Consider the following 131,319-nt stretch of genomic DNA (forward strand, 5'->3'; position numbering starts at 1 on the left):
TGAGGGCGGAGGAGAGAGAGAGGAACAATATTGTCAAGAGATTGGAGAAGAGTTTGGGGATCTGGCATGTGAGAGCCTCTGGGACAGCTGCGAGGTGGCAAAAACTGGAGTGTGCAGGAGGGAATGTGAAAAGTGTTTCTGAGCTTATAAATTAGTCTCTTTAAAGTTCATCCAGAAATGCAAGTAAAGAACAGCTTTCTTTCCTTTTTTTTAAAATTTCTTTTTAAAATCTATTTTTTAAAATTACTTTTTATTGCCAGATTGTGCTTCTTTATAAGCAATTCCAGACATAGAACCAGGATTCACCTATATAATAAAAATACAGAATTTGGTGCTCGGGTACGATGGTTTTCTGCAACTTGCAAAAAAATCGAGGGATTATTGGTTTTTATCCCATGACCAGGTTCTTGTATCAGACCTTTCCCTTTTCTCTCCCTCCCCGGGCACCCATAGGAATACAAAGGCAGGTTTGGAATTTCTGCCAACGATGCCTTTTTATTATACAAACATCTGTTCGCTAGCTGCTCTGGGACACACAAAGATGAATGGAACATGGCCCTAAATTTAAGGGGCTCAAGTAGTCACAGGTGAGGTGGACATATAAGAGCTGATTAAAGCCAGGCAGTTTGCGCTGACACAGAGGGAGAGGCAAGGCACCGTGCATTCTTGGAGGGGGAAATGCCCAATGCTACATGTGTGTTCAGAGTGGTCTTCTGAGTAAAGCCTCGCCTGAAGGGGTGAGTAGGGGTTGCCAACAGACCAAATGGAGGAAGGGAAAAGGGTGTTTCTGGCAAAAGGAAGAGCATATGCCAAGATGCAGATGAGAAAAGAGCACAGTCCCATGTGAAGCGTGCTGTGGTGGTGGCCTTGCAGCAGGCTGGGTAATAAGGTGAGACTGTAGCTGGATGACGTTCTGCAAGGTCTTGTGTGCCAGGTGGAGGAATGAAGATGTGTCCTGTAGGCAACAGGGAGGGGAGCTATGACAAAGTACAGTAGGACAGTGACAGTATCAACTGCTCATGTTAGCACTGTACTTCAAGTGGACATAGCTTAGAGACTGGAGGTAGAAGGATAGAGTCCAGAGTCTTGCAGTCATATAGGGGAAAGCGAAGCATTTATGTAATAAGGCCATGACAAGGAAAGAGAGAGGAGGGATTTGGTCAAAAGGATAGTTTGGCGGTGGGAACGAAAGGATGAGGAACCTTGAATTGGACACAGGGTAACCAAGACAAATGGTTCTGATGGTGTTCCTATATTCCTTCTGTGGGCAACTGGTCTGTATCCCTCATTACATGAAATGGAGACTATGGAAGGGGGAATACGCTTTGGTTGGGGCAATATATAAAATTTGGGGAAGGCTAACTTCAAAGGACATTCAGCTAGAGCACGCTGTAATACAGGAGAGATATCAGGCCAAAACGATGGCCTCTTTATGATCATCAACCTCTTCTACGTGGTGGACGTAAGAAATACAAGGTATCAATGTCTACCAGTAGGGCCATTGATGAAAGGTGGACTGTTCTACAGGTTTTGTGTTCTGCATTGATAAAATGCATTGAGGATAGGCTCATTTTTAGTTACTAATGGCATGAATGGTTAATGGTGAGATGTAATTATATCTCCTAAGAAATGAACACTTTGTAGACTTAGTGTGTACTTACCATGCTTGTGTTAAGACATCTGAACAGGATTAATCTTCTCTCTTGGCCAAGCTACACCCGCATATTTTTCTTCTTCAGAAAAAGAGGCAGTTAGGACCAGTTGAAAGCAATGGGTTTAATGACAGAAAGAGAACAATCTTAAAATCTTGGTTTCAGCTATGAACGGAGGTTGTTTGGAAGTTCACAGCAATGGCCAGGTGAACCTGCTAAGAGTTTTCTAAGGGCCAGAGGTGGAAGAGCTAGTCAGAAGGCAACAGGCCAAATTCCTGGTAGATTTCATTGTCTGACAGTGATTTTCCTATATAGAATACCACTATATAGGAACCACTCTCTACCGGTTGAGAGAGTGTGTGAGAAGGAGAGAGAGAGAAAGAGAGAGAGAGAGAGAGGATTAAAAAAAGAGAACTGTTTGAATCCAGAGTTACCGCCAAAATCCCCTAGTCTAAAATTAACCAGGGATTTGTTTCCATAACCTTTCCAGTCATTAATAATTGCGATTCTCACTTTTTTTGTTTAAAGATTTTATTTATTTGACAGAGAGAGAGAGATTACAAGTAGGCAGAGAGAGAGAGGGGGAAGCAGGCTCCCTGCTGGGCAGAGGGCCCACCGCGGGGCTCCATCCCAGGACCCCGAGATCATGACATGATCTGAAGGCAGGGGCTTAACCGCTGAGCGAATTCAGGTGCCCAGATTCTCATTTTTTAAGCCTTGCATCATATATACTGTATTTAAATTTTTCTTTGAAAGCTCCTGGTAACCTTTGACATGAAGATTTGTGATTTGAAGGAAATTCATGTCTGATTTCCATTGGGTTGCGGGACACAGTGGGAATCTGTATGTCCATTCTTTCCCCCTCCTACAATTCTGTTTGCTGGTTGTTCAAAAGTAGTTCTTCATTTTTAATCTTAAAACAATCCATTTTGTAATTTTCTGATGTTAGTGAGTTGACATAAGGATCCTTTTTGATCAAAGATTTCCAGAAAGAAAAGCAAAGTCTGTTCCCGGACCATTCAATCAAAACACAGGGTATACTAGGACTGTCTCGGACCATTTCATAGAAATTAAATTCTGTACCTTCCATGTTAATGTGCTGTGGTCTCAAGGTGGGTTAGGAAGACCTGCTGGAGGATTAAGGCAAGACTGGATTTAAAAAGGTGGAGCTGGGGATTAACTCCCATTGGTTAGGGAGGATTAGCTTTCTGTGCACTGAAAACTAGAGAGTGGTTTCTTAATAGCACTGCCGGGATACTGGAAGGATTTTCCCATGCCCCCAGGCCATGTTTAATCAGTAGTTTCCCCAAAGCAGCTTGTATTAATACTGAGGCTGAATAAATTGTCACCAAGATCATGGGGATGTAGTGGTGAATTGGACTAACTTTGGGGAATCCAGAAACCAAGGAAAGGTCCTGATGTGCCCGCGGATGGTCAAAGTCCCATGCTGTCTCTGAGCTCCCACATCCTCTAAGAATAATAGGGGCTAATACATATTGAATGCTTTCTAAATCCCAGGAACTATTAGCATTTTGTGTACATCTCTTTAATCCTCACAGTCTCCTGTGGGCTGGGACTATAATCCTCTCTGTTTTGCAGATGAGGAAGTGAGAGACCACAGAAGTTAGTTTCCCCAAGTTCATAAGATCAGCAATGACCGCGTGGATTCCAATCCTGGTGGACAGACTCCCTTACCCTGAACATTACACCATGTCCTAAAATGAGGGAAAAGGATCAGAGGATGGTGAGGGTCCGTAGAGCCCTACCAGTGTGAGTCTGTGAGTGTGTAGGTGGGGGGCAGAGGCAGAGATCTCTCTCTAGGCTGGGAATACACACCATTCGGATCCAGCCCATTCCCTCACAGCCCTGAGAATCTTTTGGGAATATGTCTTCACTGCTAGGCTACAGGTAGCAGTGTGGGACTTGGTGTGGCTCCAGTGCCCCACAAGGATACTTAATCGGGGCCATTCCTTTCTGAGCATGTGGGTTAAGTAAGATCTCAGTGGTAGTGGGACCTCGGAGAAATGAAGCTGCCGGAATGTTGGCCACAGAGCAAAATGCTGCAGCGGGACGCTGCAGGCTGCAGGCTCCCAGCCGCCTGCCTTGAGAGGGACCACGTAAATCAGGAGCAGCCATTGAGGCTGGTGCTGGATTTCAGGGCCAGAACCTCGCCAGCGGCTGTGGCCCCCCAAAACCCGCAGCAGCAGCACCATCAACAACAACTGGCCAGTGCAGGCTAAGCAGCCGGCTGCAGGACGGGAAGCCCGGGGGCGGACAGGCAGTGGCTGGAAGCTGTCGTGGAGGTGAGGGGGATGAGCAGGGCGAAGGAAGGAACAGAGGCACCAGAGGGACTTGGAACAAAGGGGGAGCGGGGTTCTGGTCACACTAGTGGGAGCAGCGCAGGAGGAGGCGAAAGCGCGAGCTTGAGCGAGAGGGAAAGAAGCAAGCGGCGAGGAGCTACCCAGAAGAGGAGGAAGTGGGAGATGCGCCGCTTCCTGTAGAAAGCACGATGATTGAAGACAAAGCTGGGTGGGGACTAGTCCCTGGGCTGCAGGCGCCGCTGCTACACACGCACAGCGCACAGCGGCGGCCGCTCCGTGGCAGCTCCTACTACTGCTGGGCTGGGCGGCGCGGGGCGGGCTGCGCGGGGCGGGCTGGGCGGGCTGCTCCGGGGCTCGCCTGCACACTTCGGCTCCCACACAGGAGACCGGCCGCTCTCCGACCAGCCGTGGGCACCAAGGTAAAGGGGACGCTTTTCCTCTTGCTCCTTTTTCCGTGAGAAAATGACCACCGCCTACGGTTTTTCAGGGCAGATTTCTAAGGGAAGATAGGGACTTGGCTTCAGGATTGGGGGAAAGGATCAGGATGGGTTCTTTTCGAAGGGCTTTTGAGAATGATCAAATTTGTAGCACATTCGCCTTAAAAAAAAAAAATCATTGGCGTCTAGCTTTAGTGATTCGTCAGGAAAGCACGCTACATGCAAGGAGCCCTTTGCATAGTTCTCTTGGAAGAAAAGCAGGGATCAGTTGAAATGAATTGCTGTGGGCTCATCATCTGAGCGTGGCAGTCCCCTCATTTTGAGGGTGTAAATGGTGGAAAATGTTGGTTGCATTATCTTTCTTACCTATTTCACTGAGGTGTCTTCTGTTTTGCAGTATAGTGACTATGATTTTAGTCTTTTTCTTTCTGTTCTTTTCTTTCTTTCTTTTCTCCCCCCCACCTTTTTTTTTTTTTTTCTTTTTGTTAAATCCTTTTGTACTCAGGATTTGCCAACAAAGACTGGAATAGCGTATGTGAGGGGCAATATTTACCATTTTAAAAAAAGGTGTCTTCCTCCCTGGGCTCTGTGCAGCTGCTTTCAGGGTAGCCTCAGAAACAGCTCCCATTTGCCAGTAGGTCTCCTCCTAAAGTTGCATCTTTTCTCAAAGGAGCCTGGCGGGTTTAACTTGTCCAGAATCAGATATGTATGGATTTGATGTTTCTGTGGATTTTATTCATCTGTAGGTCAAGATGCATATTAACTTCAGTGAGGGACAAAATGTGGAAGTGGAGCTGGGTTATTTCTGTACCTGTATACGCCGTAAACAGAGCCAAATAATAAAATCAGAATGCAATTTTGTTTTTTGATTATCTTGAGCAATGGGTCCTGTTAATGAGAGCCCATAACCATGACTTGTTCAGATTTATGAATGATACGTAAAAGTCCAATAAATAGGTCTAACAGACTGGAAAATGACATTGTGAGATTTCTTTGGCAGGATATGGAGGAGGAAGAGTTTAAGACCCTAGTGAAGCATGATTTAAGAAATTAAGCTTTGCCTCCAACGGAAAGTGGGGGTGAGCAATAAATGGTCATTGATAAAAGGTTTTTTTTTCTTGAATTTTTAGAATGAAAGATAAATTTTCAAAGGAAAGAAGGAATTGCTTATAGTGGAGTAAAAAATAGTAAAAGGGTCATATTTAGACACTCAGATTCTTAAAATACAGTTTTTTAAATCCTACATATGCCATTGAGAGTGAATATGCTTCGTCCTTTATCACCATTCTCAATTATGAAGAGCTGTAAGCTCTCTTTTTTAATGCCATCTTTCTGGAATCGATTTGGTGTCTCAACGTTTTCAGAGCTAAGAATCCTTAGCACCTAAAAAAAATGTCACTTTTTTGAGCTTACTTATTAAATTAAACTTGTACCGTGCCTAAGGGGCAAAATATCGCTGGTGTGGAAACCATGGAGTTTCCTTGTGGATTCATTGAATTTAATCAAACCTGTAGGCAAGATAAGTCATTCCCTTTCTTTCACAGTTGCACCTCCCATTTCCCTCCTAAAGAATAAAATATATAATCTTCCACGGAGGAGATGGAGGGTAGATGTTGGATCCAGAATGCCCCTAATCGGAGTTCCATGATCAAGCCTCCTGTTATTAAATGAAGTAGAAAGTTGGGAATCTGGGCTGTATGAGGATGGGGCTCCCCACTTGGTACTTACTCATCTACGGGCTGGATATTGACTAGATCGTGCTAACACCCTGCTTTGTTTGGGGATGTGTACACAGTCTGTGTTATTCTCCTCTGTGTGTTTCACAAGAGTGAGAAAATGAAACCTTGGCCCTTAGGCACAGGGGAGTCAAAAGGACCCCCCCATTCTCTTTCACAAAACAGCTGAGAGTTGCCTATTTTCTGCACCACACAAAACATTTCCTTAATTGTTCAATTCCATCTTGAAGCACAACATTAGTGAGTAACAGCTGATCAGTAACTGTGATGGTAGAAGGTTTAGGAAAAAGATAAAAATGCTTCAGTGCTATAAAATGAGACTCTTTCCACTTGTTCTGGCCATATGGGATATTGAAAGACATAATGCTTTTGCCCAGAGTATTCCAGGGCCTTTGAGGGAGTCGACCTACACTGAAATTTTAATCATATGGTTTTTTTTTCTGCCATATGGCCAATGGCTGAGTGGAAACATGACTCCATTATTTCGTGGCCAGCCCTGGGCCTCATATGGTGGGCACGGAGTGAATGTATTTGGTGGATGGACTTTTTTAGCTCACTTCAGAAGGCAGGTCTAACTTTTAAGTATAAAAGCTCCATCGTCAAAGCAGAAAACCAGTTCAAAAAGACAGCTGTGGGTAAAATAAAAGAACATCGAGGAGTGAAAAGAACACGGGCTTCAAGAGTCAGGCAGATCTGCCTTTGAATCCTACCGCTGGTTTTTACTATTTGACCCAGTACGTTAACGTATAAACTTTAGTTTCTTCGTTGTAAAGACAAGTTAATAGTGCATAATCAACGTTTGATTTTTGTTTGTGTTGTGGTGTTTTGGTTTTGCTTTTGTGTGTGACTATGTGAGTGCCTGGTACCTAGTAGGTACTCGGATGTCAGTTTTCCTTCCCTGGTGGCATAAGGAAAAGTTAGCATGTTGTCTGCCTTTGCCACCACCGCCAAGGTTCCAGGAGACATTTTTTTTTTCTTTATTGGGGTAAAATATGTATAACATAAAATTTCCCATTTTAACTATTTTTCAATAAACCTTCTGTGGCATGAAGTATATTGACATTGTTGTATAACCATTACCACTTATCCATCTGCAGATCTTTTTCATTTTCTCAAACTGAAACTATTCCACTAAACAATAACTCCCCATTTCCTTCTCCCCACAACCCCTAGCAACCGCCATTCTACTCTCTGTCTCTAGGTACCTCATACACGTAGAATCCTGTAGTATCTATCTTCTTCGGCCTGGCTTCATTCACTTAACCGTAATGTCCAGAGTTCATCCGTGTTATAGCAGGTGTCAGAATTTCCTTCTTTTTTGGGGCTGGATAATATTCCATTGTGTGTATATGCAATGCGTTGTTTATTCATTCATCTGTTGGACACCGGGGTTGCTTGCATGTTTTAGCCGTTATAAATAATGCTGCTGTGATCATGGGTGTACAATTATCTGTCTGAGTCCCTGCCTTCACTCTCTTTGGGTACCCAGAATTGAATTGCTGGATCAAATTGTAATTCTACTTAATTTTTGAGGAATGACCATACTGTTTTCCACAGTAGCCGTACCGTTTTACAATCCCACAGCAGTGCACTGGAGTTCGGTTTCTCCTCATCCTCACCAACACTTACTTCTTAGGGACTTTTGTTTTTCTTGATAGTAGCCATACTAAGGGGTATGAATTGGTATTTCTTTGTGTTTGACATTTGCATTTCCTTAAGGATTAGATGTTGAACATCTTTTCATAGGCCTAGTGGCCATTTGTAAATTTTCTTTAGAGAAATGTTTACTCAAATCCTTGGCTCATTTTTTAAATTGGATTGTTTTCAAGGAGACATTTTAAAATGGACGCATCTTAACACAGTGTGTCCTAAAGATCCTGATTATAATATTTGAATTTCATCTCCTGCATATACCAGTATTATCCCTGCCCAAGTAAAGTACTTCTCTCAGAAGTAACTTTTAAAATCAAAAGGAGAAAGTAAGAAAATCTGCATAGCTCCTGATAATTGGTGAGATCAAGAACCTGATAGTGAAATCCAATCCCTTATTGTAGACAGTCACACTAGTGACCCTTCTGGGCACATGTGGACCAGGCTACTACAAAGGAGGCACTGGGGCACTGTCCTTCCAGCGTCTTTCTAGTTTCTTATCAGCTGGATGAGAAAGAAATGCTCAATAGTTGGCAGTGTCAGGAAAAGGGAAGAGCATCTGAAGTGCTAAACTGTTTTTCAGCTCTTTATAATGGAGAGGATTAACCTATGGAGAAGGGGTTATAATCGTTAAATAACAATAGATTTCTGAGAGAGGTTTCTACTAACGAAATGGGATTCTAATCTGAATTTCACTTTTGAAAATGGAGAATCCTTCTGGGTTTCATTTCTCACTACACATTTCACCCCTGATTCTGAAACTGGTGAGTCAGTGTATGGCCAGGGCTGAGGGGAGTTGGACAGGAAGATGAAGGGGGACTCTGTTAAGAGAAACAATATCTGGGATTTATGGTGTTGGTTAGAGGTTGACCTGGAATGGTTTGGAGAGCTCCTGAATGATCATATGTGAAATTCTTGTAATGCACTCTTTGTGTGTGTTGGTTGGTTGAATAATGAACCCCATTTTGTTTACTTTGCAAATCTGTTTTTTCTACAATTACTGGGTTTACTAGATCCAGGTGGAGAAGGGAATTACAGAGTTGTGTTAGGACTTAACCCCTGACCTGTGACCTCATGGAATGGCACAACTGAAAAAGACCTGGGGATGAGCTTGGCATGTATCAAACTCTCCATGGTGGATAATAGAAGTGGCCCAGAATTTAAGTTACCTTTTTAGAGTTGCACAGATGATTAATACCTTACGCTCCAATTCAGTCTCCATTTCACCTCCCTCCGTGTTAGGTCAAATGGACAGAGAAAGTCTTTACACTTTGTCACTTTTAAAATTTTAAGACAAAATTATTTTCTTTAAAAAGAAGACCATAATGTTTAAATTTAACATTCTATGTAGGTATGCAGTTTCTGCATTCAAATTTATTTCAGTGTAAAGATGGCACAGTGGAATTTGAGATTCAGATTTTCAGGTAAGAGCATTAGAGATGTATAATGTTCCCCCAACCTCTTATGTTAAATAAAATGAGTTGTATTTAATGGGAGTCATTTTTCAGACAATCCCTAGGGGACTTCATTAAACATTAAAAAGAGGGAGCTCAATCTTAAATTCTAGTGATAACATGTTTCTTAGAAATGGTACCACTGTATGCCAAGGTTTGAGATATGACAGGATCAGCTCTTTTATCTCTTGGCAAATATATGTAAACAGTCAAGCTCTTACTGGAGAGGCTTGGAAAAACCAGTCCCTTGACCCCTTCCTCCCTGTTCCTTTGGCCTTTCTTTGTCTCCCTGCAAGCCTGGTTTTCAGGGTCAGACCTTCCCACAATCCTCTCCTCAAGTACCTGGCATTCAGAGCTAATAAAGAAGCTCTAGAGCTGGGTTCTACTGCAACATCAGCAGGCCATTGCTATTCTTCAAAACCCCTTTTCGTCTTTTTTTGAATTTCATATTTTACTATCCCCTATGCATTTTCAGTAAATCCATTAAGCCCAAGTCCTACTTTTATTTATTACAGGTGACCTTGCTTTTGTTTGTCTGAGAAGGCATATATTACAGGCTTCCTCAGCCTCATTACTTACACCTTAAAATTTCTCTGTCTCCATTCATTCTCTTTCCCTGTCTTCCTAGGTCAAATTAACACAGCCTTTTGCTCAAGCCATGGGTAAACTCTACTTGCACTCTCTTTTCCATTTTCTTTTCCATTTAGGGGACTATGTTCTGACAGTAATTCTATTCCTTTCCTACGTATTTGGTTCCTTCCCTTTATTGGCCCTTTCCTCTTTGCCTGCAGGTGTGATTAGTTCACACATATAAATTTAAAATTAAACCTGCCACCAACAAAGCTTCCCCTTGACTTTTATAACCTCTACTAACCTAGTCTCTCTCTAACCTTAGGGGAAGAAAAATAGTTTTCCCACTACCCTTCTAAGTTCTCATCTGGGAACCCTGTAACAAAAGGAAGATTAAAAAGAGAAAATCACACAGGTTTATTAACATGTTATACCTCATGTATACCCAGGGAAAAGTGAGTAACTCTCAGCGGTGGCTTAGAATTCAGGCTGAAATACCCTCTTCAGCTAAAGACAGAAGAGGAGGAGTGGAGGAGGCCAGTTATGGGGAGGTGACCAGGTAAAGTATGGTAAATAAGAGTAAGATTTTTTATGCAGACTTAAATTCATGCCTGTCTACTGACTAGAGTCTAGTGATTTAGTCATCCTTTCCTTTCAGGTAGGAGAGAGAGGCACCCTTATAATGGAGATTTCCTTTATAAATGTAAATTTCCCTTACACAAGCGGTAACTTCTAGTCTGTTTTCAGAATTTCTCCTGTGTCTGCTGTTTCCCAAAATAACCTGCTCAAAATAATCCTTATGTCAAGGAGGCATATTTTGGGGTGGCACATTCTGTCACCCTTCATAGTTCTCTGGAGGCTCCCAACTTCCCCACTGACTCCCAGGTTCTATTCCCTAAATATGTTTGTTCTCAAGATTTGAATTTTCTGCCCCTTAATTTCTCCCTCTCCCTTTATCAAATCTTTTCTATGATTTCTGTCATTATCACCATGCAGGTCAGTTCCAATTCTGATCCTTCATCCTGATCACTCATCTGCTTTCTAAACTTGTACATCAAGCACCCTACAAACATTCAAGCCACTGAAAATGAAACTTAAATGTCCAAATCTGTGCTACCATTGCCTTTCCCCACTCAAAACCAGCTCTTACCTGATTCCCTGACTATTAGTGACACCCCATTCTCTCAGTCCCTCATTTATAAAATCTCAATTTCGGTGTTTCTCAAAAAAACAGTCCAAGTTATAGCCAATCCCATAGTTTTTTGCACTGTCATTGGGAACATATCTTGACACTATCTACTCTTTTCCATGTTGATAACTGGTGTCTTAGTTCAGGCCCTCCTAATCTCCGGCTAGGCTGATTGGTTTGTGTTCTTGCCTCTCCCTAGAAAAACTTTTCTACTTCCTCTTCCACACTTCACCCCACAGTCTTACTTCTCTGAATAGCCAAATTCCATTTGTTCTGTAAATGCTACTTCTTCCAGGAAGCCTTCCTGTGTTTCTTCTCTGCCCTTCCCAGTAAGAAACAATCTGTACCTCCCCTGAAATCTTTTGTTCTTTCCTTACAGCAGTTAGCACATTCTAGTGTGTATAATGGCAGTCTGCATTTTTTTCCCCTTTGGCCAGCTCTTTGAGGACAGTGGCCACACCCAGTTCTATCTTTGTCTTCCTTATAGTACACAAATACAGTTTTATGGGGTTTTTTTTTTGCTTGTTTGTTTGTTTGTTTTAAAGATTTTATTTATTTGACAGACAGAGATCACAAGTAGGCAGAGAGGCAGGCAGAGAGAGAGAGGGGGAAGCAGACTCCCCACTGAGCAGGGAGCCCAATGCAGGGCTCAATCCCAGGACCCTGAGATCATGATCTGAGCCAAAGGCAAAGGCTTTAACCCACTGAGCCACCCAGGCGCCCCTGTTTATTTGTTTTTAATTTCAGCTTTATTGTGGTATAACTGACAAATAAAATGGTAAGATAATTAAAATGTACAATGTGACGATTTGGTACATGTATACATTGTGAAAAGATCCCCACTATTTAGTTAATTAACACACCCCTCACTTCACATATCTGTTATTTTGTGCATGTGTCTGTGTGTGTGAACACTTAAGTTCACAAATGCAGTTTGTTTATAATCCGTTTATTTAGTGAACTTTCTTTTGTCACTAGGATAGATACTCTAGAAGCTCTCTAGGAGCTCAGAAACTACAGGGGAAGCAGGCAAATGCTGACATAATTACACTCCAGTTGGTCAGCGTGTCCACAAGTCTTAACTGCATGTCTGCAATGTGCCACGTGTCCTGCAAGGGGCCGGGGAGACTTGGATGAACAAAACAGGCCAGTTCTTTGTTTTCTTGGAACTCACATTCTAGTGTTGGGAGAGATCCAGTAAACACATAAACAAATGGCTTTTAGATCTGGCTGCACATTCAATATTACTGAGGGGTACTTTGGAAAAAAAAAAAGTACCCAGGTCCCAGCCTCAGCCCAGGCTGATTAGATCATAGCCAAGTGTGGACCCCATCAACAGAAACATATTCTAATACAAAAAAATATCCGGTAGTGAGAAGTGTGGAGATAGATGAAGATAGAAACAGGTTGAATGATGGAGATTGTGCGTATGATGGTGGTAGTGGTGATTGGAATGTGTAATCCCTGGAGACCTCTCTGAGGAAGCAACATTTGAATTGAGACACGTGGTGAGGAGAACACTATGTGAGGATCTGGGGAGAGAGGGTTCCCAGGCAGGTGCAGGTGCTTTCCTGATGTAAGGATGTGGTGAAGTCCCAAAGGAAATGTTCTTTTCATCTACATGTATAATAATCTATGAAATAGGTCTTTCCTCTCCAGAAAGCAGCTTTTGCATTAAACTAGGCAGACTCCAAATGCAGCACTCTTGGTGGCTCTGTTGAGTACTTGGTCTGGGTTAAATTTTATTCAGATCAAATTGATTTACACAGTCAGGAAGACTGCTTTGTTTAATTATATTTTTCTACACTACAGTCGGCACTACAGGGCTTGTTATCTGAATTAAATGCCAACGTTATTGTTTAAAATAACCTTAGGAATTTGGTATTATCTCTTAGATGAACAAAGTAGAGAAAGCAATGATTTCTGCCCTTAATTCTGTTTGGGGGAACCAAGGAAAGCCTTGCAGAGGAGTCATTCAAACCACACAGAGTCAAGCGCTTGCTCATGGTTGAACGAGCAAAGCTCAACACCTTTCAGCAATCAAGTTGAGAACTGGCATTTGCCGGGCATGCTGTTTGTGCTGCTGTGTGCTGAGTACCTTATGTACATTACTGTTTGCCATGAGTTTTAAAAATCACCCTATGAGATGGGAAGAGTGTTTTTCTATTAGGGCACTTTTGGCTGCTGGTAAAGGAACACCATACCAAAATGGCGTATACAATGGAATTTGCCTCAAGAGGTCCTGAAGGAAAGGTAACCCCAGAGTTATTCACAACTGGGCACTGTTCTTAGCAGCCTGCATTCTTTCCTTCCCCCTGTTCTGACATCTTCAGCAAGTGGGTGCACTCTCTTAGGCTTCTCCCCTCCCCATGCTGAGGTGGGTGCTTTCAGACTAGCGGCTGGATTTCAGTATCTAGAGGCACAGTGAAGGGACTCATTTCTTTTCACGTACCTCTTATTAGTGTGACAGAAAAGCTGTCTCCAGCCGAATTCCCCTCACAGTTCACATGCCTTATCTCAAGAGACTAGGCAGATGGAACTGCTATGACTAGCTCACGGGAGAGCTTCCTCCTGAGGCAGTGGGGGTGGAGAGGGAGGTGGGGGGTGGGGAGATGGGGAGGGCAGCCCTTCCTCTCTGGAGAGCACAGCCACCAGATCCCAGAGAAAAGGTCTGGTTCTGTTAGCAAAAAAGAAGGAGTTAATGATTATCAGGTAGGCCATGGTGTCATGGAGTCCAACACCATGATTACTCCCTGTTTATAAGTGAAGATATCAAGGCTCAGAAAGGTTAAATAACATCAGGATCCCACAACTTGGAGTTGGACAGTGTTTCCATGCATTTCCCATTGAAAAACGCAAAGAGCTTGTTTTTGTTCATGGTGGTGATCTAGGTAGATTGGAGAACGAATCCTGAAAGAAAATACAAAATGGCTAATGCGAGACTTAGTAAAGAATGGCCTTCTAAATATATCATTCCAGAAGAAAATACATCAGGTCCTATGAAGCAATAAGAATATCATTTAATGTAGACAACATTTAATTTAGTCTTGCATTATCTCCATTGTGAACACACGCACACACACGCACACACACACACACACACACAAATTTAGTTTTCCTGACTGGTCAGTGAAATCAATTTGATGTGAATAAAATCCACTCTGGGCCAGGACAGGAGCTAGAGAGGTTAAGGGCTCTGTGTATGGCGCCTGTTAAACTTAAATGGAAGCTTGTTTTCTCTCGAGAGGTGTGTATTTTGTTGATTACAGCACCTGTACAAGAAAAATGACTCATCTTTGGAATTCCTGATTATGAGTTATTTCGAAAATTGGTTTTCACTTTCCAACTCTGGAGGCAGCAGTCACTTCCATTACTGTTGTCTCTTCTTCATGGTTCCTACTTTCCACAGAGGTGGTGGGTGTGTTTGAGAGGCCCCATATGTGAGGCAGCCATAGTGGAAAGGGAGAATTTTGAAGTGGAATTGCTGATATTACAGTGTTTTGACTGCTTGTCTTGAGGTGTGCTTTTTTTGCCTCCTCATCAGGGCAGACTAAGGATTAATTGTAGGAGTATCTTTTCTGTAATAAATGATGGAGTGCTTCCTACTCATATTTGCATTTTTAAACAAGAGAGTAAAGTTAATTTCTAAGCTTTGCCAAGAACTCTGTTTAAGAAGGGTGTTTTTCTGATCTGTACAGAAATGAGAAAAATTGTGAAAAAATTTTAATAGGAGAAAAAATCTATAATTTTAGAGTCTCTTTGGAGAATTGAGCTGGTCCTTTGCTTTTATAAAAAAAATCTCGTAGGGGCACCTGGGTGGCTCAGTGGGTTAAGCCTCTGCCTTCGGCTCGGGATATGATCCCAGGGTCCTGGGATCGAGCCCCGTATCGGGCTCTCTCACTAAGAAAAAAAAAAAAAAACTTGCTATTGAACAGCCCCTAGATTTTAATTAAAATAATATACAAGGTAAAGTGAAAATTTCTAGGTAAAAAAAAAAATTACTTGTTTTTTACTGTGTCTTTATCCTCAAATATGGGCTTAATACACAGGCAAGCATAGTAGTTAAAGAACACCAGTTTGGAATCAGAACCTCTTGAGCAAGTTACTTTCTATGCCCCTGGTTTCATCATCTATAAAATGGGAAATAATAATGACAATACCTACCTCACAAAATTGTCAGGAGAAAATAATATTAAAATGTTTATATAGCAGAGTGCATGACATGTAGTAACTATTTAGAAGTGTAGCTGTTCAATTAATATTGTTACCACAGAGCTGGAGTAGAGCATCTTTTAATCTATCAATGGGATTCCTATCAAATTCTAGCAGAAGTGATTGTTGGCCCAACATGAGTCACAGGTACAAAGAACTTGGAGTAAGGAATCACCCAAGGAGGCCTTTTTCTCTGGGGTAGCCAGATGTCGATGTTTTAACTTTGGTGTCTACTCAACCTGGCACTGTTTGTCCAGTAATTTATGCCCTCAGTCATAAATATTTCCCGTTTTCCTTCTGGATTCATGATAGGCTTACTTTACACTTCTCTGTCCACTTTAGTTAAGTGTAGCCACATGTCTTGTATTAGCCAGTAAAATGAGGGTAGAAGTGCTCTTTACCACTTCCAGGAAGAAGCTTCTGAGAACCAGGATGCGATTGCTGTCCTGGGCAATTGGCAGTGGTAGAAGCACAGAAATGGGGACTACACTCCTAAGTTTGGGTCTTGGGGTAAAGACAATATGAGGGGGGGTCCTGTCCACTGACCTGCGATGTGCATATAGCGAGAGTGAGAAATAAACTTTGGTTCTACACCAAGATTTTGGGGTTGTTTGTTACCATACAGTATAACCTAGCCTATCCTGACAGATTCATTTCGGTTATCCCTTCAGACTCTAGAGGAAAAGTATATTATTGGTAACAGAACATAAAATATGTAGCCATTGGGAAACCGTAATTTCTAACAACTTTTGTGTGTGTGTGTGTGTGTGTGTGTGTGTGTGTGTGTGTGTGTGTTATGTGTTGTGATCTATGTAAGCATCAGGAGATAGAGTTTTAAGTTAAACAGATTTAAAAGTTTCCATTTACATTTCTTTTAAAGTAAGGTTTATATCCAATTCATGCGGAGGAAAACTGACATACCAAAATTACCAACATTTTTTTTCTTTCTTTCTTTCTTTTTTTTTTTTTTTTAAGAGCGTATCAACCATCTTGCCCAAGTCAGGACTCTGTGTTCTAGGCTCAGTGCTGTCATTGGAAAATGGTCCCTTTCATTGAGAGCTTACCTAGAATGATGCCTGATGAAGCAAAGAATCTTTCCAAGATTACAGACTAAGCCACACCCATGGCCTTTGTCTCTGATAAGAAAATGGTTTTCCCTAAGCCCTGTGGCCCTGTTCCACTTATAAACAATGACACTTGCTACATAGAGGGTCTTAAATAATGCATATTGAATAAATGAATGGAAGCAGTCCACAGTTTTTCCAAATGTCTGGACTCTTTCATGTTTGCACTTTTAAAGATTTATTTATTTATTAGAGAGCATGTGTGCATGCGTGCATGCAGGGTGGAGGGGCAGAGGGAGAGAGAGAATCCCAAACAGACTCCCCACTGAGGGGCTCCAGTTCATGACCCATGAGATCATGACCTGAGCCAAAACCAAGAGTGGGACCCTCAACTGACTGTACCACCCAGGCACCCCCATGTTTAATGTTTTTATTTTGGACATTGGTTTAAAAACATCTTGGTACTAAAACTTACCTCTTCCTTTGTAACACTTCACATGTGGCTGACTGTGTGCCCACAGATTTAGGCTATTTTATTTGATATTTTTCACTGCTGCTTTTATTTCACTTGATTATTTCATTTGGGTCTCTAAAACTACATTATGAAATACCTTAATTATTTAAATTAGGGACAGATTAATTATCTCCAGTGTACAAACTCAAATTAATTTCATTATTAACCCAAGTTTTAAATTGATTAATCTTGGAGCGGTTAAGGAACCAAGTGGGGTTTTTTTTGTCATCCTCAAGGAGAAGGGCATATTTGATTTGATGAATCTCTCTCCATCACAGCAGTTATGCTAATAGGGGCAAGAAATTTGCAAGAAAACTTTGAATAGCTTTTATAAACCACCCAGAAACCGGTGTGTCTGGGGCTTCTGGGAGAACAATCTGTGAGTCATTTTAAAAAACAAACACACTCATAATCACAGTGCATGTTGTTACCATGGTAATTAGGCCTGTTGAGTTGGCTTGCTTATGTTCCTGTCAAGAGAAGAGGGGGAGAGGAACTGAGAATTCAGAGCTTGGACTATGAGCTTCTATTTGCCTGTTGCAAGAGAGAGTTTAGGGGGTTCTTGAAAACGTACTGGCATAGTCATCCTAAGAGGGAAGTGAGGAAACTCTGGCATCCTGCCTTTGTTATTGAATATAAGTTAGCCATATTAGTGTCGGGTGTTGTGATTCACAGGAGAGAAAAGGACCATTTGGTGTTCTCTCGGGGAGAAGGCAGGGGGAAGTAGGTCCTTTATCTGATGTATAATTATATATAAGTCTCTAAGGTCTACCTAGGGAAGTGTCTTGTGTGCAGGTCCACAGGGCTCTAATGATCTTCTAAAAGGCACCAGATACCACTGGCAAAATGTCATAGTGGATTAAGGGATCTGTGTTATAAAGTGTGTTATTCTAGGGGCACCTGGGTGGCTCAGTGGGTTAAGCCTCTGCCTTTGGCTCAGGTCATGATTGGGATCGAGCCCCGTAGCGGGCTCTCTGCTCGGCAGGGAGCCTGCTTCCTCCTCTCTCTCTGCCTGCCTCTCTGCCTACTTGTGATCTCTCTCTGTCAAATAAATAAATAAATTCTTAAAAAAAATAAATAAAGTGTGTTATTCTGTTATGGGTAGACACTGGTTTCAGAGCTGATCCCCAAGAAGACGAGGTTTCTTTTCTGTAGTTTATGGAGTAGATGTGACTTTTTTATCTTGGACAGTCATCTTATAATACAGGTCCAGATGAGGGAAGTTCTGTGAGCTCTGACAGATCGGTCACCATTCCAGAAGAAAGTAAAATCAAAATACAACGTTTGTTTGAGGGGGTTACCTGGGTGGCTCAGTTGTTAAGTGTCATCATTCGGCTCAAGTCATGATCCCAGGGTCCTGGGATTGAGCCTCGGATCGGGCTCCCTGCTCAGTGGAGAGTCTGCTTCCCCCTCTTCCACTCCCCCTGCTTGTGTTCCCTCCCTCTCTCTGTGTCAAATAAGTAAAATCTTAAAAAAAAAAAAAAAAAAAAAAAGTTTGTTTGAGGATAATCAACAGAGTTATTGGGCCAGTGGACTTAACATAGGAGTGAGTCATTATGATTCTATCTGAGGGACAAACAATAGCCTTAAATTAAAGATACGAGTTAGTGCACATGAAGCTGTTTTTAAATGTTTCTAAGTTTACTTTAAGAGGTCTAGGTATCCTCTTCAATGGAGAATTTTAATATGTTGACTAGAGTTTTATTTTTTTAGAGTAGTCCTCAAGCAGATATTAAAGCAGATTTTATTTAAAGCTAAAGAACTTTTCTGTATTAAAACTATTTTTCAGAAGCCTTGAAATAAAGTGCCATGAAGTGTGATGAAAAGGTCATACAAACTCAGAGAGTTGGTGTGTGATTTATGCCCTTGAGAAGATATAAAAACTACTTCTTGAAATTGTAGATTTCATTTTTTCTCTCATATATGGACAGAAGGCACGTGTTGCTCGAACTCTCTGCTATCTTAATTTTCTTAAAATTACTAAACCATGCTTAACTTAAATTTTTCTGGTAAAGTATTTCATGGTGATTATTGAAAATTTGTAAAATACTTCAATTATAAAGAAATGATCCCCTCTGTTGATTAGGTTGGTTGAACTGCGTGTAACAGAGGCTTGATTTCACAGTGGGGCGACAGAAGTTCTTTCTCTTTCACATAATAACCCACAGGTGGATGGGTCCAGGGCTGGAAACATAGCTCTGTTCCCCAGGATCATCCAGGGCTTTTTCTATCATGTTAGTCCATCATTTGAGCCTGTTTCTCTTGCTTTTTGATCTGAAGTGGCTTGCCCTAAGGATCCACTTATGACCACCAGGAAGGGAGAACATTGGAAAGGAGAGGGCATGGCCCAAAAGTTGCACAAATTATTTTTGCAGCCGTCCCACTGAACTTTGTCTCATAGCCACACACTGAAGAAATGGAGGCTGGGAAAAGTAGATATCCTTGACATGTAGGATTCCTACCTTAAAAATCTATTATAAACCTAAAAGAGCAGAGCAGGTACTGGCCATATCTAGCAATTCCTGCTACTTCCATTATCCCTATAGGATAGAAGGGGCAATATGCTGTTTACATTTTGATGTACCTTCTTCCAATCATTTTCCAGAATAATCTAGATCAGAAAGATTATAACATTTACTAGAAGATATTATTTGTGATATATTAAAAGAATATTATATGTGAAAAATATAAAGTGTATTTGAAAAATGTATCTCAGAAAATATACTGAGGTCACACTATATATAATTTTGTATTTTTTCACGTTACCTTACATCATGTGTATTTTTCCTCATCGTTTAAGGTTTTGTGTGTATTGTTTCAAAGGTCCATCATGTAGAGTTTTTGTTTTACTTAATAAATTATATTACTTGTATTTAGGCTATTTCTAACACCTTGGCAAAAATTCTTTGTCTACCTTTTGGATTTTTTTTTTTTTAATAAAGTCAAGGAGTGCTATCACTAAGACAATAATTGAGAATGTATTTGAGGATCTTGATGAATAAACACTATTTCCCTGGGAGGCTGCTAGCACCAATAATGCTGGGCCCCGAGCCCCCTTGGACAGACTTCTTTTGCAAGTCCCACTAATCATTGTTATCCCTAGGGTTCATTCTCTGGAAACAGATTGGTTTTGGCCCTTGGCTTTTTTATTTTTCTTTGCTGTCATTAATCATGAGATAATGCTTTCCTAATAACTTTGGCTCATTTTAAAACATATGATCCCTTCCGGTCATCTGGGAATATAATTGGTTGGGCTGAGACTCCAGCACACCTGGCAGTCTGAAATCACAGGAGATCTTTATAGACATGGATATTCATTTGGTCCTAGGACCCAAAGTGAATTTCACTCAACTTCTCCGAAGTCACGTGACCAGGGGTGTCCATGTCTCTACTTCTAAACAACCTACACAATGTTAGACACTAAAGATGCTTTTATAATTCCTAAGTTGTCCAAATCTACCCTCTAAAAGGGCTGGATACACACAAGTGGAAATCCAGCTCTGTTCATAGCTCCTGGAACAAGAACGTGTTCTGCTTCTGCCCCTTTTGGTCCTGTTGGGAGCAAATCAGGTTAGTTCAGGGAAGAAAACTTCTTAGTCATCTCACTCAGGCATCTCTGTCACCAAGAACTCTGGTTCCCTTAGGTTTCCAAGCCTACTTTATGTTTCATGTTTTCTGGCAGGCCAGGGAAGTTCACAAAGAAAGAGACTTTTTTTTTCACATCTGCTTCTTATTTATTTATTTATTTATTTGGCAGAGAGAGATCACAAGCAGACAGAGAGGCAGGCAGAGAGAGAGGAGGAAGCAGGCTCCCTGCTGAGCAGAGAGCCCGATGCAGGGCTCGATGCAGGGCTCCATCCCAGGACCCTGTGATCATGACCTGAGCCGAAGGCAGAGGTCTTAACCCACTGAGCCACCCAGGCTTCCCACATCTGCTTCTTAAAAGAAAAAGAGTTAACACAGTGTTTGTGTTCTGGCTCAGAAATGCAAGCCTCTGAGACCCTCTGCCCTTAGACCTATTCAGCCGTTACCACCAAACTCTATTTACAGAAACACTCATTTGCTTATTCAGCTCTTATGTATCATGTTATTGTTCCTTTTTATTAAAAAAAAAACAAACAAACAAGAAGCATTCATTTTCCTCTCTGCTTTCTCAACAGCCCAGATCTGCCAGTGAGCCTCAGGCTTTGGGAACTGAAGAGGTAAGAATTAAGGAATATTTTCTCCCAGGAGCTTCTTGAATCTAACCAGAACTTGAAGCAGAAAAAAATATCCTAACTGATCCTGTAGACGAATGCATTTAACATGTGATGTTTATCAATAAGAAATATGCATAGAGGCTTTCGCAAAATTAGCAGGACTTCAGGATTTAAGAAAAAAGCAGCTACCCTTGATAATAGTTAAAATCAGATGTCTCGCCCAGATTTTCCCATTTTCTTCTAAAAACCTGAGTTGGAGAGCCTTGAGGTCACAGCCTGAAAATGTATTCCTATGGCACCAAACCTGATTGATCGGTTGCGGCTACTGAAGACATACCCTGTGCAAGACAGACATCATAGTAGATTAGATCAGAGAAGGGTAAGCCCTGTTCTTAACAGATTGGTTGTAGACATTGTAACGGCTTTTTCAGCAGCAACAAACAATAATAACAAAAGGTCAATCTGATGCTGTAGGGCTTTCTTCTTAAAGAAGCTGACTTGGCTTTTGAAAAGAGCTGAAGCCGGGGCGCCTGGGTGGCTCCGTGGTTTAGGCCTCTGCCTTCCGCTCGGGTCATGATCTCAGGGTCCTGGGATCGAGCCCCGCATCGGGCTGTCTGCTCAGCGGGAGCCTGCTTCCCCCTCTCTCTGTCTGCTTCTCTGCCTAGCTCTGATTTCTCTCTGTCAAATAAATAAAAAAATCTTTAAAAAAAAAAAAAAAGAAAAGAAAAGAGTTGAAGCCATCTGAATCTGGTTGTAGACTTGAAAGGTCCTCACCTTGCCGAGACAGGTGATAATGTGTTTGCTCTCCCTGACCTATAGTCAGCGACGTGGATTTTCCTCCTATTTTAAAATTTAACCTCATTAGGAAAAATTTCAAGCTTTTTCCAAAATAGAATAATATCATGGACTTCCACATCCCCATCACTCAATTTCCACAACTGTTAACTCATGGCCAGCATTTTTCATTTATCCCACACCTATTTCTCTTCTTTCCCCCCTTGGACAATACATCAGTTGTTTGAATTTGGTTGTTGGATTTTTAATTGTTTATTGTTTACAATAAATTGTTTACAGAACTATTTAGTGATTACAGAAGAGTGCTAATAAAAAATCCTACCTCCCTATAACCTGATTTAATTACTGGAGTGAGTCTTTCATCATGTATTTATTCAGCAAGTTTTGAGTATTTGCTAGTATTAAAAATTTAGAATCTCTGGTGTAGAAGGGCGCCTGGGTGGCCCAGGCAGTTGAGCATCCAACTCTTGGTTTCTGCTCAGGTTATGATCTCATGGGTTGTGAGATCGAGACCTGTGTCGGGCTCCACACTTAGCGGGGGCTCTGCTTGAAGCTTCTCTCTCTTTGCCCCTCACCCCCATTCTCTCTCTCTCTCTCTCAAGTAAATAAGTAAATCTTTAGGGGTGAAAAAAAAGAACCTCTGGTCTACAGCTTATTAGAAGAAAGGCCTGTGCGAGTGTGCTTTAAAGACCATCTATAGCTACCCCATAGTGAGGTTCTTTTGAATTTAAGTACTTAGTATCTTACAAATGAGTACGGAGCCATCCTTATATTCTACCAAATATAGTAATCCCCCTTTGTTTGTGGGGGATACATTCCGAGACCCCCCAGTGGATGCCTGAAATTGCACGAGTACTGAACTGTATGTATTCTGTGCTTCCTCATACACACACACACACACACACACACACACACACACGATAAAGTTTAATTATAAATTAGGCACAGTAAGAGATGAACAACAATAATAAAATAGAACATTTATAGCAATATACTACAGTAAAAGTTATGTGACTGTGGTCTTTCAAAATATCTTACTGTATTGTGCTCACCCTTCTTGTGATGACACGTGATGATAAAATGCCTACATGGGAGAGGAAATGAAGGGAATGGCATAGGCATTGTGGCGAAGCATTTGGCTGGGGATCACCTGCTTCCTTGCAGGTGACCAAGGGCCACTGAAACTGCGGAAAGCTAAACCTCGGATGAGTGGGGACTACTATATCACTAATAATGAAGATGGTCTTATATAAGTATTTGATGTTCTCTGTCTGGTGTTTGTGTTGATTTCTTTCATGCTAATGAGTGGACTTAAATTGCCTGGACAATCCAGGCAGACTTGCTCCCTGGGAGTTGCTGGCAGGTTGAATGGGACAATTCTTCCTTGTACTCTTCGGTATTCCTGTTCTTGGCTCACAAAAGGCCTGTGGCATCTTCCAGTCATTGTGATATCCAGAGCACCCTATGGAGACATTGAGGACTACTGTGTCTTTGCACACAACTTTAGAGGGGTTGTCCTTCCCCATTCTCGAGCATTTTTGCTCCATGCAAAATTACTGATTTCAGTTGTTCTCAGTGGTTCCTTATACAAGTGGTCACGTGCTAACAAACTAAAGAAAGAAACAAAACGAAGTAGACATGTAAAGAAAAATGGTGTTTTGCGCGACTGGAGGGATTTTGAGCAAATTTGCTCTAGTACCAAATCGGTTTTTTTAAGTCTATATAGAGAAGTAAATTAAACACTGGGTAAGAAATGGTCAAATATTGGGGTTTAGAGCAAAATACTACTAAAGCATCATGCAAATTGAAAAGCAGCAGTGATGAAGGATATATTCCTATCTGCTGTCATAACAAATTATCACAAACTTGGTGGCTCAAGAGCAATAATAATTACCGTTCTGTGGGTTTGGTTCTGGAGGGATCTCACTGGGCTTAAAGCAAAGTATCAATAGAGCTCCCTTTCCTTCTGGAGGCTCTAGGAGAGAATTCTAGAGTTTACCTTCCTCTCTCTTCTAAGCCAATAGCATTGCCTCTCTGTCTGTCTTCTACTCTATCTGCATCTCTTAAGATTTGGCCCACCTGAATAATCCAGGATACTCTTCCCTTCTGAAAGTCCTTAATTCAAAGTCCCTTTTCCCTTGTGAATTTTACACATTCACAGGTTCCAGAGATTAGGACTTATTTGGGGGCTATTCTGTCTGCTACAAAGTGAAAGAGATTAGTTGTTCAGAAAAGCAGAAAGACCTCAGGTAGCAGAGGTAGGAGTGTCTTAACATTTCATTGTGAGGGGTGGAGCAGGGTTAGGGTTCCCAGATTGCTGAAGCAAGTTCCTGTCTTGACTCTGCAAATCCTGTTTGTCGATACAGGCCCTGAAGGCTTTTGCTTTTCTTGGAGTATCTGGCATTGGATCTGGTGGACAGGTTGAAGTCCCACAGCTTCTTTCTTGGCCAGACCTTTTGGTACTATGGGTGTGGCCTCTGGAGAGCGTGCTGATTTTGGAGTTCCTCTAACTCTGGGGTGTTTGCCCACAATGTGTAGGTTCCAAGGTCTTTGAATAGTACCAAAGAAATGGGAGATTTTTATTTCATGCTGTTATGTCTGCCTGTCATATTATGCTATATTTATTAGGCTCTAAAATGTAGCAATTGGAGGAAAAAATAACATAGTATCTTAGAACCTCACTGTAGTGGTATTTATTACAGCTAATTTCAAAGTATGGTTTAATTTCCATCTTATATCAGGTAGGTCATCCCCACAAAGTAAGAAACCATTTCTTGCCTCATGAGTGAAATAGACCACTGGGTTATTTTTTTGAAAATCATCTCTGGAGTAGAATGTTGCTGGAAATTTTTGTTGGAGATTTTCAGCTATTTTTGTAGCAAGTCCCCTCTCTATCCACGTCTAGACATTCCAACAATGCAGATCTGAAGACCAAACCTAGGACTAGCAATAAGCAACAAACCATCCTGATTTGTCCAAGACTGGAGGTTTCCAGGGACACAGAACTTTTGGTGCTAAAACTGGGCCAGTCCTGGGCAAATTGGGACCGCTGGTCACCGCACCAGCTGTCTAACAAATGGCTCTAGTGGAAAGTAGCTGTCATGTCCATGAATTGTTAAAATAGAAAAATTTTTTTAAAGATTTTGTTTTGGAGGCGTCTGACTGGCTCAGTCGGAAGAGCAAGAGACTCTTGATCTCAGGGTTGTGAGGTTGAGATCCTGTGAGTTGAGACCCTGTGAGTTTGAGACCCAGGTGTAGAGACTACTTTTTTAAAAATTAGATTAAATAAATAACTAAATAAAGATTTTATTTTAAAAGTAATCTCTACACACATTGTGGGGCTCAAACTTAAAATCCTGAGACCAGGAAAGTAACTCACTCCACCAACTAAGCCAAGCGGGTGCCCCAAAATAGAAATTTTGATTGAACTAGGTAATGACAACAACCCCCAAGGTTTGGGTTGAACCCAAGGAGGACTGACTCCAACTCTTAGAAAGTCTGTATTCATATATACATGTTTGCTCAAACCAGCTTAAAAAAAAAAAAAAAAGACAAACCCAAAAAACACTGACTGTCAGATTCAGCACTAAGAAGAACCTGTGACATTTAGGAAGTGTTACATTTCATGCCCTACCCTTTCAGTTCTCCAGTGTTATCAGCACCTTCCTACAAGATGCCTTCCATGAACACATCTTTAATAACTTTGTCACTGAAGTGACCACAGTATCTCACCACATCTTTTACTCAGCATGTCAGCACGTTTGGAAATGATAGAAACCGAAGTTTGCCAAAGCAGCCCAGGGCTCCCTCTCTCTTAGTTTGAATCCTGTCTTTTGTATGGTGAAATGGAACTTTCCCACCTAAGAGGCAGCATAGACTGTCCAGAAAGAGGTAAGTATTAGGAAGATGATCTTGAAAGCCTGAGGGGAAGGCACTGGAATGGATCCTGTCTTGGCATGTTACGCAGCTCAAGAACTTGGTGATTCCTGACCTTCCACATGGAGAGTGTGAGCTGCTTGCCCAGATCTAAGTAGCTGCATCTGGGTAAAGACTTGCTCAGTCCTTCCTCCCTGTTTCCATCATACACTGCCCTGTGTTAGCCACAGCAAGCCAGGCAGAGAAAACAGGAATACTGGAGGTCCTAGGGTCTCACTTTTTACATTTCTGTGACCTTTATTTGGATATTTTTGTTCTTTAAACCACTGGGACAAAGAGGACTGCAAGAACAATGAATTAGCTTCCCCAGAACAGACTTGTGACTTTCAGAAGCTGACACTCTTTTTTTCTTTCTTTCTTTCTTCTTCTTTTTAAATGTATTTAATTGTTCCCTATCTTCCAAACTGCCCTTGTTGGTAGGTATAAGGGATTCTTCAATAACCAGCACCCCACCTCCGCTGCCCCCCAATCCCCGCCCGCCACCACTTTTCTTTTTCCAAGATAGATTGAGCTCTCTCAAGTCATGGAGGTTGGTCTGGGTTTCTGACAAGGATAGGTCTTGGATAGAACTGTAGGTTATTTGGGTATGTTCTGCAACCCCTTTTTTGGGTTTCTTCCTTCTAGGACAACCAATCCTGATTTCATTTTGTTAGGACTAGCATCATTTGAGCTTTAGACCTCTGCTGTTTTTTGGTGAATCAAACAAGTTCCAGAAGAAATGAAAGCGTACCAAATCAGTATGCTGTCATTTAAACCCAGATTCTTTTATTCTTTGCCAGCGAGAAATTAGAGAGTAAATAAATAAGAGGTCCAAATGACTACTCTGGGTGCATGGTTCCTTTGGGGGTAATAGAAATGTCTTGGAACTAGAGAGAGGTGATGACTGCACAGCATTTTGGATGTACTAAGTGCTGTTGAATTGTACACTTTAAAATGGTTAATGGTTAATTTTCTGTTATGTGAATTTTACCTAAAAACAAAACAAAACAAAACTGATTGGATTTCAAGCAGGGGGGAAAAAAAGACTGCTTCTCCCTCTCTTTAAATTCTGGAAGAAGTCTGAGCCATTTTAATGCACTCGTGTTAAATTTCTAGACCAAAATTATTGTTCTGTCCTGTCCCATTACTCAGAGAAGACATTTAGACATAAAAGTGTCTGCAAGGCAGCACTGATGAAAAAATGCTCCAGGGGGTGAAGGAGGGACATCTCTGAGGGTTAAGACACTAATTGTTCATTAAGATGTATAGTTTTTGTTAATAGATTATAGACTGGCCTATACTTGGCAAAGCTGCTCACAATAAAAATTTGTTTTCTAAGTTGAACCATTTAAAACACTAGACAGTCTTCTGACGTTCATGGGATAGATGTTGTGTCAACTAGGTTGGACAATTTTTTAATATCCTGTAGTTGCAGACTGCAGTTGGATATGATCAAATGGAAAGAGCCCAGATGTGATAACTTTAATGAAATGTGAGCAAGGTAACAAATTTCAGATACAGAAATTCCTTTTATTAAAACATCTCCTTTGACGTCCCCGGGGGCTGTCACGTGATCCAAGTCTCATGGGGACTTGTTTTAAGGGATGCTTACATAAGGGCTCACACAATCCTTGGTTTAATTATGAAGCTTTAACATTTTTTAATTCCTTCTAGATTTAGAGGCAACCATTTTGACCTTTCTGCAGAGATGTAACTAGGCAACCACTAACAGGACGTAGCCAATACACAGCATCTGAACTTCATAGCCATTGCATCATTTAAAAAAATACCATTTAAATCCATCTTTTAGCTCTGGCCTATGCTGCCATGTAACCTTTCATTTCTTAGAAAATATCATGCAAACCCCCAAATGTAAAAGAGAATGGTTCCTAGAAGCTCAGCAGCCTCCGAAGTTCATAGGGAAGTGTGCCTATAAGAACAGCAGTAACAGAATTGTGAGGTAGCTGCATGCGCTGTGCTTTATAGTTGGGAATTAAGAAGGTAGCTTTCGTGTTTGGTGTGTGAAGGTGTAAGAGTTTAAAGTCATATCCTCAGCAGGTGGCAATGAATATTCCTCACTGTATGACTAATGGAAAACATGTACAGTCACAGAGATGAAAGCTGGCTTTTATTCTAATGAGTTGATTTTACTTTGCTGGAAGGGTGGTAACTAGAAATACCTCATTTGATCAATAAATAAGAACTCACTGAAAGCTTCTTCTGTGTCAGACCCTATACTAGGTGTATACTGTCGTCCTTTTCTGTGGTAACCATGGTTTTAATTTAGTTTGGTGTTATGAAAGGAATAGAATAGAAGGGAATAGATAATATTCAAGCAGTCGAGACAAACACAAATGAAAACTAGAAGTTTCTTTCCAAACACTAATTTCTAGCCCACCCCCTGGAGGCTACCACTATTAAGAGTCTCTTGTGTGTCTTCCAGAAATGTTCATTTTTTGGTTAATCTGTATGGAAAAGGTGAGTTTGATAAGTGCCACTAAAACCATCTGTTCGTAAGTTGCTCTTCTGGACTCAATCTTTTAATTTGGAGATGCTCCTTGAACTTCTTTCTGAGTCGTGCATTTTGAAAACTGAAAAAATATCAGCACCAAAGCGATGCCAGTAGAGCATAGTGGGAGGGAGGACTACACTGAAGGATGTTACTGTGTAATTTTAGCCTCCCTTAAATTTACATTTACAACTTGAGTAATAAGCTTTCAGGTAGTTCCTTGTAATTTTCAGAGTCCTCTGGAGTACATTATCTCCCCTGCGTCGTGTTGATGACCCCATGACGGTTCTCAGAGGATAAGTAAGTTGCCCATGAGCCCAGCTGACAAGGGAAAGGATCAGGACTTGAACCTGAGTCTATTCTAAGTTATATCCTTGAGCCAGACTACACTGGTAACTGTGAGGAATGGAGAGACCCACAACCCCTTGGTGGCTCCTGCATGACGGGGCTGTGCTGTAAAGTGGATGGCTGCGGGACTTGTGCTTGGAAGAGCTGGTTAGGGCATCATTCTGACTCTGCCCTGGGACAGTGTATTTAATGCAGTACATACAAATTAGGGTGGCTGGCTCACTGCTCCCAGTTTCTTCACTGACTCTGGCTATTCCTGTTTTGTTTGTTTGTTTGGGTAATACTGGCCACAAGGGTGGGGACTTGACCCAAGTTGGGGAAGCCACAGTATTTCACACCCAGACCACAGAAGGCGGTTCAAAGGGTGGACGTGACCCAGCGGGGGCCAGTAGGTTCTTCCTCTGGAATATTCCAACGCAAGTGGAGGATGACTTCTCATCCTTCCTCATCTCAGGGCAGTAAGAGTCACGTAAGGCCGTGTTTGAGTCTGCTGAAAAAAAGAAGGATGATGCCCAGAAAGGAAGCAAATGAGAGAGACAGATAAAGGGAAAGGAGAGCACTCACTAAAAAGGGGAGACCGTGAATTCAGTTGATGTGAGTCGATACATTTCCATTTCCATTTTTTACTTAAGTTAATTCAAGTCACTACAAAGAGTTCTGAATGATATCTCCAGGTCTGTTTTCTCACCCGTAAAATGGGAGTTATAATATTTCCCCTGACTATGTTGGAACTGCTGTAAAGATTAGTTGAGATAATGAGTTGGAAAACACTGTAAAGTGTAAAATGCTGTACAAATGCAAAGCAGTATTATTCATTGATACATTGCATTGGCTTAGGGAAAATCAAAAGCATGAATTTACCACTCATTTGGAAAATAAGTAGTGAGAACATTATAAGAGCCATCTGGTGTTATGCAAAATTAAATGGAAACTGCCAGAGTCCTCCCCAATTTTTTTTTTTTTTATCTTCTCTCAAATACTCTGAGTTCTTATAGGCACTTATAATGAGTACAAAGATAGAGCTTTACCTTGCTGGCTCAAGTTAGTTCAGTGAGTTTCTCCCCTTGATCTGTGGCTGTAATCTTTAGCAAACATGAACACACACACACACACACACACACACACACACACACACTCAAACCAAACAAAAATAAAGTCCCATATTAAATAACAACAACAACAGTTAGCTTTTTTTTACTTAAAAGATTTGTGCTATGTGACATTTTGCCTTCATTACCGAAAAATCATCAAAGAAAATCAGCCTTAAAGTAGTTATGCAGTTATTCTAGTTACAGAATTTTCTTCATTTGGGAATAATACTGTCGGGTTAATTCTGGAGACTGGGGATTAGTGGTTTTGGGCTTAGATGGGATCAGATCCATCTTTTTCCTTAATGGACTTATATCTTTGATAGAGGCTTTCAGTAATCAAAATCTGTTTGAGATTATAATTTATGTCTGACACAGAAGCATCACTTCACTTTTATAGCATTTTTTACTATATATGATAATACCTCTCAATGAAGGAAAACAGATGGTACCTCTGAAATCTGCTCTCTTTCTTAGATTTGCCATTTAGGCAGTTTTTATTGTAGCAAACATCTCTTTTTCGTATTGATCGTTAGACTTCCCCGGAAGTGGTTTAAAGTCTCAATCTAAGTAATGTATGCAGAGATGTTGAAGGCGCCATGGAATTATGATTTGTAAGCATGAAGAAGGATGATGGAGCAACCTGAAAATGTTTTACATCTCTCACATTTTAAAATCCAAGAAATGCCTCCGCCACCTTTCCTGTGCTCGTAAATCTTGTGAACATGTCTTTGTGTTACATGACTGCTCGTGCAATAAGTTTGAATCAGTGCTGCTTGAGCTCTCCATTCCACTTCTCACCTAGCCATTGTTTATTTTTGCCTGGGCTTGGTATCAACCCCACGAATGTCAGTGTTTTCATATAAATCGAAGACTTGGAGTTAAGTTCATTTTCTGAATAAGGGATACTCTTAGCCCTCAGAAAATGTCTGTTGTACTGGAAACATTTGGCATCCTCAAATTGGTTAATTTTAGGAGAACTTAATAAAGAGAATATTTACGAGGACATGGGCAGAGTTTAGGGAAAGTGCACTTCTCTTGGGCTCCTTTACTATTATGGGACTGAAGGGATGAAGGTGGAGAGGAGTGGCCTCCTGAGAGAAGCTGCAGACTCCAGGAAAGGGGTGGAGCCAGATTATAATGACTCTGGAGGCAGGGATCCCAGAAAACCTATAAGCTGAAATGATCCTTTCTCCCTCTGAACTGCTTATGCTCCCCATTGGCCAAACCCAACTGGAAGACAAAGAACAAAGAAATCTGCTGCTGAGTTCATCCAGTTTAGTTTCCTGAAGCATAGAGCTTGGTGGAATGGGATGGAGAATGGGTCTGAAGGGGCAAATGGAAGATATCTAGCATAGGGAACCTTCATTATGAAAGTCTTGCATGAAAGAAATGGCATTCCTTCCTCTCCCCAATTTAGCTATCTTACCAAAACAATTGTTTTAACCAACTTGCATTTTTTTCATTAATTTTACTTACTCCAGGGTATAGCCCATGATCAGAGGGACCCAAGCACAATGGTAGCATTTGGACAAACTTCAGCTGTGAATGTACGTGGTAGGGTGATCTGGAGGTTGTACAGAGGTGAGGAAGTGACTCTGGTGCTTGTCCCATACAGAGAGGGGATGGCACCCTCAACCTAGAGCCCAGGTTTAGTGCTAGGGGTGGCCAAAAGCAGATAGACACCTCAGAGCAACTTTGACTCATCCAAGTTCTTGGACCTCCCATATTCAAAAGTGGAACCTATAGTCCCAATGAAGTACAATGCTCAGCTAGTGAGTTGAGTGGCTGGTTTTGTTTTGTCCAGCTTGCTTTTAATCTCAGATGAATCGTTTTCACTTCTTTGACCCAGGGACCAGGATTACTTCCTTGATCTAATCCAGATTAACTACTCTGATCCACTGAAAATGAATAAATCAACTGACTCAAACAAATCCCCATAATTGGGGAGGTATTTGTGGGAGCATACCATGATAGGCAAGAGAAAACAAATTTGGAACACCGCAATAAAGCATGAACTTCTTCTGTGGACCAGAAAATTCCCTGACTGGGGAAGTGCTGGGACCCAGGGATTCCAGAAAAAAGAGTTGGGTCTGTAATAGGAACAGTGACTGGCAGTGTGGTATAGAGAAAAGAAGGTGGGTTTGGGGGTTAAGAATAAGAGATCTCAGTTTAATACTGACGGCAGCCACCATGGCAAATTATTGAACTCTCAATCTCAAGTTCCTTTGTGCATAAAATGAGAATAATTTGACTTGTTGCAAAATTAATTAAAACCACATATGCAAAACAAAGGCAGTTTTTTTTTTTTTTTTTTTAACACAGTAGTCATTTAGATATGTTTTGGGGGAGTATACTCACTTTTTAAAAAAAGTTTCTTTACAGCTTTATTGAGATATTACTGACATACAGTAAATGGTACATATTTAAAGTTAATGAGTTTTGAATGAAGACACCCGTGAAACCATCACCACAATCAAGATAATGAGCATTACCATTCCAGAGTTTCCTCATACCCAATAACTGTCTTTCCTTCCCATGCCCATCTCCAGGCAGTCACTGATCTGCCTTCTGTCACCCTAGAAGAGTTTACATTTTCTAGTATTTTACATAAATGCAATCATATTATGTATTTTTTCTGGCTTTTGCTCAGCATGATGGCAGGAGACACATCCTGGTTGTAAGGATCAGGAATTTGTTTCTCTTATTATGGAGTAGTATTCTGTTGGATTGGTGTGCCACCGTTTGCTAACCCACTGGGGGTCATGTTTTGTTTCCTTTTCCCTTCTTCTTTCTTCATTAATACTATAAGAAAAAACTTTCACATATTCCATGTTACCACAGTTGACCTTTTCATTGATATCCTCTGGGAGTAGGGTGGCTACTACAGTTGGGTATAAATGCAGATAGAACAGTAATTGTGTTTATTAATTCCCGGTTTAGGTTGATTCTGAACTGAAGTTCAGTTCCTTCTGCTTCCTCGGCTTTCTTTTGCTCTTTCTTTTTGCTTTCTTTTTGCTCTTTCACAGAAATAAGCAACCTGGAGCATACAGCCCAAATGTCCATCAACCGATCCCTGGATGAAATTGTGGTGTATCCATGCAATGGAATATTATGTGCATAAAAAAAGACTGAAGTACAGATTCATGCTTACAGTGTGGATAAACCTTGCAAACATTATGCTAAGTAAAAGAAACCAGACACAACAGGCAACGTGTTATGTGGTTCCATTTATTGAAATGTCCAGAAGAGTCAAATCCATAGAGACAGAAAGTAGATTAGTGGTTAAAGGGCCTGGGGTGGTGGGAGGGGAAATGGGGAGTGATTGCTAATGGGTATGGAGGATGACAAAAATGTTCTGGAATAATAGTGGTGATAGATGCATAACTGTGAATATTCTAAAAGTTACTGTGCTGTATACTTTAAAAGAGTGAATTATACAGTGTGTATTATATTTCAATGAAGCTGTTATTTTAAAAAAGCAGTCTGTAAAACTGCTTGGAGAAAAAAATTCAACAGCAGCCATTAATTTAATTTCCCCCTTTTTAAATAAATTTGCTAATGGAAAACTTAAGGCTATTTTCCTTATTGATCATGCTGCACCTGCATTTCCAGGTCTTGAGCACCACAGGGAACTTTCTAGCATTAGGAAGTAAAAATGTCATGTCTGTACATAAGTCATATTTTGGAGGTGGCTCAGTATCCTACTGTTTTGGTTTACTTGAAATGATAAGGGGCCTAGGGCTACATTGACTTTTTTGTCTTTTCCTTTCCTTTAAAAAATAACATGTATTCAGTTTGTCTAATCACTTTTTCCTTTGGTCTCTATTAACTAGATGCAGGATATCCTGTCAATAAAGCGTCTCAGCTAAATCAGAGTATTCACCAAGCTCCCAACAGCAGTAGACAGAATAGAGTACGTAAAGTCGAAGTCCAAATATTCAAAATAATCCTCGGAAGGGCAAAGAAGCCGGTAGCTCAGAGTTCGTAGTGATTCAGTCAGAGATGTAACTTTGATTTCAAGCAGCTATAGAGGATGGGAATCAAGACAGATTTCCTCCCTTTCTAATTGCTTTCCTTTACCTGGTGAAACACCGCCTTATTTAGAATACCCTTAGCTGCCCCACTGTTGTGAATCAGGACTAACACTGTAATGTCTGGAAATAGAGCTCCACGTGGTCTGCTCTCAATAAATCAGTGTTTCCTGGGTACTCGCAATTTGTAGTGGATAAAAGTCATTTTTATCCTACTCTTGGCAATCTTTTTTTTTTTTTTTAAGATTTTATTTATTTATTTGACAAAGAGAGAGAGAAAGCACAAGCAGGGGGAACAGCAGAGGGAGAGGGAGAAGCGGCTCTTTGTGGAGCGGGGATCCCCATACAGGACTCAACCCCAGGCCCCAGGGATCATGACCTGAGCTGAAGGCAGACACTTAACCAACTGAGCCACCCAAGGGCCCCTACTCTTAGCAATCTTTATAGCCATGGTTTGAGTGTTGGTGTCTTATGGTTTAAATCATAACATGAATAAAATATGAACCCAGGGTGAAAGTAAAACCCATGGAACTCGACTCAGCAATGTTGCCTTTGTTTTTTGCTGTAACTTAGCAAAGGAAGTTTTCCCAAGGTGACATGCTGTTTATCTGGGATTTTCTGTGATATTCTGTCCAACCTCTGGTGCACTACAAAAAAATTGCATAAGAGAAATTTCTGTTTTACCTTGATCCTGGAAGAAGTGGCTCCCAGGGATGTCCATCCATTTATGGAGTATATCCATCCATTCTAGAAATATATATTGGGTTATATTCTATATATCCTTTCTAGAAGTGTATATATATAGGGATAGATTATATCCCTTCATTCTAGAAATATGTCCATTCATGTATGTATTAAGCATCTATAATGCAAAATATGCCAGGAAGATGTTTAAGTGACTTCTCCAGTAGTAGCACAGGTTTTGTAGGCGTAAGCAGACATTGACCTAGATTCTTTCTCTGTGGGTGTTCACGTGTGCATGAGTGAAAGATACCATACGTCAGAAGAATACATTCACATACACACACACTGAAGACTATTAATAAAACACGCACACATACGTTTCCCCATCTTCCCCCCTCCCTACTAGCTTTATTGCTAAGTATCACTTTTAAAGACTCTCATTTTCCCATCGTTGTTCCTTTCCTTTCTCCCCATTCCTAGTAAGCCTTTTTATCATTCCCCTGCCTTTTTTTTTTTTTAATTGTTTAGTGTTGCCTGTTCCTGAAATGGATTCATGCTTTTTCTCTCATTTGGAATTTATTCAAGATTATGTTTTAAGATTCATGCAGGTAGATATACATAGCTATAGTTATTTTTACCACTCTCAAGTATTAATTAGTGTATCGATAGCATTCTTGCACTGTGTGACATATACCATACTTGATCCATTCTACCCATTTTGGTTGCTTCCAGCTTCTTGCTTTCATGAAAATGCTGTTCTGTACCCTCGGTCCCTCTGTACATCTGTTCTAGTCGTCATCCAGGAGTTTTCTAGGACATGTGCATTGGAGGTCAGTTGCTCGGTCATAGAATATGCAGTGTTCAACTGTATTAGGTAATGCCATACTGTTTTAAAATGGTTATACCAATTTATTCTTCAGTAGTAGTATAAAAGTGTTTTTGTTGCTCCCTTTGTTGGTACTTAGTGTTCTCTGAATTTTCATTTTTACTAGTCTTGTTGCAAATGTATTCTGAAATTCTTTGTTTTAAATAACAAAGAATTGGTTTGCAAAAAATTGGGTGGGGGGTCTGCTTTGAACTATCTTGGTGAAAGAGACAAGGGAATGAATTGCTTTTTGTTTGCTACATTTGATAAAGTTAAACAGACCATTGCTCTAGGGGCACCTGGGTGGCTCAGTTGGAGTGTGGCCCTCAGTTCAGGTCATGATCCCCGGCCCTGGGATCGAGCCCCACATGTGGGGTGCCCTGCTCAATGGGGAGTTTGCTTCTTCCTCTCCTTTTACCCCCCACATCCCTGCTTGTGCTCTCTCTTGCTCTCTCTCTCTCTCTCAAATGAATACGTTTAAAAAAAAAAGAAAAAGAAAGACCATTGCTATAGATTTGCCCCTAGATATAGGTGTTCAAGTAATATCCAGCCTGAGTATCTTATTTCTTTGCTATTTTTTCTTTAACTTTTTCTTTATTTGATATTTTTAATTTGCAAGTTTAACAGGTAAAATAGTACAAAGATGTTATCAAGAGTTGTTTATTCACCCTTTGTTTCCTTATCTCCTCCCTTCTCCAGATAACCAGTGTCAGTGCCCCGGGCTGTATCATTTCACAGTTTTTTCATGCTCATACATATGTAATAAACATATGTTAGATTGTGACCTATGAAATTGCCATTTTATTAGATCAAAAGCAGTTGAATATCAGCGATATTTGTATAGCTCCATCACACACACATATCAGTACAGTGAAATAACGCACACATGCATACTGTGTTTTAAGATATCTCCAAAGTAATTATTACCATCAACTATGTTTTACATGATAAATGTCACATTCACGCAACTCATTGATATGGATCTGATGCACTCATGTTAGTGAGTGTGTAGTGTTCACTGCGCCGTCCCCCATGGAGAGAAATTAACCTTGTCTCCCTTGGTTGTGGTTGTATTTCCCTGGACGAATATGTCTTTATACATCAGTGCTTCACTCTGGTTGAATCCCGCGGCAGAGGTATGGGGAGGAGTGTTGTTGAGTCAAAGGGGATATAGATCTTAAATTTTAAAATGCGTTACCAGATTTCTTTCCAAAAGAGTTTACAGTTCAGGCTCTGCTAGCAAGTATGAGACTGCTTGTTTCCTACATTCTGGTGGCCACTGGGTATTATTACTCTACTGAGTGAAGAATGCTATTCTATTTTAATTGATATCCCTTGAATTTTGGTGAGGTTGAGCATATTTTCATATGCTTTTATTGCTCTTTTGCATTTCTTCTGTGAATTTTTATTTCTTATCTTTTGCCCATGTTTCTATAAAGGTATCTGATTCCTCAGTTTGTAGGGGGCTTTTTGTTTCTTAGTGATGGTGAGACTTTGCTCTTTATGTTGTAGTTACTTATTTCTTGGTCTCCCATTTGCCTTTGATTTTTTTTTAAAAGATTTTATTCATTTATTTGACAGAGAGATGCTGCGAGAGAGGGAATACAAGCAGGGGGAGTGGGAGAGAGAAAAGCAGGCTTCCTGCTGAGCAGGGAGCCTGATGTGGGGCTCGACCCCAGGATCCCAGGATCCCAGGATCCCAGGATCGTGACCTGAGGTAAAGGCAGACGCTTAACGACTGAGCCACCCAGGCGCCCCATCATTTGCCTTTGATTTTGTTTATATCTCTTTTGCCATTCAAAAAGAATTTTTTATATTTAGTCACGTGTATGCATATTTTTCTTTACAGTTTCTTATTTTGCTTAGGGAGGTTTCCTTTATCTAACATAATATAAATATTCTCCTAACTCTTCTTCTAATACTTTTTACTGATTTATCTTTATATGCATGTATTAAATCCATCTGGAATATATTTTGTATATGGTGTCAGGTAGGAATATAACCTTTATGTTCTTTCAAATGCGTATCCAGTCTGATGACACCATTTATTTTAAAGATTTTATTTATTTATTTGACAGAAATCACAAGTAAGCAGAGAGGCAGGCAGAGAAAGAGAGAGAGAGGGAAGCGGGCTGCCTGCTGAGCAGAAAGCCCAATGCGGGACTCGATCCCAGGACCCTGAGATCATGACCTGAGCTGAAGGCAAAAAAGGCTTAACCCACTGAGCTACCCAGGCGCCGGCCAACACCATTTATTTTAAAAATGCTGTTTTCTCTCCTGAATTTCAATGGCACTGTAGTCCTATTTTGTTTCATATATGCTTATATCAATTTCTGTATCTTGCCTTATAGTTCTCGGGTCAGTCCTATTTCTGTGTCAGTATGATACTATCTTGATTTCAGTAGTTTTGTTTTAGGTTGTAATATATAGAAAAGCAACCAAGTCCCATTTCACTCTTCTTTTTCAATATTTCTTGGTGTTATTTGGCTTTTTTTTTTTTCCATTTAAACTTTAAGTTCATTTTGTTACAGTCTAAAAAGGGGGTAAAAACCATTGGAGATTCTGATTAAAACTGTATCGTATATTAATCTGGAAAGGATCAACTTTTTTTATATTCTTTTTTTCCCCATGTCTCTCCATTCCAAGTCTTGTTTTATATCTTTCAAAAATATTTTATAATGTTTTTCAAATAGATACTGAACTTCAAAAAAAAATGTGTTCCTCAATATATGAGGTTTTGTTTCTTGTAGAATTGATAATTTGGTTAAATGGCTAGATGTAAGATAAATATAAAAATACATAGCTTTTTTATTCTTAGTGCTAAAACTTGTTCTTAGACTAAAATACAGAGGAGTTCCTAGTTCCAGTCCCCAGGGATAGATGTGATAAGCTGACTTAAAGAATATTAAAGAAGAGCTTTGTGCTACTTGATCTCACTCCGGCGTTGCTACTATGGCGCAGCATTATTGTAGATGAAAGCAGTTCTCTAAGCTTTGTGTGGTTAAGCATGTTGTTTCTTCATTTGGCCTGGATTAGCCAAGACTTTCTTAAAAGTAGGATCTTAACAAAGGAGACTAATTATTTACATTTCAGTTTTCTTTGAAACACAACTTTATCTGTTGGACAGAGGCTCCTAAAGATAAAATCTTAAGTATAAGGCAGATGAGGAATATTACTTATTGTAAGAATTTTATCCTCAGTTTAAAAAATACCTACAGTACTCCCGTATTTACTTTTAAAGAATAGAATTTACAAGTAGAGATTTTTTGCCCCTTAGAAACCAATGGCTTAAGTAGCAGTATAGACAGCCTTCTTCATAGTAAACTTACTAAAATGCCAATGAAAATGTCTCAAAAATCTTCAATAAAATAACCTCAGTATCCAAAAAATTTTTTAAAAAGTGAAAAAGAATTTTCAAAATAACCCAACTAATTTTTTTTTAAGATTATTTATTTATTTATTTGACAGAGATCACAAGTAGGCAGAGAGGCAGGCAGAGAGAGAGGAAGGGAAACAGGCTCCCCAGTGAGCAGGGAGCCTGATGCAGGGCTCAATCCCAGGACCCCGGGATCATGACCTGAGCTGAAGGCAGAGGCTTTAACCCACTGAGCCACCCAGGTGCCCCATAACCCAACTAGTTTTTAAATGTTGGAATGCCAAAGAACAAAATTATGAAAGAATAGAAAAAAAATTAACTTTGAAATTTTCTGGTACAGAACAACCAAAATAGTCTCAGTTGGAATGCAAGAAATGACTTAAATAGACTCTACATGATAATAAAGAAGATAGAAAACCATGAGACAAAGGCCATGTAGTAAAAATTGGAATAACAGTAAGGACATTTCTAGAAGTAGTAAAGCATTTACATAGAGAACTTCCAAATAGTTAATTAGGCAAGTATGCTTATTAACTAGAGATTCAAATCCAACATTAGACAGCTTACGTAAATATGTATAAATAATGGCAGACCACAATGAATGACTCATGGCTAGAATTGAGCACGGTGTTTTAACTTAAAAATAATAGAGTCAGTACTTAAGCTAATAGAAGTACATTTTAAAGAATCAACAATTGAAGGTAAGACGTGTTTCCAGAATTGATCCAAGGCTTAGCCTAGACTAGATGTTAACATCTAGAGAAAAATATCAAGACATTACCTACAACATTTTCAAACTTCAGTGAGGAAGAAATCTTACAACATCTGGAAGAAAGGCCAGATAATATTCAAAATACTGATTTCAGAAGCAGCTGCAATTGAGACCATAAACTCCCCAGGGAAATGAAACATCTGCAGTTCCCTTTATGGAAAAAATTATCCAGGCAAGATCTCATTCATTTGGGAAAGCTAAAGAAAGATTTTCACATATCCCACCAACCCTAAATAATCACCGACCTTATGCTTTGGGTCCTAAATAGGGATTTCTTCATATTGTGGCTGTCTTATCAACTCTGAGTACGAGAGATGAGAAACCCTAAGTAGAAAGGATCAATACTTCTGACCACAGGCCCACTGCAGAGTAAGACTGTGATAGAAAACTTAAAGGGAACTAGTATTTAGAGAGTATCTACTATGTATCAGTTTTTTATGGCACATCATTTTATTTAATCTTCACACCTCTAGTGGGATGATTCCCTTGTTCCAGATGAGAAAAGTGTCTCGGATTAAATAACTTGCTTTGTTAAGTAGTAGTCAGAATTTGAATACATGTCTTTCTGACACACAAGAAAAATAGAAGTTTCAGAATAACAGTCCAAAGACAGAACAAAATAAGATGGAGAAGGGCTTTAGCCCATAGCTCAAATGTCCTTTTTTCTCAGAAAAAGAAGCCTAGGAATTTTGGGCTTTCCATGGCTATAATTAGACGTTAACAGAAAAATCAATTTGATGATTGTCATGATTGTGTGCAAGTGTGTGTGTTAGTGTACAGATCTGGCTTAAGTAGAAATAGTTTTATTCAATGCTTTCTTCCCAACATATTCCAAAAGAGGTGGGAGTGTATATACAGTGTTTGGTTAATACCAGTGGCATGTATTAAGCAAAAATAAGGGGAAATAATGATAGGTGATGGTCCAGATATAACAATCCTAACAGATATAACTTATCTCATGTGAAAAAGATACAATCAGAAGTTCATATATTAAAATATAAGGTAGGACTATGATACATTAATTAAACAATAAGGAGACTGAGAATAGTGATATCTGAGTACTAGTATCACAACAAAATGGCTAAAGGGGAAAAGTGTTAGAAACAAAAGGAACAAGCAAATAATGTTGACATGCACAAGTAATGGTATTAGGTTGGGGTCTACTTTGGGTGGCATCGTTCCAAGAGTGAAGGTTAGCTTACCATGGAGCGTATTCCAAAAGCTCTGAGAGCCAGGGAAGAGCTTTGGCCTCTTGAAATTTAGGAATAAATGTTGTATACCTCCCAGTTTACTAACACGGAGTTGAGTTAGACAGTCAGGCTTTATCTCGACTCAGATATAGTGGAGTCAAACCATTCATTTACTTATAGTTAGGAAATACAGGAGTTTCCTTGGTTTGATCATCTTGGAGACAAAGATGCTTCCTAGGTCAGCCAGCTGTAAAAGAGATTGCTTCCAAAGCTAACGAGAATGGAACTAGATTTGGAGGCAGCATTGCCGCATTGCACAATTCCAGGGAGAATAAGTCTGTGATGCAAAAGGGGTGATGTTAGAATTAAGAGGTTATACAGCTGGAACCAAGTTTCCAGTTGAATCCATACTCTATGGTAACTTCAAGGAGAGATGTATTGAGAAGGTTGATGAAAAAGTTAGTTCCTCGATGGGGGAATTAGTGATCAACTTTGCTTTCTAGGGACATAAGCCTATCTGTACGGTTGCCTGTCTTTCCCTGAGTAGATTCCCAAATAGTTTGGGATCCCTTCTTACCCGATTCTGAGACAACAGAGAACTCCTTTGGTGAAAAGCTAGTTGGAAGTGAACTTGGCCACGTAGACAGAGCATGTGATTGACTTCACTCTGAGGCCAGAGTCCCATAAGGTTATAACAGCTGCATGTCCCACAATGTGTTGAAGGAATAGGGTTTTAAAGGAAGGTCATGGGAAATATCTGCATAATAGCAACATTCTTTTCAAGTTCCACTTTGAAATGAAGCTATTGGGAGACAAGCCAATATGAAAGGGGCTCTGTCAGCAGAGAGACCCTCTGACTGTGGATTTAAGACTCTTTATCTCTTCTCTACAAGGTTCTTGCTCTCTGAGTATTGTTTTTCATCTATTGTATTTTCCATCTATGGCTTGGACTTCTCAAGCAAATCATCTCTGTCCTGTGGTTACATATGTTTAGAGACCACAGATTCTAGTTTACAGATCTCATGTTCTGAAAACGTTGGAATGGTATTATTCTAACCATTTCCCTCATGCTGCCTTTGAAGCTAATATTATTGCTTACAAATGATTGTGAAGTATTTAAATTATACAGGAAAGGACAGAGCATTTAACTTTTTTTTTTCTTAGTGGTTCTTTCGAATGGCTTGCATAGTGAATTTTAAGGGACTATTGCCCCTGCGTTTAGGTTTTGCTGGGTCTCCCAAAGCTGTGCATTAAAGTAGATATATAGAAAGAACACCACAGACTTGGCCAAGAGAAAAGATTGCCCTCATAGTTCTTTCCTTGCTCCCTTATCCCCACTTAATAAAGTGAAAAAATGCAATAAAGTAACAAGAAACAAAGCTAAAAAGATCACTCATTAAAACAAGAAAGAGAAAATTGTCAAAATAATAGTGAGCAAAAGCCCCATGGAACAAATAAAATAGCCACAGAGGACAAAGGAAAGTTCTTTGTCTGAATTAAAAATAACTACAGATGGTAGGATATGCATTGAATACAAATGTGGGTTTCACTGCAGAGCCCGCCAGCTCTGTAACTGCACAGCCCCTGAGATGGGGTGCCTTTGCCACCTTAGGGAACAGCTTCCCAGACAAGTGCTACCAAGTCACTGTCCCCTGCCTTCCTGGGTAGTCCACTAGAGTAGTTAGACATCGTTCAATTTTCCTTCAATTTTCCTTCCTCCGAACCACCCTACCTGTATTATTCAGTAGAAATAATACAGGTAGGGTGGTCCAGACCAGTATTTAATAAAGAAGTAAATTTCAGTTATATTTCTCCTTCAGCAGGAGTGAGAGATGGGGAAGAAATGGAAGGAAGGCTATTTGTAATAAAAAATCTCCATCTCTGATAGTACCTCCTTAACGTTCTGGAAACCCATGTCTATCTGGAATTGACCTTCTAGGACTTGTGTCCCAGCTTGTTTGAGACTCTTGCCTGTCTCTGCAGCATACCTCTGGTTCTGATGCCTTGCTGATAAGTAAGAGTTTGCCCCTGGGCTCTTTGGGGGAACTCAGTGGTTTTCCCTGTCCCAGCCCATTTCTGCCCATCTGCTCTTGCAGGGGCCTTGCCTCCTCCAAGATTGAACCATTCTGGGGCGGAGCCCACAGACTCTGAATGAGTCCCTTCCCTGGGACTCAGGCCATCCCCAGCCCAGGTCTTCGTTGGAACTGACGCAAGAATGGTGCCAACAGTAAGGCAGAATTGTGATTTACATCAAAATTAAGGGTAGAAAAAGGAAAATAAACATCGTGGGTTTTTTTGAGGTTTCATCTTTTTTAAATTGTGGTAGAATACACATAACATACAGTTGACCATCTCAACAATTTTCAAGTGTACAGTTGAGTGGTATTAAGCACATTCTCATTGTGTTACCATCACCACTAACGATCTCCAAAACTCTTTTTTTTTTTTTTTTAAGATTTTTTATTTATTTATTTGTCAGAGAGAGAGAGAGAGTGAGCACTGGCAGACAGAGGCAGAGGCTCGGCAAGGAGCCTGCTGTGGGACTTGATCCCAGGGCTCCGGGATCATGACCTGAGCCGAAGACAGCTGCTTAACCAACTGAGCCACCCAGGCATCCCCTCCAAAACTCTTTTAATCTTGTAACACTGAAACTCTGTCCCTATTAAACAATAATGTCCCATTCCTCCTTCTCCCCAGCCCCTGGCAATCACCATTCTCCTTTCTGTCTCTATGAATTTGACTTCTCTAGGTACTTCATGTAAGTATAGACAGAATTTTGTTTTTTTGTGACTGGCTTATTTCACTTAGCCGAATGTCTTTGAGTTTCATTCATGTGTCAGAATTTCCTTTCTTTTGAAGGCTGAAAAATAATTTTCCACATTTTGTTTATCCGTTCATCTACAGACAGACCCTTAGTTTGCTTCCACCTCTTGGCTATTGGGAATAATGCTGCTATGAACATGGAAGTACCAATAGCTCTTCAAGACCCAGCTTTCGATTCCTTTGGGTATATACCCAGAAGTGGACTTGCTGGATCAGGTGGTAGTTAACTTTTTTATTACTGAGGAACCACCATACTCTTTTCCACAGGAGCTGAACCATTTTATATTCCCACCAACAGGACAGGAGGGTTCCCTTTTCCCCACCTTCTCGCCAATACTTGTTATCTCTTGTCTTTTTGGTAATGGCCATTCTAACAGATCTGAGATGATATCTCCTGGTTTTGATTTGCATTTTTCTGATTATTGAGCATTGTCTCATATGCTTGTTGACCATTTGTCTTCTTTGGAGAAAAGTCTGTTCAAGTTCTTTGCCCATTTTTTTAGTCAGGTTTTTAATAATTAAGTTTTAGGCATTTTTTAATATATTCTGGATATTAACCCATTATATGATTTGCAGATATTTTCTCCCATTCAGTGGGTTGCCTTTTCATTCTGTTGATTGTGTTCTTATTTGCACATTTTTATCTTTGACGTAGTCTAACCTGTTTGTTTTTTTTCTTCTGATGCCTGTGGAAAACATTTTTTTTTTTTCCTCAGACACATAGGAAGTTATCAAATGTATTCTCCACTTGAACACATGGGAAGTTTCAGTAAGAACGAGGAAATCAGAAATCATGTCAGAGGTCACATTTTATGAATATAGTACACCTAACTCCGAAACAGTTCTAAGGAAAGTGCTATATATGAGATAATTAAGTTGTAGATGAGCAGCACCAAGGAAGAAATGTATCACTTTCAGGTTTGCTTTATTCTTCATTTCTTTCGTCCCTCAAGTAAAGAAAAGTGCTAACTGGGTAGAGGAGAGAAGGGGTCTGCAGTGTTTTAGGATAGGTAGAAGCAAAAGGGCAGAGATATTTTGGAGAAACTGCAAATGGGCAGGTAATTAGCATATGCTGATTTATTAATTTCGTATATTGGTATTGCCAGTTGAGAGGATAAAGCCCCAAACCACAGTTAATGAGCAGCAGAGCTGGGTTGGGAACCAAAAGCCATTTTTTCCTACTCTATCACCAAGTGAACTAATTGTTAAGTAATTATTAACTAATAGTTAAGAATTTCAGTTGAAATGTTAACAGGACACTTGGTTAGAGTATAACAAAATTATTCCAAAACTAATTGGTAAAAATTAACTTTCAAACCATCAAAGAAAAAGAAATAAGGATGATTCAATATGTATTATAGTGCCCGATAATTCAAAATACTGTGATATAGAATTAGAAATGGAAATAGATTATTGTGACAGGATAGAGACCTCAAGAATAAGCCTTCATACACTCAGGTTTTAATATATAATATGCTGAGCTTAAACAGTTGTCAGGAAAAAGCAAGTCATCATTTTATTAAGGCTGAGATGAGTATAAATCCACATTTAGAGGAAGTAATAGACCAGGGTCTCCTACTAGCTAGTAGAAGTTTTGTTTGTCCAGAGGTGTGTATGTGAGTGTGTGTGTGTGTGTGTGTGTGTGTCTGGATTTGGTGCTCCCATGTTGGGACATCTAGGCTACGGTTTGCCAAGGACTCTACCATTCCTTGTAATTCTCATCTTGTCACAGTTACGTTTCTGTGCCTACCTGGCCCCTCAGCCATTTAAGCTATGAATTCTGATGTGTTCTCACTCTAGCTGAGTGTTTCTCACCTAGAATCATGTAATTGATCAAACATCAGAATCACAGGGAGGTCTTGTTAAAACACAGATTGCTGGGCCACACCCCCAGAGTTTCTGATTCAGGAACCCTGAGGTAAGGCCCAAGAATGTGCATTTCTAACAAGTCCCCACGTACAGTGTAGTCCCTGGACTTGGGATAAGTGCATAAATTGGAAGTGAGCATTTAGACACTTTTCTACTTTTAAAAGGAACTTCTGTATTACAGAGTCATTTTGATTCTATTGAATCTAGTAATAAAAATGGGTCTATATTTTCTATGACCTTTAAAATTTCACTTTTGCGGAAATATATTTTCACTGAATTTTACAAAAGCCTTGGTCCACAGGGCTTGGAAATGTAAAAACCAACAAATGAACAGACAACATGTCCACAGCCGCAGGTTATCTGAGAAGCACAGTCACCAGAGTTCTGACCAGTTGGCATTTCCCTTGGTGCTGTCACGTGGTCTGGGGCAGGCCACAGCCTGGAGACCAGAAACTTGATCTACTAGAAGAACCCGAGTTGACTAAAGTCACAACGCAGACACACGCTGTCCGTTCCACAAAGTACTGGAATGTAAAGCCACATGCCAATGACAGTTTATTAATCTGCAGAAACTGCAGCTGGTTGGGTTACTCATATTGGCCTGACCAGTGAATCATTTCCCTGCCTGAGAGACCAACTTAGAGTCCAGAGGTTACTCAGTGAGCATGAACATGGCAGAAAAAAAGGGCTAGATAACTGGTCTGTGTGTTAGTGACATCAGGCTCTTTGCCTACTGAAGACACAGAGATACACCTGCCAAGTGGGCCTCATATCCCCCCGGTCAGTGCTTCGATAGATGGACGTTTACTTAGGAAGCTTCCGTTGCTGAACCACCAACTTTCCCTTCCTAACTGACAGGTGATGAAATTAATTTAGTCAAGTTACTGTCGTCAACCTAGCCAGCCGTGTCTGGAAGTAATTCTGTCTCTTTGATGATGTCTTTGCCTATCTTCACCGCAACCTATTAGGTTATGAGTGTCAAAGTCAATTTTGAAAAAGTTGAGAACATGAATCTCATACACATACATAATGAGTATGTGTCAAGGATTTAATTAATTCACGAAAGGAAACAACGAACAAAAAACCTGATTTGAAGACTACAAGTGTGTATGGTCAATGGAGAAAGGAATGCCATCACCGAGTTCCATACCAAACTGGCTAATCCTCTGTTGAGCAATATAGGCCTAAGTCTGGGGGTCAGTTTTCCAATTAAATAATTTGTATTGCTACCAGAAAGAAAAATCATCTGTAATTTATCAGTCTCCTCTCAGTGACTCTCTAGCTTTTGTAGAGTCTGGGCCCTAATCAGCAGTAAATCAAAAAACCATCCTTCTCCTAAGGGTCAGATGAAGCGGGGGAAGCTTGTTAGACCATGCTCTTGTGTCACTTTGAAAGGGCACACGAATCTTTCTGCCTTATTTCTGAGTTTTGGAAAAAAATTTTGTAACAGATTTAATAGTTTTACTCTTGGAGAACAATCTGTTTCCTTATTTGCAAGTCCTATGGAAGAGGGTGAGCTGGTCTGAGGGCTGAGCAGAGGGAAGCTTTTCAGTCCCTTAACTATCACCTTTCTGAGCTCTTCCCAGCCAGAGAGACTTGGCCTCAAAGGAATTTGGATCTACTGTTTGTCTAATTGCCAGAAAGAGTAGCTCAGTATTCATAATTGGATAAAAGTGATGGTGTAAATTTGCCCAGAGGCATTTAAATTCTCTCATCAAGTTTGACTGTGGGTTTTGTTTATTTAGATTAGATATTTGCAATGCATGCAAATTTTAAATGTGGAGCATTGAAGGATGATTCTAGTGTGTTCCTCTGTTCCCGGCAGGTTGACTACCTCAAGTGTTTAGGAATGCTTAGGATGTGTTATCTAAGCAGATGTCAGATCTATAGGAATTACATTTCTCAATAGTCATTTCATATGAAAGTCTTATCTTGAGTTAGCCAGGCCTAATAATCAGCTGGCACATAGAAGTAGAGCCGCACTGGGTGTTAAAACACTGAAATGTTTTCTTATCGGTTGGTGAAGAGAAATGATCTCTCCATTGAGATTATGAAGTATCTAATGATGTCTTCCATCAGTGGCCCTGGAGGTAGCAATGGACCTGGGAGGAGCACGGTGCAGGTACTCAGGGTCCTGGCAGCCACTGAGTGGTTTGGGAGGCAAGGGTGGGGGGGTGTGCAGCACCCTCCTCCAAGGGTGGCAGAGTGGGCACAGGTCCTCTGGGGAGCACTGGCATCCAGGTATACACCAGTTGTGAAAAGCCTTCAGCATATCCAGCTGGAACAAAGATACTGGAGCTCTAATGGCAGTTAATACAATGGTGAAGTCATTGACATGGTCCTTATGTGATTTGAACAGGTGCATTATAAAAATCAACAAGTGGTTTGGAAATTTCTAGAATGTTTTGGTGAATTATTTTCCCCATAATATATTATTTGTGAATATTTAAGTATATAGTTAATTTAACAAATAGAGGAATGTTAAATATATTTTGGTTAAATATTTTGGCTTATTACATCTTAATATTTTATTTTGTTAAATGTTTATTGAATAGGACTTTTATTTCTGCCTATATAGAGATTAAATTTATTCAATCAAACCATCAAAACTAAGGAGGGGTGTCTTGGTGGCTCAGTCGGTTGGGTGTCTGCCTTCGGCTCAGGTCATGATCCCAGGGTTCTGGGATTGAATCCCACATCGGGCTCTCTGCTCAGTGGGAGTCTGCCTCTCCCTCTCCCTACCATTCCCCACTGCTACTCTCTCTCTTTATCACTCACTCACTGTCAACTAAATAAATAAAATCTTTTTTTAAAAAAAACCTTAAAAAAGGAAATGGGAAGATTTTGTTAATAGGTAAAAATTTATTGTCTAAATTTAAATAAATACGGTGCTTATTCAAAGCTAAAATGATGACACAAGCCTCCAATAGGCAGACAGTTGAATGTTAGCAGGCAGTTTGTATAAAAGTAAAAACAGGCAGAAGGGAGGTTCCCTAAGGGTAGGGACAGTGTCTGACACAGGCCTGGTTTCCTGGTAGGGATTTGATAAATGTTAATTGACTAAGTGAGTGACTGAATCAATATATGAAAAAGCTTTTCATCCTCACCAGTAATTAAGTAAATGCAACTAAAACATTCATGAGATATAATTTCACACGTATTAATTTAGGAAATTAAAAAAATAAAATCAGTGGCACAGAACCACTGGGGAAATGGGAAAACTTGTCACCACTTTTCTGAAAGGACCTAATTAATTTATTACTAGCAATCAGGGCTGCTTACTTTCTTTATCCATTTTGGGGATTTATCCTTAGGAAACAATGTTAAAGGAAATGAAAACTTTCTTTAAAAACATTTATAATAGAGCTGTTTATAATAGCAGAAATTGGAACCAATTAAAATATCCAACAGCTCGGTGAAGTAGTGTGCAGTCCTTTGAAATGATACACATGAACGTTACATAGAGAAGTTTAGAAAAGATGTTAACTAATGTGCATGGTCTGCTTGCAGCCATGTTTGAAAACCACACATCTATCTGCTGAAAGAAAATCTCAGGGCCAATGGAGAGAATCTAGATGAAAAGCTGTCAGGGTGTAGTTCTTGTTAAGCTGCATTTGCTTATGAATGAACAAGAAATCTTAAAAATTTACCTCCCTTACAGATTGCCAATTGAGGATGTCACTAAAGATCATCGTTAGCACATTAATATTTAAGCCCAAATGTATTTTCTGAAGGTTATTTTCTTCCTGCAATTTACATTGCAGATCTTCAGAGATTTATGATACCTCAATTCAAATGAGGGTGTGTAGTAACAATGGTCAAAAGCAGTTCCTGGTATCCAGGAAGATTTTTGTGAACAAAGTATAGTCCATCCTCATTATTCCAGATTCCATATTTGTGAATTTGCCCAATCACTGAAATTTATTTGTAACCCCCTAGTCAGTCCTCCTGACACTTCGTGATAATTTGCTGGCATAAACAGAATGAAAATACTGAGTTGCTCAACACACATTTGCCCAGCTGAAGTCAAACCAAAGCAACATTCTGCCTTTCTGTTTTAGCTCTCATACTGGAAATAAGTGTTTTCTCCGTGGTCTGTTTGGTGCAATGTTTTTCACATGGTTACGCCTTTTTTATTGTTGGTGGTGATTTTACTGTTTAAAATAGCCCCCAAGCATTGTGTTCAAGTGCTCTCATTCCCAACTGCAGAAACGCTACGTGTGAGGGGACTTTTGGAGAAAATATGTGTGCTAGATAAGCCTTGTTTAGGCATGAGTTATAGTGCTGTTGCCCAGTGTTCAGTGTTAATGAATCAGTAATAGAGTGTCTCTCTATTATTATATCTCAAGCCCTCAAGTGCAGGGCTTGAACTCATGACCCTGAGATTAAGACCTGAGCTGAGATCAAGAGTTGGACACTTAACCAACTGAGCTACCCATGCACCCCTGAAGTGTCTTTAAAAAATTATAATAAAGTATTTTAAATAAGGTGTCTTTGGACAGAAATACACATAAAACAAGGTTATATATTGATCATTTGACCAAATATTGTGACCAGAGGCTCCAAGGAACATAGCCCTGCATTTCCCTTGGATGCAATGCTAGTTAACATTTGCTAATTCAGTGTTTGTGGTAACTTCATAGAACATAACTACCATGAATAATGAGAATTGACTGTGGTTTTAGTGGGAACTTAAACTTACGTGTTCACAGCTGGTCCAATATCATCAAACAAATCTTGGGCAAGGCAGAAAATGACATCTGTTTTTAGTTTATGGTAAATTGTTTTACTCTGGTAGTGAACACACATGGTTCTAGACCTAAGTGACTTCCAATCCCTTTTTCCCTCTAAGATCAACAAGAATATTGTTATTTGAGTAGTGTAGACCTGCATAATAAATCCCAAGAAGATGGCAGGAACCTTAGTAGATAGATGTTTCCAGTATTTTTCCTTATGTCTCCACAAGATCGGAAACTGGCTACTACAAATTCTTTGGTTTGGGAAGAACTCAGATGTGTGCCAGGGTACCTGTGACCTAAATCTTAGCCAGATAACCCATGCTGGACATCAAAAGACTCAAGCCTCAGAGAGCTGTGCTCTGTTCCCCAGCTCTATTCACTGTGGGTACTCTTAATTACAAACAGTGGTAAATAACTTGGGTGAATTTTACCGTAGAAGGAATTTATCAGCAGGGTATGCGATGCTCGTCGAATCTCTGGGAGACACGGAGGATCTTTAGTTGTGGAGTATAGAGAGTCAGAAATAATAGCCAAATCATGCCACAGAGCTGGTCCAGAGAAGACGTCACTATTGACTTTCTGGGAGCAAACACTGTAGCTCACAGCAGCTGCCATCACACCCACATCCACCATCCCCAATTCTCCACATTTCAAGTTTCCATTTTGAAGTCAGTAGCAAGTTGGATGATGTACCTGTACTTTTGCCACAAGAAAGCCAGGGAAGCGAATTTTAGCCTCTGCCTCAAAATTTAGGAAGAAAAGTAGAAAAAGAAGGGAAAAAGAATGATGAAAGTACCTTACTGTCCTGCACAGCTTATGTGAGGATAGTTCACGCTGTTGCTTCTTTCCTCCTCCATAGTTTATTATTTCATATTGAAGTTTTTGGCCTACTGGAAATTATGATATAGTGTATTTTATATGCCATACTTACTATATAAAGAGACTGCTTTTCTTTTTAAAATGTATATTCTGTAGATGTAAATTTGTACATAAAGTATGATTTGTTTTAATCAGTGTATGGAATCTTCACATTCAGGGAGTGGGTAAAACGAAATGAGAATGCAGTTACATCTCAGTGGAGAATGAAAAATTTTTTATCTCCCTGATCCTGTAACAACTCTAGAACAATGATTCTCAATGTATCAATTGGAAAAGTCTTTTTTTTTTAAGTAAAATTTTACAAATTTCAGTATATAAGTTGTACTTTTTTTTAAAAAAGATTTTATTTATTTATTTGACAGATCACAAATAGGCAGAGAGGCAGGCAGAGAGAGAGGAGGGGAAGCAGGCTCCCTGCTGAGTAGAGAGCCCGATGTGGGCCTAGAGATCCCAGGACCCTGGGATCATGACCTGAGCCAAAGGCAGAGGCTTAACCCATTGAGCCACCCAGGCACCCTATAAGTTGTACTTTTTATATCCATTGGTTAAGAAAGCTATTAAGAAGAGTGCTTTTAAATGGATTTACATTTGGTGTATCACACTGGCATCTACTTATATTTATGGAAACAGAAGAACACGCATGTGTAGAATGTTTGAGTTTGAGAACTCCCTGTAGGGACTCCATGACTTTATTACTAAGCCATACTGGAGGCACAGACATACCAACTCTAGATTTTATTCAGGTTGGTGGTGACTACAAAGTCTCCTTAGACCAAGCTGGCAGTGAATGAGTGGTACCTTGGGAGAGATTGGCCCTCCTTGGACATGCTGGCTACCTTCCCTGAACTCCCATTGATTTTTGAGGTGGTGGATCATACACACATTTTTTTCAATTATACAGAACTGTACAATACATGCGCAAGCCATTTTCAAGCAGAAAATAAAAGCTATTCCTAGAATTATTTGAACAGATGCTAATGGCTAGATTAAAAACCAAGGGTCTTGAGTGGAAAATCACCAACAGTAGATCAGAAACATCTTCTATGAAAATGAAAGCTCATTTCCTTCTCTGTGCTTGGCATAAGCAGAATTAAACCTACCGGTGAAAAGAGTCCGTTTCTTCATTTATCAGAGACCTCACTGCCCAATAATGGGCAGATTTTTGAGCTGTTCAGTCCTTTTCTTTAAATTATGGGTGTTCTCTTGTGACATTTAATGTGAACCATTGCTTAGGTCAATAACATGATCATTTGATTGGATCAGATCTTTAAAAAAGGCAGAAGTAAAAACACGGAATTCTCATTTGAAGGCTGGAGACCGTATCAGTTCCAGCTCCTATGTCTCTGGTGACCTCACTTGGATTCAGTCCCCACCCCTCATCATTAGTGGCACGCTCCTAAGGACAGGACAAAATGCCCTATACTAACTTCAGTTGCTGGCCTTTACCAATTTGAGGTTGGTACAAAGCAAGAACCAATATGCAACTAAGTTTAGAGCACAGAGATGGTAACCTTAAAGGACTGTTTGTGTAGATTAGGAAATAGGCACTAAAAATTGCATAGGTGATCGGGTCCTGTATTAGTGATCTGCGGCTCCATAATAAAGTAATCCAAACAGGTGTCTTCAAATGACAAACACGTATTATCTAATGGTTCCTGGGGGTCAGGAATCCTGAACCGGCTTAGCTGGGAATTCTGGCTCAGGTGCTCTCGTGAGGCTGCCACTAAGTTATCAGCCAGGGCTGCAGTCATCTGAGACTTGACCGGGTCTGGAGGACTGGTTCCAAGCTCATTCATATGGCTGTTGGCAGCAAGCCTCACTTCATCACCGCAGGGGCCTCTCCGTGCAGCTGCTCGTGACATGACCTCCCCCGGCGTGAGTGATCCAGGAGAGAGACACCTCAAGACCAAAGCCCCAGTCTTTTATAACCTAATGGTAGAAATAACATGCCATCAGTTCTGCCACATGCTATTGATGGCACAGGATGTGAGTACCAGGGGACAGGAATCATTACTGCACGTCATCCTGGAGGGTGCCTACACTGGTTCAAGTGACTGACTTTTCTAGAAATCATGGATTGGAGAGTTGTCTTCTTTGTAAGTCTGAGGACAGCATCTTGATGGAGTGAACAATGACTTATCCTACTTTGAAAATAATTTTTATCTTTGTTTAAAAGCATAAACATTATGGTTTTTAAATAAAATGCAGTTATAAAGGCTATAAAGAATAGACACTAGTGTACAATATAGAAATTTAAAGTTTTCTATGAACCCTTATAATCACAATTTATAATATATGTTTGTATATCACTATAAAATGTATTTATTTAAAAAAATTGAATCTGAACAGGATATTGCTTACATCTTTCAAAGTCGGAGTATACATTCATTTTGCATAAGTTGCATAGTATTCTATTAAATGACTGTAACAAATAGGATAACTGTACCAGAATTTTCTAACCATTCCCTGCTGTTTGACAGTTGAGTTTTTCTCCCATTTTTTGACAAAATAAGAATCATGTTTGTACATATATCTTTGCATGCTGTATGAGAATCCTTCAGAGCAAATTTTCGAAGTATATCCTTGAGTGAAAAAGAATGTGCATTAAAAATTTACTAGATACTGCTGAATTGTCTGCTAAAATATTATATTCACAATATTTTATGACAAAAGTGTCCCAAACACCTGACTTCTAATGTCAGCATTACTTTACTTTGATACTCCTTGCTGTGATTTTGAGGGAAGCAATGGTGGTATACTTGGCAGAGAAACCTCAGAGACAAAGAAGGGTGGCAGGCGGGGGAGGCCTGCAATGAGCTCAGACAGTCATCAGGGAGAGTGGTCCAGAGTTCACACAGCACCAGAGCCCCAGTGTGGCATCTCTGTCTTGAGTCTGAGTACTGGGCATGTTTGCCCTGCTCATCTCTTAATGAGATGACTCTGATGTCTGTGCATCAGTGAAGAAAGTAATAGAACAGACCAGAAGATAAGTGGATAGAAAAATCAGCTTAACCCAGATCTTCCCAATAGTCCCCCACCATTTCTTCCTGAAAATCTCACCATGGCTTTGCCTGACACCTTGGACTCAAGCTCCTTTAAACAGCACACAGATTGTCTGAGAAAAGTAATGTCAGTATCAGCCACTGATCAGTATCAGCAAGCAAAGTTATTATTTCACCTTAGTTGAAGAGACTAAGACTCTGAATGCACTCGTTCATTCATGAGTTTGTTCAACAAAGAAGAACTATTGAGTACCCACTGCAGGCCAGAAGCTATCCTAGGCCCTGGGTATGTCGTCATGAGCCAAAACAAGGGCCAACATAGAGCTGGCAGTTAGTGGAGAAGGTGGACAATATTCAAATAATCTTGTGATTGTATGATACATATATGATATATTTTTACAAACTATAATCATAATTTAAAACATAAACTATAATTTTACAAACTATAATGATATATTTTTACAAAGGAATGAGCAGTATTACGGGGAGCCAGGAAAGTGGAGATCCTGAAGGTTGAGTTTGAGGGTTGCTGCAGGGGATGGGGAGGAGGAAGGGGGTGACTGGGCAATGGGCATTAAGGAGGGCACGTGATGTAATGGGCACTGGGTGTTATATGCAACTGGTGTATCACTGACCTCTACCTCTGAAACGAACAATACACTATATGTTAATTAACTGAATTTAAATATAAATAAATAAGGAAGGAAGGGAGGATGGATGGATGGATGGACGGATGGATGGATGAGTTTGAGGTCAGTAGGAGAGACCCTGGGAGAATCACACTGGGCAGAACACAAAGTAACAGCTAGCGTGCTTGCAAAGGCCTTGAGGTGGGAAGGAGCTCAACTGTTTGAGAAACTGAAAAAACGTCTGTATGGCCAGAGGGAGGGAGAGCTGGAGAGACTGAAGGGGCCCTGAGCCAGATCGTGCAGGTCCTACGTATTTTGTTAGAAGAAGTAGTTTGAGAAAGGAGTTCAGGATACGGACATGCTCATAAAGGCAGATCTGGAGGAGAAGGCAGAAAGTGAAGGACATGGGGATGGAAAGGAGAAGTGGCGGCTGGGTAAAAAGCTCATCTGCTCCACTAGCCACGTGCCTCCTGTACCTCAGTGTCCACGGGGTCTTCATGGGCACAGTGCTGTCGGGCTGGGACCCATCATGACACATAGCACATACTCAGGGGCAGAGCAGCCTTGCCAAGACCTACCATTCTCCCCTCATAGACTTCAAAGTCTGTGCCCCACTTTGCCTTCCAGCTGCCTGGGAGGATTCCAACGAAAGTCCATGCCCGATTCTATTAATTGAATTACAGAGGAAAGGCCCTAGTGTATTCATCAAACCTTAATCCATCTCCACGTTCCCTTACAATGTTCAATGTTTTAAAAAGCCCATGGCAGCGTGCCTCTACAGCGGCACTTAATTGACATAATATGGGTCACCTGTCTACACGGAATTAGCTGGCAGAGCTTCCAGAACAACCTACTTTTCTTCCCTTTTGCCTTTAGTTTTTGAACTTCTTGAAAATGCGTCACGGCTGCTCAAATCAGTTTTGAGCCATTATTGAATAAAGAGGGGGTCAAGTGGAGAGCTGCGCGTCTAGTGCCAGCATTTGTCCGGTGGTGCGGTTGGGGGTGGGAAGGGAATGCGGTCAGGGCCTCGGGAACTGGGCCAGGGACCTGTCCTTGCTGCTTACCAAGCTGGTCGGCTTCGGCTTTTGCAGTCGTGTAAAATGAAAAGTATAACATGGCTTGACGTGATGCTTTTAATATCAGGCTTTATAAAAACTGTGCAGGTGTGTGTGTTTGGTATGGGGAAAATGAATGAGTTCTGCTTCGGAGCAGGGAAGAAATTCTCATCCAGCCCTGTGGGAATGAGATAGCCCCTGGGCACAGCTTGGTGTTCCTGTGTCCTGATCAAGCCAAGCAGGTGGCCTTGGAGATGTACCATCTGAACTCAGATCCTGGCACCCCCCACTTACTATCTGGGAAACCTTGTTGATTTAATGAACTTAACTGAGTTTCATTTTCTTGGGAATAATGGTAGCCTCCTCACGTGGGGTTTCTGTGAGGGTTAAGAGTTGAGGCATGGGAAGGCCTCTGTTTAACATGATTATTTAGTAGATTTAAAATAGAGCTAACAGGGTTCACTGGGTGGTTAAGCAACTGTCTTCAGCTCAGGTCATGATCCTGGAGTCCCGGGATTGAGTACCATTTCAGGTCCCTGCCCAGCAGGGAGTCTGCTTCTCCCTCTGACCCTGCCCCCTCTCATGCTCTCTCTCTCTCTCTCTCACTCAAATAAATAAATAAAATCTTAAAATAAAATACAGTTAACAGTGCCTGGCACTGTTCTAAGTGCCTTGAATATATTAACATATTTAATTCTTCCAAGATCCCAGGAGGTATGCGTGACTATTCTCATCATCCCCACTTTCCAGATGCCCAAGATCGGCTGGCTGGGAGATGGCATAACTGAGACCCAAACTTGGACCATTGGGCTCCAGGTCCTAGCAAGGCTGCCACAGTGCCTCTCAGCCTTATGTATGTGTCAGCTGTTGTTATTCTTAGGGAGGGAAGAAAACATGGGAGAAATACAGTAGAATATTGCCAGAAATGGGAGATGAGAACACTCAGATTCCTTTGGACCTTGGACCCGACTGTAAGCCTCTCCACCCTCCACCCACTCCCCGCTACCCCTTCACCTCCCACTCCCACATCCCTTAATTCCAGTGTCTCAGACTAAATACCAAGTATAGCTTAAATACCATACTGAAACCTCTTGATCCCACTTAGACCAGAGAGAGCAAGAGAGACACTTTCTGCCGTTTCTACAGCTGCCCTGGTTAGTGAAGGCTAGCCAGGGGTACCATATGCCACCATGGCCAGGGCAGATCCCCCTCATGTGGGTTGAGTCCTGTCCACTTTCATTACTGCCTGGCTTCTTCCAACAAACCAGAAGTCCCCAGGTGAAATTCTCAAAACAGAATTGGACGATTGACCAGATCTGACATTCTGGAGGAGACTTATTCCCTGCAGGGTTCCCAGCCTTGATTCTTTCTTCTAATATGTCAGTGATTCTAATATGGGGCCAAAGTCCCCACACTGGGAAACAACATCGTGTGGACAGTCCTTTACCAATACCTCACCCCAGACAAGATGTAATCCATGTTTCAAACACTGCAATCCACATTTCCATTACCTGGCTTGGTTTTGTTTTATTTCCTTGAGGTGGGAAATGGCCTAGGAAAAGCTAAAATACGTATTTAGATACAACTGCTGAAGTTCACTAACTTCTGCTGGGGATTATCTGAACCTGTAATCCATAGTTCTGCTTTCAGAGGGATGGAGTCTAACCATGTCTGCTACCTCCTTTATAATGGTGGGGAGGGAGACGGGAAGCAGAAGTGATGAGGGCACATCTGGGTTGATGGTATATGGGCGTTCATTGTTTTAATGTTTCTGTGCCTTTGCAATTTAAAAAAATAAATTGGGGAAAAAAATAAAAGCATTAAGAAAGGTTTGGGGGAAGAAGTAAAAATAATAATAATAATAATACAATTGCTCCTGATGGGATCTTTGCTCTGTGGGAGGGCATTACAGGATTAGTGTTCTTTTCCTCCAGGCCATCATGCATAGTGCCAGGGGGAGCAGCAGAGACATGGAGAAGTTGTAGGGGGAGTAACGAATGGAAAAAGGGTGCTCCTGATAAAGATAAAGAAAGGCTCAGTGGGTTAAAGCCTCTGCTTTCGGCCCAGGTCATGATCCCAGGGTCCTGGGATCTAGCCCCACATCGGGTTCTCTGCTCAGTGGGGAGCCTGCTTCCTCCTCTCTCTCTCTGCCTGCCTCTCTGACTACTTGTGATCTCTGTCTATCAAATAAATAAATTTTAAAAAGAAAAAAGAAAAAAAAAGAAATAAGTGTCCTGGCTATTCATATTGTCGTAAAACTCAAAGATACTGTGGGAGTGTAGCTTTCAACCTTTAAATTGCTTTCATAAGTCTAATACTAAGCTCAAGGTGCTCCATATGTTCCCTTGAAACTAATTCAACAATAACAACAGAAATGTTGCACATGTGTCTGGAAAATTTTTTTCATATATGTAATTTCATTCTGTATATATATTATGAATAATGGAAAGAATATCACTAAAAATTAATCTTTAGATAGTAGGATTACTAGTGACTTTTATATTTTCTCTATTACCTCTCTGAATTGTATAGACTTTTTCAAGTGACAGATTTTATATTTTTATATATCTTATATATATTTTATATATATATTATATATATAATAAATATATATATTATATATATTATATATATATTTTTATATATTTTATAATCCAGAAAAAGTCATTATTATAATAAAAAATAAATGTTATATATGTAGTCTCTCTAAATAACTTGTTTTCTGTATTATCCACTATTAACCGTGGCATCAAATGGAAATATACTCCCTTAATCTGGAAAATAAAATTAGAAATTTCCAGAGAGTGTGTCCTGTATCTTAAAAGGAAATAATGAAAAAAACCTTTGATGGCTTTATTCATACTCCTGATTTATGAATTTTGACCACCTTAATAATTTGCCTAATTTTGAAGAGTTTTGCACATTTACTGATTTAACAGTTCTTTAGGCAGTACTTCCACAATTTCGCCTTTACTTTTTTTTTTTTTTAAAAAACTCTTTGAGTACCATCCTGGTCTGGTAATTTATCTAGATGCATGTAGTCAGTCAGTCTGGTCAAGAATGTTGTGTGCATTTACCACTGTTTTTTATTTAATTGCTCAGACATTTCTCTTTCACAAGATTATTTTCAATGGGAATCTTCCCAGTGGCTTCCTCAGAAAAGATCCATGCCAATAATTCATTTAGTTTCTTGACAAACATATTTTCATCCCCAGGCCCACATTATGTCCACAAATAACCAAATGATTTTTTTTAATTTGTATGAATAAGTTTTATAAAGGATATACAAAATTCTTTCTGGCCTAATTTAAGTTTTTTACTCAGTTTGCCATATTTAGTAGGACTATTGGATCTGGGTTTGGGTAGGAATTTCCACTGGTGTACTTAATACTGGGAGTCACTGGGTCTTTGCTTGCTTGCTTGCTTTTTTATTTACTTTTGCAGGAGATACTTAAACATTTTGTAGTCTTTTTCTTGGCTCTTGTGTAGGTCTGTCACCACTTTTATTCCAGGGACAGGCTGCCATACATGGCAGTGCCATTGCACAGGGCTCATTAGGCAACATAAAATGGACATCAAGACCAAGGTAAAATGGAAGAAGACCGCCATCTTGGGCAACCTCATTAAGTCCACAGAAATCCTGGTGAAGTAGAGCTGACCACATTCGCTATAGTTCTTGCTTTAATCCTTTCTTCTTGAATTTTTCTGAAGGATTCTCCCTGCTCAGGGTGCCCAGGGTAGAGGAGGAGTTAGGATAAACACGAATGGTTTTGGGGGGAAAGGTTTGATAAATCATCTTGCATGCTAAGCCCCTTTTAACATTACCCAATAGTAAGGAGATGTCAGCAGTCTTTAGCTATTTAAAGCTTTAACTAGACCACATGAGTAATGTGCTTCAGGTGCTTATCACTAATTAATTAATTCATTTGTAAGTGAAATACCTAATTAAGGCAGTCTAAGGGAGCTCCTGTGCAGCCCTGATGTGGTGGGTCCAGTAACAGAGACTTCAGTTGGCGAAACTTGTTGGACAGGTTCCCCTGGGCCAGTTAGCTTGATCAGATTTCTTTTGAAGTGTGCGTGTGTGTGTGTGTGTGTGTGTGTGTGTGTGTGTGTGTTTTAAGTGTAGTGTGGGTTTGAACTGGTATTTAATATTGGTCAGAATCACTCACAGATTCTTAGCTTTGGAAGAAACTTGAAGATAATGTGGTTGGGATCTCATGATAAAGCAAGGGACATGGACAAAAGATACGCATGACCTGGTGTGATGCCTTATTGCCGTGCGCGCTGCCATCAGGAAGGGCCAAAGAGCCTGTCGCTTCCTGACTTCTTCTTTGCCTTTGATTTCAGGGACATTTCTTTCTACTTAAAACTTTGCTTTGCCTTTACCCTGCCGGAAAACTATGTAATCCAAAGTGTTCGCCATTTTGCCTCAGCTAGTAAGAAACTTTAGCCATGTTTAGAGCTCAAGTATATTAATCAGTTTAATTATCTGTTCCCTATGCTCCCTTTCATCTTTTGTTCTTTTCTTAGAATAAGGACATTGTCCTTAAAGGAAAAGAGCCTTGTAAAAGCCTTGTAAAACTCATGGATAAAAATGCAATTTGGGGTTGAGAAGTTTATATTTAGTCGTATTGGGCCTCTGTTCTGTTCTAGGGGAAAAGGACACATTTGAGTGTAATAATTATGACTGACTTATAATGAGATTTGTTCCTTATAAACTGTTATTGCCTCAAATAAAATGAACAGAATAAAAAAAGCAGGAACGAATGCAGCAAAGATACCTAAGCTGCTCTCAGGATATAGGACGGATTTAGAGAGGCAGCAGGAAAACAGATTAAACTTGGAATAAATGGAAAATGAGAAGGAAAATGGATATATAAATATAACCTATTAGAAGCTACCAGTTCTCTTCTGCAGTCGACTTATCAGTATGGAGTCTGGCTCACACTACCTTTCACACAGCGCTCACTGACGCCTTCCCCTCTAATCACAGCTAATGTGACTTTTCTTGAAAAACAAAACAAAACAAAACCCTTCCTCTATACGTTTTAGATCCTTAAAAGATGGTCTCTGCAACACAGAATGGATGTTTTTTCTAAAATGTTTTGTAACAAAATGCTCTTTGAAAAAAAAAAAAGTGGCACTGCCTTAAATTAGTTCTTTGAAAAAAAGCACACACTTAGCATGAAGTAGTCCTTTTTGCCTACCCACGTGAAGTCAGGGTATGTGCTGAGAACTTTGGAAATAGTTGCTACAGTCTTTTCCAGAAAGAAACACAGGAAAGATACCACATCCAGGCTTTTCTGTTCTCCTGGATGTCTGACAGGAGGTAAAAGTTGCAACAATATTTGTTGTAAGGTAAACCTATAGTTACTGTCATTTTTAGAGAGGGAGGCATTAGAAATACAAAGGATACAGTGGGACTCTAAAAGAATATAAAAGTCGACCTCAATATATTCCTGAAGAATAGGAACCTCTTTCTGTTTATTTCTTTATCCCCTGTTGTACAACATCCTACATAGAAGAGGCATCAGATATATAAAGAATGATTGACTTAGTGGCTGAAATTAGGCATCATTCTATCTACATAATCATTTTACTTCTGTAGGAAATTTCCTTGTGTTGAGTGGTAGCTGATAGTGTCTAACCAAGGGCTAATTTTAGATGGAAAGTCATGTTTTAGATCTATTATTATTTTAGCCAGAAGAAAACACAGAAATTGAGTGGGTGCTGGAACATATCCATTATTTGCCCCCTGGAGATACATGGAGTAGTTGAGAATAGTGTACTGCTGGCTGGCAGAACATGGTGGGAAAATTTGCACACTGGCTTCCCACGAGGTCCTTGTGGGAAGCCAGTGTGCAAATTCTGGGCTGTTATTTAATATTTCAGTCACTGGGATGCCTATGTTTTAACATTTTAAAGTGTTAACATTTTGCCACCAAAATAATTCTGAAAAAAAGAAACGGAGATTAATCAAACTAAGCACACTGTCCTGGGAGATCTGGATTTGTGGCTAGTGCATCTTCGTCCGTGGCTAGTAAGAGAGGAGCAAGCCAGGAGCAGAAGAGTGGGGCCCGGGAGACCTAGCTGCTTGCAGTGTGGTGAGGGCAGTATGGGGCCACTTTGGACCACACCCAGGTTGGTGTTGATATCCCAGCTGTGCAGTGTGCTGGACAGGGATGTCAGAGAATAGTGTAAGGTTCCAGGGTCATCTGCCAGCTGCAACCCTGCCTCCCATTTAATAGTGTTTATTAAGATTCAAGGAGGAAGGTCTGGCAGAAGGCCCAGCCAAATGGGCAGAAGGTAGGAAACGTGGCCCGGGTGCCTAGGTGTTCTTCAGTTCTCTGGCTATGCTGTAGGGCTCAAACCGCACCCACTGCTGAAGATCTGATTGTGTATATAGTGCCAGGCTTATTGAGGGCTGGCTTGGGTACCATGTCCGCAGAGCCTGCTGAAAACACGGCTGTCTGTTGCTAGAAAGGAGAGGAGGTGGTGGCTAGGAAAGACCTGCCTACTGGACTTGACCTAAACCTTTGGTGGTCCTTTGGCATGGAAGCCCAGCTCCATCTCCTCCCCTAACCCCTTCAAAATGATGTCTCCATTTTGAAATTTCTTCCATCAGAGTAGAAGCAGTCCCCAAATGCTCTCAAGTCAAAAATACCCAGTCACCACACTTCCCAGTGAAACTCAGCCGCTGCTGGCAAGAGGGATGGAGAAGGAGCAATTTTTCCATAGATGCTGTCATGCAGCCCCAGGAGGAAAGCACAGGAAAATTGCAACCCGTTTGTCAGACAGCAATGACATGACTGGTTTCCTTCGTCCTACAGTCTCCTCTGGAATCTTCCTATAAGATGCAACATTGTCTAGAGAATTAGAACCAGAACCTTAGCCCAGTGCCGGGTGTATTAGAACCATGTCTTTTTTATTACTTAACATCCAAAAAATGGTATAAATCTTGCACACACTGACTTTCCTCTGATTCAAGGTATTTAGTATTAATCAAGGGAGATTTTTGTTCCTTGAAAGTAAAAATCAGGCTTTTTATTTCTTTATTTTTTTGAACCATACCATTGAGCTATTTTGCCATGGTTTCTTTGACCATAAAAGCAAATCTGTAATTTTTAAATCATTTTCTTACCAAACATCAGAAATACTGTATTATTTTTCAAACTAACACACAAGCAATATCTCCCTCTCCAAAAAAGGGAAAGTGACCAGAGCGACAGGATAAGGAGCCAGAATGACAGGGGAAAAGCAGTGGGATTCAGAGGCATAGAAGTGATCCACAAACCACTTTAAAAAAAAAGATTTTATTTATTTATTTGACAGACACATATCACAAGTAGGCAGAGAGGCAGGCGGAGAGAGAGGAAGGGAAGCAGGCTCCCCGCTGGGCAGAAAGCCTGATGTGGGCTTGATCCCAGGAGGCTTTAACCCACTGAGCCATCCAGGCACCCCTGTAAACCACTTTATTTAACAGTGTCAAAGACACCTGCCGAGGTTGTGCCCTAATAAGATTTGGCCACATCGCCAAGATGGAATCATGCATGTTGCTAAAGAGTGGGGCTGTCTCTCCCTGCACAGAGCACCTTTCTACTCACTCTGCTTCATAGTTGTTCTTATGTAGATGGAAGTCCCCAAGGAGAGCACTTAAAACAATGAAGTTGACTTCTATCTTCTTCATTTCAAGGAAAGAGCAGATCTTATAATTTCATCTTTATAAGACAAGGCTAAGGTTGAACTCAAATTTAAAAACTGTCGATCTATCCCAACTCTTTTCTAAAAATAAAAGAGCAGTTTTTCATCTCTGGCATAGTCCCTGGGAAAGTACTTATTTACCTTGTGTTTTGCAGACTCTTCTCCAAAACAGTAAGTAAATAAGTAAATATACTAACATATATAGCACTAAAATAAGACAGCTTTTACTTGAAGCTGGCTGTGGAGTAGAATTGGTGACTTAACACAAAATTAACACTGCTGACTAGAGTCTGTTTTCCTGTGAAAAAATTAAAGTCTAGTGTTGTTGTGTTTTAGAAGATATTCTTGTACATTACCATCAAGGAAATAGAATTTAGAAAACTTTATAATTCAGCTAGCGTAAAAGCTTGGATAATTTAAATTCTATTAATTCACAGTTGGTTTCATTTCTGATTGTGACTGGATTGACGTTGTACTCAACAAAACTTTTCTTTGTGGATAATAAGGCACGTGATTAAAATGCGGTAATTTATAAACAAGATTATAACCGTAATGTTTAAAATGTTAAAAGAACGATTTGGTTTTGGACATCTTTGATGTCCTTGGAGATAACTCTCTACATGTAAATAGTGAACATGCCAAACACAGATTGTTTTTTCTAGTCTTTCAAGCAAGTCACCAGTGAAATATCATATAGTACGCTCTGATCACATACTTTGGGATTCACCTCTGAACTTAAAAGTAATACATTTACCCCAAGATAGTCCATTATTTAGGACATTTTTTATTGGTCTTCCCATCTATTAGTTTGATGACTGAGGTTTAACAATGTAGCCAGTCCCACTGAGGGTGTTCCTGGACCCTGAATAAAAGGTAGATTTACAAGTCCACTAGGTTGCTACTGACTGTGACTTTGTTTGAGCATGTTCTGCCCTAGGAATGGATGTGGTCCAGTGATGGGTGAGAGGTAATGAGCACTGGGGAATAGACATTTTATTAGGCAAAATGTGACACAGCCTAAGATCATCTTTTATTGCTATATTACTGAGTCTAAGGGATAAGCTCATTGAACACATATTAACTGAGTACCTATGGATGCCAGGTTTCGAGTATTTGTAGGCAAATAGAACAGTTATGGCCCCTGTCCTCACGGAGCTTATAATCTATCTGGGGATACAAGAAGTAGACATACACACAACTATATATGCATACACACATACACACGTACATACACATGCTCTAGAAGTAGTCTGAAGGATGGGAGTGAAGTACCATGAGATACAGTAGGGAAGACTTAGTTTGGATACAGTGTATACATGGAAAGGTCCAGGTGAGCATCAGAGATTTGAGCTAGTAGAATAGTATCCTTTGAATGGTTCTTAGCCCCTCCTTCCCATTCATGCTTTGTAAACAATGGAAGATGACAGGAATGCCCCAAACATGAGTTTTAACCATGTTACTACCAATATAGACCTTTCTATGCCAAGGCATCATGAATTTATACAGACCTAACAATTGAAATCGTTGGGACCATGGAAACACAGGAAGCAATGTAGAATAGTAAAAAGGCTACTGGGCTACTGGGCTCCTTAGGAAGACCTGAAATCTTCTGGGGATGGAGAGGAGAGAACAGAAGAGAAGAGGACAGAGGTTCTCAACCTCTCTGTGCATCCATTTCCAAAAATGTAAGATGAGGGAGAATATTAGTACCCACCATATAATGTTGTGAGAATTGAGTGAATCAATTTAAAGTAAGGTACTTTAAACATGTCTGCCTCTGGCAAGTTCTTAAGAAGTGTTACTATTATTACTAGTGTTGCTGTTGTTACTAGTATAATGGTGTTACTACTATTACTGAAAAGAGGTTACCTCCTTCAAGGATGCCAACAGATGCAGAATGTTTGGGACACTTGAGCAAATATATAAACAGAATAGTGTATGGAAACCAAGACTTAACATTTCCACAGTTTCTACCACACCTCCCTTTGTTTCAAGCATGTTCCTAAAGGGCCAACTTTATTGCTCAAAGAGGGGCCATAAGCCATGGAATGCTTTATTTGATATCTACAGGCTCTGTCTTCTTCCTTAGGACACAGGCAAGTAATTTATGCCTCTGGGTATGGGGTGTGTACAGGATATTAAACTAGTGCTAACTTCATAATGCTGTCACACCTGCAGCTGGGACAAGACCACAGAGATAAATGCCATTACCAGAGGTGCTTAGATATGGATTCTCTTAAGGCAATGAGTTGTTCTTTTTAAGCAACATAATGAGACCATGTAAATTAAACCTAGGAAGGGTTTTCAAAATCATGAAAAAATGTATTAGAAAAATATAAGTATTAACTGTAGCTGACTTCTACATAGATATTCTCTTTTAACAAAGCTAATACAGAATTGCAATAAACAGTACCTTTTTCTCTTCACTTCTACGTACAGATCTCTGAAATCCTGTCATTTTTTTCTTTGTGCTGTTTCCTTAGCATTTCCTGTAGAGGTACCACCTCGATCCGGTTACATTACGATAAATTCTTATTGAATATTTAATTAACAAATAATAAGTGAAGGAGACTTTACTATATATCCCATTTCTTCGTGTGTGTGCGTGTGTGTATGATCGCATGACAAACACGTCAAATTATAAAACTCAATCCTTTTCCTACATACGCCTCAGATTTGGGGATGTCTGAAATAGTTTAGGAGATTATGTTTCTTTAGCAAAAAAGAGAGAAACCAGGATAGTATGATGGGAAGGAAATTTCTTGTGAAATCGTGAAATATAAGATGTAGCTTTTTATTTATTTTATTTTTTTTAAGATTATTTATTTATTTATTTGGCAGACAGAGATCACAAGTAGGCAGAGAGGCAGGCAGAGAGAGAGGAAGGGAAGCAGGCTCCCTGCTGAGCAGAGAGCCCGATGTGGGGCTCCTTCCCAGGACCCTGGGATCACCAGCGGAGCCGAAAGCAGAGGCTTTAACCCACTGAGCCACCAAGGTGCCCCAAGATGTAGCTTTTTAGATAAAAAGAAAAGGAGAAGAAAAAGACAAGAAGTGGAGTCTACTCAGAAAACAAAATAAAACATGACAAAACAAAGCAACAACAACAAAAAAGCCATCAAAATTCATTCCCTGGCACTTTTCTGGAGGGCAAGGCACTGGGATCTCTCCTAAATGTTCCGCGTGTGGGTAGCTCCCTTTGGGGGGGCGGGGGGGGAAGAAGACCCCAAGTGGCTGTGACCAGCCAGTGCCCCTTAGCCCTGACCCCACTCCCTGTCAGCCAGAGACACTGCAGGTTTTACCTCCGAAGTCTGACACTTGGCCCTACCCCTCCTTTGTCCCTGGCTGAGCTGCATCCCCCATTGAGCCTCCTCCCCGTCTTCAGTTTCTCCTCCCTCTCCAAAGACCGCTCAGAAGAAGCTCAGTTTTTCCTAAAGAGTAAGAAACAAAAAAGTCTTTATGTGGGAGTCTGTTTAAGAAATAACCGACTCCTGTTTATAAAGGCCCCTTTCATTCTGCTTGCTGGTATGTGCTTCCTGAGCAGCCGCGGGTGGGACGGCTCAATGGAGCCCAGTCAAAGGCTGCCACTGCTAATTTCCAAGGCTGCCACGCGGGTGGAGGAGAAGTGCTGTGCCTGTGGCCGTGTAGGTACTACCCGCAAGAGTTACTCAGACGGGCCCCAGGAGCTCAGCCTTAAACAGCCTGACACACGTCTTAGCAGCGCAGTTCTCTCTGCCAAATAACTTTCTTTATGCGTTCCCAGGTATGGGGTGGTTTTCTTTTTCACAAAATACCCTTATTTAAAAACAACAACTGAGGAGAGAAAATAACAGGCATTGAGTAAGAAACCTTGGGTTTGGGCCGCAGCATGTGTCGCCTTTCCGGCGGAAGCCATCAAGATGGCGCCCAGGGCCGCGCAGAGCAGTTCTGCGAGAGTTCGCTGTTGTTCTTGGGTCTTAAGTGAGAATTACATAGTAGTTGGGGCCCCTGGGTGGCTCAGTGGTTGGGCGACTGCCTTTCGCTCAGGTCATGATCCCAGTCTTCCATCTGGCTCCCAGCTCTGTGGGAAGCCTGCTTCTCCCTTTCCCACTCCCCCTGCTTGCGTTCCCTCTCTCCCTGTCTCTCTCTCTCTGTCAAATAAATAAATAAAACCTTTAAAAAAAAAATTACATAGAGGTCACCAAGCCTGGAGAAAATCTGAATTGTAGAAGTAAAGAGAGGGTTGGTTTAGTGATGCACAACATTTTTGAAGCTGTGAAATCAAATGGTTACTTTGAGTTTTCCCCATACATATACAAATATGTATGTAAACACACTTGCATTTTTCTACTCTGTACTAGTAGATGTCTCCGCTTGTGTGTGCGTGTGTGTGATTTAGATTTAAGTAAAAAGACACGTGTTTGTGGGACTCCAAATGGAGTTCATACTGCTTTCTTAAGCTGAGAGAATGCAACCCCCGACCAGGATTAATATGGTAAAAGTTTCACTTAATTTTATTTAAAAATTGTTTTATAGTAAAGCAAACATGGAATAGAATGCAAAATGGATATGAATTTAAGGCAAAAGTGGAATATAAGCTCTTGCTTATGACTGGAAAGGCCCACAGATTCCTGAGGGGCATAGGTTTACTCTCTTCTCTCAGCTTTAGCAAATATTCTGAGATGCTTCAGTGAACAGAGGTCCAGCAAGAATGGGCAACAAAAATCAAAAAGATTCTTTGCCCAAAGATACTTAAAATCCCACTCCCACTTTTATCCTATAATTATAAATTTATTAGTCTTTCAGGTTTCTCTTTTTAAAAGCATATGTCTCTTGACAGGTTTAAGCTGTTGGTCATTCACATCTTAGTATGAGTTACCTTATTAGCTTTATCTAATTAATTACCTTACTAGCTTTCTGTTTCGACTGGCTTTACAGACCAAATCAGAAACTGTGAGTTCCTTATGTAGAGTTACTTATCTGTGGACTAGAGCAAGCCAGTTCATTCATTTGAGCCTGTTTCCTAATCTGAAAATCGGAATGCTAGCATATTCTTTGCTATCACAGAATAGCTATGAATGCAAAATGAGATAATTCACATGGCTGACCTCTATGAAGTTCCGAAGTACTATTTAAATATCAGTTACCACTCAGTACTTTTAGGTGACATTAGTGGTTATCCGCGTGGTTATTAATACATTTTAGTTGAGATTCGTTAATAGATGAAGAAGAATGGCACAGGGAGAGGTAATTTCAAAATGTAAGACATTTGGGGAGATCAGGCTCACAGCATTACCTCTCAGAGGGACTTCGCTATTTGAAAGTATTACAAATCAGAGGAGAGAGGGGAGAGAGGAAAGAGGCAAGAAAATGCCAGAACAGAGTTCTGTTCTGCGTTCAGCGTAGGAACCTTGAGGTAGAAACACCCGATGGCCCCAGCTGCTATCCTGGAAAAAGTCGATAGTTGAGATTCATCTTTAATTGTTAGGCAACCCCCAAGAAGACACAGGCTTTGGAGTTCTGAGTATCATATTTCTCCAAATAAGGATCTGCCAAAAGTATACATAATTAAGGTAAACACTGGTCCTGTTTATCTTTCAAAATATGTAATGCTCTTATCTACTTCTGATAACCCTGTGCATAATCTCCTCTTTGGTGTGCATTATTTAATAATTGCAGCAATCACGTACTATGTCCTATGTATGTACTATATTCATGCACTAAGCATGTCCTATGAATGGGGTACTATTCTAGCATTAAGAACTAGGTACTATAATACTCCCACTTTACAGTTGACAAAACTGAGGCCAAGTATTTAAGTAACTTGACCAGGTACTGTATGGTAGCAGATCCAACTAAATAAGACCAGGTAGCTTGACTTTAGAACTGAACAGACTCTGTGTCTCCTTCCTCCCAACCAATGGCAGAACCATTGTGAGTAAGAGTAATTAAAATGTGCAGAAGACAAGAAGCGCTCAGAATCTGCTTCTGTGGAATTCAGAGGACAGTCTCTTCTTTGGGATCTAGTGCTCCAGTTCTCTTGTACAGGACTAGGACTTGACTTTGAAGACTTAAATATACTTGGAGAGGTGAGGATGGAGTGGGGCCAAAAAAGAGAAGGCTCCAAGGAAGTAGTCAGTTTTCTTTTTGTTTTTTTGTTTTTTTTTTAAAGATTTTATTTATTTATTTGACAGACAGAGATCACAAGTAGGCAGAGAGGCAGGCAGAGAGAGAGGAGGAAGCAGGCTCCCCGCGGAGCAGAGAGCCCGATGTGGGGCTCGATCCCAGGACCCTGAGATCATGACCCGAGCCGAAGGCAGAGACTTTAACCCACTGAGCCACCCAGGCGCCCCTTGTTTTGTTTTTTAAGCTAAATAAGAGTTTGAGAAGAACAGAGATTTGAGGACATTGAGAATGTAAAGTGTCCTTTTTTTGAAGAAGTGCCCCCTTTCTTTTTTAAGATATGAACCCTCAGATCTGCTGTTAGCCATAAGTTACACTGAGTTATTTTGCTGTCTTGCAAGTCTTCTGAAATCATCAGCTTGACATTATGTTTGCTTCTGCCTCCAGGCTTCACTAAAGCACATCTAAATTTATTTAGAGAAAAGTCATGAAGAGCAAAGCAAAAATAGTGGACTTTATGCCTTTGAAAAATAAGCTCTTTTTCCTCCTAAACAAGTCATAGAAATTCAAGGCAAAAGTAGATTCATAGGTAAGGGGCAAGGCAGAAGTTTTACGTCTGATTCAAGAATGAGCTCTGGACTAACTTTTTCAGGCACAGAGGGGTACGGTGGGCAGAAATGTAGGGTGAAGTTTGATGTCTCGGCACCCCACGACAGACCCTGAATCACCACTGACACAGAATAGTGTTTCCAATGCTGTCCTCTGTCGCAGACTTCTATTTTTCCTTAATTTGGGTCTTGCTGACACACAATGCCACAGTTTCAGGTGTACAACATAGCGATGGAACAAGTCTGTATACTATGCTGTGTTACACCACAAACAGAACTCCCGTCTGTCACCACATCGTGCTACTATAATATCATTGACTATATTCCCTATGCTGTACTCAATTATTAGTTTGTGATTCTAGCCAACTTTTTGTTAAGTCAATCAAATATAGACTAACATTTATAGTCGAGGAATTAAAGTCACCAAAAGATAATCATCTTTTTGAGAGAATACTTGGATATAGATACCAGATATTTGCATTTCTCTATTTTCAGACTCATTCATGTTAAACAACTTTTTAGTTATGGCCTGATCAATAGTAACTGGAATGTGTGGAGACCTTTCCTGAGCTCTTCAACAATGAGGAAAAGGCAGTTGTTGGAGGCAGATGGGACTGTCTAAATTGAGGCAAGTTGCCAAACACACTTCAACTGGTTCCTTTCCTTGGGCTATTAATTGGAAAAGGCTTTCTTCATTCCTGGGCTGTGCTGGCCTTCTCATTTTTTGTCTCCCCTGGCCATTAGCAGTTCCATTTGGTCAGATAATTCCATCTGAGTGCATAGGTAGTCCGGCAACACGGTAAACAGCTTTGTCTGGAATCAGATGTCTCCTGTTTATCTGGAACTGGTGTCATTTTGAATTACAGTCACTACACTTCTTTTCTCCGTCTCCCTTTCCCAGTTTAAGAGCATTAAAATTGTCCAAATTCGGATTTTCCTTTATAATTCAGTGCCTCCAGTTCGATTAAGACCCAGCTGCCATTAAGTGAATAGCAAAAAATAACACCAGACCTGCAAAGTCAGTCAGATCTGATTCTTTATGTCATTGGCTCAAATTGTGATTCCACAGTGTCCCTCATACAGGAATTGCATAGCAAGTTCATAGTAGTGCCTATTTTGTTTTCTAGGGGGACTCTTTATGCACCAGATTCTTCTTTTTCCTCTCCAGCTTTATTGAGATATAATCAGCTTATGACATTGTGTTAGTGTAGGTTGTGCAATATGATGATTTGATTCACGTATATAGTGCAAAATAATTACCACAATAAGGCTAGTTGACACATCCATCACATTACATAATTACCTGTGTGTGTGTGTGTGTGTGTGCGTGTGTGTGTGTTGAGAGCATTTAAGATCTCAGCAACTTTCGAGTACCTAATACAGTATAGGTAGTATAATACTATACTAATACAGTATAGTAACTATAGTTACCATGCTATACATTGTATCCCGAGAACTTATTTATCTTATAACTGAGTGTTGCCCATTTTGACCAACATCTCCCCACTTCCCTTACCCCTGGCCCCTGACCACCACCATTCTAATTATAGAGAAATTCTTATTTAACCTAACTGACCACTATATTTCACATTAGTGCTCTAAACTATTTTTTCCTTTCTTTTTCTGGGGGGAAAAATGGTTCAGGTGCCCCTCCTGGGTTCTTCTGGCACCTGGCCTTTCTCCAGTCTTAGCCTGTAAGACACCATATTGCAACTGCCTACTTACGGGTCTGCCTTTACCTTTAGAGCATAAGTTCCTTGAACACTGAGCTCGTGTCAGCTTCCCTGGCTCCCAGCACGGTCTGTCACGTGAGTCTCTAGAATACACTGATATTTGATAGAAAAGTAGTGCCAGAGGGCTGGCAAGAGTTCTGTTTAATTGCCCAGTTAGGTTAAATAAAGCTACCCAGATGTTAAGGAAGAATGATCTGTTACGTAAAGTAAAACTGAAAGGTTTTGAAACCAAGTATTCTGGTGTTCTTTGCAAATGGTGTTAAGGGAGATGAACTGATCCCCTTGTGTCATTAGAATCCCAAGGATTTGTCATGACACCAGAATACTTCATGGAAACCAAATCTTCTCTGGAGTCTCTGTTGGGTGTTTGCCTTTTTTCAACTTTGTACAATCACAGTATCTGGTGTGAACTGAACCCTTGTCTCTTTGTTCTCATCAAATCACAGCTTTAGTAATTTTAAAAGGCTTCTATTAAAGATTCTTTTCTGTCATTTGTGGATATGTGGAGCTCTTAGGAATAGAAGCATCTCATGGACAAGTGGGATTACTGACATTAGGGTTTTTAAGACCAAATCCTAGGAATTACAAATGACTCAGTAAGGTCAGAGTATTCATTAGATCTCTGTAAAATGAATTGGGCTCATTTACTTAATCAGGGATCCCCTGAATGACAGACCCAGAGAATAAGCTAGCTTAGATACAGGATCAGTTGTGTGTTGTTATTTTTCCAGCTATTTTAAATCGTTGCTGTAATGGGGACCACTGACTGTTTTCGTTCTTCCCATTCCTATCTACCCCCAACGGTGGATGCAGTTCCCATCTGCACGACCCATCTAACATTTGCTGAAGAGGGGGAGAGCTGGGAGGGTGCTGGGAATCCAGTCACTCATGAAGCAGCCTTGCAAGATACACAGTGTTTCTGAAAAAGAGTATCCATATACCGCAGAGTTTTCTAGCAGCTCCAGCAGAATTTGCTTCTCCAAGAGAGGCAAAACGTAAAGAATGTGAAGCATTAGTCATGAATATAGGCTTTATATGCCTAGAGCCAAAAGTAATTGGGTGTGGGTGAGGTTAATGAATATCCAAATGCTGAAACAAAAAGTCTGTCCACCTCTCTTTCCTACTCATTATTGGTTTGAGTTTCATGGAAGTATGAGAGAAGTATGAGATGAGAGAAGACAGAACCCACTGGCCACAGGGACTCCCCTGATCCTTCTGTGCTTGGTAGGGCAGGAAACATAAGGAAGATGGGGAGTTGGCATTGAGAGAAGAGGCTGGCAGGAGTAATTGATGGAGGTTGCTCTGATACCAGTTTGGCAGGTAAATGGACATTTTTATAGGCAATTTAATGCCTCTGGGAAACTATTTGCTAGGACAATATTATCTATTCTCATCAGCCAGAAGAAAACCTATCATCCTACTTTAAACTCACCAGTAATGAAAGCATCTACCTCTAAACATCCCAGAATATGTTTCTATATACAGATGAGTGATCAGCCCCTCCCTATCTGGGAAGTGTCCCATTCATCCTAGCGTCAACCTGTAGACTCTGAAGAACCCTCAGCCAAGCTAATAGTGATCCAACCAGGCACAGAAGAGCCAACCAAGGCTCTTCCGCCTTGTGGTGTCCTTCCTTTGGTATATTTGGTTGGGACACTGTATAAATATGGCTGGAACGCTCTCATTCCTCTTCAGCAGGATCAGCTTTGTTTTGTTGCAGGATTGCAGAAGTGCTTGGTAAATCCTACCCTGCCAGATCCCTTGGTGATAGGGAACATAGGAGCCATGAGCCTGACTAATCCAACACTACCATAAGCGAAGTGATTCTGGGTGTCAGCTCTGTCCTTACACTGACTTTGTGGAGGAGACTAGTCATTTATGCAGGAAAGACCTAGTAAGAAATGAGATTCCATCTTCCGGGGTAAGTGGAAGTATTAGTTGTCAGAGATGAAAGACTCGGCTTATTGTCACCATCTGTGACCTTGGTCAGGTCACCTGATCTTGCTATTGTTTCTTCATCTGGAAGTCTATTTCTGGTTTGTCTAAGAGGTGTTTCCCCAAAACAGTGGAAAATACAATAGGAGTTCATGAAGGTAACCTTCCACTATTATACTTATCATTCTGTGTTGATGGCCTAAAATTAAATGGAACAAATAAGCATCAGAAGTATCTCTGACAAGTTAGCATCAAATCCCCCCTACAGGTTATAAAGGCAATGTTTAGAGGTTCCAAGAGGAAACTTGTTTTAAAGCTAACTTCCTGTAGATCTTTCTAAGAGTTCCAGCATGCCCAAGCTCTCAAGGCCTGTCTATAAATAATCAATAGAAGCAAATCTCCTTCTGGAAAAGGTCTCTTTTTACAAAGGCATGATAAGTGCCTCATTCATTCTATAAATAGTTACTGAAAGCCTGCCGTGAACCAGACACTGTTCTAGGCACTAGTGATTGAGCAGTGATTAAAACAGACTCATTTTCTATGTGCTATGGGGCTTATATGTTAGTAGGCTATACTAAATAAATGCAGGCAATACAGGTAATAAAAATAAATACAGATACAATATGTCAGTTAGTTCCAAGTACCAAAAAAGAATATAAAGCTGGGTAGGGAGCATGAGAAGTATAAGAAGGGGAGGTACTTTTTTAGACAGGGAAAGCCTCTGATAAGTTGATGTTTGAACAGACACCTGAATAAAGTGAGGGGGTAAAATATAAGAAGAACAGTCCAAACAGAGGGGGCAGGAGGTGCAAAGGCTCTGGGACAGGAGTATGTCTGCCATATTCAAAGAACAGGAAGGAGATACTATCACTGTATTCAAGTGGGCAAGAAGAGACTGGTGGAAGGTGAAATGAGAAAGCTACCCATGGACGTTTTCATTCAGCTCTTGTAGACCATGTAAAAGTCTGAGCTTTTACTCTGAGTGAGGTGGGAAGCTGTTGGAGAGTCATAAACAGAGGACTGACATCATTCTGGCATACATTTTATTCACATAAACTCTAGCAGCTATATGACGAACACACTGAAAGGGGCAAGGGCAAAATCAGGGAAGACAGGCTGATACTGAAATTTTCAAGCAGGAAATAAAGGCGGCGAGGGTCAGACTGGTAGCTGTGGGAGGAGAAGGGGCTGGGTTCTGGATATATTCTGAAAGAAGTGTTCAGGGATTTGCTGGGAGATTGGAAGTGAGCTGTGAGACAAAGAAGAAAGAATGTCAAAGTTTTTAATCTGAGCGTCCAGAAGAATGGAGCTGCCATTGACTGCCATGAGGAAGACTGTAGGAAGAGCAGGTTTGGGGAGAAAAATTAGAAATTTGGTTTAGGACATATCAAGTCTGAGATGCCCATTCCCGTGGAGAGGTTGAGTAGAGAGTTGGCTCTAGAGTTCAAAAGCAAGACTGGTAATGGAGATAGAAGCTTGAGAGACGGAAGCCAAGGGCTCGTAATTCAGTCATGGGTCTGAATGAGATCACCTGGTTTGAGTGTAAACATAGAAAAGTGTAAACATAGAAGAGTGCAAACACACTGAGACCTGGGGATCAAGGAAATGAATAAAACCAAGAAGAGAGACTGAGAAGGAATTGAGAGGAAAGACAAGAATCTAGAAAATAACAAGGGTTGTGAGGAGATGGAGAAATTGAAACCCTTGTGCACTTCGCTGTTGGCAGGAATGTAAAATGATGCAACTATTACGAAAAACAGTATGGAGTTTCCTCAAAAAATTAAAAATAGAACTACCCTATGATCTAGGAACCCCACTTCTGGGTGTATATCCTGCAGAATTGAAAGTACAATCTATGTTCATAGCATCATTATTCCCAATAGTCATGTTCTTCAGTGGATGAAAGGATAAACAAAATGTGATATGTATATAATATATATATGTATCTCTGTGTATGTGTGTGTGTGTGTGTGTGTGTGTGTGTGTGTGTGAGAGAGAGAGAGAGAGATATGGGATGCTAGCCTTAAAAAAAGAAGGAAATCCTATCACATGCTATAGTGTGGATAAAATAAGCCAGTTGCAAAAAGACAAGTACTGTGTGATTTCACTTACGTGAGGTGTCTGAAGTAGTCAAACTCATAGAAACAGAAAGTAGAATTGTGGTTGCCAGGGGTTGGGGAGACAGGGAAATGAGTTGTTCAATGGGCATAGAGTTTCAATTTTGCAAGATGAAAAAATTCTAGAGATCTGTGCAATGTGAGCATGGTTAAGATAGTAAGTTTTGTGTGTCTTTTACCACAATTAAGAACAGTGAATGAATGAATGAATGAATGAATCAGTCAGTCAGTCAATGAGTCTAATAGTCAAGAAAAAGCCACATCCCTGGAGTCCGGTGAAGAGGCTATATAGGAGACGGAAGCAGTGCACTGTGTTAAATCCTGCCAGAAGGTGGTAGTAGCTGAATAATGGCCACCAACAATACCAGGTTCTAATCCCTGCAATTGTAAATGTAACCTTACATGGGTAAAGAGTCTTTGCAGATGTGATTAAGTTCTTGACATGCGATCATTATCCTAGATTACCTTGAAGAGTTCCAAATTCAATGATAAGTATCCTTACAAGACAGAGGCAGAGAGAGATGCCCCACGGAAGAGAAAAGGGCAATGTGATCACAGAGACAGAGCCTGGAGTGATGGGACCACAAGTCAGGGATCTGCAGCAACCACCAGGAGCTAGAAGAGGCTAGAAATGGATTCTTCCCTTGAGAGTCTAGGAGAGATCGTGGCCCTGCTGCCACCTTGATCTCCCTTCGGTGGAACTGATACTGAATTATTATCTTCCAGAACTGTGAAAGAATAAATTGCTGTTGTTTGAAGCCATCGAGTTTACGGTAGTTGGTTCCAATAGCCACAGCAGCCTGAAGAACAGGTCGGGTGAGGAGAGGACTGACCAGGTGACCACTGGATTTGAAAAACTGGAAATCGAACCTGCTGCTGACCTAGACGAATGTAATTTCTGTAAATCAAGTGGAGGAGAACCCATTTGGAGGGGCTATAGGAAAATAATGAAGGAAGGGAAGTGGATACAGCGAGGCTAGACAAGGCTTCCAGTCATCTGTAAGAGAAAACAGAAAAACGGGATTCTTGCTGGGAGCGCATGCAAGGTCCAGGGACGGGTTTTGTTGTTTTTCTGAAGACGGGAGATGTTTGGGCATGTTGATGTGCTGATGGGGTCGCTCCAGTAAAGGGGAAGGAAAATTGATGCAGGAGAAAATGAAAGAAAAAGGACAAGGCTCAAGTCCTTTAATAGGTAAGGTGGGAGCCGGTGTTGAAGTGAAGGGGCTCCTTGCCAAGATATTAAAAAAAAAAAAAGAAAAGAAAAGAAAGAAACCGACAGCAGCAAAAACCAAGGCATGAGCAGTGCATCATCACAAGAGAAGAAAAGGCTTCTTCTCTTCCCTTATGAGCACAGACGTGCATGTGCCCGTGAGTGGGTGATGGTGGTCATGGGAGAGCATAGGTGTGCTCTTCTGGGTAGTGCTGGGTGCTGTGTTTTAGTGAAATGAGAAGTGTGAAGCAAGGTCATCAGCTGGGGATGACGATGGGGACTGAGGATGTATTAGAGGCTTGAGGAGAGAGGAAAGGGCGTGGAAAACATTACTGGAGGTTGACTAAGGAAATATGGAAGAAAAACTGGGCAGCGCTACAGACCTACTTGAAGTTAATATCTGTACGTTCATGGTTATGTTTTACTCAGCACTCTTAAGCTGCTCGAGGCTAGGTTGAGAGTTGGAGTCCATCAGGGTTGGGGATTTTTATAAGCTGGTATGACTGAGGGAGATAGAGGCCGTGTTGCTGTGAATTTGAAGGGAGTGGACTGCACAACAGACCATGGAGTCTAAGCCTGGTAAGGTGGCACGTGAGGACACAATGGTTTTGAGGGATGATGAAAAGGAGGCATGCTCAACAGGTGGGTGTCCTGAATTTTTATAATCAGGGTCCAGCGGGAATGATCTGGAAAGACAGAAAATAGAAAGCTTGAAATATTCCTTTCAACCAACCGGGTTCCTCTTGGTCTTGGGGTTTTACTGCATATTTGTCCACTCTCCTTGGACATTTAATTTTGGAATTGGGACTGACGCTTAACTATGTTGAGCTGGAGCTGTGGGATTCAATGATACACTGACAAGAGTGAAACCATATTAGTATCTCTGAAACAACCAACAAGAGTCAATCATTCATGTCAACACTCTCATTTTACAGAAGGGGAAACCGAGGCCCAGAGGGATTACAATGACTCATCTGTGATCACTGGACAAAGCTGATACTTGAATCCAGACCTCCAGCCTTGGAATTCAGCACTCTGTATTACCCCATGCTGATTCCCACGTTTTCTTTGTGAACATCCATCAGTTCAGTACCTTGGGGAGTTGTGGATGTCAGCTCAGAAAGCATCCTCACAGCTCTCCCTAATTCCATGCCCCTCTGTCTTCCCTTCATGCTCCCATCCAAAGACACCACACATGTTCCAAAGAGATGGCCTCCAGAAAATTCCTTGGAGAGCTACACAAGTTTCTCTTTCCACACAACATTAAACCCATTTTGTTAAAGTATAGAGATCGGCTTGGCAAATACTCTTTACTCACTAAACAGGGCACCTGGTAGTCAAATTTGCCCGTTATTTACATTCTTTACAAAAATAGCGTGCACGCGCACACACAACTAAGGTGAGAAAATTAAGCCCAGTGCCTCTAGCCTTATTAGATCAGACAGTCTTACTGTTGGGGGGTGATCATCATGACGTGGCGGATGGGGGGTGGTCGGCAGAAAGAGTAGGATCCTATTTTTTCATTTCACCAACCACCCCCCACCCCCCCCCCGCCGTTCTCCTGATAGAGTTTCTTTAGGGGTGACCACACATGGGGACAGGGTGGGACTTACTTAGTAAGAAATCTGAAGAAATTTGAACCTTAATAATTCTGATATTAGGCAGCCTCAGGAAACAGGGTTAAGTCCTTGGTTCTGACACTAGGTGATGGCTGTGTTTCCAAGGTAATGCATTTCATTGTTCTGCCCTTAATTTTGTTGTTGTTGTTGTTTTTACCTGTGAAGTAAGGTCTTGTTGCAGTGAGTTTCAAATGCCTCGTATTTAGCCTCTCTTTAAGGGTTAGTGGCATACGTTTGTAGAGGAGTCATTTTGGAGCCATATTTTTTTTAACTTGCTCATTCCTAGAAAAATCCTCACCTCTCACCCTTCAGAGGCCTTCCTGCCTTGAGCCCCCAGGGGCCGCCAAAACAGAACTAAACTTGTTAAATGAAACAGTGCCAACCGCAGGCTCCAGACGTTCAGAGGCATTTTTGAAACCCATGTCACAAGTGATTTTAATCACTTATACTTTGGCATATTAAATCGGTGATTATAAAAAAAGATTTGTTGTGGGTAGATGGTCCTGCAAGATAACTTCTGGCTCCTGCCAGTCTCTGAGATTTCATACCTCTGTGAACTCCATGTTAAGGAAGTCCAGTCAAGTTCACAGCCTTTGCTTTCCTGGAACTGCTCTTGGTACCTGGGGACTAATCTCAAGGTTGTGCATTCTGGGAGGCCAGGCTAGGAAAGGAGGAGAGTGAGCAAAGTGGCTAAGTAGCTCCTGAAAACAGTCTGTGCAGCTTTGAGGTGGTTTCAAGATTGCACGTACATAGTTGTCAGATGGTCATCGGCGTGCTGAAAATGGTTGAATTTTAATGTATATGAGTTATAGCCTGATAAACCCGACTTTTAAAAAAAGTATCTGTAAGACGGTCTCCTGGTCCCCAGGTCATCATTTCAGACAAATCCCTTTACCTTTTGGAGATGGCGAGTAAACAGCTGTGCTGTAGAGAAGGGTCCCCTTCTTTTTTTTTTTTTTTTTTAAGATTTTATTTGTTTATTTGACAGGCAGAGATCACAAGTAGGCAGAGAGGCAGGGAGTTAGAGGAGGAAGCAGGCTCCTGGTGAGCAGAGAGCCCGATGCGGGGCTCGATCCCAGGACTCTGAGATCATGACCTGAGCTGAAGGCAGAGGCTTAACCCACTGAGCCACCCAGGCACCCTGAGAAGGGTCCTCTTCTTGATTCCCTTTCCCTCCAGCCCAGGGGACTTGCAGGGTAATCAGCGTGGGCGAGAGTTGTCTGTGTCCTTACTTAGTGATAAGTAAAAGAAAGGGTTACGTGTCCCTTCACCTTTAATTTCTTAGGTTTTTTTTTCCTCTGCCCAGTCCTTATAATCAAAGATACATTGGCAGGACGATTTATTTTATGCACTTAGAGTAGTAGTTGTAAAAACAATATTGTTTAGAAGAATAAAAATGGCTCTGTACTACATGTCAGAGATCTGTGATAGCCTTAAAAGAGGATATAAAATGTGACAGTTGAGTAATGGGGAAACATTAAAATCACTTCATTCTCTTATGGGTATGGCGGGGGGATGGATAAATCTTACAGCGTGCCTAATGGGAAAACATCTCAGAAATTCAGCATTGATGCAAGGCCCAGAAAATGATTATGTATATTAGTTAATGTTATCTTCCCAACATGATACTCCACATCCAAAAAGTAAGCATTCCAAGTTGGGGAAAGGCACTTGAAAAATGGCTGGCAAGTTTCCTTTGGCTGTCTCCTGATAGTACAATATAGGGGAGTTTTGCTTTCTGAATCTCTATGTTTTCCAGTTTTCTGATAATGGCTGTGTATTTCTTTTACATATTTAAATATTTTTTGAGTAAAAAAAATTAATTAATATTTATTTTTTAATATCTTAAAATATTTTAAAAAGTCAGTTCGAGACTAATGTGCTCCTTGCTGTCCCTGACACTAACTGAAGAAAAGGGAGCCAAGGCCTTCTGTGCTGCATTTCAAGGGCTGTGGCCTCACGCTGGGTTTCTGCCTGAGCCCGTGGTCACTGCTCGGTGGAGGCTGGGGGAAGGTGAGGCCAAGACTACAAAGGAGCTTTGAGCATCACACGGATGTTTACACTTTCAAACAGTGTGTTTGTGTAACTTTGCAACTGAGAAAAGTTATTGATAATTTATATGTTGCCAAGAACAACCTACAGGGCATGTGGTTCCCTGGGGATCAGTCCCTCTCTTGGCAGTAGCCAGGAAATGAGGAGAGGAAAGAAGGTATAAGTCACAAGCTTATCCTTTGCCCCAGTTATGTGGGGATACTTAAAGATCAGATGAGATCCAGAGCCTGGGAGATGCCCTTTTAGGGAATATGCTCCATTAGCCCATTTGCTACCAAACAAAAGCCACCATTAGCAACCTGTACTGAGGAGCAGTGTCTGATGGGGCTGTCGTGAGGGGCACGGATGAGTCCGTGCTCCGGATCCTCATCCTCACAAGTAGCAAACGTGTACTGAAGCATCTAAGACCCATAAGGCTGGGTGCAGAGGGTGCTACATGGAGGACTTTCATTCATTTAACAAATATTTATCGAGCACCTACTGTGAACAGCACAAGCTATTTGCTCTTAGTTTATATTTAGAGGAGGAGAAAGATGGATGCTATAAAAATTCAGTGACTTCAGATGATTATAATGCATTGAAAAGAATAAATAAACAGGGAGCTCTGCCAGAAGAAGGATGGACTAGCCAGGACACTTTATTATACAGTGTAATCGGGAGACCTGGCATTTGAGTGTCGGCTCAAAAGAGAAAGCAGCAGCCATGGGCACCACCGGCCAGGGCAATGCAGCGTGGCAGACAGGGAAGACGGCAAGTGCAAGGGCCCTGTGGTGGAGCCTGGCTTGGCCTGTTCAACCAGTGAAGAAGGACAGACAGGGCAACTCCGGAGATAGAAGGATAAGTGTAATAAATATTTATGGGAGGAAACCCAGATGAAATACTAATGATTAAGAAGAGCAGTCAGTGTGCAATATTTATTAAAAGGCCAGAGAAATGACTTGGTTTCTACTAGCACAGGCTCCTGGTTTGGTATGAGTTTGAGGGCCTGAGGAGGTCGCTGGGGTAGGTAGTTGCTGAGGAAGGGTTCTCCAAGGAAGGGAGGCTAGGGCCTGGCTGCAAGACGCAGGTGCACGTGAGGGAATAAGCCATACAGGGAGATCATGAACGCCTCGGGCATGGGCTGTGTTGGGCGAACAGAGAACAGGCTTTTTTGGATGAAAGCTAGGCCTGGTGAGGTGGGGCGGCCACAGGGCCTGTAGATATTGATGGAAAAGCTGCTGTGTATGCAGTGATGCTCTGCCGATCTTCACACACAGGAAATAGACCCAAGGAGGAAGCAGTAGACAATTAGCCTCAGGTGCTTGTCTTGCAAGTTTATTCTGTGCCCACAGGAAACCCTTACAAATGCTGTAGGTGGACGTGAGTATTCCCTCCAGAAGATACCAGTGAAAGATAGCAGCGCCTTCTTAGAATTATGGAGGGAGCCCATAGGGTACTCACAGCTACTTTGTGGCCAGTTTCCGTAGAAACTTACTATGTTTAACACGTGCACATGCTTCTGAGTCACACACTGTAAGCACTTAATAAATCCTTGTTTACTAATTTTAAATTGCAATTGATTTTCAAACGATCGCCATCTCTTTGAGAAGTTGTCAGTGCAAATTAGAAATTTCAAAATCAGATATGAAGATTTACCCACCTCTCCCTACCCCACCCAAAGGTCCTGGTTAATAGAGGCACAGTTGGTCATAATCCTAGATTTTTTTTATCTCTGCCTTTCTTAGTCCCTGATTCCTTTTCCATGTTCCTTGTTGTGAGGGTTGGAGATTATGTATGTAATGTTTCTAGGTTATAGTACTTAGTGGTTGCTCAATAAATGGTGGTGGTCATTCCCTGTTTGTGCCTGTTTCTTCTGTAGCAGTCCATACTTTATAAGGTGTTATCACAAACATTAGGGACACTTGTACAGTTCTACAATCCAGTTGAGCTCCTGAGGACCAGAAAGATTAAGTGATTTTTCCCACTGAAAAGAAACAAAACAAAACAAACAAACAAAAACAAAACAACCCAACCAGGAATGTCAGAATGGACCAGAATTCAGGTCTACTGTCTTCTAGTACCTGTTTCTCTAATCTTGTACCACCCGTCAATCCTATCACAGGAAATATCCCTAGACAACACGGTGGTAACAAACGTCAGTGGAGGGACTCCAGTTCTTACCGGGGAAGCTGCATTGAGGAGCTCAGCCAAAGGACTTCGGGTGTTACCGTTTTGAGAGTCTAAGGATCCATTAGAGCAGAGAGGCAAGGAAACAGGCGCGCTAGTCTCCCCGAACTCCTGGGGTTGCCTAAGGCTTAAGATCCACTGAGGATTTAGAATTGAAGCAGTGTTTTTTTGTTGTTGTTTTAGAGAAATTAATTGACCAATAAATAATTTCCTACAAGGAGGCAGAAGGCGTCTGCCTATCAGCTTCCCCTTGCCTGCTGTTGTGGAGCATTAGACATCAGTAGGTTAACAGAGCCATTTCTATGGAAACAAGCTCATTTTTTCTCTTCGGTTGGAACCCTACTGGTTCACGGTCAAGGTTTCCATTTTTTTTTTTTTTTTTTTTTTTTTAAGGAAAATCCAGCATATACCATACAAAATACAGGTCTTTTTGCCTTCATGCAAACAACACCCATCTAACATCTGAGAATGCCGGCTCCCATTTGTGGATACAGCCATCTGCATTATCCAGGGCTCCGATATAAACTAAAGCTTACGTGTCATTTTTAAGTTGCAGCATGCTCTATTCATTACTGTTTCATTTTACAAAATCTGTGAAACCCGTGATTTTGAACCACGTTTTCCAAGGGCTATGTTTTTGTCAAGGTGGTTAGAAGCTGACCAGTGATGCTCTTTCCAAGCAGAAGGCTGCATCTCACAGAGATGTTGTTTCAAAAACAGCAGTTTACTGGAAAGCAGAGAGCTGTCATTTTCAAATAATGGTTTCTGGCACCCAAGTAAGTCAGGGAAGCTGTGTTGTGTCTTACTCTCCACCTACACAGCATAGATGGCTCCCATGCTGATTTGAGGGAAATCAGATGCAATCTTGTCTTTCTCTCATTTGGTAAGTGGCAACGTCCCAGCAAAACCACATGGTTTCCTGAGTAGAGTTTAAGTTGATACATTGCTCCCTTGGTTCATGTCCTTCCCCAATGGCCCCATAACATTTTTGTTTGGTACAACTTCTGCACCAGATCTCATTCCCATTAGCTCTCTCCGTAGCTACAAAGACCATAAAAATTGCTGTTATGTTTGTGAAATGGCCAAACAGATACACAGTCCCCAGATTAGGATCAGTCTACTGCATCTAAAAATGGAAATTGAGAAGGGCTGGAAGAACATCTTTCCCTGGTGGGGGCTTGCTTTAGAAACACCCATCTCTCTAACGTTCAGACTTAACTCAAGCCTTGGTTTCCTCCAGCTGGGGTTCCAGTACTTATGTCCCTGGGGTTGTGAGGATGAAACAGGGACTTGGCCCAGGGCCTGGCACATGGCAAACCCTTGGTTTATAAGCTAATACTCATTTTTAGTACGAGTTCCTGGTCCTCTGGTAAAAGAACAAAGCTTTGGCCTGTAAAACCAAATTTCCAGAAATGAGAAGCATTGAAAGATGGGGAGGGGAGAGAGGAGGAGGGGGAAGGGGTTTGGAAGGTTCCTGTTTTGTTTTATTGACAAATCCATCCTTAGCCAGCAGTGTGCAGTCTCGTTCTCTGCATTCTGGACGCTCAGGAACCCCCTGCGACTCCTCTGCTCCCTTCCCTGGGGCTCCCCTCCCCTCTCTGGCTCTCCTCCCCCTCCTCTCCCCTATTCAAATACTAACCAGTGCCCCCTGGAGTCCAACATCATTTCTCATACTACCTTCTATCCCCAAACGCTGCCACGCTGAAGTCTATGTGGACATTGATTATCCTACCCTCTTCCTGACACCCCCCCTCCCCATTCTCATGTCCTTTTTATTTGCCACCTGTAGCCTCCATACGCCTACTCAAAAATGAGCAAAGGCAAGTGAGGAAACCAGGACATTATGACACCCAACAGATACCTTTGTGATGGCTCCAATTGTTGAAACACGTAAGATTAGGAAAGAGTGAGCCCGTGAGGCAGGTTCAAACCCTGACACTCTGGGGCTTGAAAGTGCTGAAGGAGAAGCAACAAGCTTCCCAAATAAGTCCTCTATTGATTTAAAATTTCCCCAGTGGTGGGAGAACCAAAAAGAAATTAGTGTTTGCTGATTAGTAGAGATGGAAATGTGCTATTTTGGTATTTTCAGGTCAAAGTGGCCAACTGGTAATACGAGGAGCTATCTCACAAAAAAGTACCGTGAAACTAGGCAGGCTGTTTTTACAATTATTATTCGACTCACGCCGCAGCCACAACTCAGAAATTCACTTGTGTTCTGACTGCGAAAGCCCTTCCCTGGACCCTTCGTATATATACTCTCATCAATTTGGTGATGGTGGTTCTTACTTGCTACAGAATGAATTAGGGTAGGGATCCAAAAAACAAAATCAACAACAAAAAATGAGTTTGGCAAAATGACCAAACTGAACTTGTGCTGAGGTATGAGCCGTTAACAAAGACATTTACCCAGGTGACTGACTGTAGAAGCTCTGAAGAACTGCAAATTGAAATTGTTAGGAAATGGTCCTCTAATTCAAACCCAGCTAACAACCGATCCCCGACGATATGGCTAACTGACAATTGAGAATAATGAAGATATCATCAGGTAACTGGGAGACTGTAAGCCTCTGATTTGACTGTAAACCTGGAATTGTTTGTTTTATTGCCAGTGTCATCTTAACCTATAAATATATAAAACAAGTAAATCAAGCCCCCTTACCACCAACTGCAGATATCAAAACACAGTTCTAAGGAACACACAGTTGTAATTAAAATGAAAGGCCAGAACGAAGACTGGATGCTGTGCTTAAAAAACACCATTAGAACCTGAAAAGAATGGCATCCTCCCCAATTAACCTATACTGTCTAAGGCAAAGGTCTCATTATCAAAACATTTATTTATCTTGGTGCCACAGAAATAAGGAGTTGTGTGTTAACTCCCAAGCCTAAATGACAAGAAAATGTATGGTTTCTTAACAGAAGAGTTCCTCCTGAAACAAATGAAAATGCTGGATGTATTTTTAGAAGAAGAAAACTCATCTAATGGTTATTATTCTATAACAAGCCCTATCGCTCATGTTCAGGGGGTGGGGGGAGGAGGGGTGCTTCTCTCATCACTGAAAAGAGTAAAATGCTTTCTGTATGATTCTCAGGCTTGGAATTCAGGTGGGATAATTAGGACATTCTCCCGGAGTCCTACCAATCTCTCTCACACAAGCTCTGTAATTGTTCTAAGAGCTTTGGTTGTTTGTATTCTTTTTGCTTACTGGCAGATATGACCCAGCATAATCTCACTCCACCAGCACATTGCAAGAGATTGTGCTCTCTTTTAAATAAGCAGGGACTAAATATCCATAAAGCACAATAATGCTAATGAGAATTATGAACACTTAACACTTACTCATCCCTTGGAAGGTAATAGGGATCCTAAGACATAATATAAAAGCCAGTTTCCTTGAACCTTTCCTGGTGGAGTACTTTCTCTGAGCAGATTTTTCATGCATGGATCTATGACTGTTTTTTTTTTTTTTTTTCAGTGTCCTTTCTGATGGAAGCGCTGGGAGCAGTACAATTCACTGTTGCCTGGCACTCCACAGGGCATTAGAGTTTCTGCCTCCGCTCTCTAAATGCCATTAGCATTTAGAGACTGATGACTGATGACTGTCATAACCCAGGCCACCCCCACACATTTCCAAATGCTTCCTAAGGGTGGCACTTCCCTTGGTTGAGAACCATTGCCAGTGGGTCTAGAGTGGGGCTTGGAAAATAGATTGAATCCCATTTGGAATTTCCAGAGGGTAGATTGTTCGAATTTTGAGAAGAGATCTTGGCTGTGGAACCTGAAAGAATTAATCTGCGGCATTCTAGCTCTCCAATTCAAATCCAGAGATGTGCAGTCACCCATTTCAGTACTTGGGAGGGGCTACCAACTGCTAGATGGAAGAGGGTCACACCAGCACTACCAACCTTTGATCATCACCCCAGCTGATTCCCAGAGGTGTTTTGAGGTTCCAGAAGTGAGCTCAGGACTTGAGAGTCTCCCCAAGAGAGCCAGACACTGGCTCTATTTCCCTCTGTCCCACTGATTTCTAGAAGAGTTTGAGTCCACAGATGGGTGGATCTTTGAGATGGGCCTCTGATGGTTCTGGGGCCAGGCTGGACCCCTGCAAAGGTAAACTATGGTGTATCATAAGGCAATCCAAAGACTTGCTGATAGGGTGAGCAGGGAGCAGTCTATAGGAATTACTCACTCTTTCTTTTTAACGAAAAATTTTTTGTTGTTTGTTTTTAAAAGGGGTGTACACACACCTGTGTTTTCAAGCTTTGTCCACATGATCATTTCAGCAGAATTTTACTTTTTCTTTTAGCTATTTCAGTGGTTGCTATATTCAGACCATTTCCTTCCCTCTTAAAATAATGTCTGCCCGATTTCAGCCAGATGTAGAATGAAACAGGAACCTTAGTAAAGGGTTTCTGATATGCATCTGTGCTTCTGCCTAAGCACCTAACAGGACTCTGTCAACAACTTCTCTTGGCCCGATGTGCTCACAGGATGCAACACCCTTTTCTCAACAACAGTTCTCACCGCATGCAGTTGCTGTCAGCTCAGGTAGGGACAGAAGACACAAGTTTTTGTCTCCCCCATTAGGAATCTGTGATGCAGCACTTCACTTGTCTACATGAACAAGGAACAATCTGGAAAGGATATTAAGGAAACAATTCTATTTGACGGTAGTGTCAAAAATAATAAAATATTTAGGGACTTAGAATAGAATTAACTTAGGACTAGAGAGCCCAGAAATAAATCACATATACAGTTAAATGATTTTTAAGAAGGGTGACAAGACCATTCAACTTGTAAAAGACAATCTTTTCGACAAATGGTGCTGGGAAAACTAGTATCCACGTGTAAAACAATGAAGTTGAACCCTTACCCAACACCATATACAAAAATTAACTCCAGGTGCATCAAAACCTAAATGTCAGAGCTAAACCTCTACAACTCTCAGAAGGAGAACATAGAGCAGAAACTTCACAACATTGGATTTCCTGGATATGACACCAGAGGCACAGGCAACAAAAGAAATTTGGACTTTATGAAAATTAAAAACTCTTATGCCTCAAAGCACACTATTAACAGAGTGAAAAGGCAATCTATGGAATGAAAGAAAATGTATCTAAACCCCATATATCTGAGAAGAGGTTGATATCCAGAATATATAGAGAGCTAACACTCAACAACCAAAAAAACCTGATTCAAAAATAGGCAAAGGCCGGGGGCAGCTGGCTGGCCTGGTTGGTGGAGTGTGCTGCTCTGGATCTCAGGGTTGTGAGTTTCAGCCCTACCTTGGGTGTGGAGATCATGTCAAAATAATAAAATATTTTTTTAAAATATTTTATTTATTTATTTGACAGATAGACAGAGATCACAAGTAGGCAGAGAGGCAGGCAGAGAGAGGGGGGAAGCAGGCTCCCCGCAGAGCAGAAAGCCCAATGTGGGGCTCGATCCCAGGACCCTGAGATCATGACCCGAGCCGAAGGCAGAGGCCTAACCCACTGAGCCACCCAGGCACCCCTAAAATATTTTTTTTAAGTGGGCAAAGGATTTGAATAGGTATTTCTCCAAAGGACATAAGCAAATGGTCAATAAATACTTGAAAAGATGCTTAACATCACTGGTCATTAGGGAATGCAAATCAGAACCACAATGAGATACCACCTCACACCTATTAAGAGGACCACTACCAAAAAAACAAACCTGGAAAATAGTGTTGGGAAGATGAGAAATTGGATCCCTTGTGCACTTCCGGTGGGAATGTAAAATGGCATAGCTGCTACAAAAATCAGCCTGGCTATTCCTCAAAAAGTTAAAAGTAGATTTACCATATGACCCAGCAATTCCACTTCTAGGTATATACCCCAAAGAACTGAAAGTAGGGTCTTGAAGAGATATTTGTACACCCTTGTTTATAGGAGTATTATTCACAGTAGCTAAAATGTGGAAGCAATGGAAGTGTCTATCAACAGATGAATGGATAAGCAAAATGTGGTATAGACATGTAGTGAAATATTACTCAGCCTCAAAAAGGAAGGAGATTCTGACACATGCTACAACAGATGTAAACCTTGACGACATTATGCTCTGTGAAATAAGCCAGTCATGAAAAGATAAATACTGTATGATTCCACTTCTACGAGATACCTACAGTAGCCAGAATCATAGAAACAGAAAACAGACGGTGGTTTCTAGGGCTGAGGGAAGGAAAGAATGGGACTTCCGTTTATTGGGTACAGAGTTTCTGTTTTATAAGATGAAAAGCATTCTGAGCGTGTCCGTGTATGTGATGCATTGTCCAAGTACCTCAGGCTTAGTAGATAGACTAACTTTTCTTATTTACCATAGCCACTTTTTAGGAAAATACATATTTCTTTGGAACACTGGTCTAGGAACCTATAGTGCTTTCAGTCTTCAGGAGAAGAGTTTTACGGGAAAGCAGCTGGAGGTGAAAAAGAAGAAAATGCACAAAGTGATTCTAACAGCTTGAGGCGCCTGGGTGGCACAGCTGGTTAGGTGTTCCACTCTTGATTTTGGCTCAGATCATGGTCTCAGGGTCCTGGGACTGAGCCCCAAGTCAGGCTCTGTGCTCAGCATGGAGTCTGCTTGAGCTTCTCCTCTCCCTCTGCCCTTCCTGCTCACGCTTGCATGCTCTCTCGCCCTCTTTCTCAAATAAATAAATATTTTTAAAAATAAATAAATGTGACACTGGACTTTTTGAAATTTAAATTCAATTAATTAACATATAATGTATAATTAGTTTCAGAGATAGAGGTCAGCAATTCATCAGTCTTATATAGTACGTAGTGCTCATTATATCACATGCCCTCCTTAATGTCCATCACCCAGTTACCCCATACCACCAGCCCCTTACTTCCAGCAACCCTCAGTTTGTTTCCTATGATTTAGAGTCTCTTATGGTTTGTCTCCCTCTCTGGTTTCATCTTGTTTTATTTTTCCCTCTCTCCCCCTATTTTTCCTCTCCCCCTATGCTCTGTTTTGTTTCCTAAATTCCACATATGAGTGAGATAATATAATTGTCCTTTCTGGTTGACTTACTTCACTTAGCATATAACCCTCTAGTTCCATCCAAGTCATTGCAAATGGCAAGATTTCATTTTTTTGATGGCTGAGTAGTATTCCACTGTGTGTGTGTGCATGTGCATGTGCGTGTGTGTGTGTGTGTGTGTGTGTGTGTGTGTGTATACCACATCTTCTTTATCCATTCATCAGTCAATAGACATGTGGGCTCCTTCCATAGTTTAGCTAATGTGGATATTGCTGCTATAAACATTGGGGTCCAGGTGCCCCTTCAGATCACCACATTTGCACCTTGGGGGGTAAATCCCTAGTAGGAAACACTAGATTCTTTTGGGTCATATAGTAAAACTAGAACATTGAGGATGTATCTTCCTAAAACGAAAACCAAAGCCTGTGTTTACTTTTTCTGCTAAGTCCATTTAGTTTTCAGAGGTTTTCTCTCCCCAACATTTCTAGACTTGCATCCTACCCCTTCTCTCTTCTTTTTCTATTTCGGCCCCCATCTCCCCACTTCTCTCTTCTGCCATGCAGAGGTCTTCTTCCAAGTAGGTAGAATGAAGTCCCCCAAAAGTGTCCATGTCTCCATTCCTGGAATGCATGACTATGCTATGTTAATGGCAAAGGGCAATTACGGATGCAGATGGAATTAAGGTTGCTAGTCAAGCTGGCCTAAAGATAGGGAGGTTGTCCTGGGTTATCTGGGTTAAGAGGCAGTAGAGTTGCCACGTTCTTAAAAGTGGAGGAAGGGAGCAGAGCAGAGTCAGAAGGGGATGTGACTGTAGAAGAGGTCAGAGTGATATGATGTAAGAAGAACTGAACTCACCTTTATGGCTTTGAAAATGAGGAATAGGACCAAGAGCCAAAGAATGCCTGTAGCCCCTAGAAGCTAGGGAAAGGCAAGGAAATAGATTTTCCCTTACAGACTCCAAAAGGAATACAGCTCTGCTGATACCTTGATTTTAGCCCAGTGAGACCTATTTCAAACTTCTGACCTCCAGAATTGCAAGATAAGAAATTCCTATTGTTTAAGCTCCTACATTTGTAGTAATATGATATGGTAGCAATAGAAAACTCATACACTTTCTATCTTAGTCTCCTAAGACAGAAAGCCATAACTTTTCCCAGGAAACATGAACAGGCATTAGAACATAGAATTTCCTAGATACTCAAATGAAAGTACTGGGTCATTTACTCAGGTGATGGTAGATTTATTGTCCAATGGCAGAAATACTTAATGGTGGTGGTGTAAACAAAGTAGGTACTTATTTCTCTTCACATAGATGATAGCCAGTTCGCAGCTGGCATGGTGGGTCTACAGTGCCAGTATGTGCCCAGATCTTCCTGCTTACCCCAGAGTATAAACCTAAAGGTTCAAGGTGAAGCTCTGTGGTCAACAAGACCGTCTTCCAGGCCAGTATCAGGAGGGGGAGGCAAAGAGCACACCCTTCTCTTTTTAAGGGCGCTTCTGCTTATTACTCATTGGCCAAAACTTGGTCGTCTAAGTATACTGACCAGCAAAGGAGGCTGAAGAATGTATATTTCAGTAAAGTATGCCCAGCTAAAATTCATGGTTCTCGTGGGCTCTGTGAAAAAGAAAAGCAAATTGTTATTACCAATAAAGAAGAGGAGAAGTGGTATTTGGAGGCAAGCTATGGTTTCTGACACAGGTTACTGTGTAATCTGATTTAGATTCAAGGGCAGATGAAGGGCTGGCCAGACTCCCACATCTCCCTCAGGCCCAATGAGGATCTGGCAATTCTGTGATAATCTGTGTTCTAGTGTGATAAATTCTAGTTTGGAAGGAATGTTAGCTTCACAAAACAGTGTCCAGGGTCTTGTAGATCACGACTACTTCCAACTTGGGATGAATGAAAGAGAGGCTATGCTTCGGGGTAAATCAAGATTCCATCTTGGTCCTGTGATGTTTTGCATGGGTGTTAGATTTTTGTTCGATTTGGGGACATATAATTTCCTTGTGGGGCTGAGATGATTGGGTTCCTAATTATGCTGATGGAATCATAGTTGTTAAAGCCTCTTCTTGTTTTTTTTGTTTTGTTTTGTTTTTATAGAAAGATCCCTCCGCTGATCTTCAAGCATATGAAAGTAGAGCTCAGAGATCTTTGTGGCTTCAAAATCCCTTCAGTCTTCCTTTCCATTTTATTGTCTCTGATGCCTTTGAAAATAAGTGGAGGGAACAGTTAATTATCTTTCAATTATACTGTAAATGCTATGCTGTTGGGGTGGCTGATTTTGCAGTTTTCTTTATAAAATAGCACTATGAAGGGACCTCTTTGTTTACAAAGACTTATACACAATTTCTTCTTTTGCCTTGAAGAACAAGATACAAAGATATAAGAACCAAAGAAGATAATTTACTTATTTATGCTCTTTTGGTAATTAAAAATTGTTTTTTTATTTTATTGAATAAGTAACAGTCTTGTATTGAACTTACTAGGGGTTGTATTTCGTTTCCCAGGTTTTCTATGTGTCCTCTTTCCTTCTCGAGGTGGTTGCCTGATTTTACTTTACCTCTGGATAAAAATATTCCCCAAAGCTAGCAGAAGTCACACTTTGTAATATGTCTTCAGAACAGGATTCAACTGTTGACTGAAGCAAGGCTTGAATGCCTCTCATTTCTTGGGTCATGCACTCCAGCTAAATTGCTGCTCTCAGACATTGCTTCACTGTGGGGTGTCAGTGACCTCAAAGAGCACATTTACACAGACCCAAAATAGCATATGGCACCTTGACGTGGAGCCAGACCTGATCAGAATGTGGAGGAAATGGGCCCCCAAAATAAAATAGGGTACTTTCCGTGATGAACAACAACAACAAAAAATTGAGATGGTGGGTCAAGAAAGAATTAGAAGAGAAATGAAATTGGGATAGGACTTGAAGCAGGTAGGGGAAAGAATGGGGAGGAGATCTGGCAATCCCAGAGGCAAAGAAACCATCTCATAATTTACATAAGTACAGAATTCCACTCTCTAAACATTTGTGTCCCATTTCCATATTTATGAACGTAATAAGTCCATTATACTGAATACAGAATTCTGCTGGTGAACTCATTGATGTCATTAACAAGTTACACATGGCAATCCTTCCCCCTTGACATTGCAGATGAAGAACTGTGAGTGAAGTAAATAGTTGTGTCTAGCCATATTTCAAATAGAATAGAGAGAAAAGGCTATTTTTTAAAAAATGCTGCATAAACAACCCTGAAAAACCACAAATCCTATGCAGTGTCTCTGCAGTGTGATAGACTGAGGTGGCTACAGTTAACTAGAAAGTTGGTGTTGGAACCCCCCAGCAGAACATTGTAAACTTGGTGTCTTTAGTCCTAAGGGATTACTTTACTGTTCCTCTCTGCTTGCCTTTCATTCTTCATCCTCTGAGGGCACTTAAACAGAGTATCTGACCATAGCAGTACCTGAAAAATAACAACACTTATAACGCCTGCTGTCACCCTTACCATTTTGAGCTCAGTTCATACATTAAGATAATTTTAATGACTTTCTTTCTTAATTCAGCAGCGCATCTTATTCTAACTGATTTGGTAAACAGTCTTCATTGTTTTTCCCTGAAGAAGGTGTAGAAGTGCAGAGGGATGTGTGTGTGTGTGTGTGTGTGTGTGTGTGTGTGTGTGTGTTGGGGTGGGGGAGGGGGTCTGGAAAACCACAGTCACACCTCATCTCCTGGTCTGCCTGCAGTCAGACTCGGCGCTGGACTGGGGATGGAGAGGGCTGGGAGAGCCAGGCCTGACCACAGCCACTCTTTCGAAGATCCCCCATGATGATGAACCTGTATGTTTGGCAGCTCCTGAATGCCCTGATGCATTCTTCCTTCCTGTGTTCTTTCCTAGTGTATCTGAAAAACCCACCCAGCATTCCAATGGCTAGCAACAATACCGCCAGCATAGCACAAGCCAGGAAGCTGGTAGAACAGCTGAAGATGGAAGCCAACATCGACAGGATAAAGGTAAGAACCACATCACCCACACAGACCCTCCAGCCTTCATTATAAGGAGCATGGTTTGCAGGCCTCTGTCCCTTGACTCCCCTTCTCTGGAGAGTGATGAAAGCAGCGAGGGCAAGAGAGAAACTTAATAATTGGGCGAAAAGTTCATTTTTCTAATGTGCTTTATCTTCTCCAAATTTCTCCAGAATAAAATGACAGCATAAATTAAAACTGGTTCTTCACGTAGAGTTCAAAACAGAATAATAACGGCAGAATAGACAAACGAAAAACAAGCTCATGGTTGAATTCTAGCCAAGGGAATCGGAGAAAACACAAAACTTACCAGGTCACCAGCTGACCTCCCTGATTCTGTAGAGACTGTCTTTTCATTTGGGTTTTAGCTTTTCTGTCTTGGTTTAGGTTCTAAGTTTAATTGTCTATCTGTCATGATTTATCTTTCTCTTCACCACTGTAGGTTGTATTTAATAACTTACTGGATTTTTTTTCCTTCAAAACACAAAAATCACACATGGTCTCCCTAAGAAGTCAAACAGCATAGTGGGTTAATGAAAGTATTTTATCAAATGGAACTCAGAAACATATCTCATTTTTTTCAAATAAAGCTAGAACATTCATCCAAATGCCAAAATTCTTTTAAAAACTAGAATATTTTTCCTATTTCCTCCATACCAGAGTTAGCAACCTGAACAACCCACCCAACCTTGGAAGTATGCTTCTAGAGCAAAGGTAAAAAAATTAAGGCTCATGAGCCAGATCAAGGTTTTATTAAAACAGACCCATTCATATACACATTGTCTGTGGCTACTTTCTCACTACAATAGCAGAGCAGAGTAGTTGCAAAAGAGACAATGTGGTCCACAAAACATAAAATATTTACTGTCTGGCCTTTTACAGAAAAGTTTGCTGACGCCCAGTCTAGAACAGTGGTTCTTAGCTCACCTGTACATTCACATTACCCAGGGAACTCTGGAAAATCAATTCTAAGACCATACTCCAGAACAATTGAGTTAGAATCTCTTGGGGTATGAATCAGGCATCAGGTTTGGTTTTTTGCCTTTTTTTTTTTTTTTTTTAAGTTGTCAGTTAGTTTCAATGTATAGCCATGGTAAAGAACCTAGGGGAGGGGCACCTGGTTGGGTCAGTGAGTTAACCGTCGCCTTTGGCTCAGGTCATAATCCCAGGACTCTGGAATCAACCCCCAAGTGGGGCTCCCTGCTCATTGGTTAGTCTGCTTCTCCTTCTCTCTCTTCCTCCTGCTCATGCTCTCTCTCTCTCTCTCAACTAAATAAATAAAGCCTTAAAAAAAAGAAGAACCTAGGGAAAAGATTTGTTCCTCCTCCTCCTTTTTTTTTTTTTTTTTAAGTTAACTCCACACCTGATGTGGGTCTTGAACTCATGACCCTGAGATCAAGAGTCCCATACTCTACTAACTGAGCCAGCCAAACACCTGGGGTTTGCTCCTTCTAACTCCCATCAGATATGGACTAGAGAGTCTTTCTTCATAACTAAGCTGAGCAAATATCCATGGGCATCTGTCTGTCCTAATCTTTTTTGAGTTCTGATAATGGGGCCATGTAAACATCTTCTCTTCTTTCCACAGCTTTAACTCTTCTTATTCATGAATGAGATAAATACAAGAAACTCACCATTTGCCTTGCTCCTTTACAACACCTTCCTCTTTTCCTCTTTTCCCTTTGCCTCTTCTTTTTCACTCCCTTGCTGAAAAATTTCAGTACAGTGTGGAAGGCGGGCACAGAATCTGCTGCAAGAAGTGAGGGGTTCAAGGACCATGGCATCAAAAAGAGTCATTTGGTGCTTCTTTGGGAGGGATGGGGAGAGAGGAAGCTTCTGCCCATGGGCCTTCTGGAAAATGTCACTTTGCCTTTCAGGGTGGCCCAACTAAGATAAAAGTATTTGTGAAGCGCTATTGTGGTTGGCATTTTCTGTTACTCCTCAGGATCCTCAGATCTGGCTCCTGAAGGAGGTTGTGATGGTGTTCGAGGTGATGAAAAGCCAGCAGTGGGAGGAAGAGGACGAAAATAGGCCTTTTCAACCATAAATCAGACCTCCATCCTCCCTCATCTGAATTACTGACTGCAGGGGGCTCCTAGTTGATCCCTGAAATCCATCTCAACCCTGTCTCCATCCCTGCCGTCAATTATCCTCCACATTGCTACCAAAGAAAATTTCTCTAAGAAAATCTCATTGTGTTCCTCTCGCATATAAAATCTTTTTATGCTTCCCATCACCTGTAAAATAAAATTCAAACTCTTTAACAGATTATGCAAGGTCCTTCTGGCCTCTGCCCCTCTTTTTGGCTTCATCCTCTTTTTTTTTGCCCACCTGCCATACTGAGCCACTTCTGATGCCCCTGATGAAAATTTTAAATGCCTAGAACATTCACTCTCCTCCTTTCTATTCTTCTGCTTTAAACTCTGGCGACTCCATGAAGACTCAGATCAATCATTACATTCTTTGAGAAGCTTTCCCAGACCCTCATCATAAGGTTGAATTTTGGCCAATTTTCAGTTGTTCATTTATTCTTTTATCTAATAAGTACTTTGTTGACAGCTTTTTTTTTTTTTAAAGATTTTATTTATTTATTTGACAGAGATCACAAGTAGGCAGAGAGGCAGGCAGAGAGAGTGGGGGGGGATGCAGGCTCCCTGCTGAGCAGAGAGCCCGACTCGGGGCTTGATCCCAGGACCCTGAGATCATGACCTGAGCCGAAGGCAGAGGCTTTAACCCACTGAGCCACCCAGGCACCCCTGTTGACAGCTTTTTAAACGGCCAGACCATGTTAGGTCCTAGAGATGCAGAGGTAGAGAGAGAGAGAGAGGAAGACATGGCTCTTGCCCTCAGGGATCTCCTAGGTTAGGAGGGGGTTACAAAAAAATATGAACAAGACCTATCACATAAATAGGATACGCGGGAAGCATAATCACCAGATATTATCAGAAAGAAGGCAGCACCACACCCTGACTCCCTTCCTATACTACTTCTCAAGACACCAGAGGCATTGCAACTGTAAGAAAGAGAAAGCGTTTATCTAACAAACTGAGCGCTAGGTGGTGATCTTCTTAGGCAATCTTCACATCCCTATACCTGGACCCTTGCTCTGTTGTTAGACCTCACGTTGTTGGAAATACAGCGGCAGCTTGTCACTCAGCCTTTGTCCTGCACATCAGAGCCAGGCAGGCATGCTGTGGCGAAGTGTCAGATTATTTTTAGTTCAAGCTGTTGGCTAAACTGTGACTGTGTTGACAGAGTTGTCAGCTAGCTGGTTTAGGGCTTGGCTATTTGCCTTCAGGACTCCCTTCAAAGGCTTCTGAGCACTCAGGCTTCTCCACCTACTTTCCCTGCATGATCCTGTCGATAAGAAAGGGCTTTTCTCTGAAGATCCCACGTATGTGATTCTGCAGGCAGAGAAGTGACCGCTTCGAGTTCTGTATGGCGGCAGTGGCGTTATGAACATCTGGCAGAGCCCACTGTGACTGAGGCCATGAGAAGCAGGGGGCAGGGGACACAGCTGGCACTGAGGCTTCGAGAGTCCCATCAGCAGGGGCGGCCTCATCCCTCCTGCAGCCTCCAGAATAACTCGGGCTGCAGAGAGAAGCTGTACCGTAAGAGGATCTGAATAGCGTATTCATTTTTAAACCTTGTGTCCTATCCCTCTGCATCACAGATCCCGGGAGAATTGAGCTAATGAACCCATTATCTGTTCATAAGCCTCAGGCATATATAAATTATACTCCCAGCCTTTCTGTGTTTCTTTGTTAGCATTTCATTCAAGGACAGAAAGTAAAGAGAAATCAAAGGAAGCTGGGAAGGGATCTAGGGACAGGGACAGAGAGGGGCATAGAGACTGTGACACTCAGATGTATGAGACAGCAATATAGTCACAGAGATGTTGAGCAAAGACAGATGAAAGGAGGCTTGTCCTTAAAGCACACATTGAGAGAGCACGTCCAAAAGTAAAGGACAGCGGGTTTCGGTGAAGTCTATTTATTCACCACGCTGTTAGGGCTCGTTGGGTTTCTAATAATAGAAGCCTAGGCCAAGTCCACTTAAGCAGGAAGAGGGGATTGATTATAAAAGATAGAGTGTGTCTCAGGTTCCAAGAGCAGAAATGTCGCCGGGTAAGCTGTAGCAATAAGAGCTGGAAGACCATCAGAAACCAGGAGAGCTCTGTTACAAGCCCCTGCCGCACTCTGTGCGTCTGCCTCTTTCCTTTCCCTGGAAGAATAGATTTCTCAGCTTCCTGTTCCATGTGGCAGACATGATGGCTGCCCAAGCTCCCAGGATTCCGTGTTACTTCCAGCTCCATGAAGAAAGAGACAGGTTGATTCAATTACCTTTAGTCTCAAGTGCATGTTGCTAGAATGGCATCTCTGTTCTAGTAGAACAAGGGAACCATCTGCAGTTCAATCAACAGACATTAGAATCAAACCACAACACTGCTCTAGGAATTAACCCACACTCCATAGTTAAGGAGGAGTGAGAATCATTGTAAGCTGGAAAGATGCTCTTTGACAGAGGGCATCGTTAGCATCATGAAAAATAATGTAGGTGTAAGAACAAAAGAAAGCCAGGGCCAGAAGCATGGGTGAAATGATTGCTTCTAAACTAATTGGATGCTCCATAAATTGACCCCACATAAAAATGTCAACTTTCTTTCTCATTTCTCCCAAGTATTCCTAATAGACCTTTCCAACTTGTTCCCCTTATTATCCCAAGAATATGCTATGTAAATTCCCACTTCTCTGGTTACTCTGGGTCCCTCAGTGAGAATGCCCTTCCCCTCATTCTTTTCCTGTCTACTACAGACTGAATGTTTGTCTCTCCCCACCCTCCCAAGATTTTTGTTGAAATCCTAACCCCCAATATAATGATATTTGGAGGTGGGGCATTTGGAAGATGATTAGATTGGGAGGGTGAGCCCTCATGAATTGCATTAGTGCCCCTATAAGAGACCCCAGGCAGATCCCTCATCCCTACCACCATTCGAGGTAATAGTGAGAAGACATCTGTAAGCCAGGAAGTGACCTCCACCAGACACTGAATCTGCCAGCACCTTGATCTTAGACTTTGCAGTTTCCAGAACTGTGAGGAATAAATTTCTGTTGTTTGTAATCCACCCGGTCTAAAATATTTTGTTACAGAAGCCCAACCAACTAAGATCCTCCCCAAATCTTACTCCCCAATCAGGGGTCAGCTCCAGTCCCCACTTGTCCATGAATATCTTGCCATTCTGACTATGTTTACTAATTAGTTTCATTTTCATCAAATAAATTTTTCCATAAGACTACACAGTCCTCGGGGCGCCTGGGTGGTCAGTGGGTTAAAGCCTCTGCCTTCTGCTCAGGTCATGATCCCAGGGTCCTGGGATCAAGCCCCATATCGGACTCTCTGCTCAGCAGCAAGCCTGCTTCCCCCAGCCCCCCCTCCACCTGCCTCTCTGCCTGCCTGTGATCTCTGTCTGTCAAATAAATAAATAAAATCTTAAAAAAAAAAAAAAAAAAAGACTACACAGTCCTCAAAGTCAAAGACCATGTCATTTACTTCTCTGTACCCTTCAGGGTGCTGGGGTACAGGCATTTAAGTAACTTTTTAGTGGATAGCTTCAAGTTCATGTACTTAGAATATCATAGAACATCAGAAGCTATATTTCACATGACATTTCCGGTGACATTTATGGTTTAGGAAATTGCAAGCATGGCCACATTGGCCAAATAAAACTGTGGTCATAGGGGCACTGGGTGGCTCAGTCGGTTAAGTGTCCAGCTCTTGATTTTGGCTTAGGTCATGATCTCAGGGTTCTAGGACCAAGCGCTGCGTTGGGCTCTGCACTCAGCAGAGTCTGCTTGAGGATTCTCTCTGTCTCTCTCTCTCTCCCTGGAAAAATAAATAAATATTAAAAAAAAACCAAAACAAAAACTGTGATCATAGGAGAAAATTCATTGAAATACAAAAACGAAGAGAGTACAGTAAATACTTTCATGTCTTGTGTTTGATTATAAGAAGCCAGCATTTATTGTATACTTTCTTTTTATAATAATTCAACATAAAAACAGATTGATTTTCATAACTGACAAATATGTATAAATTATCAAATAAACACAAATGTTTCTAATGATTGAATCATCTTTCTGATGACTGACTCATAAAAGGTTGGAATTGAACGTCACAGAAAATGGTACTGAGAAATGGATCAGTTAGACATCATCCTTGGTAGTAGAGAGAGGACCTATATCCTAGGTTTGGGACTTTTGAAGTATTTTTTCAGGATTTGAAATGAAATTTTTAACATCTATTCTCTAAAATGCTTGCATCTGAGGGGTGCCTGGGTGGCTCAGTCGATTGAGTGTCTGACTCTTGGTTTCATATCAGGTCATGATCTCATGGGTGGTGAGACTGAGGCCTTCATCCAGCTCCATCCTTGGTGGGAAGTCTGCTTAAAGATTCCCTCCCTCTGCTTCTCTTGCCACTCACACATTCTCTCTCTCTGAAATAAATAAATAAATATTTTTGAAAAGATGCTTGCATTTGATTGGGGAGAATGAGATACTATCCTCCTCATTGACCAGTTGAGAGTATTTTTAGGGATAATAAAATCAGTATAGTATGTCAAAGGACATAAAGAGGAAGGGGTCGAATTCACAGTTGGCCAGTCCTCATTCATTCAGTTTGCTGAAAATGAAGCAAAAAACATAAAATTGAACTCACACATACATTAGTAACTAAGCTTGACACTTCATTTTTATGAGAGTTGATATAACTTTTAAAAATTCCATATTTATTAAGCACCATGTACATGCTTAGCTTTATGCATTGTGTCTAGGAGCTATAGCAGTAGTACTGTTAAACCTTGATAATTTGAAATCCCTAGGAAAAGAATTTTTCTGAATAGCCCAGTTTTCAGACCAGATGAAGTCTCCCTTCTTAAAAAATGTAACTACTTGGGACAGGAGAGGGTGGTGGGGATATGGACATTGGGGAGGGTATGTGTTATGATGAGTGCTGTGAAATGTGTAAACCTGGCGATTCATAGACCTGTACCCCTGGGGATAAAAATACATTATATGTTTATTAAAATAAATTCATTAATTTAAAAAAATGTAACTACTTGGGATGACACTTTGAATGTCTTTCTTTTTTTATTAAATAGAGTAAATTAAATATAATGTGCTTTTTTGATGATTCATTTGAAGTTATTAATTTCAAAAATATTTCCTATTTAATTTTTTAGAAAAATCCTATTGATGTACCATTCATTTAATACCACCTTGGAGGAGAGGGGAGGGGAAGACCACTTAGATGACTCACTCATTATTTTATAAATAAAAAAGTCAATATTTATTTATACAATTTTACTTCCTCTAGTATCATAATCAGAGTTTGATCCTGGGCAGTCTTCACACCCAGGAAATATCCTTTAGACTTAATTTTGGCCACCAGCTGTGATGCGGGTGCCATGATGGTGTGAGACATCATGGCAACTTGCTGCCTTTCATTCCCAACATTAGTAGTCTTGCTGTCCATAACACCTCTCATATTTTCAGGATGGTTCCAGGGCATTTCAAAGAATCCTAAGGTTTTTTCGGCAGTCACTTGTGTTTAAGCTGGATGTTTTCATTTTTTTCTGACTTGAATTACATTTTAATGATTCAGAGAAATATGAAGACTTAAAAATAGCCAGTTGCTTTTGACCTGAGCAAAAGACCTTTCTAGACAAATGTCAGACCAGTCTCTCCTACTTTGGAAATTCTATCTCGTCCCAGAGGTTTGGCAGTTTCTTTTGCCTTCAGGTACATCGCCGAACTGATGACAGACAATGAACTTCCCATTTCAAGCCTCCATCCCAGCACAGTCCTTGACGTCTTTTTAAGCAACAAATTCAAGTTAAGTCAACCCTGACTGGTGCCTTTAATGCAGGCAACTCAACTGAAGGGCTTGACTGAATGACTGATGCCCTTAACACACATGTGGCTTCCCATACATAGAGGCAGTGACCACCTCTCAGTGCTTGTATCTTTGCCTGATGGCTTGCAAGCATTTTGTGACATCAATTTTAAAATGTGTCTTCATTTCAGAATGTAATGAAGACAGAACTATATCCTTACATACTGTTAAAATTCTTAGGTCTGATTTGTATCCTGACAACTGCTTCTCAGAGCTGTCAGATGTCTGCCTAGAGTCGGTTCCTATTTTTTCAGAGCCTAAAATCAAAGTTTGGTAGTCTTTATTGGGACTCTCTAGGGTCACCGTTTCTTTACTTCCAATTTCTCAGCCCCAGTCTAGCTGGAGAGGTTGCTGGATAGCTGGGTTTCAGCAATGGTCAATCTGAGAAGATCCACACTCTTATCAAATGTAATTCCTTCACATGTGCACCAGTTCTCATCTTCCTAATCCAAGGTCACACTCCACCACCTGTCCATCCTGAATCATCAATTTTGGTTCTGTATGTCATCATTTCCATCAGTGTACAAACGTAGTATTATTTCTCTGTCTTAAATAAAATTTTATTTTTTTCCTCTGAATTGCCCACTTCCTCCTAGCAACTGTCTCATTTGTTTGCTCTGCTTTGCAGAACTTCTTGGAAAAGTAGTCTATACTCACTATCTCTAATGTCTCTTTCCCTTTCTTTTGAAAAGTTATTTTTACTCTGGAAATAATCTCAAAGATACAGCAGGACTGCAAATGCCATACAAAGTATTTTGTTTTTCCCTGAACCATTTGAAAATAAGTTGTCAAAAGTTACCCCATGAACACCAAATACTTTAGTATGTGTTTCCTATAAGTAAAAACATTCTTCTACATAATTATAATGCAGTCATCAGAATTAGGAGACTAACACTGATACGTTACTACTTTCTAATCCTCAGACCCCATTGAAGTATTGCAAATCACCCTATTCTCAAATCCCTTTGAGAAAAGGACCCAGTTCAGAATCATGTGTTGCATTTAGTTGTCCTGTCTATAGAGTTCCTTGACTTTCATGGCCTTGACACTTTTGAAGGTTATGGGACATTCACTTTGTAGAACACTACTCAAGTTGGGTTTGTCAGATATTTCCTTATGATTAAATTCAGGTAACAAAACGGGAACATTAATACAGAATTGATGGGGATTTTTATCTCATTACATTTTATCAGTGGCATATGATTTCAAATTGTCACTTACTGGTAATGTTAACTTCATTACTTAATTAAGGTGTTATCTTCTAGTTTTTTCATGTAAAGTTCTTCTTTTGTCTTTTGTAGTTAATAAATACTTGGATCTTGGGAGATAGACCTTGAGACTATATTCACTACCCGACTCCTCACTAAAAATTTGTTTTTAAAATTTTATTTAATTATATTGATATTAGACTCATGGCTTCCTCTTTTATTCGGTGGTTTATAATCTGCTACTATCATCATTTATTTCGATGTCTTAACTGGCACAGATTGAAAAGCTAGCTACCACGTCCTGACGTGATTCCATCTTTCTTTGACTGCTTCCTTAGTGCTTGGCACAAAAAGATGTTGTAGGGTCCTCTTATTATTTCCCTGCCCTGACCTTAGAATCACCCTTTTTTCTAAGAGCTAACTAGTTCCTTTGAGAATGGTATTTAGAAGTGAGACTCTGAATGCTACTTGTTCTCATTGCTAAAGTGTTTGAAGTGTTGCTGCTCCAAGTTCCTCTCAGTGGATAGAATTAGAGAACACTATACATGTTTATTTATTTCTTTATCTTTGTATCTGTGTATGTGTAGTCATGAGTTCACACCAACACCACCAGGTCCTGTCCTACATCACAGAGTGTATTCTAGCTTTCTGCTTCCTATATTTTTAACTCCCTTCACTGACAATGAGGATCCTAGCTCCCCTGGTCTGTATTTGGCCAACTCTCCTGTAGGGAACCAAGGTCCCATTCCATGACCTCTCCTCCTGACATGGATGCATTCACATCCCACTTGGGCTACTACACACCTCACCAGGCTATCCTATACAGATGCTCTCCTTGCCCTGCTCAAGCTCTGACCTCCCAGTGTGGATCCCTGATCGAGTGTGGAGCCCACTTTGCTTAGTCTCACCCAAGTCCCTTTAAGACTGAATTGTTCATGAAGAAGAAGGAGGAGGAGGCCCCATTTGCTTGTAACCCCATTCTGGTGAGCCTTTCACTCCCACTGTTCTCTTGAGCCTCCTCTCACCAAGGTTGCTGATGACTACAAATGGCAAAATCTAATAGTCAGTTCTCCATTTCATCATACTTGACCTACAGGCAACATTTGTCATGGCTGATGATTCCTTATGCCTTGAAGCATTTTCTTCAGCATTTGGTTCTTAACAGTCCTCACTCTCACAGGGGACTATGTCTAAATTTCCTGTTCTGGCTCCTCCTGTGCTCCCCAGTTTCTTACATTGAAGTGTTCTGGAGTTCAGTACTTGTCCCTCTCTTTTCTATCTAAATACACTCTCTACTTTGACCCTTGACTCCCACAAAGTACTCACTGCTTTCCCCACAGCATTCGGAGTGCTCCTTCACAATGCAAGTCAGTGCTTCCCCTCCATTCTGTAAGTTTTCACCCAAAGATTAATTGCCTTCTCCATTAAGCCTATTAAGCTCCTGCTCCTCCATTAAGCTGCTGCTTCCCCAGTAGTTCCCCAACCCCCTACACACACTCATATTCTTAGTTCCTTTTACCCTGCTCTACTTTTCATTTCCTTATAAAACTTACTACCCTCTGGGGCACCTGGGTGGCTCAGTTGGTTAAGTGTCTCGATTTCAGCTAAGGTCATGATCTCAAGGTTGTGAGATTGAGCCCTGTGTTGGGCTCCGCAGTGGGTATGGAGCCTGCTTGAGATTCTGTCCCTCTCCCTCTACCCCTCCGGCCCCCCTCTCTCCCTCTCTAAATAAATAAATAAATAAGTTAATTAATGAAAAACTTACTACCGTCTACCATTCTCTATAACTGTTGTACTTTCTTTTCTGTTCTCTCCATTCTCCCATTCAAATACTGTATCAGTAATTTGATGATGCTGTTCATTGGTGTAGTTTGAGTCCTATTTCTTCATTTGAGTTTTGTTGAGTTACTTGAACCCGTGGGTTTGTTGTTTTCATCAACCATTATGCATTTTTCAGCTGCTATGTCTTCAGATATTGTTTCTTCCTTCTTCTGCACCCACAACCTTTCTCCTGTCCTTCAGAGACCCCAATTATGTATGTATTCAGGTCCTTAAGTTATTTTCTACCCAGGTGTTCTATTCATATTTTTTCAGTCTACTTTCTCTGTGTACTTCATTTTGGAGAGGTCCTGTTGTTATCTTCAAGTTCACTCATCCCTTCTTCTGCAGCATCTAAATCTGCTGGTAATTCCATCCAGTGTATTATTTATCTCCAGAGATTTGATTTGGATCTTTTAAATATCTTCTATATCTCTTTTTTTCATGTTTGCTTTCCTTTACCTTCTTGATTTTATGGACAGTATTTACAATAGCTATCTTAACAACATCCTTATCTATTAATTTAATCATCTGTGTCAGTTCTGGGTCTTCTTTGTAGTAATTTTTCTCCTTGTATGGGAGAGATTTTTTTTTTCCCCACTTACTTATATGCCTGAATTTTTTTTATTTTATTGGATTCTAGATATTGTGGCATTCTGGAATTTTTTTGTATCCTTTTTAATATTTGGGGGTTTTGTTCTATGATGCAGTTAAGTTACTTGGAAACATTTTGGTCTATTCAAGACTTACTACTGAACATTGGCATGGGGGTCTGTAACAGCCTTTAACCTAGGCCAATTTGGCACCACTCCTGAAGCAATACTCCTTACAGGACTCTATTCAGCCCTCCAGTGTTATGAGATCTTTCTACTCTGCCTGTGGAGGCACAAACTACTCCAGCCCTGTCTGATCACCAGGGATTATTCCATTTGACTCTTTCTGAATATTTTTGCACAGCCTCAAGCAGTTTTCTCCCACATATGTGCTGATCGATATTCAGCTAAAGACAAAAGGAATCCTCTGGAGGCCTCCAGAGCTCACACTTTCTCTTGCCCTCTTTCTGTGTCTGTGTAGCTCTTTCTTCTCTGTTACTCTCTCCTCAACTCAAGGAGATTCCTTAACTCTGTTTTGGTGGCCCCTCCCTGTACCATGGCCTAAAAACCCTTTTTACACAGTCAGCTGGGTCAGTCATAGGGCTTATGTTGTCTCCCTTCTCTCACTGATCACTATCCTCTGCTGCCTGTTGCCTAACATTTATAAACTGCTTGTTCCTGTGTTTTTCCAGTTTAATTAGTGTGTGTGTGTGTTTTTTTTTTTCATCATAATCTGAATTAGAAATCTGGAAAAATACGCAAGTTCTACAAGGACAGGAATCTTTGTGTATTTTCTTCCTTTATTATTCCAAGTATCCAGACCTATGCCTGGTTTATTAGGTACTCAGTAAATATTAGTTAAATAGAGTATTTGTTGAATAAGATTATGTTTGAGAACTCCTTCAGGAATTATCTGAGTGTCTACCATGTATCTGGCACTGATCATACAGTGGTAGATAAAGCAGATATAGTTTCTGTCTTCTTAGAGTATAGTGTCTAAAGTGAAAGACAAATATCAAACCCAAATAAACAACGGTTGTCACTAAAAATTGTGAGAAGTGTTTTCCTATAAAGGAAAAGAGTGGGATGAAAGCACATAATGAGGAACATCATTATTGGATGAAATGGTCATTGAAGACTCTGCAAAGAGGCAATATTTCAGTTGACACCTAAAGGAACAGAAGGAGTCAGGCTGTTGAGAAAATGAGGAAAAGAATATCCCGGGGATTGTATATGTGAAGCTCTGAGGCAGAAAAGAACTTGGAGCTTCCATAACATTAGCGGAGGTGTTTGTGAGGAGGGAGGAATGCCACACATGAAACTGGAAAGATGGGCAGGCCCAAAGCATGCAGGCTGTTTTAAGATGTTTTGGTTCTCTTCAAAGTACAATGGGAAACTATTAGCAGTTTTGAGTAAGAGTGGTATGAGCCAATTTATATTTTTAAATTAACTTTCTAGCTGCAGTATGGAAAATACTACTCTTGGCACGGTAGTAGAAGCTGGGAATTCATTTACAACTGAGATTCTTAAACTTTTTTCTGCCCTAGACCTGTTTGGCAGCCTGCTGAAGCATATGGCTTCCTTCTCAGAGTAATGTTTTCAAATTACAAAGGAAGCTAATCATACTGAAATACAGTTTATCAGAATAGTTTTTAGAAAACCATTTGTGATAGAGTTATATAGGTACTCCTTTACTGGCTGATTACAGAAGACCTAATATCAAGTCTATAATTAAACAGTGGATGAACATAAATGAAATGTTGCGATGTTTACAACAGTACTTATAATGTGATGGGAACTATCTGACTTCTATGGCTAACCAAGTCAGAGGGACTGCTAATGCTATTGTTTATGTTGTCTACATCTGGGAATGTAATGGACAGAAATGCTAAATCTCCATTTGAGGTTAGTGAAAATAAAGATGTAACTTTTATCATCAACATTCACAGACTAGATCACCCCCTGAATTCTGTCTGTTGACCCTGTATTAGTCCATTTGAGCTGCTGTAACAGAATACCATACTGGGTGGCTTAGAAAAAACAGACATTTTTCTCACAGTTCTGGGGCCTGGGAAGTCCAACATCAAGGGACTGGTAGATTCCATGTGTAGTGAGAGCCCGCTCCCTGGTTAATAGATGGTTGACTTTGCACTATGTTCTCATATGGCAGAAGGGGCACAGGAGCTCTGTGATCTCTCTTATAGCATGAATCCCATTCATGAGAACTCCAAATTCCATCATATTGGGAATTAAGTTTCAACATATAAGTTTTGGAGGCTATGAACATTCAGTTTATAGCAGACCCCTTGGAAAACCCAAATTAATCGCTTTTTAGTTAAGAAATTATTTCTGTAAACATGGAGAAAGAAGACGTGAACTTAAACTTGGGTAGTCACCACAGCAATGACAATAAAGAGACAAATTTGAGGTATTTTTGGAGGAATAAGCAGTAGGACAGGAAAGAGAGAGATTGAGTAGGGTTACTGGGGAAATCTTAATGGAAGTAGGGATATATAGTGTAAAGGACGCAGTGTGCAGAACATTAGCAGGGATAGTCAGAGACTTGCCTATTGCTGTGACTCATTGAAGGCAGGGGACAAGAATGACACTATGGGTTAGAAAAGAAGGATTAAGTCAGGAACGCTAAGACTCACTACTCACCCACTCATGACCTGTGAGGCCTCCAGCAAACACCTTCCTAATGAAGCCTCAAATTCATATATTCAAGATGAGGACAGTAATAGCTTATGACCCATAACATTGTTGGAAGCATTAAGTAAGATACTGTATGTAAAGGGGTTAGCATAGTTCTAACATATAGCAAGGGCAGAGAAATATTAGTAATTATTCTCATTATGGCTAGGATTCTGAAAACGTGTTGGACTATGCAATTCCACAGGGAAATGCAATCTAGTTAAGGAAAACAAGATAAAACTCAGAAAATATTTTGAGAAAGAACGTATTTGGAATCAAGTGTTCAAATGTAAGATGTAAACAACTCCTAAGCTCTTCATTTTGCCCAATATAGCACTTTCTGTGTCATAAAAAGATTTTGGAAATTTCTGCCACGCACAGGCCGACCTTGTTTTATTGTGCTTTGCTCTACTGCCCTTCTGATACTGCAGATTCTACACATTGAAGGGTTTTTGGCAGCCCTGCATTGAGCAAGTCTATCTGTGTCATTTTTCTAACAGCATTTGCTCCCTTCGTGTCTCTGTATCCCATACTGGTAATTCTTGCAATATTTTAAACTTTTTTATGATGTGTTTTGGTGATCTGTGATGAGGGATTATGACTTGCTGAAAGCTCAGGCGATGGTTAGCAATTTTTAACAATGATGTATTTTTGAATCAAGGTATATACATTGTTTTCTTAGGCATAATGCTGTTGCACACTTAACAGACTGCAGGATAGTGTAAACATGACTTTTATATGCCCTGGGGAACCGAAAAATTCATTTGACTCATTTTATTGTGGTATTCACCTTATTGTGGTAGTCTGGAACTGAACCTGCAATATTTCTGAGGTATGCCTGTGTTTGTGTGTGAATGTTGTGTTTGTGTGTGCTGGTGGTACAAGTGAGTTTTACATATTAATCTTGCCTAGTCTTCGCTGCTTACAGCTGAGCTCCTGTTTGGGGTAATAATGACTGTGGCTCAAACAAGTAAAAGGCACACACACAAAAAAAGTAATTGAGATTCAGTCTGAAAGTCTGTCCTTTGATTTCATTTAGAGGAGCTAAGACAAGAACAGGCTGTTTCCTTTCATTCCGTCATGGTAGCATTTCATAAAGATGCACAAGGAATTTCAATTTCAGCTTTTGGAACTAGCCCTGCATTTGAGTAGCTCATATGTAGATAGCTGTGGCTTAATGGCAAAGCATCAGGGTTCAGTTCTTTTTCTGCCAAGAGCTTTGCTATATGACATTGAACAACTCAAGCCATCTGCTGAGCCTTAATTTTTCACCTACGAAAGGAATTTAACACTTCTTACCTCGGGATTATTGTGTAGAGCAAAAGAGAAAACCCAACGTCTGAAACATAATAGGAGCATAATAATATTTTTATAAGCGATGTAGTGTCGGTTAAAGAGCAATGCTTTAAGCCAAAAACTGTAATAAGAGACAGAGGTCCTTACATAATTATAAAGGGGTCAATTTATCAAGAGGATATAACCATCGTAAATATATATACACCCAACACAAGAACAACTAAATATATTAAACAAATATTACCAGACCTGGGACGCCTGGGTGGCTCAGTTGGTTAAGCATCTGCCTTTGGCTCAGGTCAGGTTCCAGGGTCCTGGGATCAAGTCCCACATTAGGCTCCTTGCTCAGCAGGGAGCCTGCTTTTTCCTCTGCCTGCTGCTCCCCCTGCTTATGCTCTCTCTCTCTGACAAATAAATAAATAAAGTCTTTTTTTAAAAAAAGCAAATATTACCAGACCTGATGAGAGAAATAGACAATAATAAAATAATGGTAGGAAATTTAACAGTGGATAGATCACCCAGACAGAAAATTCATAAGGAAACACTGGACTTGAACTATGCTTTAGACCAAATGGATCTAAAAGACATGTACACAACATTCCATCCAACAGCAGCAGCATACATGTTCTTCTCAAGTGTACACATGCTACATTCCTCAGGATAGGATAAATAATAGGCCCCAAGATAAGTCTTAGCTAATTTAAGAAGACTGAAATTGTACCAAGAATCTTTTCCAACCACAGTTATATGAAACAGCAAACCAATAGATCAAAGAAGAAATTAGAAAGTAAATCAAAAAATACCTGAAAACAAAAAAGGGGAAACACAATATCCCTAAATTTATGAGATGCAGCAAAAACAGTTCAAAGAGGGAAGTTTCCTTTCACCTACATTAAAAAGGAAGGAAGGAAAAAAGGAAGGTAGGTAGGTTGGTCTGTCCTAAGTAACCTAACTTTAGACCTCAGGAACTAAAAAGATCAAATTAAGGCTGAAGTTAGCAGAAGGAAGGAAATAAAGATAAAAGCAGAATTAAATGAAATAGAGACCGGAAAAATAATAGAAAAGATCAATGAAACCTAACGTCTGGTTTTCGAAAAGATGAACAAAACTGACAAATCCTTAGCAAGGCTAAGAAGAAAAAGAGGGAAGACTCAAATAAAACCAGAAGTGAAAGAAGACATTGAAGTTGAGACCACAGAAAAACAAAGGGTCATAAGAGACTAGTATGAAAAAATTACATGCCAATAAATTGGATAACCTAGAAGAAATGGATAAGTTCCTAGAAGCATATCCCCTTCCAAGACTAAATCATGAAGAAATAGAACATCTGAACAGACCAAAAAGGAGTAAAGAGATCGAATCAGTAATTAAAAAGCTCCCAACAAGGAAAAGCCCAAGACCAGATGGTTTCCCTGGTGAATTCTACCCAATATTTAAAAAAGAATTTATGCTAATCCTTTCCAAACTCTTCCAAAATCAGAGAAGGGAATACTCCCAAACTCATTATAAAAGGGCAGAATTACCCTGCTACCAAAACCAGATATGGATACTACAAGTTAAAACTACAGGCCAATATCCCTGGTGAATATACGCAAAAATTCTTTACAAAACATTAGCAAACCAAATTCAACAGCACATTGAAAGGGTCATACACCACAATTAAGTGGGATTTATCCCTGGGATGCAAAGATGGTGCAACAAATCCATAAATGTGACACATCACATCAATAGAATGAAAGGTAAAATACAATGATCTCAATAGAGGCAGAAAAAGCATTTAACAAAATACAACAGCCTTTCATGATAAAAATTCAATAAATTGGGTATAGAAGGAATGTACCTCAATGTGATAAAGGCTATATATGACAAGCCCACAGCTAGCATCATCCTCAGTGATGAAAGATTGAAAACTTCATCCTCAATGATAAAAGATTGAAAGCTTTTCTTCTAAAATTAGGAACAAGACAAGGGTTCCCACTTTCACCACTCCTATTCAACATAGTACTCGAAGCCCTAGCCAGAGAAGTCAGGCAAGAAATAGAAATAAAAGGCATCCAAATTAGAAAGTAAGAAGTGAAATTGTCTCTGGAAGATGATATGGTCATATATAGAAAATTCTAAAGATCCCACACAAGAAAACTTAGAACTAATAAACAAGGTAAACTAAGCAGTAAAGTAGCAGGATAAAAATCAGGATCAGACGTCCATTGTGTTTTTATACAAAAAAAAAAAAAAGAAAAAAAAAGAAATAGAAAAAGATATAAAATCTCATTCATAATAGCATCAAAAACAGTAAAATACTATGAAATAAATTTGCCCAAGAATATGAAAGGACTGTACACTGAAAACTAGGGTCTCAATGAAAGAAATTTAAGACACAAATAAATGGAAAGCTTATCTGTGTTCATAGATCAGAAGAATTAATATTGTTAAAATTTCCATACTACCCAAAACCATCTACAGATTCCTGTAGTCCATATCAAAATTCCAATGGCACTTTTCACAGAAGTAGAAAAAAAAAATCATAAAATTCATATGAAACCACAAAAGACCCTGAATAGCCAAAGCAATCCTGAGAAGGACAAAACTGGAGACATTACACTTCCTGATCTCAAACTCTATTACAAAGCTGTAGTAATGAAAATAGTATGGCATAAAAAATAGACACACAGACCAATGGAGTCAAATAAAGAGCCAAGAAATAAACCCCAGTATATACCATCAACTAATATTTTATAAGGGAGCCAAAATACTCGGTAGGGAAAAGATTATCTCTTCAGTAAGTGGTGTTGGGAAACTTGAATAATCATATGCAAAAGAATGAAACTAGATCCACATCTTACACCACTGAGGAGAACTAACTCAAAATGGATCAAAGGCTTAAATATAAGACCTGAAGCTGTAAAACTCCTAGAAGAAGACATAGGAGGTGAGCTACTTGACACTGGTCTTGGCAATGAGTTCTTGAATATGACAGCAAACATACATGCAACAAAGGCAAAAGCAAATCAGAGGTCTACATAAGACTAAAAGGTTCTGCAGAGCAAAAGACACAGTCAACAAAATGAAAAGACAGCCTTTGGAAAAAGAGAAAATATTTGCAAACCATGTATATGGTAAGGGGTTAATATCCAAAATATATAAAGAACTCATGCAAGTAAAAAAAAATCTGATTAAAAAATGGGCAGAGTAATTGAGTTGACATTTTTCCAAAGAAGACATATAAATGGCCAATCAGGATGTGAAAAGATGTTCAACAACACTAATTAGGAGAATGCAAATCAAAAGCATAGTAAATATCACTTCGCACCTGTTAGGATGGCTGTTATCAAAAAGACAAGTGATGACAAGTGATAACAAGTGTTGGTGAAGATGCAGAGAAAAGAGTACCCTATGTGCTGTTGGTGGCATGTGTAATGGTGCAGCCACTATGGAAAACACTGTGGAGGGTCCTCAGAAAGTTAAAAGTAGAACTACTGTAGGATCCAGCCATCCCAGTTCTGGATATATAGCCAAGGGAAATCAGAATTTCAAAGAGTTATCTGCACCCCCCTTTTCATTGCAGCATTATTCACAGTAGTCAAGATATGGAAACAACCTAAGAGTTCATCTGTGCATGAATGAATAAAGAAGATGTTTTATATACACACAATGGAATATTATTCAGCCATGAAAAAGGAAATATGGCCATTTGTGACAATATGATGGACCTTGAGGGTACTATGCTAAGTAAGATAAGTCAGACAGAGAAAGACAAATACTGTATGCTATCCTGTGAAACCTAAAAAATTCAACTCACAGAAACTGTAGAATGGTGGTTGCCAGGGGCTGGATGGTGAGGCTATGGGGAGATATTGGTCAAAGGCTATAAACTTCGAGTTACAAGATGAATAAATTCTGGAGACTGAAAGTACAGCACAATGACTATTGTTAACAATATTGTATTATACACTTGCTAAAAGAGTAGATTGGAAATGTTCTCACCACACACATACAGAAAAAGGTAATTATGTGAGGTGTTAATTAACTCGTAGTCACAGTTTCATGATACAGTAATATATCAAATCATTGCAATATATACCTTAAAGTCACACACTGTTATTCAATTATCTCAATAAAGCTGGAAAAAAGGTTAATAAAAAATTTTAAATGAAAAAAAAAAAAAAGGTGAGACTGACTTTTACACAACCATTCGAACAGTATACCCTAAACCTACCTGGAACCTTAGAATGTGATCTTATTTGGAAGTAGGATACTTATAGACGCTGAGATGAGCTCATACTGGATTAAGGTGGGCCCTAATCCAATGATTGGTAGGTAGGAAATTTGGGCACAAAAAAGAGAATGCCATGTGAGGACAGAGACACACAGGACAGAAGGCCATGTGAGGACACAGGCAGAGATTGGAGTGGCACATTTATAAGAAAAGGGACACCAAGGATTGTTGCAAACTACCAGGCTCTAGCTAAGAAGCATGGAACAGATTCTCCTTGGGCCTCAAGGGGGAACCAATCCTACTGAAACCCTGATTTTGAACTTCCAGTCTTTAGCACTGTCAGAGAATAAATTTCTGTTGTTTTAAGTCACCCAGTTTGTGACAGTTCGTTAAGGCAGACCGAAGAAACTAACAGATATGCTAATACCTGTACCTCTTTATATCAGTCAGAGTCAACTAGGTTTTGTTGCAGTAACAAAAGGTTCTCTCCTCCCATTCTTAGGGGCTTACAACAACAAAGATCTACTTCTTACTCCCACCACATGCCCTTTATGGATAATCTGCCACTCCACACCATGTCACTCTGAGCAGGGACCCTGGCAGAGGCAGTAGCCTCTGTCCAGAATATTGCCTCTGTCTGGCCTGTGATGAAAGGAACAGAGAGTCCGAAAATTCAAAAAGACTTACAAGGTTGGAAGATGAAAGCAGTAAACCATAAAATTGAAAGCCCTTTAAGTGACACAGCTCGAATCAACTCAGCCCTAAGGCAAGGACCAAATCAAGGGTGTGGCCACTGTGACTTTTGTTAAAACCTCCGAATCCATTAAAGTGGTTCTCAGTATATTATTCAGTTGGACAAATTGGCAGAGAGAAAGAGCTTGGCACACGATGCATTGGGTCTTGACGCTTCTGCCCCAAAGTGATCCACACCACTTCTCTCACATCTCATTAGCAGAGCAAGTCTGATGTCATTGTGTGGGTATGTGTAAGCCACCTATAGGGTGGGGCAGTGAATTTTTTTTTTTTAGCAATGGTATCATCCGTTCCACTCTTACAGAGGACTATCCTTTCGGTAGTCACTTTGAAAGGCTATCATAGGAGTACAGTGATGTTAAAAGCTCTTGGAATAATCTCCAGAGCAAGTATGTCATGTGAGAAAGTGACTCTTAACTTTATGGTTTTTGAACCCAAATTGACATTCCTCAGGTGGATCATTCACTTAGCCCCCAGATGTAGTTAAAATTGACCTCTGGTTTATTTTCCCAAATTAAGTCTATCCTCAAGTAGTGAAAATTTGCCATTCTGAAAGCTGGTTAAAGGAAGGTATTCCAGACCATTCCCAAGATGAAGCTGCAGAAAAGTAAGGAATGACTGGATCACTGAAATCTCTGACCAGCCTTGCAGTGGGACTCCTCCCTACAGGATACAGTGCCAGACTGAAGTAATATATATTTCAGGTGTATAATAAGTTATATGCAATGATGCAATATATAGAAACTGAGCTTGGGAGGCTCAGTCAGTTAAGCGTCTGCCTTCCACTCAAGTCATGATCCTGGGGTCCTGGAATGGAGCCCCACAAGGGGCTCCCTGCTCAGCGGAGAATCTGCTTCTTCCTCTCCCTCTGCCCTTGCCCGCCCTGCCCCCAGCCCTGCTCCTGTGCGCTCACTCTGTCAAATAAATAAATACAATTTTAAAATACATACATAGTAAAAATGCATAAATAAAAATAAAAAGGAAATCAACATGGCTTCACCCTTTCCATGTGTGGAAAGCCTACAACGTGCCAGGAACTAAGCAATTTGCATGGATTATCTCCTTTAACCCTTGCAGTCAGGGCTGGGACTAGGGTGAAGTGGGTAAGGAGGCACAAAATGTATGGAGACCCGCATTGTCACGACTGTGCAAATGCAGGGTTGAGCCTCACGTGACCCTAACAGTGAGCACCCCATTCCGTTTGTGCCCTAAGAGCCTCACTCACCTCGCCGTGGTCCCTTACCTGCCAGAGACAGCCCCATGAATCAAGATCACCAACCCCCTTCTTTGCAGAGAAGAAAACCGAGGCCCTAAGGAGTTTGAGCGCCTCTTCCCCCTCCCCCTCACCGCCTCACTTTCGCATGAGCTAGTGACCTGCACAGTCCACAGAGCTGAGCCCAAGTCCTTCGGGGGTGGGGGGTGGGGCCCCTGGACCCAGAAGTCGGCCCTGGCTGCCTGCGCATGCCTGGATTGCTTCCGCAAATGCTTCCTCTTAAGGTCAGGTTGTTTTTGTGTTCCTCTTCAGGTATCCAAGGCCGCCGCAGACTTGATGGCCTACTGCGAGGCTCATGCCAAGGAAGACCCCCTGCTGACCCCCGTCCCGGCTTCAGAAAACCCATTTAGGGAGAAGAAGTTTTTCTGCGCCATCCTTTAAGTCTTCGTGAGGAGCCTGTAGAGCCTCAGGGCTCCTGGGACACTGATGTTGAGTTTTTAGCAAAGTGGGCGCCTTTCTAGTCCACCGCATTTAAAGAGAGGGAGGAGAACCATCCTGGAAACTCCAGGCTATGCATGTTTAAAGAACCGGTCCCCTTGATGAGAATGAAAGCCAAACCACATCCTGAGTTAAGAGATCTGATATCTGCAGAACTGCCTGGAGGAGGGGAATATGTAAAGATAAAATCCGCCTCATTTCTTTTCTGCTATCCCGTCCCAAACCTTATGTTTCTGCTTCATATTTAAAAAAATAAAAATAAAAACAGACAGCTGTACTGAGCTAAGATATGTATGACCTTCTTGGAATGAATATTGCCTTTAGAATACCCTTTGATAAGCTGAATTGTCCAGTGTAGCCGCGGTTTGGTTTAATGGCATTGATGTTTAGTCTTTGTGCCTTTTTCTTTTTTCCTTCTCTCCTGCCTCTCCTTCCCACCCCTTCCGGTTAGAGTAGTGCAGAGAGAAGACTGGATTATCTGCGAGACCGAACTCCAAGGATGAGCACCCGAAGTGTTTAGGGAGCTGTTCCCCGTGGTTTGTCCTCATGGTGATAACAACAAAAAATGCCCAGTTGTCTGTGTTCTCTTATCACCATTCCTAACATTTGTACATGATAGCTTTGATTCTGCAAGTAAAAGTAAATCATGTGTTGTGACTGGTGCTTTCATATATTTGTGACGATTTTTGAGTAGTACTGCATGAAAATGTCCCTTTGTTACATCCATTCAGAAGGTTTGTTGTTTTACTCAAGTTTGGAACAGGAACGAGAAGGAAAAGAAGCTGGAGAAGAACAAACTCAGTGTCTTGAAAACTGAGATGACTTCAGAGCCTTAGCCATGCCTAAAATACCTCTGAGTTCACAGTGGCTTAAACGCCTCTTCAACGTATTTTCCAGAATCCAAAGCATTTTGGTTGTATCCAGGATCCAGGGCAGCACAGGAACCAACGGGCAGGAGAGGGAAGGAAGGATTCATCATCAGTGGGGAGGCCTTTTCTGTCATAGAGTAAGAGCCAATTTCACCTTTCCCTGCACCGTGGAAATTTTAGATTGAAAGAACACTTTCTGTTCGTTCAAATATCAGGAGAAATAAACCAATGGCTCCAGAGAAGACCCATTCTCAGAATCCCGGCTCTTCACCTGCCAGGGAGAAGGGGGCAGCTAGGGGCCCGCCAGCACCACCAGAAAGGGTTCTGGCTCTCTTTGGCCACTGGGATAGTCTTCGCTTTTCACTCACCGAATTTCTCAAAAGAACCGTTTCTGGTTTTGTTCTCCATCTTGTTCGTTAGAGTCTCTCAGTCTTTCTTTACACCTTCCTTGCAGCTAGAGCTGTCTCTTGCTGAGAGATGATATTGAAACTGATTTTTCATTTCAGCTCTAGCCTTCATCAGTAAGGGAAGGTTCTGGAAACCTGCATCACTTTTTTCTGTGCCATTCCCACACAAAAGAGGACCGGTCTTACAGCTCGCTGTTTACTTTGAAATTGCAAAAGGCCATTTCCAAGTTAATTCTATTCTCTTTCCCTTCTCTTCCTTCTGTTAAAAAAAAAAAAAAAAAAAAGGTGAGGAAGGAAAAGAGAAGATATAAAAACTTAATAGGCCAAGGACAGATTTCGAAAGAGTTAGTAAATATTTTCCTTAGCTCCTTTTAAGGGCATGATGGTAAAAGAATAAATATATCCAACTGGGGCAGGGGCAAAGGAATGCTGAGATACCTGCAAAATGTATGACTCTACTTCTACAACCAGGTACTTCTGTTCAAACCTTGCGATGTTGTTACAGTCAGAGAGACACTAATGAAGATTTAGTGGGAAGACCCTGGCCGAGTATTCATTAAACTATATACGGTGTTGTACCATTAGCTTCGTAATACTGTGGAATTGGCTAAAACCATATCACATTTTAAAAATTATCCAAAACAGGAATTGAGTATGTGGTCACCTAAAAACTAGTGTGAATAAAGCACCTTTTGATGGTGATTAAAGCATCATTGTAAGACCCCAAGGATTTTCATAGTCCACACCATTTATTTTTCTTAGAGGGATGCTTATGTTTTTAGGTAAATCTTGATCTTTGGAGCAATTAAAATGGAATTAAAACTTGAAGGAAGCACTGTAATATGGCTCTGGTAATTAAAAGTTAAGGAAGTTCCAAACTTGTGACCTTGTTTACAAAAGAGGAAAAGCAGAAAATACACAGCCCATCTGAAATTAAGTTTAAGGAAAATGTTTTGGCTTTTTCATAACTTCGTGTCCTGTAGTATGGTACTATAAAATCAGAGTCTTTATATGAGTTTTTGCTTATTGGTATTTTTACTTGTTAAGGGGGAAAGAAATCTTTTGATGACTTATACCTCTAAAGAGCTTTAATTCTGTTCGAGATTCAACAATCATGTCCACCAGCATAATTTTATCTTAAGGAATAACTAATAGGAAATATTAACTTAATTTTTCAAGGCCCTAATTTCTGTATATAACATATTGATAGTAATGGAAATCTGTCATGCAGTTGGCTTAAACTAACAATAACCCTCACATTAAGAAAAAAAAATCTTGCGTTGTCCTCAATATTAACTCTTATTTATTTATTCTTCCTTCCTTCCTTCCTTTCTTTCTCTCTCTCTCCCTTCCTCCCTCCCTTTCTTTTTCTTTTCTTTTCTTTCTTTTTCTTTTCTTCTTTCCAATTTTAAACCAAGAACCATTTAATTTAAATTAGAGGTTCCAAAACAGTACTTTGATCCAAGGTTAATTTTGATAATAATATTTGAAAGAGATGGCTTACCAAGGAAAAATTAAAAACCATTTCTCTATATACTCCTATTCATAAATGGGATTTGGGGAAATCGAGCATGCTGTCTCAGATTTTTGTAGCTTTCTTGTTTTTGCTTTTGTTTTTGTTTTTGTTTTCAAATGTTTGCTTCAAGCTGCTCCTGGCAATGGTGAATTGTTACATATCATTAATGTTTTCCCAACCAAGGATTGTTCACCTTTTTTCCTATATAAGATCTGTGGAGTGTGTCTTTCAAAGAGAGGAAATACAGGAATGTTAAAGCAGAAAAACCTGAATGTGATGTGCACATTTTCATCCCACATGGACAATGTATTTGTTTTAATAAATGGAATTTTCAAATTCATTTCATACGCAGTCAAGTTCATTGTGAGGGCCTGGGGGCCTGCTTGCCCATCGATTCCATGGTTAATTTGAGATGGATGATGACACATAACAGGAGGGGTGGGGAGATAGGAATCCATTGATTTTTTTAGGATTTTGCTAAGAGAAGTGTTCTAAGGAAGGGCTCACATGAGACTCTTTAAAAGGCTGTCTCCCTGGGTCTCTACGTCTTAGAGGCCCATGCCTGGGGACAAAGAAAGGTGATGCGGAAGAGCCCAGGGCTCTGGCAGGCTGGACCGTGAGGACACAAGCTGTGATTATATTCTAGCGTGATGCACTGGAGGTTTTTCCTTCACCAAAACAAAACAAAACAACAACAAAAAAACACAGTGCTGTCCTCCATAAATTGTTCATGATTTAAAAGGAGTTCTGGAGAAGACAAAATGCTTTGAATCCTAGATTCAGCAGCTCGTCAGAGATAGTCTCAGTCAACAAAACCTTCTGTAGGCTCATCAAATGATGCTATGAGTAACAGACCCCATTAGGAAAGAAGGAAGGGCAGACTCTCCCAGGAGTTGTGTCAGGGACAGCCACGTCTTTAAAACTGATAAAAGGGGGGCGCCTGGGTGGCTCAGTGGGTTAAAGCCTCTGCTTTCGGCTCAGGTCATGGTCCCAGGGTCCTGGGATCGAGCCCCACATCGGGCTCTCTGCTCAGCAGGGAGCCTGCTTCCTTTTCTCTCTCTGCCTGCCTCTCTGCCTACTTGTGATCTCTGTCTGTCAAATAAATAAAATATTTTAAAAAATAAAAAAAATAAAAATAAAACTGATAAAAGGGGCCACTTAGAGTTAGTGCACTTGTCCACTTATATCACTGTTTCACAGACAGTGATCCCTGGACCACCTGCTTCAGAATTGCAAGTGGAGAGGCAGATGATGGGCCCCAACTCAGAATCAGAGGCACTTAAATACGTGGGCCCCATTGCATGCTGGAGCCCGAGGACCACTGACTTAAGTATTTACAACAGATAGCTTTTCACGATGCCTAAGGGAAGGCACAGACCAGTCGTATGTATGCTCACTTATTTCCGCAGCCACAGGAAGTACCTGACCAGGAGTAGACATAGAACCTGTGGGTGAAAAGGTAGACAGATCCTCCGTGTCTCCATGAGACACGGAGCCGAGGCAGCTGGTGGTTTTTGCCTCTGCTCCTGTTTTGTCGAGCCCATGTGAAAGGATGGCCTCCAGCTCTGGTTCTTTAATAAGCTGGTCACATTTTAGACAGCACTCACAATGACGTGGGAATTGGAGCTGGGTCAGCTCCAATCCACAAATTGCAAATAATTTGCCAAGGGAAATCCCTTTCCCTTCGGTTCTGCCCCAAATCTACATTTTCTTCTATTTAGAACCAGGAGACTCAGGCAGAATTTATTTTTAATGAAAAGGGTCATGGGCTCCCGGGCCTTTCCTCGGTAAGGACTCCTACTGTTTCTCCATGTCCTGGGGATGGGGGTGCACCTCCATCCTGAGGTGACAGAGAGACGGTGCCTGTGACTTCATGCTGTACCCATGCAGGAGTCCATCTAGCATCAGCTAGAGCATCAGAGCTAGGCCCCAGAGTTCCCCCATGACCTTGGGCAAGCCTCTGACTTCTCCACACTGTAAGATGGGGACAAGAATACCTGCCTCATTGCTTCACCAAGTTGTCAAAACTGAATGAAAGAGAGAAGGTATGAAGGCATCACGAAGGAAGAGGTGATAAAGAATCACTAGACACTGCCTGCACAACTTTTAAAGAGAGGAAAATTCTCAATAGTTCCTTCTCACCGCTTGACTCACCACCTCCTTTCCTCTCGGCCCTCATACCCCGTGGTTCAGACCCTCGGTACCTCACGTTTGAATTCCTGTCACATCTACTGGTGTGGTTCATCTCCTCATCACCTTCCACTCTGAGCCATCCCACTGACCCCAGGTAGTCATCAGTCAGGACTCCTTTGGTTGCAAGTGGCAGGAACCTAACTGAAACTGGCTAATAATGGAAGAGCTCCGAAAGAGGTCCCCCTTCAGGTTCAGCTGGATCCAGGTGCCGAGATGATGTCATCAGATGTTTTCATTTATCCCTTTGGTCCTGCCTCCCCCTGCACTGGTTTAAGTCTCAGATGGACTCTCCCCTGCAGCCTCAATATAGTATCAGCAATTCCAGGCTTACTCTCACCAGCTGAGCAATCACAGAAGAAAGATAATAACAGCTCCAGCACAAGTCCCTGGCTGTATCCTTGCAACACTTCCTAAGACTCTCATTGGCTGGATCTGATTTGTGAACCCAGGCATGGAGGTGGGGTCACTGTACCACAGGGGCAGAACAGCAGATCTAAGGAGATTGAAGCATGACCGCTAGGGGAAGAGAGAGATGGAAGGTCAAAGGCAGAAAAAACTGATGCCAACCCCATCTTGCCAGACTCTTGGAGGCACCCTCCAGTTCCAGCATGCTCAGACACCGGGGTGCACTGCCTTGTGGTGCTCTTCCCAACCCAGCAGATCCACACTCCAGCCCTGGGGAGGCAAGTCCCACCCTACTAATTCTACCTTCTTTTCTAAACTTCCTTGCAGTTCATCCAGTCTCCCATAAATATAATATTTTCAATCCTACCTCCATGTTTTGGTTTATGACATTACTTCCCTGGAATGCTATTACTCAACCCCTCAAGTAAATAAATCTTGCTCATTTTTCAAATCTCGTCTGAACTCCGTATTGTCAGTGAATGACTTCAGGAAATACTTCTCTCTTTCCTCTCAACTCCTATTGCCTTTGTCATCAGCCTCAAATAATTTAGGCATTTGACTGTGCTTGAGGCATGTGCTGGGGTAGACACCGCATGCATGCCTTCATGGGCTTTGTGGTTTAGTGGAGGGAGGAAACCAGGAAATAGTCAATAACCAATTGGAATGACCAGTTTTGGAACACAGGAAGCTGAGGGGAGGAATGGGGAGGTGGCGAGGTTGGAATCTGTGCTTACTATACAAAAATCTTGTCTTTCTGGGTAAATCTTAATTTTCTTGCGAGTAGAAAACCCCAGGTGAACAACCCTCAGTGCCTCAAACCACCCTGGGGGACATTAATATCATTGCCAAGTACCGTGTGTCCAGCACAGCACACGTGTCTGCAGAGAGAAATGGGCCAAGGCAGAGGCACAACCAGTAAATGCTGGTCTTGCGAGGCTGCCAAAGGCAGCTAATAAGTAGACTCCCTGCTGCACGATGGTCAGCAACCGGCTCTGTGCACAGAGCGATGATCCAAACTGCACTGGGCTCGTGGTCTCGCTTCGCCCGAGACTGTGCTGCCTGGTGTTGTCGGGACTCCATTCTCTTCCGCCCCTTGGCCCCAGTGATAGCCACCACCATCCTCCAAACCAGAAGTGAGATCTAGTGGGTACCTGCGGGCCCAGGGGCCAGGTTAATTACACCCCTGGCTATGTGGCCTTCATCTTAGCCCCAGGTACAGGGTCTTGTCCAAGATGTGCTGGGAACACTCTCCTTAAGTGGCCTCTACTGGGTTTTTATGTGGCTATTTAAACTGAGACAGAAATTAGCTAGAATGGAATAAAAGCAAAAATTCAATGCTTCAGCCACACTAGCCACATCTCAAGTGTCCAAGAGGCTACCCTATAGGATAGCAGAGATCTAGAACATCTCCATCATTACAGGAAGTGCAATTAGACAGTGGTGCTCCGGGGCCATGCTAGCAGCCTTTTTACCACCCCACACAACTAAGAGAATGTACCTTATCTTCGTCCCAGATTTGGGCAAAACACACACATGCACAAACAAAAAAGGAGAAAATCAGAGTACCGTGATAATCACAATTGGCCATAGGTCATGGTAAATCCTACAGATTATGGTACGGAAGACATAGGCTATGGATTATAGATCATTCCTGGAGCCCCCTAAGCCATCAAGTTACCCCCGTGTCTCTCATTCAAGAAAGTGCATGAGCATGGTCACAAGGATGACCGCCATAATAATGGCGGCAAAGATCATGCCAACACTGATTGGGCACTTAGTTGTGTGCCAGGCGCAGTGCTCAACATTTTAAGACACCATTGCGTTTCATGCTCACGGTGGCTCTATGACACGGATGTCATCTATCTCCCAGAGCAGCTATCTTATATGCCTCATGTCACAGCCCGTGACCCACTTTGATTTCAGCCACAGTTTGTGGTGAAGATTCATTTTTCCCAGGGAAAATTCATTCCTCCCACCCCCCAGGGCAGTCCTCAACCAATGAGGGAAGAGATTAATGTCTCCGGCACCCGCCTTCAGAGGATAATTCTGGGGGTACATTTCATATTGTTTCTCAGAGGGTCTCTGGCAGGATTGAGCCTCAATTGTCCAGAATAGTAACCAGCCCAGGAATACACCCTATTGATTTTTTCCTTCTTATCTGTCTCCTTTTTTTTTTCTTCCTACTTTTCTGCTTTCTGAGATCACCCTCACCACCATTCAACTATGTTCCCCCAAGGTCTAGATCCAGGCTCAGTTTCGGGAAACACTCGAACTAATTTGCCTCCATTTTACAGCTGAGGACTTTGAGATCGGGAAAGGTTGACATTTCCCCCAAGTTCCCGTTGCTATCAAGTGGAGATCAAGGATAAGAACCTACATCAGGGGGCGCCTGGGTGGCTCAGTGGGTTAAAGCCTCTGCCTTCGGCTCAGGTCATGATCCCAGGGTCCTGGGATCGAGCCCCGCATCGGGCTCTCTGCTCCGTGGAGAGCCTGCTTTCTCTTCTCTCTCTGCCTGCCTTTCTGCCTACTTGTGATCTCTGTCTGTCAAATAGATAAATAAAATCTTTAAAAAAAAAAAAAAAGAACCTACATCAGTCTTGATCCCAAAAGTTTAACTGTTCATTACTATCTCATCATAGATATCGGAAGGCGAGTACTTGAGAAGCAGGCTATTAGAAAGTTCTGAATCTGTTCTCACTCGTAGAATAAGTAGATTGTAAACATCAAACCTCTGGATTGTTTTTCTGGAAAGATGAAATTAGGGAACTCTTTCTTGTCAATCCTCGCCTTTGCTTCACTGTGGTCACGTGGTCACTTGCACAAGAAATAACTTCCTGCTGTGGAGGAGCCCATGCAGGGAAAACCACGAAGGAAGAGTGACGGGGAAGGTCCGAAGTGTTTAGTTTTTTCAGGACTTTCAGGAAGGGAAAATCCCTTCCCTTTCCAACTGCTGTTCTAACAACTGCTTGCCTGTAATCTCAGAGCCCAGTGACCCTCCTAGGGTCAGAAGCAGGGTGTGGGAGACAGTGGAGGCTTCCAGGGGCTTCATTCCAAAAGTCCTGATTTGAGAAGGGAGGAAGAATCTCAGGACAGAGGCCCTTGCAAATGCAGTTTCAAGAATTCACCCAGAGCTTCTTGGAAAGAGATAAGAATGGTGCTCATTCCCTCTCCCCTCCTCACCTGCACCTCATTTCCTGTCCCTACTCCAGGAATATGCAATATCCCACCACAGCTTGTCACACGGGATCCCAGCACAGAGCAACAGAGGCTCCTGCGTTTGCCTAAGTACAAACATGAGCAAAAGCTTACTGTTCCGGACTGTTCGCAAAAGCAAACTGTCGCTTTAAGAAAGGGGTCTGCATGATGCACTGGTACATCCCATCATCAAAAAATCACTGCTTCCACCTGTGGGACATCTTGGTTGTCTTTACAAAAGCTGGTCTCAAAGAATATTCCAGAACTCCTGAGGGTCCTGAAATCCTTTCTGTGGGTTTGATACCTCAAAATTATAATGCTATGGTATGATTTGCCTTCTCTTCTCAATCTCTCACGAGTGTACAATAGAGATTCTAGCGCCTACGTAATACTGACGTCACAGCAGATTGAATGCAAATGCACATGAGTATCCAGCACTTGCATTAAGCCAAGCAAGAAAAGGATTTGCAAAAATGTAGATGTACTTTTTGTTTTAGAACATAGTTACATTTCATAAAAATGTTATTTTATTAACATGTGATGGGTTTGTTATTGTTACTTCAATGAATTAGTAAATGCATATTTAAAAAAAAATTCTGTTTTGTGGGCGCCTGGGTGGCTCAGTGGGTTGAAGCCTCTGCCTTCGGCTCGGGTCATGATCCCGGGGTCCTGGGATCGAGCCCCACGTCGGGCTCTCTGCTTGGCGGGGAGCCTGCTTCCTCCTCTCTCTCTCTCTCTGCCTGCCTCTCTGCCTACTTGTGATCTCTGTCAAATAAATAAAATCTTTTAAAAAAAATTCTGTTTTAATTTCCAATGTGATGAATGGCAATAGATGTAACCCACATAAGCCAAGCCTTAATCATTCAAGGGTTCTCAATAATTTTAAAAGTGCGAAGGGTTCCTTCAACTGTAAAGTTTGAAAACTGCCACTTTATGATGTTTCTCCTCCAACCCCTTGTTTTGCAGATGGGGAAATGTGTCATTCAAAGTCTTATAACTATTTAGTGTCAGAGTCCTGAGTAGAATATAAGAGAATATAAGTGGAACATAAGAATATAAGAGGAGATGATTCAAAAGGGCAAGACAGAAATGTGTTAAGTTATCCCCTAGGGTGCTGTTCAAATGTTTTCCAAAAAGACATTCCTGAATTCAGTTTCACAATTAAATGGTGTGTGAGGAGATAATTTTCCACAGAATAATTAAAAATCATGACTCACACAGGTATAAAATACAGACATGTCAAAGATTTTATTTAACTCATTATTGATAAGGAAATCAGGTAGACATTCCAAACTGGGTCAAGGCAGAAGGCAAAAAGCAGAGATATTTGCAGATCAGAAATACTGAAATTAATTTGCAAATGGTGCAAAACTTTCTTCTTTCACAAAAGGAGAGGGAAGTCCGTTGAACCTCCCCAAGACAGAATTGAATTGCGTGTGTAAGGTAAGAAGCATTTCACATAGCTATCCGTTATCCATCTCAAGGGGCTCTAAAATAGCTCAAAGGCAGGAAAAGGTGCAGAACCCCATGGGATCAGAATCAGGTAAGCGAGAAGCATGTGCTCAGAGCGATGCACGGCTTTCCATCAAGGCACAGGTGTTTCTCCCTTAGGTGCCAGGCACTGATTAGGCAAGTCCGAAGAAGAGGAACTTTGTGTGTTCCCTGCTCTCCAGGATCTTACCATCCATTCATATTACCATATCTATACACGGAATGTTTGTGGCCCCCGAAACTCATCTGTTGAAATCTTAACTCCCAATGGGATGGTATTTGGCCTTTAAAAGGTGATCAGGTCATGAATGGGGTTAGTGCCCTTAGCAAAGAGACTCCGGAACGGTCCTTCATTCCTTCCACCGTGTGAGGACACAGAGAAAAGACAGCTGCCTGTGAGCCAGGAACCAGGTCCTCACGAGACACCGAATCTCCCAGCCTCTTGATCTTGAACTTTCCAGCCTGCAGAACTGTGAGCAATACATTTCTGTTTATAATCTACCTGATTCTGGTGTCCAGCCCCCATGGACTACTATATTCCGTGGTAGTAGCCGCCCAGATGGACTAAACCACTGTATAACCCAGTGGAGCATATGCTGGTTCCTGTACACTGATGAAGTATTTCTGAGGGGTCATTTCTATCTTCTGCATAATGAAAGTTCAGTCACACGCACGTCCAAGACCGCAGTGGATGTGGCTTTCTTACACTCTCTCTGCTCGCTCAGTGCTGATGCAGGAGAGCCTCCCAGCAAAACATGTGTTTTGCATCAAATAATCACACCAGAAAAAGCAATGAGTTGTGTCGACTCTTGAAAATCACTTGTTTTTAATGAACCCCTGTACCCAGTGTGGAATTTTCCACAGCTTTCCGCTCAGTCGTAGTAGGACCTCAAAGAGCTGTTTTGTTTCCTTCATTGTTCTTGGAGGATATTCCTGGGTAGTCTTGGGGAGAAAAATTTACAGAGATATTCTGTCAGGGAAGAGGTGTTGCAATTACAGAGGGAGTTAAAAGTTTGGGCCAACGGATGGCTTAGAGCAGGAGTTGGGCAAGCCATAGGCTATGGGCCAAATCTGGCCTTTTGAGGGCCCACAAATTAAAAACGGATTTTACATTTTTAATGGGTGGGGGAAAAAAAAGTCAAGAGTGACATTTTGACCTCTGAAAACTAGGCAGAATGTTAAATTTCAGGGTCCGTAAGTGAAGTTTTGTCAGGAAACAGCCACACCCATACGTTGTGTAATTTTTGTGCCTGCTTTTGAGCTACAACGACAGATTTGGGGAGTTATGGCAGAAACTGCATGGCCTGTGAAAGTGAAAATACCTATTATTACCAGAAGAACTTTTGCCAGCTCCTGGCTTAGGGGGACTTTCTGCATGAATGTCGAGAATAATTTCTCAGGAGCCCCAGAGTAAGTAGTTTCGACTTTGACGTGGCAGAGTTAAATGTGGCAGGTTTCAGAATTACTTGGGGGAAAATTCTATTATTGCAGGAGTCTGGGTAAGGAGGCAACCCCCACTAGAGGCTTTAAATCCTCATCTGAGCACCACTTCGGGAAGGCTCTCCGCTGGGTTTCCCGCCGTTGGCACCTCTATCACTCTGTCCCTGTTCTGGTTTATGTCCTGTGGAAGCTCCACTTGCATTTACCATTAATTACAATAATTAAAATTAAGTGGTGCCTCCTGTGTGGGAATTTTCCAGTCCCTGAAAAGCAGCTTCCGAGTAATTCTTTTTTCAAGAGCTCCCTCTGCTGGTAAATTCTCAGAAGGCACCACGTCATCGCTTCCAGCGGCAGGTGGTTTGGCCGGGAAGAAGCCAAAGGCTGATTTGGATTTAGAGACGGGAAGAGCATCGTCTCAGTGCCCAGGCCAGGTTTCTCAAAGCACACCGGCATTACCTCTAAAGATAAAGAATTTCTCTGTCGAACTTGGTGAGAGAACCAAACTCCCTTTGAATGCAAACTAACAGTCTCTTCGTTGGGTGGGAGAAGCCTGGAGAAGACAAATCCTTGTTGACTGCCGGCATCCCAAACAGCCTGTTAATAAGGCGAAGGTGAGTTTATTGCTGCCCACCAGACGGAAGTCTGATAGTGTCTCGATAGGGAAAGGGGAAGGTCTGATAAAGACTCTGAGGTCTGGTTTAAGGTAGGGTGTGTTTTGTTTTGTTTTGTTTTAAGATTGTCTTATGTTTAAGTCATCTCTGCACCCAGTCTGGGGCTTGAACTTAGAACCGCCAAGATCAAGAGACGCATTCTCTACTGACTGCGCAGCCGCATGCCCCTAAGGTAGGTCTTCTGGTGTAGAGAGAAGGAGGTTTGGTTAGGACTGAGTAAGGATTGAGTTAGGATTTGGGTAAGGATTATCCTAGTCTACGACTGGGGGACGCAACAACGTAAGGGGAATCTAGGGATGTAAACTATGCGCTGATGATTTGACAAGACTTCCCAGAATTTCTACAATGAAACAAAGTTTTGCTCCTTTGCTTTTCCAAGGTCAGAGTCTCTGGACTCGTGAAGTTATGCTAATGAAGGTGACAGAAGAGTGAGGACCGTTCTTGCAGACAGTAAGCTGTGGGTTTGTGTTCTCAGCTTCTTAAGAGGGTAAATGTTGTCTAAGAAACCCAGTGTGGGTGGGATGGCAGCACAGCTGGTGCCCTGGGGACTTGGGCAAAATGCTGGGCCTGCTCTGGGCTTCTGGGTTTGTTAGGTTTGGAGCTGGATTTACAACTCTTCATTTTTAGATGTGGGACTCTGTGACTATGAGGTAGCCCATGAAGGGAACCAGGATAGGTCACCCCAAAATATACCTCTTTGACATAAAACTTATTTTGAGGGTGCCTGAGTGATTTGGGCTTGGGGTTGAGAGATTGAGGCCTGCGTTGGCTCTGCTTGAGATTCTTTCTCCCTCTCCCCCCTCCACCATGGGCAAGTGCTCTCCGTCTCTAAAATAAATCAATAAGCCTTGGGCCCCTGGGTGGCTCAGTTAAATGTCTACTTCGGCTCAGGTTATGATCCCAGGGTTCTGGGATGGAGCCCCACATCAGGCTCTTTGCTCAGGGAAGAGCCTGCTCCTCCCTCCCCCCTCCCCCTTCCCCTGTTCCTCCTTCCCCTCTGCTCCCTCCTCCCCCCTCCCTCTTCCCCTGTTCCTCCTCCCCCTTCCTCCTCCCCTGCTCCTGTGCACAAGCACACGCTCTCTCTCTCTCCCTCCCACTAATTCTCTCTCTCTCTCAAATAAATAAAATCTTAAGAATAAATAAAAATACAATAAATCAGTAAACCTTAAAAAAAATTGAGCTGAAGGCAGTTAGCAACAAACCCAGAGGGAAAAACTCCCCCTTTTCTGACTAGCAGCAGGACATAAATTCTTCTTTTACTGGAGTCAGGCTCCACAGAGATGGGATCAGAGCAATCTACAAACAAATCTTGTTAAACTAACCTTGATCTTCCAAGGACTACCTAGCCCTCGTTGGATTACCCTGAGGCCCAAATCCCTTTGTTTCGTCAATTTTTCACAAATTCACTGTTCCTTTGTCTAAATGACATAGAAGCTTCCTGCTCTGGTTACCTTTCTCTCTTGTGAAGACTATCTTGTACACCTAAACATTTAAAAATTGTAGAGGTTTTTCTCCTGTTCATCTGTCCTTGTCAGCTTAATTTTCAGACTTAGGTAACCTAAGAGGGTAGAGTAAAATGTTGTCCTCCCCAGTGCCTGGAAAGGGGTTGATCTCCACAGGCTGCCGCAGTACTGGTTGGTGTCTGCATTGGGCCCCCGGGGGGCGGAGGCAAATGAGAGACCACCATATCCCCCTCTAGTAGAAGGGGCCCTCATTTAAGAGCTACTGAAGGTGCACAGGGGACAAAGACCAGGCTTGGCTGGATGCAGGGAGAAGTCAGGAAAATCTATGCAGTTGACAGTAGAGCTGGGATTCATGAGCTGGTGGGAAATCACCAAACTGGGAAAGGAGGGACCACGGGAAGGTCTCCCAGGCCCAGAGGCAGGAAGGCTCCTGTGTTCTGGGAATGACAAATGGTTCTATGTGGTTGGACTCCAACATGCTTTGGGAACAATGTAGGAAAGAGGTTTGGGTCAGGTGCTCAAGGGTCTGGTTTGCGAGAGTGTTGATCTTTATCCAGGAGGTGGTAGCAGAAAAAGTTTTCACGGGGAAATGCCATGATACTGATTTGTTAAATCTCCTTCAGCTGTCGAGTCGTGGTCAGGTGCAGAAAGGACTGACCAGCCTAGAAGCTGTTGTCTCAGTAGACTGAGGACCTTCACTAAGAACCTGGCTTTCAGGGCACAAGGAGGAAAGATTCAGAATGAAGGCACAGAATCCCCAGGACTTGCTGACCCACTGAATGTGCATGAGGAAGAGGCAAGTTTTTCTGGCTTAGACGATGCAGCAGACTTCGGTTCAATTAACTGAGATGGGAAAGGCAAGAAAACAAGTGGGCTGTTGTGGAAGGTGAAGGGTGAGAATTTGCCATCCCCAAATAGGCCCCATTGGCATAAAGATTATTTTGAGTTGATTATTTTAAGAAACAGTAGACAGAGGAGAAGCTCTGAAAACAGAATAGAAGTTACCCTTTTGCAAGGGAAAGTTACATTTATTAAAGAAACCTGCATATGTGAGGGGTTTTCCCTTCTATACCTGGAAGAGAGGGATGAGTGAATCTTAAAAAAGTCTTATCAGTGGGGAAGCCACCAACTTAAATCTGCATAATAAAACTCTGATGGACCAAACTTTCCCTGGTTATCCCCATACACCGGCCTTCCCTTACCCTTTTTTGTTTCAAGCTGAAGATGGTATTTCAGCCAGAATTCTAAGCCACCTCTTGGAGAGTTTCTTATTCCTCCCACCCCACCCTGGATGTGTCCCGCGTATATATGAGACATACATGCTAACAAACTTGTTTGTTTTTCTTTTGTTAACCTGTGTTTTGGAATACCCCAGCCAAGAATTCAGAAAGGTAGAGGGAAAAGTTTTCCCCCCTCCCCTCAAAGGTGGTATGTTCAGCTTTGGACCTGTTGGCTGGAAGTTTCAGAGGATGGGGATAACCCAGGGAATGGCACAGTACAGCTTCTCTGAGAGGTGGACGTGGAACAGACAAGATGATTAGGCTTCCTTGGCAGGTAGGAAGCTGAAGCATGAACTAGCTGAAATCCGCATGGC

General features: G+C 41.2%; 1 protein-coding gene across 1 annotated transcript; it reads left to right on the forward strand.

The window, feature by feature from the left end:
• The first annotated feature begins 3,959 nt into the window (after positions 1-3,959).
• Positions 3,960-119,206, forward strand: GNG2 (G protein subunit gamma 2). Its single transcript, XM_080807325.1, has 4 exons — positions 3,960-4,392; positions 20,960-21,001; positions 93,709-93,824; positions 115,890-119,206. The coding sequence occupies exons 3-4, from the start codon at positions 93,738-93,740 to the stop codon at positions 116,016-116,018; spliced, it is 216 nt and encodes a 71-aa protein (XP_080663451.1). The 5' UTR covers positions 3,960-4,392; positions 20,960-21,001; positions 93,709-93,737; the 3' UTR covers positions 116,019-119,206.
• Positions 119,207-131,319: the final 12,113 nt, after the last annotated feature.

Source organism: Martes martes (genome assembly GCF_963455335.1).
Source record: "Martes martes genome assembly, chromosome: 7".
NCBI lineage: Eukaryota > Metazoa > Chordata > Mammalia > Carnivora > Mustelidae > Martes > Martes martes.

Bases quoted from the DNA above. Each gene is read 5' to 3' on its own strand.
- GNG2 (XM_080807325.1), top strand. From the start codon at position 93,738: ATGGCTAGCAACAATACCGCCAGCATAGCACAAGCCAGGAAGCTGGTA. The intron at 93,825-115,889 runs GTAAGAACCACA...GTTCCTCTTCAG, and splicing joins CCAACATCGACAGGATAAAG to GTATCCAAGGCCGCCGCAGA.